At 38.0% G+C, this 144,179-nt stretch overlaps 2 protein-coding genes across 2 annotated transcripts; one reads left to right on the forward strand and one right to left on the reverse strand.

The window, feature by feature from the left end:
- The first annotated feature begins 19,289 nt into the window (after positions 1-19,289).
- Positions 19,290-19,799, forward strand: LOC124164986 (DNA-binding protein HEXBP-like). The gene has a single exon (XM_046542225.1). The coding sequence runs from the start codon at positions 19,290-19,292 to the stop codon at positions 19,797-19,799; it is 510 nt and encodes a 169-aa protein (XP_046398181.1).
- A 5,390-nt stretch (positions 19,800-25,189) lies between these two features.
- Positions 25,190-109,691, reverse strand: LOC124164987. The gene is made up of 3 exons (XM_046542226.1): positions 109,301-109,691; positions 108,345-109,187; positions 25,190-25,284 (listed from the first exon to the last, which is right to left on the reverse strand). The coding sequence occupies exons 1-3, from the start codon at positions 109,689-109,691 to the stop codon at positions 25,190-25,192; spliced, it is 1,329 nt and encodes a 442-aa protein (XP_046398182.1).
- Between the last annotated feature and the right edge of the window lie 34,488 nt (positions 109,692-144,179).

Here is a 144,179-nt window from a genome sequence, read left to right on the forward strand (position 1 = left end):
GTAAATAATTTCCATATTGTAGTCACCCAACTAGACTTCCGAGACCAAATTACGAAAAACAAGACCTAATGAGGAGATAAGTTACGCAAACGCGATATTATTTCCTCTGATGTACCAATGTAACTCTCATAGGTTATCTTATTTGTGATACTTGGCGTTAGAACAATATTTATTATTTTTATCATATAGTTTTTACAAATATATCTAAGAATTTCGATGATTAAATGCTTTTACGTATACAAGAGGTTGTACATCTTGTATTGTACATAACGATATAATGCTATTCTGCAACAATTAACCCAAATATAGAATTGACCGTAGGCTTAATATTTCAGCCAATAAAATATCTTTTTTTAATTGGGCATTGAAGCGCCTTATTCAACAAGCAAATCATTTGAAGGTCAATATTTGTAATTTAACCAGTGTGACACGGAGTAAAACTGTCATATTTCCCTTCTTAACGATTCGGGCGCAAAAAAGTGCTGATGGGTGCTCCATAGATGTAATAAAGGTATATCTGTCCCGGATAAAAAAATTACTCGATCCTTTGTATTGAGAAAAATAATTTAAGCTCTTATCACTGAAAATACATCACAAAATTATCACTCAAATATATTATTCAAAAACAAATTATAATTTCGCCGCATGAATCGTGGACGAAATCCGTTATCGAAATATAAGAAGAATTAAATCCAAAAATGCCTCATAAATTTATAATTGGTATAAGATAAGACTTTTTCACTCTCCATGGAAGTCTTACAACGTCCCTCCATATCGATTCGAACGCGTGACTGCCCGAGGAGGGAAATAAATCTCTTGAATCTTCCAAACCACAGCAAAATCCTCTCGGCTATTTGCAGCAGCCCGATTTCTCTCGGCTGGCCAAAAACAAGGCATTCTCGTCTTCTCTTTCTCCTTTCACTTTCCTTCACAATACGACGTCCACCGGATCGTGAGGCCATCTTCCCTATGCTGGAGTGATCGTTATCCCCAACTCCCATCCGCTCATCTAGTCCACTACCGCGACTTACAATTCCACATTCCGTGAAATGTCCCGGCAAGGACAAATCGGATTCTTTTCCACAAGCCCTTCTTATCCTTCCCACATGGAATCACTGCTGTCACAATGTAGGATTCCCTTCCGAGGGAGAGCATTTTGATGCAGAAAATGTAGCAAATTGGAGGAAAATCTATGGAATTAGGCTTGTCCAATCCCTTTCACTGCTTTCTCATGAAATTTGGGATTGGTTTTATTAGTTTTGTTTACTGTTTAATGGTGGAGAATCAGACTTTAAAATACTTTTATTTCATTCAGTTCATCCATATAGACGCATAATTTCATTATTTTTTCAATTTCACTTTGCAATTCACAAAATTTCAGAAATTATTCAATATAATTTTTTTTCTTGATACATATGTGAATTTATTGTAATATTGTTTAGGATTCTGTTAAATCAAGGTGTAACCCTAATTTTTTAAATTGTTTGTTTGACATTATTGCTATAATAAATGGTCACCTTAGATTCGCCAGTCCGCACAAGAAGCATTTGTTTGGATTTGTGTTATTTTTCATACATTTTTATCTTATTATGCATTTTAATTGAAGATTAATTGAGTTCTGGTTCTGTTAAATCACAGTGCGAAGATTTTTTCTGCCTGAGTTTTAGATCCTCGATTATAACTTTAAGGAAAGGTGTGTACAATGTGGAATGGTTTCAATTATACATCAGTGTGATCTTTCTCTTTAGTTGAAAATACCGTTTTATTGAATTGTCACCATACTACCACCATGTTGAGCACACCATGAATAATCAAAATCAGATACGTCTACTTAGTAACTATGAGATCAGATATGTCGTCATTTAACTCGCATTTTCGGGGAATATTACACCATAAAGAAATATCCTTAGGAATGAAGCCAAAAAATATTAAAATAGTTATTTTTTATTGTTTTTACAACCAGGGGCGCCGACTTATAAAAAATATTGGGGAGGCCCATATCGGGGGGCTTACCCCGGGAAGAGGTTAAATTCAAAGTGTGTTTCAGCACCGTAACACTATCATAATTCACACCACTTGTTTTCAGTTAACCTGCTTAGTACCTTAAAATTATTTGTTTTAACACATTATTGAATGAATTTTAAAAGGTATCTATCGTCAAACATGGGAAAAAACCAATATATTTTTGTGATTTTCCCAAAGCATAATATAACTTAATTATTTTCTTGAATTATTGAGGGGGCTCAGCCCCCCTAACGAATCTTTGAGGGGGCTCGGGCCCCCTCAGGCCCCATGGAGTCGGCGCCACTGTTTACAACACTCCTCGTGCTCCAAGATATTTATTGCAAGATTATGTTGCGTGATTATAAAAACACTCAATAAGAGACAACCTACCTTTTTGCAGAAGAAATGCTATTTTAAAGTGAGAAAGTCGAATTTAAAAAAATGTTTTAGGAATAAAATTATTTCTCTTTATCCTGCCTTCAAAATAGGTAATAGATATATCAAAAAACGCATTTTTTAATTGATAGTTAAAACATGAAAATTTTATGTTTTAACTATGCTACAAGTAGATACGTATCACATTTCACGTATAACATGAGTCGCAGACAAGACGTTTGCTCGCGAAAGGAATAAATTATTCTTTCCTTCGCTGGGCACAGTTGACACAAAAAGGCAAACATATGCAAACTACCTTTTACGTCTGCTCTAGCCAACATTTCCATCTCAATTTGAAAGGCATTGTCGGTGATATTCAGGAATACGAAGAAGTCTGTCCTCAAATAATTCAAAGAGAGGAACTATAACAGTAAATATTTAGCCGAAGAAAACATTACGATTGAATGAGATGAAAGTTATGCCTTGAGAAGGAAAATATTCAGATATAGAGAGTGAAAAACTTGATTTTGTGGAGGAGTACTTATTAGCAAATGAATATTATTTTCCTTATCATGTTTTACCTTAAAGTCAAGAGATTAATTGAAGAAGGAATATTAATATCCTTAGCACTTTTAATATTTAGTTCAATTTCCTGTTAATATTCACATTAAATCAATTAATATCGACTTCACTTAATTTAACTAATATGTAGTAGGGTGATGATTTTCTGTTAAAACTAATATTATCGCGTCAATCGTAGAGTACAGAAAATAAATACAGAGAGGTATCTGGCGTGGGAGCTCATAGACGTAAAAATGAATAGACAATAACTTTCATATTTGAATTTGAGGAATGTCCATCGATTGAAATGTAAAATAAACTCCTTTAATTTAAACATCTATTTAATCATATTTAGAAAACGTAAGTAGCTGTGAAAACATAATCTTATAGGCCACTGCTCATTTCTTGCTCAAAAGACCTGAGGTGGAAACCCAAAAATAAATAAATATGTTATTGCTAATACCAAAAGCAGTAAGTTATTGATTATTTCGACGCTCGTTTTTTTAGTGGAAGAATCGTTATAAATGATTCATTCAGTGTTCAATCTTCCTTTCTCAACCTAATAATTAATGTTTGTAGCTGAAAGAGACGCCCAACTACGGATCCCTGCAGGGAACAGCTCTTTGCCCCACGCTTTCTCTTAAAATTGCCACTACTGGCGTCACGACGACCAATTCACCCGAAGTTCACGAGCTGCGCCAGGCCCCACCGTGTTTAGACGTGTTCGGAATGGCAACGGCTGCCCGCCAGCCGGCCACAGGGAATTCCACAGCGTTTCTCAACGGTACGATCCACTTCCAAAGCCCAATGTGAGTGACGTTTGAAGTCGACTGGGACGACCACAGCCGGAAAAGTGCAGAGATTACACAAGTAATCACGCACGAGGTGCCTGTTATCCAGGTGCCAAGCACGAGATCACGCAAGATCATTGACCATAAATTTTAACTGGAAGAAGGACAAGTGACATCCACTTTACCTCGGATATGTTCCACTTTTGATCTTGCACTTTGGGGTTACTAATTCAAAAATGCGCACTTTTTAGGGAATATAAATTCACCTTTCCCATGTGACTGGTATTGCAAATTAATTTGAGTTTATATATCCTAAATATATGGCGAAACTCTTGAGGTTGGCCATATTTTTACATTTTTTCACGATCATCAATTTATGCACGGTTTGCAATATATATACTTACATGGCGTGCTCTGCTAGTCGCCCAGGCATGTTATACCCTCACCTCGTTCATTAGAAAGTATTTCGATTGGATATTATAAAGTTATCATAACGATATAAACAGGGACACCAACTTACAAAAGATATTGGGGGGCCCATACCGGGATCTTGCCCCGGGAAATTTTATTAGTAGTGAGTTTTAGGTTTTTAAGCATTTTAGAAGAGACATATGATCAACATTAGAACCCTGATAACTCGAATCTCGATATCTGGACACTCCGGGCCTGCCTGACACATTTTTTCCTCACACCTATAACGAATTTTTTAGGGGGTTCAGGCCCCCTCGGGATCCATGGAGTCGGCGCCACTGGACATAAAGGTAACATAACTTTTATGAATTCCACAACTGTCAGCATCTAAATTAGAAATCATACAACTTATCTTTATGATTTTCAGTACATTAATTTATTTTCTCTTAGACTTAGATTCTCTTAGACTTAGACTTAGATTTGCCTAGACAATGTTTCCTACCCTAAAATTCGAACGCGACAGAATTCTTTTCGCAGGAATATTCAGAAGCAAGGCCGTAGCCCGGGGGAGATCAAGGGGGATTGACCCCCCCCCCCCAAAATGAAAAAAATTAAATAGATACTTAATGCTCGCTTGGTGCTCACACGACGATATTACCTATATAGTGGCGCAGGGACATCTAGTAGTCCAATGCGACTTAAGTCAATTTGAGAGAATTTTTGTAAGAGAATTTGTAGGTGCAGTGTGTGTAGTTGTAGTGCAGTGTGTGAAATAATAGTGCTGTGATTTAATGGAGAGGTGAGTGACTTATGAGCCTCCTGAGGGACCGCAGAATTGACATCGACACCGAGGAGTTAATTCATTTGGTCGCTGCAAAAAAAGCTAGATGACTAAATTCAATTTTATAATAATATTTTTATATTTTCCTTAAAGGGTTTATAATAAATATTTATATTTAACCGTATTCGCTATTTTATTTATCTTATAAAAATAATTTTATTTTTGTCTACTATTCCATAAACTCCCCGAAATAATAAATTCCCCCGAAATTATTTTCTGGCTACGGCCTTGTTCAGAAGTGAACTATCAGTGATCACTGACACACTCACCATTCTACAATCATAATGATACTGATGAACAATCAATAATTCAAACATATAGGAGCTATTTTAACTTTTGAGATAAATAGGATCAGAAGAAGAGGAATAGAAGCAAGGTATAGGGAAGAAATACGTCCAAATGCTAAAAAGGAAGGCAATAACAACAATATCGGAACTAAAAATAAAATGTAATATGATAAAGATTATAATACTTGAATGCCTTATATATATGCTATTTATGTGTGCCATGTTAATGCGATTTTCTCTACTTAACTATACCTGTTTAAGCAAGCACTTCCTATCGATTCACGTGCGGCTCAGGAGGGACGAATATTGATAAAATTTATAATGTCTATGAAATCGAATTGCACGATTAACCTTATTGTATAAAGAGGTTTGTTAATATTTTTATGATTTTCGTGTGCAATTGTATAATAAAATATTTTTAATTAAAAAATTTATGCACAGAATTGATGTAAAAATGAATAGACATTCGACCGGCCCCACCATATGATATGCTTTTCACACTAATATGGTGTGAATTTGGTGGATATATTTCTCCGCTTCCTCATTTAGTATTCCGATCTCCTCACTAAGGGCCTAGCGCGTGCGTGATACAAGCCCCATTCCCCTGGGTCACTTTCACCAACCTGCCATTCGTAGAGAGGCTTGTACGGCTTTACCGCTAGTTGGAACGGAAATCCTATCTTTCATATCTTCCTCCTCGCCTTTCCTTTTTTCGGGTTTTTTTTCCCAATTTTAACCTTCGGGGCTTCCATCGTAGCGCTTTTCATCACCGCCTGCGTTCCAAATTTATATTTCATCCCTTCAATGGCCAGGATTCCAAGCACTATCGCACTAAATATCATTAAATAAAATACGATGGAATACAGTAATTGAAATTCACGAGCACACATTAAAAACAACTACATAGTCCGTAAACACAACATATTTCGCAAATTCAGCATTCAAATTCATGATACCATCGATTAATATTGAACATTCAGCAATTAAAATATAGTTGGCATAAATGTACGAGGTCACTTAGCCAAAGAGTATGAAGTTACGACAGTGTATGTGGGAAATATATAAAGATAAATGATGCTCTTATGAAGAAACTGATCAAAAGGCAAATGTACGTGAAGAATAGCGTGCGAAAAAGAGTTTAATGCCGTTAAAACTAAAGATTATTAATAAAAAAAGTGTAAAATGAAGTTTAAATTTCTTTGCACCTTATCAAGAAAAAGGTACTCAATTGCTGTCAGAATGAGTAATGAAGCGCTGCAGGATGAGCTTAAAAATTCCCTGTCTCCTTTGGGGGTCTATCATCACTGCCTTCACTCCACAAACACTTATCTCAAATAAATTTGAGTCTCATGCACTAGTGGTGCTCTTTAATTTCGGCCTTTAAAAGGGCGAATAAAAATTGACGATAAGTACCTATATATTCCTTATACCCGATCAAGCGACCTTAAATTGACTTTATCATCTTGGATATAGTTCCGACAGTTTAAAAAGAGCGAAGAGCAAATAAAAAATGCCAAGTGTATCCTGAATGTCATGCTTTTTGGCTTACTTGCCTGGCCATCCATCTGGTAATAATTTTCCCCGGGGAAGACGGACTAAGAAAGAGCTAATAGAACACTTGACTTAATTTAAAAAAATGTATTCATCCTCAAGGACACTAAATGTATCCTCTGGAGCACTACAAAACATTTCAGCATATGTGGGAGTAATTTTAATTAATTTAACATCTAAACATCTTGAAATTTCAATTTTACACGTCCAATAAACATGATCGAAATGCAACATCTATGTCCAAATTATTGGGATATATTTTTTTTTGATGCTTTTTGACACTTATATCCATTGATCCATACATATGGTTATAAAATTTATATTCCCATGGTCTGCGTGGACGGCTGAATGTAGAGGATGGAAAAATAATAAAAACAACTAAAAAGATGCATTCACCTTTGAAATTCTTTACACCCGATCAAGCGATCGACAATTGATTTCGTTGTCCTGGATATCGTTCATACAAGAAGTAAGAAAGAGGAAAGCCCAAATAAAAGTGCCCATTCTCCATTGAAAGTCTTGCTTTTCGACTTTCTTTTCGGGACTATCCATCTCGTGATAGTCTCCCGAGGGATAGACGGGGGCATATGGTGCAGCGAGCCGGCCTGACGCTCCATTCTTGCGCACAAAAGGAGGAAACAAAAGAGGAGAGGTCAGGCGCCACTTGCTACGCGGCCGTACTCGCTGCATCAGCCGCGCCGGTCACGTAGCAGCCGCGACGTGGTTCCTCCCGGGGCCACCGTGACCCTTGTAAAGACGGAGGGCGCTGGATCTGCTACATGGCAGAGCAGGCGAAGGAAATACCCCTTCCGAGTCGCGCTTCCTCGGTGTTCAACACGGGAAGAGAATTATTAGGAGAACAGTTGTAGCCAAACGGAAACGTACATTTCCCATAAAGGGAGCTTCGAGATGTCTGGAATAGGAAGGAGTGCTATATACAGGACACATGCGGACGAAGGCTGCATTGCAATTGAATAATGCGTATGAGTTTTCCGATATATTTTCCGTTCCAAAATTATTACATCCAAGAAGGTTAATGTGACTTTTATATGATAAAAATACTCCTTATAAAAGTTTATTGAATACCCACAGATCGTTTACGTATGCAAAATAATGAAAGACGTAGTTAAGCTTTTCATTTATATGCTATTGCACTAAATATTGGCAGAATTATACAATTGTCTACGCAGCAGCTAATTTAATTTAACCTTTAGCAAACATGCGCGGCTGCACCTTCGGTATTTTATTTAAAGAAAATGGTCCCGAAAAGAAAACGAAAAGGGAACACACACAAATCTTTCCTTTTATTACGGTTATATTTTGTAGTGGATGGAGTATTATCCTAATTTCCTTCTCTACGCCGAAGTAAAATCATCCTAACATCCCTCTCCACCGCTAAGATTTTCAAGCCGCGGGTTCCATTGAATAAGTTAGCTTATTCAAAATGTACGCATATTATGTTAGTGACAGAATCTTTCTCAGGATTAATACCAGTAAATTAGGTTCATTCTCCGGGATCAGAAAATATGTGCATATAGAAGAATACTTCAAAATATTTGGAGCGTATACCAAAGATTCAAGCGTGATGTAGTGGTATTTTTCCATATTGAAAGAAACGCTTGCTTTTTTCCACGATTATAATATTTATCACGAACTAGGTTTCAATGCAAGTTCATCATCTTCAATGTACAGATTACATCATCTTCAAGGTCGTTCACGGCCCACAGGGTTGATTCATTATCTTGAAGATGATGTAGTAATATTGACGCCTAGGTCATAATAATTCTTTTAATCATGTAAAATTGCTAGTGTCTATTTCAATATCTTTGGAGCGCAATCAGATGTAGTGATTCCATCTCGCATTTAGATAAAGTAGATAAAGGTATCATTTTCCTCGGAAGATTTGTTTTTTCAATTCTAACAACATTAACAAGTCTGTTTGGGTTTTTGCCTAATCTAGTCTCACCTCTCGCAGTGCTCTTTCTACCCTTTGCCCTTTAAAAACACGCTCTCCACTCGGCATTTGCTGCATCCGCCCTCGCACTCACCAGTCCCTCGTTCCTTGTCGCCAAGTTACGACCTCCTTTCCGGAACTGCCAAAAATAAAAGCGCAGCGCTGGGCGATTCTTTTCCGTTTCCACTGGAACACCTCTTGGGATTGTGCGCTCGCAAACTTGCTCTCGTGTGCTTTGAGAGGCTCAAAGGCGCAGAGAACGGGAGAATGAGAGGCAACCCTTGGTGTAAGACAGTATACAACCTTAGAGTGACAGTTAGCACTTAAGATAGTGCGCCTTACACACCAAAGTCGTGAGATTTCTACAAACTGCTCACGTTCGTGGTAACCAAACTACTCTTTCAGACCAGATTCGTTTATTTAATATCTTATATCTTCTACTGGTTCTACATTTCTTCTATTTATGAATCAGGTGTTGTAAACAAAATACAAGGTAACTGAATGCAGTTGGAGAACTTATGCTGAACAAGCTACCCTCCAATGGTATTTGTAGTACTGGTCATAATCCTTGATAGTAAGTGTCCCGTATAAAATTCAATTTCCTAAGCTCAATCACATAGAAGAAAGTGAATAATCATCGTCCCCCCAAATATTTTAACTGCTTTGTTTTACATACCTAGCAAACAAATGCATAACAGTTCAATATCATTAAATACGTTCCAAAAACACTGACTCAGGATGGCGTAACGCAATTGCAAATTTCAAGAAAGACATCTCGTCAGCAAAACACCTTGGAAATGGGCTAATTGCATCAAATTAAAGGAAGTATACGCTCTTAAATTAGATGGATCCTTCCATTTAACATGATGAATTCATCCTACCCGACGGATTTTAATTTTTGAAGAAGTTATAATTCATAGAGTGGAGATCGAGCTGAAGTAATGCTTGCCATTAAGGTAAAAAGATCTTTTATTACCTTTCAACCATTCTAAAGTAAAGGCTACAGCTTATTTTACACTCGTAATCATACATTTGTAAACTTGGCAAGAGGGTATTTTAATGAGAACATTACCACCACTATATGACAATTCATTCATAGACATGTATTAACTTATTTTATTTATTTATTTACCTCTTAATGCCACGAAAAACAGCTTGTACACAGCGTAGAACGAAAGTCACTGTTAAGGCCATGGCCTCATAATAAACATTTAAAACACTAAATGAACCCCTGATTTTGTTTGTAAAGTAAGAGTAATTTGTTACCTCTGCGAATACGTTAAAGATACGACTTAAGCTCGATATAAAAGCCGTTGCGAGCAATTGACAGCTGTACAAGCTCGAACACCCATGTCATGGATATGCGTAACTAACTCAGGATGGACTAAAACCCATAACCTGATTCGAATTAGCAGACAAGGGCCTTACCCCGCTACCGCTGAGGACGGAATATTACCAGAAAATGCTAATCATAATGAGTTTTTACGGAATGCTAGGCATAATGAGTTTATCGTGAAGAATAGTAATCGAATACACCGGCCAAAAATATATTCTCCATCGAGCCTCCGAAGTGCTCACGAAAACCGTCACGAAAGCGCTGGACAAAATCATGAGGTACTCGACGTGTAAAGAAGATCGCAAGGAATGACGCGTACACTTTGGACACGAAAGAGAGAAATCTAGGAATGAATAATGGCATCAGAAGACAAACAAACGAGTGACGGAATGCGCCGCGAGTGAAGTGGCAAGGGAAAGATTGATTCGCAACTGGAAGGACGCATTTCTGGGAATGGGCGAGCACTTGGCTAGCGCGGGAGCGAGGTTGAAGGGGCATGATGGACAGGTTCCGGGTGGCATGGCGAGAAAGGCCAGAGATAGTGTTTTATTTCAGCAGCAGCGCGATAGCTCGCACGTGCGTGCGATGAACAAGAAGAAAAGATTGTGAAGTTCTGGGACTGAATATTCATTTGATAGAGAGAGAGAAATTTTCCGAATGATTATGGTTGCAAAGGACGCGTGGTGGCGTATCAGGAAGAGCGTTGGGCCTCTGATCGATGGGTCCTGTGTTCAAATCCCGAATGAGAACCTTCGAGCACTCAAATAGTAAAATCGACTCTACCGACTAGACCGGCAAAGTAGCTAAGATAAAGGAACAGACCCAATCCCTTGAATATAGAAATCCAAAATCCTTTAGATAAATTTGGTGTAAGATCTACCCTTACCTATTGAAACTCACCTTCGTGTTGAATCACCGAATCAGTGGAAGGGATAGTTCAAAACAGAACGATTTAACTATATTCGGCGCACTTACACAAAAAAACCTATCATATCGGTTTTTAATTATATAACACCCCATGCTACCATGGAGGGCTAAGTTTAAAGCATGACCCCCAACTTTTCCTTAATTATCGTAAGTCTCGGAGAATAGAAAATCTATGAGAAATACTTAAGGTAGATAATTAACCTAACTAGGATAAAATTGAGAATCTCTTCATTACAAACTGAAAATGCGTAGTTGCCCACAAGGATTGCTCAAAGGCTCAATTATCATTAGCACTTCCATGACTGCTTATGAATCAGTACACAAATTATCTTATGTAACATTTGAGAACACAACTATTAAAACTCGAATCCGAGGCATGATAAGTGTTAGAAACAATATTCAAGGTGTAACCTGGCTTGGCAAGGGAGGAAAATAGAGGACAGCAATATGCCAATTTCAAGATGGCAGTATTTCGAACGCATTAGTTTCCTTAAGATATGCTTTTTGTTCACAGTCAGACTGAGTTAGAAACGCGACAGCATTGCGAGTAGAGCGCTTGCCTGTTCATGGAAAAGTTAAGGCTTTAAGTCTCGGGATAATACTATGGACGCATCCAAAAAAATATTATCTGAAATACGAGGCAGCTCAGGGAGAGATATCGACCCCCCTACCCTATATTTGTAAAATAACACGCTTGTGACTTATTCTGATTTGAGCTCAACCTTCAGCAGAGGCCTTCGAGTTGAAACACTGATTTAAACCGCCTCGGGCCATGAAAACCGTTTTTCCATACCGTTGCGTAGGTATAAATTGGTCACCTCAAACAACTGTCCCAACGGAACAAGTTCCAGAATGCAGGAAATCTTCAGTGAGAGAGAAAATATGTGGTAGGTCATTTATATTATAGCTTATGTCACCAATTGTTTGCAATGATTAATGAATTCAATAAAAATAAGCAACAGTTTCTTAGGAGTGCTTGGATGACCATGTTTAAGTACCTCCAAGGCTTGAGAAATGCAGCATCTTTCAAAACAAAAAAAATCGACGAAAGAGAAGGAACGTTTTCATATTGATTTTACGATAATAGCTTTGTCCTCCAGTATTACGACCTAAAAATATTCTTTTAATTTCATTTTTGAGCACACAGGCTCATTTCGTTTGGAATCGCTATTTCAATTATTTGAGGTTGAGTTTTAGACCATTCCAGAGATGAGTCGGTCTCGATTAAAATTTATCGTAAGGATGAGAGATAAACTCTGCCGAAAGGCTGACACCCAAGCAGTAACAGAAAGAAAGAACTCCTGAAGGATCATAATAGTTGTTATTACAACTTAGACCATCAATTTTGCATAAAACGGTGTAGGCTGTGAAAGAAGACCGGAAAAATATTGCATATTCTAAAATATAACACATTCAAAAATATTACCTATTTCGAAGGAAAAGGAGTCCATGCAATTGCATTTGCTAGATGCTAATACAAAATATTATTTAAGTCATTCAATACCACATTCTACGATTAAATTTCATTAATAACCATTTGATCATATTAGAAATCAATGAAAATTATGAAATGGATTAATACTTCGCAGCTTAGTTAAAAATATCAAGCATTCAATTGGTAAATTTCAATTTATCGATGCAAATCAATTTATTTATGTAAATGATGAGTAATATTCAATAAACATTAGACCTGAATCATAAAACTCTCCTTCAATGGATATTAAAAGAATTTAGCAGAAATAATTTCCATAATAAAGACAATAATTTTTACACAAAATCAGGACGGTGGATTATTTAATTCCCTGTTCAAGTGAAGATCCGAGACGTAGCGAAACATCTTCCATAGAATTCATATCATGGATAATGATCAATTATCTCTTAAATTACGCCTTTGAAGCACATGATGCACTCCATGTTATACAGCTCCCCTTTGGCGAATCACGTAGGGCAAGCGTAAGCTCAATCCTAATTTTCGTCTAGTCTCGTAAGGTGAGCATATACGCACGGGCAGTGGCTTGTCTCCCGGAGCTAATCTCGCTACTTTCCTCGCGGGAATAGAGGGAGGTCGCTTCGCGTAAGAAGAGACGCAAGAGTAACGAGGTTTCATGAGCGCACTACCGGGATGAAAATATAAGGGAAAAAGCCCTAGAGACCCCCTCCCACTTTCAACTTCACCAATTCCCTAAGTTAAGTGTCGCAAGGTAAATTTCTATCAGAACTAACTTTCACGACCATATCTCAAAAAAGAAAATTCAACAGGAAGAATTCGGCCCTCTACTACACCCTTTCAAATAGAAATAATAAATATAGTTCACATTACCTTTTTTGAATTACCCTAGCCATTTTGGAGAGGCCATTATGTGCCTCGGTGTTTCACGAATATAAAAATAGTTTTTACGGAAACCTATGGCGTAGAAACACCATTGGTAATTTGGTGGAAAGAATGAAATCATTGCATTGGTTTGATAATAGTGTTTACCGATACCTTGCTTATAAATGTGAACTTATATTCTTCGACATGAAGTTGGTTACAATGATCTTCAGTTGGTCATCAAAACTAATTTGCCCACTCGTTTAAACTCGGAGGGTTGCCCAATTGTCCATCCATAAGAAACCTTAGCCGTCTTCGCCTACCTTCCAAACCGTAGAATTAACAAATGTATTACCGGTGATATTCTGCTCATGTTTACGCATGGCATGTGGCATGCTCGTGTAATAATGTAAGATTAAACAGAGTCTTATCTTGGTTCCTATTTAAAAAATACACCAAATTCCCCGTATTGATATTTCTTTATCGGTAACAATGACCAGCAACGGTAATTCTTCTCCTCTAACCCCAAGTCTGGGTACCTGCCCTTATTAATTCTGTGAAGTTCAAAAAATTGTGTTCATTACACGAATCTGCAATTCCCCTCATCACATCATTAAGAGGCATATTCTCTCAAACTTTAAAGTAAATGCGATAAAAAAGAATCAGAAACAAGGTGCACTGCGCATTATGAAAATGCTTCAAATAAAAATTTAAAGCTATATAAAAAAGCCGAAATTAAAACGGTAGTTTAGAAGGGTTTAATAACAATTAACTTTCCGATCCAAATGATTGGATGAAAGATCGTATGAGAGAAGTAGACTAATTTTATCCCCGAGGATTACAACATGTTTCTCTCATAGAGCATAACAAAAACTCGCACCAACATAAAGGGAAAATTAATTGAATGCTGCAGTCTACATTCCAATGTTATTTACTTGTAATTTACTCGAAAAAGATGAGGAACAGCGATATAGTGAAACGATAACACCAAAGAAGATTCAAAGTGGCAACGATTGCAGAAAAAGCGTTATTAATAGGACCGTCAGGGACACTGAAAGATGTAGGATAACAAAGCCTCCGCCAGAAGTATCACTGTAAGAATTTTAGCAAAATATAGCATGAGAACTACATTTAAGCCCAAAAGGTATCTCCTTAGCATAATGCGCTGCATAAAAGGACGCGATGAATAGGAAACTGCGGCGGTTTGTGAAATTAAATGCCAGACATGCAATGAAATATGCGTTGGGGGAATTAGACTTCAAACTATTCAACGCTCCGAACGAGCCGCGGAAAGGCATATAATAGATATCCCTGGTATGAAGGCCATATCGAGAGAAAGTCACTTCTAAACCCATATAAATCATGAGGGGATGGGTATAAGGTAAAACACCACATATAATTTCAACAGTAACACTGGACAAAATATGAGCAACGCGTGGCTTTCAGCTGTTGAGAGACAGGACTATCAAAATGAATAACCCCATCCACTTCTAACCTTCATTCCGCCCACCGGAACGAACATAAATACCCGCTGTAATGCGCAGAGGGACCATTCCACAATAAGGAGACTTTCTGCATGGAAAAGGAAACGTTGGTAGAAGAACCGATAAAACGCCAAACCACCCAAGGAGCCTATATACAAAGTATCAGAATATTAATACAATCAAACTTTAAGGATTTCATTTTCTAATTTCTTCCATTTCTTATAACAATCTTGAAACAGGTTAGAGAGCCATTTCATATTTTTATCTCGAGTTTAGCAAAAGTATTAATTTGAATGTATTTTATTTACGAATATTATTGAGCATCTCATTATTGAGTATAATTTTTGGCGAGCGCACATTTGAGTTTTTACTCTTAATCTAAAATTTTGCATAGAAAACAATTTTTTATAAATTTCTTTTGCTAAACTCCAAGGACTCAAATTAATTTGAAGCACTAAAGTATGGTTTGATAGCTCCATCATATATTAACTGAACTGAATAACAAAATTTATGCCTGAATCATGCACTTCTCCACTTCTCGACATATTCACGGCTCTTCGATTCCATTTAGCACCTGCCTGCATTATGGAAATCCAAAGAAGGGCCAGTTCTTGCCTCTCGTAAACCTGTTCAGACCTTTTGTTTCCCATCCTGAGTGCACCACCCCATTCCCCATCATCGCCATTCTCTTTATCCGCAGTGCAGTCAACCGCTGCACACCGAAGTTCTCCTACGACGTTTCACGCATCCAAAATACTGCTGCTTCCCTTCTTTACTTCTTCTTCAACCCACCCGCCAATTTTCTATCCTCCTCCTTAATTTATCCTTTCCCGATGGCGCTGACTACGAGGGTGGAATCCACTTCTAAATTCTAACTCCGTGTCCCGGGTTCCGATGCGCTAAACTTGGAAAGGAATCATTCGGGAAAGGAATGACGCATTCAGCCTTCCGACAACGGGGGACTTGGCCGGGTTGAATGGCGTACAGACTGAAGAAAATGGACGGGTGTGCCTTCAAATTGATGGTAATGGGAGTGTGAGAAATTTTTTCTCCCAAAATCATGAGGCAGTGCCAATTTTCCTGCATTTAACCTAGAGAAATGTAAAGATATCTCTACGATCCTCACCTTCGTCTATATCTATTTAAACAGGATAAACGGTGTGACCTCGTTGCGAGAATTACATTCATACCCCTAATATAAATTTTCTACGCATAGACTGTGTATACGCAGATGATCTTCGACCTGAAGACACTGGGAGTCATGTCAGCAAAACTGTTGTCATCGCCGCAGCAACAGGAAATAAAGAGCTTAATGGAAAACAGGTTTATCAACCAAAGGTTCAACTATTTTAGCGAAACTGGATATCATGAAATAATGCGTAATGATGATTGATGAAGGTGATAAGTGGAGATAGAAGGTTGATTGCATGAGTTTTCTGTTACCACTCAAAGAGGTATCATACCAGCATCGTTGGAAGCCATTTTGAAGCGATCGTGAAATGAAAGATAATAGCCGGACCATCACGCCACCCCCACGCATTCGTACGAATGTATCGCGCCATCCTACTGGTGGCATGTTACAGCGACGCCTTCAAAACAGACGATTGCTGCCTTCGGAAAAAGTGTGAAATAACGTGAATAAGAATATTGATAAATGAAAATGATTGGAAATGAAGGGATGCAGGATGCTCATGACAACTCATGACTTCGAACGCACCTGACTAAAAGTTTCTGTAGTTTAAAAATGGTACATTTTCAACCTAAACATCATGATTAATTTTGGTGCCCACTGGCATCAGATTCAGTGTTTAAATTTCGTGACACAATTTTTTTCTACCCTGTATAATGGAGGTTGAGAATATTTATCTTATATAAGAATAAGGCTGCGACATATTTTAGATTAATCATTTAGTGGATGAAAATTTCTTTCTTAGTACATATGTATTTCTCATTTGGGATACAACGCACGAGTTCCAGTTAGAAGCAGTAAGTAGGCTGAATCTTGCAGTGGCAGCAATCCTGAATCCTTGCCAAACGGCATCCTCAAAAGGTGCAGTTTGGCAAGGACTTTGGTCATTCCTACTGAAGGTCAATAACTATTTGAGGTCATATATAGCCAAGTTCCCTTAAGTTCCCTCCCTAATTCAAGCAGCTGAGGAAACTAATAGTTGGAAGGGATGCACACCAGGGCGGAAATATTAGGATGAGTGGAATTCTTTGGAAAAACCCAAGGAGCATTAACAACATAAGTAGGTAGTGCTTATGCCGGAGAGATGGAATGTTAAGACGCACCACGAAAAATCTCTATGGTGCGAGATGTGGGAGAATAGAGCGAAGGAATGGTTGAATATTTTGAAAATCGCTGACCGATTAACGACTGTCCCGATGAGGGTCGACCGGCACGCCGCGGCGCCATTTTATATCTTATCGACGATAAATATGGCAAGGCAGTGAATAAAATTAGGTGATATGAAATGGAAAATAAATATTACACTAATATATTATAGCTTTTATACAATTTATCTACTCTAAAAAATTCAATTTCCAACATCTGTCGAGCACGATATTCCCCGTGGCCAACAGCGAGCAGTGACTGTGCCGCATGTTCGAAAAATCGATCTTAATTTCGGCGTCGCTGGTGGTCGCAATTCTCGTTTTGGTATCACACTCTGTAGGCTTTGTTGCATACGTGGTGTAACTATCTCGAGGTAACTCGATAATCCTTTTTTTTTAAATCCTACATGAACACAAAATTTCGACGAAAAACAGAGTCCACCATTTTGTGTCGTATCGGTCACAAATACAATAACTGAGTAGTGAAAGTTATCAATAATTAACAATGATAAATTGCTTTAAAAATTGTGAATTTTTTTAGCTACTGAAGAACTACAGAAATTGTGGCATCAGTTTTAACATACTGAATTTCGAAAAAAATGCAATGCGGGTAATTTTTGCGAAATTTGTTCAACTTTGAGACCAAGTAATTTGTTTAAAAATTTGACCTGCGAAAAACTGTTTGCGTCAAAAAAATGCACCAATGTATCAAAAAACAACTGTGCAAAGTTTCGAAATCCGTACTCAAAAAACCATTTTATGGGGTTTTGTCCAGCTTTTTTCGATTTCAGCCCACTGTGCGGCGCCTCGTGTAGGGTCCCGCTCACCAGTCACCCTTCCCTTCCCCAGAAAATTCACTACGTTTTCTCAACTTTGTTTTCGATTCAGAAAACTACGAAAAATGGAATTTTTTATTCCACTCAAGGGATTGTATAGATAAGTCTAGAGCCCAACCCGAGGGAGCTTGATATATTTTGCCTTTGAGTGAATTTTAATCGGTCTTCAAAAATGTCCGCAACGCAGCCAATATCCTTTAACTTCGTCTTCCAAACGGCTCTTCCAACAACGAAATTCAAACCGAGAAAATCAGCGCGTGCCTGACTAGCTTTATATATAAAGAATTGCAGCTCTGCAGATCATTTGGACCCAAAGACGAGAGCTGGAACGCGTCCGAAACTGTCGTCCACCTGAAATGAGTCGACGCGTAATTATCCCAGAAAACAATCATCAATTTAATCACCGCGGAGGCCTTCGTAACAAAGCTATGTAAGAGGGCGGATGCTGGCTCGTCATGTTCGAAAGCAAATACCTAAGCATCCCACGCTCTCTCCGTTCTTTTCCTCAGCTTGCACATCCCTCTGGTTTCCGGTCGCTCCTTTCCCACCTATAGGTACTGCAACATCAGCTACCTACGAGCCTCACACGCCACGGTGGTGGCAACGAATCGGAGAGGTGAATGCCGGTCACGTGGGGACGCCTAAGGTGGACTTGGGAGAGTAAGCAGCTTGGCAGCGGGCAGTCGATCGCGGGATGTAGAGAGAGCAACATCTACTTGGGGATCAATAAAAGAATGGTCGTAATCTCTCAAAATCTTTCAATTCTGTTCCCTGTACTTCCTCTGACGGACCAATAGCGGTCGTAAATCTTACATTGGTGTCGGAAGTGTCGGATCTTAGTCAGAGGAGGATACATATCAGAAGATAAGACCATGTCTTCTCGAATCAGTTTAGGCGGACGAAAGGTGGAGCTCCAGCATGCCATGGACGAACTGTGCGAACGGCTCCGCAAGGTCGAAACGGAAAATAAGAGGCTGAAGGATAGCAGCGCGGCAACCGCGATAGAAACTCGACCACAGCTCGCATATTTCACGGCGGTTGGCGAGTTTTCGGGAAAAGTCGAGGAGGATGTCGACGCCTTCTTTTCAAAGTTGGAGGGAATCGCAGATCTCGGTGGATGGTCCGATGCCGATAGATTGCGAGTCGCTAAGCTGCGTATGCTCGGAGACGCTAATATTTTCATTCGTAGCTAAGACGAATGCCGCGAGGCAGACTCGTACGAAGTTTTTAAGGCTCTCGTTACGGCGCGGTATCGCTCCAAAAGGAGCGCGCGGTTTTTCCGGGAGATGTTAACGAACCTCCGCATGTCACCGGGCGAAGGCATTGAGGCATTTGCTGACCGAGTGCGGGCGATAAATGCGCGAACCTACTCCACTGAGGGCCCAGCAGAACGAGTGGCGGAGCGACGTGTCGAGGCGGATCAGCGGGCGCTCGACACGTTCCTACGTGGGCTAACTGGGGAGGTTGGCCATCAGTGTCGACTGACTGCCCCTGAGACCTTCGATGCTGCCATCGGTAACGCCATCCGGATCCAGGAGACTGAGAGGAGGCCGGCGGAGGTACCAAGGGATGGACCACCCGCCCGCCGAGTATTCCATGCCCCTAGCCAGCGCGTCTGCTTCAACTGCGGGCAGCCCGGTCACCTTTCCAAGCAGTGCAGCCGAGGAAGGCGCTGTTTTATCTGCGGAAGGGGAGATCATCTGGCCCGTGATTGTAGGATCCATAGCGGGGTCCAACAGGCGGGAGATTTAAATGGCGCTGGGGCCGGAAGAGCCGCCGAATCCGGCCCCTGGTAAGTGTAATCCTACCTCGTGTGTGCAGTAAGGGGGATTCATGCGATTTGGTGGCAGTAGTTAACATTTTAGGAAGAAAATGTAAAATGCTAATAGACACGGGGGCTCAGATTTCCCTAATCAGGCGCGCTGTATGTGGAACAGACAAAATCAGAGCACCTACGGTCAGAATTTTGGGTATTGCTGGGGGAAGAATGTGGAATTACGGGGAGAAAGAAGTGACCTTTTTTGTGGGGGCAGTGAAGTATGATGTAAATATGCAAGTGGTTGAGCGAGTTGCAGAATTTGACGGGATTTTAGGTTTGGATTTTCTTAAGAAATTTGAGGCATCAATTGATGTGAGTGGGGGTAAACTTTGTGTGGGCAAAAATAGTTGGCCATTAACAGGGGAACTAGTAGAGAAGAAACAGGACCTGAAGGAGGAGATTAGTTCTAATAAGGAGAGTAGTCCTAAAAGACACGAAAAAACTATTAAAAATGTAGAGTTGAGTTTAGTAAATGCTATATCTGTGCCGCCGCGTAGCGAAAAAATAATTAGAACAACAATTGTAAGTGAAACCCCCATTCAGGGTCGCGAAGTGATTGTGGAACCCATACTTCCGGATGTTGAGGGGTGTGCCGTGGCTCGTAGTTTGAGTAGCGTAGGTGAAGATAACTCTGTTATCCTTCAAGTGGCGAATTTTGGGGCAGAGGAAGTAAATTTTCCAAAGGGGACGTTATTGGCTACGGTAGACGAGCTAGGTACAGGGTTGGCGGGCGAAAGTGATGTGGCAAGAGTTGGCCAAATAGGGACGACAGAAAATGTCACCGATAAATTAAATTTTGCTGACAAGCTAAGTCACCTATGGCCTGATGAGGTGAATGTGTTGAGGCCTGTCCTGGAGGAATTTCGTGACCTTTTTAGTCATAAGAAAAATCTACCTGCGACAGATATCGCGTACCACCACATACCTACTAATGAGGCGAAGCCCATATATCGTCGCCCATACCGCACTCCGTACCATCAGAAGCCATTGGTAGAGAAATTTGTGCAAGAGCAACTTGAGGCTGGGATAATTACACCTAGTGAAAGCCCATGGGCATCACCAGTCGTTATCGTGCCAAAGAAATCCACAGATGGGAAGCCGGATTTTAGATTTTGTGTAGATTTTCGGCAATTGAACTCCATTACAACACCCGATGTCTATCCGATTCCAAATATCGTCGATACTCTTGATTATTTGGGGGGGTGTAAATATTTCACGACCTTAGACATGACCAGCGGGTATCATCAAATACCCATGCACCCTGAATCGCAGCCTAAAACTGGTTTCGTAGTCGAGAGTGGGCACTACGAATACACTAGAATGCCATTTGGTTTGCGAAATGCCCCTGCTACCTTTCAGCGAATGATGGACGGAGTGCTCCGCGGATTAAAACCCTTACAGTGTTTAGTATATTTAGATGATGTTATTGTATTCAGTAGCGGAATTAAAGAACACTCCGAGAGATTGAGACGAGTTTTCGAAAAATTGAGGGAATCAAAACTTTCATTAAAATTTGAAAAATGCCACTTTGCCTTAGAACAAGTAAATTATCTCGGCCATATTATTTCGAAAGAGGGTGTGCGGCCCGACCTGGGAAAGATTGACGCTGTAAAAAACTTTCCAACCCCAACGAATGTGAAAGAGTTGCAATCTTTTCTCGGTCTAGCTAACTATTACCGACGCTTTGTCGATCTATACGCCGAGCTGGCCAGGCCCCTTTCAAGGCTTTTGAAGAAGGGAACAGCGTTTATCTGGGGACCGGATTGTCAACACGCAATGGGGGTTTTAAAGGATGCACTGACTTGTAGCCCCGTACTTGTATACCCTGATTTTAACAAACCCTTTATCCTCTCCACGGACGCAAGTAATTTTGCCCTTGGGGCCGTCTTATCACAAGAGGTCGCAGGAGAGGAGCATCCAATAGCGTATGCATCTCGGCAACTAAATGTCGCGGAAATCAATTATTCCACGACGGAAAAAGAATTGCTGGCGATAATTTGGAGTGTTCAGCATTGGAGGCCTTATTTATTTGGGAAAAATTTTAAAATTGTAACAGATCACGCAGCATTGAAATGGCTTTTCAGTATGAAGGACCCCTCTAGCAGATTGATGCGATGGACGTTAAAGCTCGGTGAATATAACTATTCCGTTATTCACAAGCCAGGAAAACTCCACCTTAACGCCGACGGGTTAAGCCGAAAGATACGAGTGGTGGAGGCAATGGATGACGAAGATTGGAAGAGGTACCAAGCCGAGGATACGGAATGCCAGGAGTGGAAGTCGTGCGAGAGTTTTGAGGAGAAAAATGGACTGTTGTTCCGATCGACAAGTGAGGGATTAAAGGTGGTGGTTCCTGTGAGCCGACGGGAAACTGTGTTCCGCCAACATCACGACCACGCTCTGTCAGGACACCTAGGAGTAAAGCCGACTATTAGACGAATACGACAGATGTACTGGTGGCCCTCCCTTGATAAGGATGTGAGAGAGATGATTGCTAGCTGTGTTCCTTGTAATCAACGCAGCCCTTACGGCAAGACGAGGGCACCCTTAAAGAAACTTCCAGTAAGTACCTCCCCATTTTCCTTCATCAGCATAGATATTGTTGGGCCCCTACCGCGCACCTCGAACGGCAGCCGGTTTATACTTACAATTCTCGATCATTTTTCACGGTATTTAGAGATGGTGGCCATTCCATCACAGACAGCGGAAGTAGTGGCCGACGCTCTACTTAGGCGGTGGATTTTGAAATTCGGTGTTCCTGATTATATACTGTCCGATCAGGGCCCCAACTTTGAGTCGGCTTTATTCCAGAATTTGTGTAAATTTCTAGGGATATCTAAATTACGTACATCACCCTTTCACCCCAGCTGTAACGGAAGGTGTGAGAGAGTGCATCGAACCATCTCGCAAATGCTAAGCCACTATGTTAATGGAAGAGACAATAGCTGGGATGTGTGGTTAGCGTTTTCGATGGCCGGATATAATTCATCCTATCATAGTAGCACGCGATTGACTCCGTTCAAGGTGATTTTCGGTCGCGAAATGAAGACGCCCTTCCATTGCTTAGAGACCGTAGAGACTGGTACGAGAGATTCATATGTGGACGAACTAAGTAATCAACTCAAGCAGATTTGGAAAGAATGTTTGGGGAACAGTAAGAGGGCCCTTGAGTCGCAGGCAAGGCAATACAACAAGAGGAGCAGGGATGTGAACTACCAGCCGGGTCAATACGTTTACCTAAACGACCCCTGTATAAAGCCCGGCAGAATCCGCAAGTTCCACAAACCGTTTTCGGGGCCTTATAAAATCCTTGAGGTGCTCAATGACTCTAATCTACGTTTGCAGCTACGTTTTAGGACTATCGTGGTGCATAAAGACCGCGTCAAAGCACATAGGGGTGTGAGAAATAAGGAACATGAATTCGCAGACGCAATCAGGGGCGAGAAAAGGCGTGGGCGTCCGAGATTACTGATGGCGGGTGGGAAAGGAGTTGAGGAAGCATCAACGTCTCCGGAAATCGTTTCCACCTCCCCTTCTTTCACTCCAAATGCAACAACGAGGAAGAAAGAAATAGTGACAGTTTTCCCCCGTCCCTTCTTCGAAAATTGATGCCGTTTCCGATTTGGAGAGCGAGGCATCTTGGCCGGCGGTTTCCGATCATTCGGAGGACGAGCGCGGAGGCGAATGGAAAGCCGACCGACCACGCCCACTCCGAGCAGAGCAGCCGTTACCTCAGCGTTCGCCGTACCCGTTGCGAAGTAGGCGGCGGGTTGTTGATAAAGACAAGGAAGACCCCGTGGAGATTGTTGACACGTCGGCGGCGACCTTACCCGTTACGACCTTGCCTCCCACCATGTCCCCACCCCCTTTTGAAGATAGCGCGGACCGCGCGAAGATAACGCAGGCAGCAGCGGAGACTCCTTTGACCACCATGCCCCCTGAAGTCCTCCCATCCCTCAGTGCAAATTCCCCCGAAGTGTGTCCCAGTGCATATGATGAGCAAAGCAGCGAGAGTAATTGTGAAAGTACGACGCTAGCCGTTTGCCCATATAATTTGAGGCCACGGCCATGTTAAAAAGTGAGTGATGAGGCCATTATGGTGTTGGCCGAGTGTTTGCCCGAGGGGCGATGAGTGTATGCAAGTCTACGTATGTAGCCTCTATATCAGTGCGACGGGATAAAGTGTTTTCCATTTGGATAATGGAGTACTAGTTGAGAAACATCTTTATAAATTGGTGATTGCATTATGTCCTTTCATGAAACGAACAATGATTTAGTATGTTACGGAATTTTGAGTAGGTAATGGTATCATCTTAGCCAAGTTGATTATATGAAAAGTAGTGTTTTTGTTGATCAAAGGGTTGGAATGATTACGCATTGCGGGATTGTATGATGTTTTCTGACGTTTTATTGGGTGTTGGGTTATTGTGGTATTTCATTTTGAATGTCTTATTTTTTTTTTAATTGTCCACTCTGTGTCCAATTTTGTTTTGCGGGAGGGCGATGTAAGAGGGCGGATGCTGGCTCGTCATGTTCGAAAGCAAATACCTAAGCATCCCACGCTCTCTCCGTTCTTTTCCTCAGCTTGCACATCCCTCTGGTTCCGGTCGCTCCTTTCCCACCTATAGGTACTGCAACATCAGCTACCTACGAGCCTCACACGCCACGGTGGTGGCAACGAATCGGAGAGGTGAATGCCGGTCACGTGGGGACGCCTAAGGTGGACTTGGGAGAGTAAGCAGCTTGGCAGCGGGCAGTCGATCGCGGGATGTAGAGAGAGCAACATCTACTTGGGGATCAATAAAAGAATGGTCGTAATCTCTCAAAATCTTTCAATTCTGTTCCCTGTACTTCCTCTGACGGACCAATAGCGGTCGTAAATCTTACAGCTATCCATTTATTTCACCTACTATTTTTGTGAATTAATTCCTCCGCGCTCCCAATTATTTTAATGGGGATCGTGATATGCTAGTGGGTAGAGCGTTCGGCTGCTGATCGAAGAGTCCGGGTTCAAATCCTGCGGGAAGGCTCAGACACCCCATTATAAGTACCCACCCCAGTTCTTTATTATCTTTTCAATTATTTGCAAGGAAAAATATTTTTATTTTAAATACAATTTTGAAACATCATTTAACCATCACTTTTCTTAGGTATAAAGAAAATTTTATCAAAACTTTCATTTTGAACTAAATTTACTTTTTGCTTCTAGGGGGGAGGGTCTCCATGCCCCTTCAGGCCCCCCGCTGGTACGCCCATGTATCCAAACTATTCCTTGGGTAGACGCACTGAGTGAAGGATATATATTTTATCACAAAATAAGAAAAACTGTAATTTCCATTGTAGCATTGAAAAAAGCACTTCTTGTTGTTAGTCAAGTTCCTTCAGTTCTGCAGTTTGACTGCTTGAGCAACTTCCTCCAGCATCTAATCCCTTCACTCTAACCACAGAGACATCTTCTACTGCTGGAATTCATTCAGATACACAGTGACAGTTATGAGGCTGTCCACTAGCCATTAAGCCATCACTGAGTTTAATTATTTTAGGAACTCCAATTGTTGCCTTTGAATGCTGCTTCTCATACGACCAATGGACAATGGAAGTAAAATATATGGGATTAGCTCTTCTGCTTTCAGAATGAAACCAGATTCAATAAACTATTTTTGCATCAAAAGCAAATCTGATGGATATTTGCTATAAACCAAGGGCGCAGCTAGGAATTAAGGCTAGGGGGGGGGGGGTTTAGGGTAACGTGGGGTATTGCGTACCCACCAGGGTAAGCAGGAGTTGCGGGGGCCCTCCTCCAGAAAAGTTTTAAGAATGATAGCCCAAAATGAATTTGAGAATGTTGGTGAATTTTACGGCTTTCTAAGGGATATTTGAAAAATCCTAACACTATTCGATAAGTAATACTGATCCAAATAAGTAAAATGGATTAAACTTAAAAATTTCTCTGAGCTCTGGGGGGGGTTTTATCCCCCAAACCCCCCCCCCCCCCCTTGCTGCGCCACTGAACGAAGGAGATAGTAATTAACACGAAGCTGAACCAGTTGGCTTAGCAGAAGTAGCAAATAATGTCATTGAAACTTTTTTTCATTCGATCTTTTTACATCATTACGAAAATAAATTTCGATTTTCGGCATAAACGCGCATTTCCTCGTGAAATTCCTATCGCAGCACAGTCAGGGAAGCGAGTAGTGACCTATTTTAAAGTGCAAACGGTGACAACACAATTTGTGGCAGACTCGAAAATCCTCTGCTGTATGAGCTGAGTACAGCGGCGTGTTTTTGGGTCAAGCAAACTAGTAAAATGGTAAATTCATATTTGTTATTCAGCAAATCCATATTTATTATTAGAGTTATCAAAGATTATGTGTGCAACGTGCGCCCTAGAATGAAATAATTCCGCCTTGATTAAAATTCTCAGATTAACCTAATACTATTTCATATTTTGTTTTCAAGAGCAGACCGCAATTACATGATATTTAAATCTTCATTAAAATAAGCTTCGTTAAATGAAGCTGATGGTTTGAGGCATCACTTTGTGGAATTTACTCATAATGAATGAAAATTGAGCTTTGTTTTTACCACATAAATTTTTATTCAGCGACTGAAAGTGTTGTTAACTATATTATATCTATCTGTAATCCTTCACATTTTCTGTTTCCTTGTCGCTCAAAAAGGCGAAAGCTTTCCCGGATACGTTGTTTTTTTTTCAGCAGCTTATTTTACATTCACCGCGTGAATTTTTTATACGATCTGCATCCAACGCATCCCCTCTTATCACCCTCTTAATTTCACTTTTTTTTAATGAGGAAAGAGCTTTGTAGCATTCAAAACGATGCATAAAGGGTGTGTAAAGCGGAAATTTATCTGGCTAATGGATGGCTGGCTGAGCTTTTAGCATGGCTACTTATGCATTATCAAGACTTATTGCGTTTGTCACAGATCGTCTCTTACAGTATCTATTCTCTCAAAAGAATAGCACTCCAATAGCATTAATTCCAAAAATAATTTAGTTAAATGTCACACCATTAGGTAGTAATTATTCAAGACCAGCAAGGAAAACAAAAGCAAAAACTACCATTAGGGGCGCCGAGAATAAAATAAACATAAAATTCACACCTTTTTGGGTAGCTCAGCATTAAAGTCGGTATATTGAATATATTGAATATCTGTTGAATACGTTTCTCGTTTAAGCTATCTTTAAACGGTTAATACGGGTGCTTTTTAGGATATTGCTGTTATTAAGTTACTTCAAACAAACTTCCAGTTTAAAGTCTTAGGAAGGTATGAATGAATATGTCCCATGAAGGAAGACTTATTTTTGATGAAAAGAACTTCATCCAGGACAAGAAACCACAGAATACCAAAGTGGTCATTAATTTATCTGGATAAACTTTTAGTCGTAATTATTATTTTAAAGGTTATTAATAGAAAAGATAAGGAGTGTTTTGATTTTTGTGAAAAAGATTTTTTGCCTAAAAACTAAAATTCAACTTCCAGAACTTAAATGAAACACACGAAACTTCTGGGGTCGGATGGTACCCATTCACGATAGATATTACTACTAGAGCGAATTTAAAAAAAAAAAGAAGTGATGATCGAATTGTTTGAAGATAACCCAGCGCTTAACACCAAAAGTTGGACCTCATAGCAGATTCAAACTTGCTCTAAGCCTACCGTATGACACGTGGCTAATTATTTCTAGGTCTCATTGTTACTTTTCTCAACTTAGCGCGAAAGAGGTACCTCAGGAGAACGTATTCGTTATGGAATCGGGCAGAAGTTAGCCAGTAAGATTGGAGTTTTACACGTCTGCTCTCTTTCTGCAAGCCATTCTAGGTTGTCTTTTCACAGTTCAGAGGACGTGTCTTCTCTGCTATAATATGAAAAGTGCTTTCTTGCTATATCTAACCGGATAACCGTTTCATGTTAATTAGTGGGACATTCATATGATGTCTACTATTTTTTAAAATCTAGAGTGAGCTCCTTGTTTGCATCAACGAAAATTTAGAGCTACCGAATATGTCGCGAATCGTCAGGAGAAAAGTTGCCATTAGGTGAGCAGTAGATAATTTTCTGATGGAATTTTGACATTTAATTCGCAAATAAGGAAATATTTTATTTACAAATCAAGCAATAAGCAGTGGAGAAGACTTGAGAAAATTAACAGAATGGCACGATTAGCAACCATAAGGAATAACAAAACTGAGACAAAGAGCAATAACTCCACCAAGAAAAGTAAGAGATCTCTTAAGCAAGCTGCGACATTTTAGAACTGCATTATATTTCCGGTTCAAACAGAAGCGATTAAAAATAGACATTTTTCGGATCGGACGGGTATAAGAATACTTTGTCATCCCCCGAGCCTTTTAACACAATAATAAATGCAAGGTAAGTAGAACAAAGGCATTCAAATCACTCATCAAGAGCACGTAAACGTTTTTAGAATTCTCATGTCACAGCCTGGGGTCATAATGCCTCCCGCCATATACCTTTCTAGGCGGCTTTCGGGATAATAAGTACTATCGTTTTCAATAATATTTAGACACCCGCACGCAAAATTTTACTGCCTCGGCCACGTCTTCGTGAAACATAAACGGCCAGTACAAATATGAATATAATAAGAGGAAAAACCTCGCCACGGAGTCCGGAAGAAAATACTCCGATAGCTTAACGTTTACGTGGACGTGAGTTTCCTCGGTTCATTCCATCCGCTCGGGATTTTCCCACCGGAGTTTGACTCCCATTACGCCAGCCCAGCCGCATCCTTGTCCTTCCTCGTCAGCTCTCGGTGGCGTAAAACCAAAGGATGCCGTTTGCCTCATGTGACAACCCTCCAAGCAAATGGACTATATAGAGATGCCCACATTCAATCACATACAAGGCTGAATTCTGCTGTCACTTCGGTCGCATTTCAATGGGATTTCTAAAACGTCCGCGGCGTTGTGATGAGTGCACTGTGATCTAATTTTTTCCAATATATTGCAGCAAGGTCTTTGTAAATGCGAGGAATAGCATTGAAAATTTATGAATTTGATAAATCTCATCATTATGAATGTAAACCTCGGAAGACACCTCTAATCAACCCGTGAAACTCGGATCAATTTGTCCAACAGCGGCTTTTGTAAACCCATTTTAATTCGCGGTGGGTGACCACATATTTAGAGGCCGATTAAGGATCCTCTTTTGTTATATTCGCGTCTCCAAGTTCATACCCGCCCAGCCCCATCAGTAAAGTGGGGCTCGTAGATGTCTAAATATAATTGAAAACGATGGTACATATGAACGAGTGAGATAAGGAAAAAAGTGAGCTTGTAAAATATATCCACTATCCCCTACTTAATTTTGGGCACAGGGAATAATGCGGAGAGTAATAGGAATGGATTTGGGATGATGTGGCGCGTAATACGACACCTTGCATGACTGGCATATAGGCCCTAAGGTGTGTACTTCCTCGGTTTTTTATGGTGCACTGTAAAGCGAGAGATCAATGAGGCCGCTGGGTAACCGCTCGGGTAAGTTGTAATTTTGCGTGACACCGTAGGCCATTGAATGGGGTGTTTGACGCGCAATGCGTTTCAAATGAAGAGCCGCAAAGCACGTCACCTCAGCTACTTATCATTCTCGGCGCGTGGATCTCAATTCCCAGTAGACTCGTGGCGCTTGGAGTAACAATGGCAGGGGCTATTCCCCGTTAAGAGTTCATACATAGCAGGCCACCCGACGTTGCTCGGGAAGGATAGTACTAATAGAAGTGGGAATTGTGGGAACCGTCTCGTACTGTTTCTCCACCGAGGGTCCAGGTACTTCACTAGAGAAGCTGATTGTCACAAGCACGTATTTGGAATTCTTTTAACGAACCCTCTTGTCTTCGGTGAGTGCTGGATTAGTGCCCATAAATGTTAATTAATTTTAAACGGACGTCTTGAAAGTGAGGTGCTAGAACTTAGGTTTTTCTGACCCCTGGGAGTTGCTTGCGGCAACGTTCCCCTAACCCATAGTATCCTCTTCTCGTGACAGTTTTCTACTTTTCCGTTTTTCTGAAATATTTTAAGTACCTCACACAGAACGGCACAGTCTCGTTGCAAATTGTCTCTGTGATTTTTGTAGACGCCTGTGATTTACACATTGGGCCAGCTTTCGAAACAGTTTTACAGCCTGCTTCAAGGTCGGCAGCAGCGGTAGTCTTCATTGCGAAGGACTTGTGATTCGACTGTATCATTACGGAATCACAAGTTTGTTTGGGAGGACTGAATATTGATAACGAAGTAATTGGAGTCTTCGAGGAACTCATGAAAGTGCATAAGTAACAAAGAGAAATGCAATTCAAATCTTTTTTCGATAATTTGAATCGCGAATGAAAACATATGTTTATTTTCAAATGGTGATAAAGCTTTAAAAGTTTCGTTTTTTTCGAACTGCCCAAAACAACGTGACGCATATGAAGTCCTTTACTGAGGTGGAAATGCAACGCATATTGAATGCAGCGTAGTCCGGTCTCATCACACGGTTTATACGATATTCTCAATTTTTTCCACCATCATTTGCTTGTTCAAAGAGTACAAATGCATGGTAAAAAACATAAATATATATCAACATAATATGACAAAAATTCTCAGTTCTTTCCGCGTTAACGTAAATAAAATACTCATACACTGCCATCCTGACTGTCATCGTTTATCTTGTATATTTACATCATTATCACCTCGTGATCCTCATTCACACATGGAAAAATATATTAATGACTTTTTCAACGATAATTAATGGCTCAATTATAAATCCATGGAAATGCACAGGATATGGATAGAGCTAATCTATTCATAAAATAACGAAGCGTTAAACAAGTACGTAGTAACCAGTATCGGAAACGCATGTTATTTCAGTTTTGTTAGAAAAACAGAATGGTTTATTGTTTCATTGCATGCAAATCAGATGTAAAATAAACAGAAAAGCGCAATACTTATCTTTAATGATATAAGCTAATCGAGTCACTACCTACATAACGTTATATGAAATATGAAGGTCAAAAAAATCTTTATTCTAAAATAACACCACACAGGGACACATCTATCATGATAAAACTCCACGAAGAACAAAAATATCGAGCATAAAAAATCACTGCCAGAAATATCACTGTCTGTCACTTCAAAGCAGTTATTAATACTGTTGAGGGCAAGGAAAGGAAGGGTGATACTGAAATCATATATGATGTTGCAATTACAATTACATTTCAAAATTGATCAACGCTAAAGTAAATGGAATATGATAACACAGCAGTATCATTCACATGATGACGGTAACGACAAAAACTTTTGGAAAACAAATTTAATTGCAATTAATATGCATTAATTGCATAGTAATTGCAATTAAATTCATAAGTTAATGCCAAATGCTTAAAGCACATAAAGGCACAACATATAGATATTTAAAAAGGCCGAATACATTATAATGAAATCAGTAATATAATCCTCAAAAATATTTCAAGCAAAGGAAAGAAGAGGTAGCGAAAGATCGTCGGCGGGGACGAGGGTGGGGAAGGTGACTCGGGGCGAGACCCTCTACGCATTAACGCCATTAATTCAGTTTTAAGCGTGCGCAGCTGCTACGTTAATTGGCTGATTTGTGTTCTATTACATATACTCTAGATATTTTTAAATTTCTAGGCGAATCTTCAAAATAACTTGACAGAAATTCATGCGTAAAATTACATCAGGGCATTAATTCCATGTCCCCTGTTTTAAATTAAAACAATTTAAATTGTATTTCTCTTTCCGTTGTTTAGGAATCTCGATGCTAAGGCTAGTTTCCAATAGATATTGAATATCCCTGGTTTTTCATAGAGAGTCAGCTTTTATGGCACGGAGGTACCGTTTAGATTGCAACAGGTTTTCGTTACGAAGGGAAAGCAATTTTTCATTGTTGCTCATTAGCCCGGTCAAATTAGCCCAAAAAATAGGGATACCCTTGCATAAATTTCCAGCAAGCTGAAAAGTTGCATTAACCTCATAGATACCATTCTCATGAAATCCTGAAAAGTCCCCATCGATCCCGTGTGTGCAAAAAATTTTATTCAAGGTCAAAGGTCACAAAAATGAGTTTTTTGCATTTTTTGGCCAAACGGTCAAATGGCCAAATGGGTTTTTTAATCGGTCTCTTATCAGCACTCTGTCGGTATTGCCAAAATTGTTGTTTTAAGAATTAGGAGATGTGTAAATAATACTACATTGGTAATTGAAATGTGCATTTTTAACGTTTATTTCTACGTCTAGAGACAATTTTGTAGATAATTTTCTGATCTTAAATTTAAAAAAAAAATAATAAAAAAAATTAAATCCTGATGTCCATGCTACTGTGACCAGCTTTAGTCATGTGGACCAAATTTTTTTTCTTAAATTCTCACTTTATTTAATCAACCTTAGCAACTCTTGTTTTTTTTAGTTCAAGAAGGAAAAAAACGCAGCGAAGGAATAAAACGAAATTAACATCGGACGTAAGAAATATTCTAAACAAAAAGATAGCACTAATTGTGACGTCAAACAGGGAAATACCAGCATTTTCCGCTAAAGCCGAAAATTTTCATGTTTATTCCAAGAATTCTAAGCAATTTTTACATATTCTCCCAGCGTTTGAGTTAAGAAAGTAGGGTAGGGCATCCGTCCGTAACCCTCAAAAATCGCCCGGGCTTTATACCCGGAATCCGTCTAGCTACCGGTGAGTATATATACCACCTCTTCAGCAAATGAAATGTTTCAGCTCTTCAGCTTCATGAATGTGAGCAAGTGCTCACGTAGGGAAAAATGACCGAAAAAAGTGTACAGGACACAAGTGTAACCTTTCCAGTTGGGTTCCAGTTATAAAAGTATCGCACACTATATAAAGTATGAGCGACGCTGAGGTTCACTCCGATTATTCCGAATGCGCCGGCGGGTCGGTAGACGGCCGCGGCTGACGGAATGGTTTTTGGCGCCGACGTCGACTACTGACTGCTACGTATACGGCAAGCTGACTCTTCAGGGACAAGGCATTAGAACGACTTATTGACTTTAAAAACGATATTATTACATGGGTTTCATGATAGCGCCTAAGGTCGGCAGATTTCTGAACTCACTGGCCTCGAAAGCTGTGTAACCGAAACTGCTCGACTCGACTCGACATTCGTAACACCACTCGAAACACTCGAGTCGAATACCAACTACTCGACTCGAATTTTCGAGTACTCGCACATCCCCAACTCTAATATTTATTCTCAAATAGTATTTCTTGATGCCCAAATCATCCGAGCACTCACGTCATTATTGTATTCAAATTTTATGTAATTTCTTAACGCATAATTTTGACTATCTTCCATTTTTTAGCCTTTTATATAATGCATGAAAATTTGCTATTCTGGCAAAGTCAATACATTTTGGAATACCAAATACTTGTTTAAAAATCATTGCAACGAGATGCAGCCAACCCCTACGAGGTGATAACAGCATTTATCAGAAAAATGGAATATTATTAACTGGAATGAGGAGAGAGTACTCTGGGTTTGGAGTATATTCACAGTACCGCAAGTCACTCCCACATGTGAGCATTCCGCGAAGCAACCGTTTATTTAGAAAGTGCGATTAAAACTCAGTAATGCATTGTAAGAAATAATAGAAGAGCCGATGTAATTGGACAAGCGCAGGACGTATTTACAATGCAAATTTTGTCATTCTAAAAGCGCAGCCAGCTAGCTATTAGCCAGTTAAGTATCCTATTCAAAATTCTTTACTGAGCGTTCTGAATGGTAAAAAGCTCTTTTCTATTTAGAGGAAGGGAAAATAAGCGGAATGTAATTGGGGACGCTTTGCATACCCATGATACTAAAACTTCACTGGCTGAATATAAAATAAGCTGCTACGAAATACAAACGAAACCAGGAAAGCTATCAGATGTCTTGTGATAGTATAATGCAGACACTATCCACTTACAGGGAGAAATAAACGTAAAAAATGCACATTTCAATTACAAATGTAGTATTATTTAAACATCTCCTAAATCTTAAAACAACAATTTTGGCAATACGGAGAGTGTTGGTAAGAGACCGATCTGAGGCTGAGGTGTTTTGACTTTTCATTTCGAGTTGAATAATTTCACTCATTAAATTATTATACTCCATTGCTTGCACATTTAATTTTTATGAAAGACTGATTTCAGCTTTTTTGATGCATATTATTATAACCACCAGCGTATACTTACGAGGATGGGATGCTTGTAATGTTTTGTAAATTCCAAGGTGCAATTTTAAGAATAAAAACAGCATCAGCAAAATGAAATCAATGGATAACCCTACGAGGAAAGAGACAAAATATTTATTACTCAGCAACGCCAATAATGGTGTCACTAAATGCATATTGCTATAATGGTAATGTCTAGAGATACGTGAAAATCGAACTTCCATTTTTATTTTATCGCACTTTCAATAACAGTTTATCGCATTTTGTAGCGTCTATTTTTAATTTTCATAATGAGGTAGATGAAGATAAAATGTAGTGAAACACAGTTATATGACAGAATACAGGATATTTTAAATAATTATGTTTTACAACGGTAATAAATTAAGGAATAAGACATATATATAAGTGGCGGAGGTGTAGCTTGCCCGCGCCAACTTGTAGTTCGCGGCCACGTAGAGTCCCAGCCAACTAACAGCAGGCCAGTCGCTCACATGCTTTAAGCGGTGAGTGTCGGCGGAGCATTTAAACTGAGCTCGGCCCAAAATGTACGAATTTTGCCGTCTAAAAGGCAAATTTGCGTAAAATTATCGTAAGAGTCCAGTCATCGCATCTATGTCGCATTTATTTACGCACATCGCATCTATATCGCATTTATCGCAATTGCGATTTTCACGCATCTCTAGTAATGACTAAAAATATTTCTGAACGGTTTTCTCCGCCAAATTCTTCCTGCTAGGGATATTTCTAAATTTTCTAGCTGCTAAATCGGCGGAGCGTATACTTCCCTTTAAGGATTTCGGCGAGGCTGGTAGATGTTCAACTGGAGAGAATTCCAATTTTGGACACCGATTCAGGGAAAAAGAAAGAGCTATACCTCAGCTTGTGGCAGTGGGAATGGAAAAAATAACCATAAGGGGGCGTACTCTTTCGCGCTTCAGGGTGTTCCGATTCATGCACGCGAGAAAAAGAACCGCAGGTCGTCTCTCTTATTCAGAGTCACGGATTCAATCCACGGGTGTCCCATTCTTCCACTTGGCCAGCCTCCAGGAAAATGCCCAAATCCCTTGAGGTATCTCTCTTCGTACATTTTGAAGACTCGTTGGTTTCTCACTATCCTTAAAGAATATTTTCGCCAAATCAATATGAATCTTCGTAATCCACAAAAAAATACATATTGAACATGAAGTCTTTCACTAATTACCGACGAAACTTTATTACAGAATAACCGTTTGGCAGAATAACATTTTAATAAATTTTTATAATCAGGGCAAGAATCTCACCTGGTATAACGGTAACCAACCATCGCAGGACAGGGCTGAACCTTTTTCCCCTAAGATTTTTTTTTATTTTTGAAACAAATATTGAGTGATTTCAATTTTAAGGATTGAGGGGGAACTGATGGTTCAAATGAAATGTGAATGGAGCGGAGGACAATATGGAATGAACTAACAGAATCTACCGAAATAGAGGAGGGCCAGAGATGAATGCACAAATGCTAAACTAAGTATTAGCGTGTTTGTATAATAGTTTTACTGATCATTCATTCTCGATGCCAGAAAGTTTTAAAAAACGATTAGACATCACTAGGGTGATTAGGATTACCATTCAATATCATAAATTTCAAAATATGTCTCACTCATTGAGAACTCTCGGCTGTCGTTGAAAATATGAGATCTTATAGTGTGAGTTGTGACGTTAGGTGTAGGGCGGCCTCAGATATCCTATCAGCTCTTCCGGAGATTACCCCTTACACATGTCATGAGTGATACGTGAAAATCGCATATATGCGATATATGAGATATTGATGTGATACACGTGAATAAATGCGACGTAGGCGCGATGACTGGACTTGGTGACTCGCGTAGAGTAGACGTAGTTTCAAAAGTTATTTTTTAAACTTACTGGCATCGAGAATGAATGATAAGTAAATCTATTATACAAACACGCTAATACTTAGTTTTTCATTTTATGTCATGACTTTTATCAAATAATATGATATTTTTTTTGTGCATGTCTCTTTGAATTCAGCTCATAATGTATCTGATAATTCCGGTGTTAAAAAAATACACTCTAACCAGTCAATTACTTATAAAATAATTTATCTTACCTTTTATTAAACGATTTTATAATCTAAATTACCCATTGTGATATTTAAACTACAAATTTGCCTTTTCGATGGCAAAATTCGTAAATTTAGTGCCGAGCCCACCCCTCGCTGCGCCATTGGACATTGGGCCTTACTGCTTCATAGATGGCTACTTTCATCGGCAGCTACTAAAGAGGTTGAGAGAGAACCCTGGTGACTTCTGCGATGTTGAGCAAATATTTCTAGCCATCTGCCAAGAAAAAACTGAGTTTGGTAAAGCTGCACTCAACACAATCTGGACACCAGTTAGCATCGTGGATCAGAGAGATTTTTCACGAAGTAGAATCTAGTTGTAACTGACAGACGCAGCCAGTTGAAGGAAGAAAGTTTTGAAACTTCATCTATGTTGATGTTCAACTAGTGTAAATGATATTCAAGCAAATAATATCATTCTTAATTATTTACTTTATGTCTTATTCCTTAATTTATTATTGTTTTAACCCATTATTATTTGAAACATTCTGTATTTTTTCATATAACTGTTTCATCACACTTTGTCGTCAACTGCTACTTCTACATTATGAAATTAAAGAAAAAAATAGATGCTACAAGAGGCTTTATACTGTAACCGTAAGTGCTATAAAATTAAAATGAAAGTGCTATTTTCACGTATCTCTAGTCATAAGAAATACGTATTTTTCACCAACAAAACGAGGGGTAGATTACGATCCCGCCGTTGAAAACCTCAGTTAAACCCCTAAAAACAAACTCCCTTCAACATTTCAACTCTCTACCAAAAGATACGCTTCTCGGCTGCCGCCCAGATTTTACAACGCATCAGTGGGTACTTAATTGTGAACGAATGAGTCTATGTTACCCTTAAAATCATTTGCTGCAAAGCTATTTTTATTTTATGTATTTTACGTCTAAGCAATGCATCCCTACTTTATGATAACACTATAACGTGAAAGCAAGGACTCACATAAAAAAGACTGCAAACTTACTGCGCATATTATCTTACAACTGTCACCGAATTTTAAATAAGCAGTTTAAGACTACCAGACCTGAATAAATCTTAAAATGGACGTTAGTTATTGGGATACTTAGCTCTTGATTAACCAGTAAAAAACCTTTGATACAAGTTTTGCCTGAGAACACATTTTCTGCGCTCCGTTACCGTCCGGACGGTCCATTTAAAGTCCGAGCTTTCCAAATCACATGGTCTCTCCCGCTGGATGTAACGCCTGAGCGCTAAAACTCCGAGTAAAAGCAAAAGGCATAAAACTCTCCTAGTTCGGAATTAGATTCAAATGTGTTAATCCTACCAGTAGTTCTCTCATGCCCCGCTAGCGCGAGATGGTGCCGACCACTGGCGACCAAACAGCCGGCGGGAACGGCCTTCGAAGCGGAGTGTAGTTGAGGTGAGCAAGGAAATATGACCTCGCTGGTCAGCGGCGTTCCGAGCAAAGAAAAAAGATTTCCAGGAGCGACTCTTTTCCCTAGGGCCACTACCTCACATCCTCTTCCTTCTCTCCCATTTTTCTCGCATCGCTCCGACTACTTTGTCCGCTTTCTGTCTTTTGGCCCTTTAATTTCATTCTGGAGTTTCTCATGTCCAATGCTCAGATATTTTGGATTTTTGAAACTGAACAGCCAAGAACGTAATATCATTTCCGTTTCCATTTCAATTTTTCAGGAAAATTTTATCACTTATATGGCTTGAATATACGAGCATTGTTTGAATAAATATTGTCATTTTTTCACCACGCAATAAACTCAGATCTTTTGTACTTTGAAATAATAGCCAAGAGTGTAATCTAATTTCCGTTTCAATTTTTTTCTCGGTAAAATTTTATTATTCATATTATTTTAACGTATGAACTGTTCTGTTCAAATAAATGCAGTCATTTTTCATATGTATAAGAAAGACTTTACGAGAAAATTTTATAAAAAAGTTTCCCTCCTGTATCTGATACTGAATATTTTAATGGAAATACAACAGCGAAGCTAACATAAAATACAGCAGAAGTTTTCAAACTACATGGGCCTTGTATGGCAAAATGTATGGCTTTAAAACGTCTTTAAATACTCGCATCGGCTAATTGAATCATTACGACTACAATAAATTACTTAAAACTTAAACAACTTAAAATTTAATAAGCTTAGCAACCATTTTGATTCTCGAGTTTGCCTGTTGATTTCGTTTTTAGAAAAGCGTAAAAAAGATCTCATATGGAGAACATGATTGAAATAAAGGATGAGAATTTCGAGATAATTTTTCTACTATACCAAATTTTTCCTTTTAAACACCAAGGAACATTCGTTTGAATAATTTTAACAACCAAAGCCTAATTTTCCTCCCTCGTACCTCGGTACCTCGGGAAAAAATATAAAAATGGTTTGATTTGCATTTGATATACATATGCATTTGCTTACAAATTCTGTGCTGATATTTTTACATAAAGAATTAAACTGTCATAGGCATAGTTAAAGTTCTCGATATATTAAGGAATCATAATTTCCCATAAGGTACCTTAAATTCCACTTTCTAGGTGTTTAAGGCGACTAATAGCACATAGAACGAAAATTCAGGGAAAAAAATAAAAATGAATTCTGATATAATTCATAAAATCATAAATAGTGAAAAAAGAGAAACATCAATTCAATGATGTTCAAAATGGAATCGAATGAGGAGCATAGGGAAATCTTTTTTAAAAAATCATTACAACACGAAATGTGTATCATTGCGAGAAAAAAAACTGTGTTGGAAGGCTAATGCACTCGATTAATAGGAAAATTCAATTACCTAAATTCTGAACTGAAGAGGTTTTAAACTACTGATCCAATAAGGTAGAGTAATAGCCAAGAGTGTAATCTAAATTCCGTTTCAATTTTTTTCGGTAAAATTTTATCATTCATATTATTTTAACGTATGAACTATTCTGTTCAATTAAATACAGTCATTTTTCATATAAAAGAAAGACTTTATGCGAAAATTTTATAAAAACTTTTCCCTCCTGTATCTGATACTGAATACTTCAATGGAAATACAATGGAATGGATGAGAATTTCAAGATAATTTTTCTATTATTCCAAATTTTATTATGTTACCCGCGAGAGAGATGGTACTGTTTAATAGACATGTTAAGAGTACTCACAAGGAATAACTTCGCGATTATGCCGCTGACTGTTTCGTGATACAAACGTTTGGTTAGAACCATTTGAATTTAATGTTCGTGGTCTAGGGTGTTGGACGAATCGCGTTCTACTTCGATACGTGGAACCTTCCAGACGGCTGGATGAAGACGAATAGTAAAATATATGAATTTTTATTTAGATTAACATATTCATCTGGATATGAACATAACTGATTTTAATTAAATGATTCTAATCTGCCCCAGGGCTAATCATATCAAATATTGACGAATTTTGAGATTTAGTTGTAAGTATCATATCCATTTTTAATAAAATTTACTTTGACATTCAATTGTACAATCGCATGCTTGCCAACTAGATCCGATTATTCAGCAAAAGAATCATGGCATCTTAACTAAGGGCACCCTATGTAAGCTGCAATAAGAAATTTTATAAAACAAAGAAAATTATCGAAAACTTAACTCCATCTATGAGAAATTTATTGAATTCAAATAAAATATAATCCAAAATGCCAAAAAAAAATTTTTGATGAATGATGAATTAAAATAAAGTAACCGTTAAGAAGATATGTAGCTCTAACATTTCAATCGAACCATTTATGGATCTCTATGTGGAGAGCTATGTCGAACCATTCAGCTAGTCTTTTTAATGCTGGCATAATTCTCTTGTTTTCATTGAGCCGATTCCAAATGTCAATTCTAGATTCCACCGATTCTCAGTCGCACAATCGGAATCGAGAACCGTTCGCCTAAAGTCGACTCCGATGCCAGGGAGATAAATATTTTCCAAATAGTTTATCAGCTTGGGGCACATAGACCACCACAACTGAGCCATTTTGCACTGAACATTGTAAAGTTAACAATTTATGTCTGAAACAGTAAAAAAGTATATATCTTTTTATTAAATCTGCGAATAAATTATTATAATACAAATTCGCTATTTTTAAAAAATATACTTTTTAGGCCACTTAATTGTCTCTGTTATTATATGCCATTCAATTCTTACATTTTAATCACAGCAACGCTACTGACAAAGTATGGTATGAATAAGAACCGATGGGATCTAAATGGAGAATCGGGAATCAATTAAGAAAGAATCGAAAAAATGTTCCCTTGTTTTTCTCCCATACTGCCTGTTCCCTATTCGTTCCGTCCCAGGCCTTTTTTTCCCATTCTTCTCTTTACCTGGGCATCAAATGTTGGTTTCACCCGGCGATTATGTCTTTAAATGTGTTTGATTAAGTAGCCCAATTGCGCTTAAAATTCTTTAAGCTTTGCCGTAAGGAACAAATACTGTCAACATTAGAAAGGGAGAATTTTGCGGATTTGACGCCAGATATGGGTGGTACAGGAGCTCCCATACGAAAACCTTTGACGTGCGCAACAATCCTCCCTTTGGGATTTTAGTCCCTGCTGCGCCTCCGGCTGACCCACCTGGCTTGTTCATCCCGGAACGCGGGGAGTGAGGAAAAATATATCAGGGAAACGCTCGCTATGCGGCGGATAAACTAGGGTAGGTCTGCGCTTGGTGCAGGGACCGCAGCGGAAGGTGGTCGTGTTACTAAGGCGTAGGTAGAAATATTGAAAAAGGGCCGCCCACTTCAATATGGATCACGTCTCCTTCGTGGATTGCTGCATTATCCCGACACTGAATCTACGCACTGGATTCGATCATGCAGAACCTAGCGTCGCGTGGGCATGAAAACGGCGGCGGCTATAGGGTTCCATGAGGTACCGGAGGTCATTCATCAGATGATTTTTTCGACTAAATTTATCGTCCATATATGCAAAGGTGAGAGGGAAGAATAATTTATCTAATAAAGTTCACTAAAATCGAACTGTTTAATACAAAAAACGAAAGTAGCGGACCAGGGTTCCATCATATAATAAGAAAAATTAAAATGGGAGTAGTTCAAATTTATATCCTGGGAGTTAAACTGATCATTTTGATTATAATGCCTGATTTCCTATCGTAATTACCACAAGAGTTTCCTATAATTTTATGTGTAATGTACTCTATATTACACAGAAAATGATTGGCAACTTTTTAACAATTAAAAAATTATATTCCCGGAAAGTCAAAGGTCCGTGGTTCCATAAACGGTACGGGGAAATTTTTCGCATGGAATTATATGTATCTATATCATTTAATGTTGTCCAGCGTAGCACTAAATTTGGGTGCAGAAGGTGAACCACGATTAAACTCATTACATTTTCAATAAAAATTAGAATAATATCATTCAATACCACCGTTAATTATAAATAAACACTAGGAATACCGGTCTTGACACCCCTCCTAGAACCACGAATGGAGTCATTTTAACTCCTACCTTGTGATTGCTTATTTTTTGCAGTTTATATCTGCATTTATTGATACGTTGCTTTAGTTTACCATTTTTTGTTCATAATTTCAGTATTTCAGTCGTGGTTTTAAAAAAATTATATTTTTTAAAAATGCGATGTTCGACAGTATTGCTTTGAAATTCTTTTTTCTTGCATGTTATTTTTTTAATGCTATTATCGCTGAGGAATTGGATAAAACAATAAACATAAACTTTTCACCATCTTTTATTGTCAAGTTTATATGATAAAAAATATTACGCGTGCTACATAGAAAGTGGGGAAATAATGTAATAGCATCAAAAATATTTTTACTACAGTTGGTACCTCCTCTCTTTGGTAGTTAACGGTAAATTTTTAAAAATGTGTACTATTTTTTTCTTAAACAATTTTTATCGCAAAGCCTTATTATGTCAAAAGTGAATAAAAGTCACTGAGATTCAGGCCGAAATTCTTAAAATATTAGTCAGAGCAGAGAAATAAAAATCTCAAGGAGTCAAAATGACTCCATCGGTTCTATTTTTAAATTAACGACTAGTATGATGACATTTAATAAAGCCTCATTTAGTGACTAACATAAATAAATAATTAACGTGAAATCGAGAGAGATTTATTAACGACTTAACACCACAAGATGTCTTGGCCACGACGTTGCCCTTTCTTTCCCAATTTCCTATTGTGAACATTTCAGAGACAACTAAAGATATATGACAGCAGATTCAAATTAAACCTTCTTGCGTAGAGAATAATAATTCTCTCTCCATGCTTCGACATCTAATATTAGTAGCACATTTTCTGGCGACTAAAAAAAACACCTTAGGAGAGATAACTAAACACCTGAAAATAATCTTTAATAACCCTGAAATTATGTCCTTGTTTTTCTTTAAAAAGCATGCATGCGCGGTTAGCTATAATCTACCGATTTTAACATTATTAGGTCAATAAGCGATTAATTAACTTCATATGCAAATAATATCATACATTTTTATGAAATAGTTAATTAGTTAAAAAATTATTTGAGCCCTTCGTGATGCTAACGTCGAAACCAACTTTTGGTTGAATCATTGGAAATGTGAACTTTTTACAGAAATTCAACACGTAGAAAAATCATCATTTATGGCAAAAACCTAATAAATATTTCAGATTCTCAATACCCAAAGAGAAGAGCGAAGGAATTTGATCCGAACCTAAAAAGCGTGTAGAACTGATATTACATAAGAGAAATTGTCTTCGCTGTTAATGAAATTTTTAAACTACCCTCGGTCGAATTTATTGAAGCACAGACGCAGCCATGGACGCGATGATGACAATGAGACTGTAAATCTGAGTGAGAAGGGCATTAGCTTCAGCAGCGGCATTTTGCTTTAAAAAATGAGAGGTGGTTTCCCAATCGTCATCACAGCCCTTCCAACCAGCTCCTGCCCACCATTCCAAAATTTCCAGTCCTTCCTTCCCCATTTAGTCCATATCTTTCAATCCCCATCGCTCCGCCAAATGCATTTTCTTATCAGGCCCACATCTCTCGCATCATTTCCTCGTTCCTACCGGTTACATCACCGTCTCTCAATTTCTCATCGGCCAACCTCCAATATAATCACGGTTTGCATTCCCGATAATAACCTCTCCACAGGCTTTCATTTCTCCCGTAAAATTTCATTTATTTATTTTTATTTATTTCCATTACCCCATAAACAGCACATTTACGGCTTTTGCAATGCGGAATTAACGACACTATTTTTATTAAGTAACATAATACCAATAAATATGTACAAAGCTAAGGTATGTCAAACATTTTTGTGTATTCTGTGTTTTTAATTATATTATTGTAAAAAAAACGCTATCGTAACATTTATTCATGTAAAAATATTGTATATCTTTGTTAACTTTGTATTTTATATTGTTCTTATGTTTTCTTTCATAGTCCTGAGGATGGTTTAAATAAACAGAAACGTTGGCTATAACTTGTTTGCGTAACATACGTTGACCTACACTCAAAGAACTATTTTAACATGAATTAACGATGAACAATGAAGGACATTCACACACGCCCACGCCCTGGATAAGGGTAACTTACCCAGGCGAGACTCGAACCCACGACCTTCGTTTTGGCTGGCGAGGACTTTACCTCGCCGCCACAGAGGAACAGATATTTAAGACAGAACCATTCGTAACAGCGTTACAAAATCGTCTCTCTCCGGCCCAATATTCCAGCTCAAACTCAGAGAATTATGTCTGCATTTATGATAAATCGTTTTCATGCTTTGAACGTAGGTTTTCGCAGCGAGGGGCATCGTTGCTAATCGGGGCATTGCTTTCGGGTGCAGCTTCGTGTTGCGCTTTGTCTTGCAAGCTTTCGCGTCCGTTACAGGACGCATCATCAGGCGAAGAATGAAATTACGGAATTGGTTGTCAATTAATATACTCGTCCAACCTCCCCCATTCACCGGAGTAGTGCGGGAGGAGGGCGGCGCTGACGTCAGCAGAAAGAGAAAACGGCGAATATGTAACCAACAGGGTAATTCACTAGACACGAAGAAGAGGCCGCTCGCCGCTCAAGGACAGGGCTGAGAGTTCTGCTGACGTCAGCGCCGCCCTCCTTCCTCACTACTCCGGTGGATGGGGGAGGATGGACCAGTATATTAATCGACAACCCATTCCGTAATTTAATTCATCGCTTGATGATGCGCCCTGTAACGGTCGCGAAAGCTTGCAAGACAAAGCGCAACACGAAGCTGCACCCGGAAGCCATTAGCAACGACACTTCCATGCTTAACCGCAATTAAATAAAGCCACTTTTAATTTAATTTTGATTTAACCTTTCAATTTACTTTAAGAGTGGTAAATAAACACTGACTAAATTTTGAGTTTGAAAATTCCATTTTAATGCTGTGAACCATTTTTAAATAATCAACAAATATGAAAATGTTGTAAAATTATGAATTTTCATAATTAGAAAATATAATCGCCGAGCATAGGTCTGACCATAAATAAAATAGCTACACTAGATACCATGTTCCCAAAATTTCTATAAATCGGATGAGTGTAATCTATCAAGAAATACCTGTGTTTTGGTATATACTTCCATTATGTGTGTATGCCCAACCCATGCATGGCTGAGAAGGAAATTAACTTCCCAAAGAAGAAAAATTCAACACTGAAATTTATCTTTATAAAGGATAAGGGGCGGGCTAAAATTAACGTGGATGATGTGTTCATTTGCTTTTTGAAGCACCAGATATACTAAAAGTCAGTGCTTGAAATGCAAGGAATTTAAAAATAAAAAACGGAGAATTACTTAGTATCTGGAAAGAATTCGTTTCTTATATGACCTACCACGGCAAATAATATTGCAGAAGGATGTTTGAAGTGATATCCGAGGCAATACGGAAAACGAAATAACGTAATGAAGGAATTTCAATATTACCTTTTTGAGTCTCAATTTTCATTCATGTACGAATATCCGATATTTGATAAATAAACTCACTGTTACTCTGGTACCTTCGTTCACATTCCAAGAATCTCATTGAGTGATAAAAATAGAGTTGTTCACAAAATTACTTTTCTTTCATATTACGCATGCCTATAACTGGATACGACCGTTTTAATGAAGGAAATTTAATGATGTAAGCAATTTTATTTTCTAAAAATAAAATATTGGCTTGTAATGGTGTTTTATGCGTTATGTTATATAACAAGCCATTCATTTTGAGCAGCATAACTCTTACTTCCTGTTGCTTACTTACTGAAATTGACCCGCATTTTTGTAAATCTCGATGCTGTACTAATTTTCTACGGTTTGAAATAACTCTTTTATGTACCTTTCAGAGCGCATTTGGGGCTTACCAAAAGAATAATATTCTTAATGGTTGGCGATTAAAATTTGAAATGTAACCTAGGTTTACTCCAGAAATGTCAATACCGAATGTATGATAACCCAAAGTTTTCCTGGAAATCCCAGAATAGATCATTCTACACGATAATCCAACAACCAAACCAGCTATCTAATCCAACTATAAATTCAGAATATCGCCCTCTCATCTAGTTTTTTAAATTGATCCCTCCTCCTTTCAACCAAATTTCGGGCTCAAGTCTTCATTGACTCCAAATGCAGCCTCACCCTTTATTTATAATTTTCAGCTAAATGTTCCACATTCATATCTCGGTATCAATTCGCCATGTGTTTTGCACGCACAAATTATAAAACTAGGTACATCTTTTCAGTCAACTATCCTAAAATATCCTGCTCTTTCCTCAAGAGTTAGCTAAATATGATTTTACACAAAACATTCCTTTAAAACTGGCTCAGATAATAATCGGGTGGTTTCCCATTGTTTTTTTATTGCCTAAATCGAAAGATTATTACCCCTGGAGTACGTATTTCACGCTTTTAGATTTATAAATGACGATATCTATTTTTCGCGATTAAATGAAAAGTGAAAATTTTCAAGCTCGCGAAAACGCGACGGCTAAGTATGAATGCTAGGAAAACTCCGTGTGACGTCGTTCTGGTTCCCGCTGCCGCAAGTGAGGTGACCTTGGGGCGAAGCTTTGAGCGCTGATACGACACAGGATGCTAGCAGGTAGCAGAGTACCCTGATAGCTGGTAGCGCTTGGCTTAAATAAGTATTATTACTACCTTATCAAACGAAGGAAACTTTCCGACCTTAGACAATTTTAATAAGTGATTATTAAGAGATGTTTCCCTGAGCTCTGTGACTCATGCCATTGGTAATCTCAGACGATGTAAAACTCCTATCTACTCGTATAGAAACTAGGTCCCTGTGACCTCACGTGGAGTGGCATCGCAAGGGCGCCAATCTGGCCTTTTTCAAATGAAGTTAAAATTGACCATTGCATTAACATTCATCTAAACTAGAATTTCTAAAACCAAATAATTTGTATATTATGAATAGGTACACTAATGGTGGGTAACGAATCGCAATCAATTCCTTTCGTTTTCTTTCATGAAGGAAACCACCCTTTTATTGGAACGATGCCATCTCATAATGTAATGTTTGGTTCTTTCCCGGAGAAAAATAGCAGTGAATATTTCTTGGGTCTGCACCGGGTCAGGTCCTCCATGTATCCTTCCAACTCAGCAACGAAAATCCATGGGGACTGGCCGTCGATCAGGAGACGCTGGAGGGCAACCGCTCTCAACCGCGAATATTTGTATATATACCCCCAAGGCATGGACGAAATGGTATTGGATTACCGAATCCTTAGTCGAAACGTTGGAGGAAGATAAGGAGGATCTGACCCGGTGTAGAACCCGATAAATCTTCACTACCATCTCATAATATCCCTTCTCTATATTTCTCCCTGCACTCACTAATGCAATCAAGAGGAGCGATAGGACCAAATTTCAGTCATGCCCGCTTGCCGCTGCAGTTCCAATCTTTCAATGCGCACCCACCAGCTTGCGTTCCCCATTAGGGACAGACTGTAGTCCCCTCGCTAACCAACCTAGCCACCATTGTACTGTACAGAACACCATTTGGCCACCTAGTAATAGCCTCTTCACATGGATAACCCGGTCGAACGGACAAGGTCTTCCCACTCCTCTCTTATCTGGGGACTGCACTCGCCTGCTTGCGTTAACGTGACGAGTTTCGGCGGTAAAAGAAAATCTTTAGGACTAAACAAAATTGAATCGCACGATTCCTGATCCTGCTCATGATCTTGCATTCTATCTAGTACTGGATATGTTGGACGGGATTCTGCGGGATAGTAGTCATGCTTGAAGGTTTTGCGCAATCGTAGAATTTTCTTTTGCGATGAAGCAGCGTTACCCTTCTCACTCAGAGTCATGAGACAAGATTAAAAGTTAAGACCTTGTCGCCGTTGTTAAAGATTAAACCCACGTTCAAAACAACAACTCACCTTGCATTAGCTTGAATCACCTTAATATCACCCGTATCTATGAGTAAAATATTACACCGATCACTACTGGCACAGCGTATTAATCGTGAACTCCATCTGATTATTAAAACTTTCACGGTCCAAGTTTTAAGGGGAATAGGTTCTTTGGGTGGTTCTGCGTCAGCAATCAGACTTAAAAATTTCCAACGCAGTCGCCGCACAAGCCGTGGATATTTTCCATAGCCGTGGACATATGATATATATTTTCGGCGTGAAGGTCATATCGAGAGACGGACATTATATAACCGCCACAATCAGAGAGGGGCAGATACGTGGAAAAACGCCACCAACAATTTTACCAAGGATATTGGACAAAATATGAGCAACGACTGCCTTTCAACTTTTAAAGACAGAAGAGAATTAACCCCTCTCAAACCCAACCCAACCACCCCACCCACGGAAACGCACATAAATACTCTTCGTAATAAGAAGAGGGTCTTTTCCACCCTGGGAGGCCTCCAGCCGTCCTTATTCTTGACTACTTTTCAGAAAATTTTGTGCTTTACTCACTTCATAACTATTTTAAGACCATTTACGTCAATTTTAGCCGTTCTAAACGATTGGGCGCTCATCTCAAGTTTGCCACTCCATTGATGCACCAAGTTAAGTCAAGTTCATCTACATCTACATCAACATAATACCCCGCAAGCCGCCTAAAAGGCGTGTGGCAGGGGGTGTTAGGACACCAGCCATATACAAATAAAAAATGAAGTGCTCCAACGAAGTTGGGACTAGCGTTTATTAAAGTCCTTTTTGGTTCAGGGAAAAAACGAATTCCCATATCTATCCGTTCGGTAAAACATCTCTCTTAATTTATTGCTTCTTTCGGACCTGGAAATAGCTTTGCTGAACGAGGCCAATGTAGATAGTTAACGTCAAATGGTCCTAGTGATACTTGGGCGGTGATTCTCGTACTCCTTTCGCCCGAGTCTTCGCTTCGCCACGGCAACTCGAAGCGAAGCAAAAATTTACTCCGCGATTATTCTTGTTCTTTTCGCCCCACCTATCGCTTCAGTTCGGATAACTTCGTTCTCTTGGCGAAATACTTTGACGTAGGCAATGACGAATGACCCATAAGTCAATGGGTACAAGATAATTTCAGCGATCAACACATTACACATTGCAACAGCAATCAACACATTCCACAACACATTGCACAACACAATCCGAAACAATTGAAGAGCGCGAAGCACGTTCGTAAGTTCAAATCATATTTATTAAATATATTATGCCATATTTTGTTTATTGCGTGAGAATATCAAATTGCTACATTAAGTATTGTTGTACAATATTGCTTATTCATTGGTAGTTGATCATAAAACCATTCTCTTTGTTTTTTATCTTTTTCGTAGACGTAAACCAAGAGTCCAAAAGTCACGCCGGTGAAACTAATGGGTTAATATTTTCTATGTCAACCTAACCCAGGTGGCACAAAATAAGAGAGTTATCTGTTTCTTATGGTTTTATTAAGGAAGAAAATTGCAAGCAGCCATACTTGTCGGAATCGATCATCAGGTTCAGAGTGATTGTTTGTTATTTAATAGGTACCCTGAAATGAAATAGTAGATTATTTGTAAATTCAATTGCTTTTCACATCGAATACCGATTTTATTAGTTTAACAGTAATGAATCACCCCCGCGACAATCAGCAGTCACTGACAATCAAAGGCATTATTTTACGATTAATGGATTGCAAAATGTGCATCGATGCACAAAATATCTACCACTAACCATCATTAACTACCATAAACGACGACAAGTCGTTGACCATGATCAACAGTAGCCATTCCGTGGCGATATTTCACCCTCGATAATCGATTACATTCACTCAATTGGTGACCACTTTCTTATGAATCAGATTTCCAACACAGATCTCGTTTAAAATAATTTGTTTAAGGGCTTCCTTACCGTGGTAGATCTGGCGTCAATTCCGTAAACATATATGGTGATATCATTCGGATGTAGTGAGATAGTCTCACTTCCTTTAACGATTTTCTGTCGATGAATCGCGTCACCTCCTTTGAACCTTAAATACTATTTCCTCGTCGATTCCGTAGCACGCTCTCTAGCGATGTCGTGTATATTTCCCTTAATTTCTTTTCCCTTAGTTTGCGGCACCTTCACATACACCCAATTTACCCGCCGCTCTCCTTAGCCGCTCGCGCGAACCCTAATTTCGGCGCCACTCGCTAATTAGCCGCAATCAACCTCTCCGCAAACGATTTGCCCCCGCCACTGGCGTACAAACTCCAACTTTCTCTCCAAACCCTCTGCTTCGCATTTCTTCGACTCACCAACCTCACCAGAGAGAGAGAGATAATATCGACTGGCAGTCGTCACATGCGCTCTCGTCACGATGATTAAACCAAGATATCGCAACATATGCCAGAAATTCAGTAACTTAACGAACAACCACCTAATGTTGTGAGGAAAATTAATTTAATGGAGGGAAAGGGGACACTGATATTCCACTCAGAGGATAAAATGAACGAATGAAGTTTATTTTGGGAAAGCATCATACGTAAACTATGTTTTCATTCCGGAATTAGTAAACATCATGGGAATTTTGAGTAGTTATTTGATCTGTAGCCACGTTGAAACCATATTTAAATAATAATGTACGAAAATCACATTGTAAATTATGTTATTAGCTCACTTGAAACAAATGTCTTCTCTTTTTCCTTAGATACGTATTTTATTAAATAGAAAATTAATTATCATTCCAAAAACTCTTTCATAAAAGGACTATCAAAATAAATCAATCAGGCCTTAGCCTCCAGTTCTAATCTCCAATACATTTGGTACAACCTAGTATCGCGCTATTGAAATAAACTCCTCCGTGGAATAATAAAAACCAATGAAATGGTAATTTCCAATAGCGGTATCTACCAATAAAATGGTAGTACAATGCATGAATACAACTCTCAGATCCAATGTGCTGTTTTTTATGCATCAATCAGGCATTAGTATGAAATTCGATAATACATATCTTAAAATGAAAATATATTTTCCGTGAGAAGGATTCAATGATCTATAATTCTTTCTATTCTTCAAAATTAATTAGAAGTCATTGTTGCCAATTAGCATTTTATATACCTATCTTCCTATGCGATAGGATTTTTTTAATCGTAGAAATAAAACTGTGAATTACTTACAGAGTCCCCAGAAATCCTCGCACCAGACCGGAATCAGGCTGCGTGGTCACTCATCCGTGATACGTTAACTCCTGAGGAAATAAAGAGAATGGTAGTAATTAGGTAGTAGGTTTTCCAAGGCAATTTTTTATTTCTCCAGTTAAGCATAATACGTTAATTTTCTATTTTTTCATTTTCCCTCGTTCCGTTGCAGAGCATTAAATAACCCCGAGGAGCACTAAAAAGTAGACAACCTCATCCTCCTAAAAAAATATATCTCCTTTCAAAGGTGATTTTAAATCTTTTGAAAAACAAGGAATATTAAAAATATTATAATACCTTTACTGACTAATTTTATTACCATGCGATGCTTCAACTCGAAGATGGTATGGATATTTGAGGGTAGAGCTCACCACGTACTTATCCAATTGCATGTTTCACATATTGTTTCTTTCCTTGGGCCACCTCACCCTTTTTTTTGCTAAGGGTGTCCAAAGACTTCACAAAGGGACATTATGAACCAACTTATTTGAACCCGGGTGGTCTGCTGACAAGGGGACAGCGTTACACTGTATGCTAGCACTCTGCTTTTTGCAGGAGACTAGTGGAAAAATTATACAAATATGTGAAAGTTTATCTAGAATTTCCGACGTAGTGAATGTCTCACGTTGAGTGTAGATGGTTACGAAATGAGCCTACATTGTAGAGAGGCAAACAATGCGCTCTTGGCACTCGGTCGAAGAGGAAAAATGAAGGCTCAACAAGGACTGGTGAATGTATACACATTGTATGAACACAATTCTATATATACTAAATATATAACTGCAGAACTAATATTTAATATTTTCGTAGTTGTTTTTGAAAGCACCATCGCGCGTGGAAATATGCAAAACATTTTGCTGTGATCTGCCATTGCCTCCGGATCCATTCCTCGCAAGATTTGGAGCATGGCTGAAAGCTTGCGTGTTCAATGCACAACACTTCGAGAAAATTAAGAATGTAAGTAATTATTTGTAGCTATGATTGTGACTGATGAATCAATTTCATTGTATGAAATAGAATTCCTGCAATTTTGCTCAATTGAAAATAACTATAACTGCATTTTAGAGAGGAAAACTATTTTAATTTTTTACTTCAGGTTATACAGAATATTGACCCTGAAGACGATGCAGAATGTATAGAAAATGCTCGAGAACTCTTAGAAGATAGCACACTCCCACTGGAAATTATATGTATTTCAGCATCCTTTGGGTTTTTGGTAGAAAATAAATAGAATATCTTGAATCTTCCATCTTGAGCCTCAGTGATTCGGTGTCGACAATAATGGATGTGAAGAAGAAACTTGAATGTGTAAAGAGTGAACAAGCCGTAAGTGTTTATGGCAAATTGTGAAATGTTTTGGATAAAAACGAAGGCTTCAAGTTAATGACTGATATCGCTCATATTCTCAACGGAGAGGTCAAGGGGCAGACATTTAACGTTTTACAAAAACTCACCTTAAGTGAAGTGGCTACGCTGCGATATGCTCCTATTGCAACATGTGAAGTTGAGTGATCGTTTTCGACGTATAAACTTATTTTGACCGAACGTCGCACAACATTTGCCTTGGAAAACATAGCAAAATACCTTATCTGTCATGACTTCATTAAATAATTTTTTGGCAATACAACTCAAAGAGAATGAAAATACTTTTTTTTCCTTTATTTTATATCATGCAATTAATAAATAAAATCTGTTATACATACCCTGTAATTTGACTTTAATTTCCCTATTTCAAAATAAAGATAGATATTAATCAGCTAAAAAAACTACAGGGGTCAACTATATTCTTAAACAATTGCTGATCATCAAAGAAAGTGTTATTCAGAATTTTTAAAAATGTTTTGTAAATCATGGTGATCTCCTGTCTTAAAAGTCCATAAAATAACAAGTAAACCCACTGATCCGCATCTCTACCCTCTTTTCTCCATCAATTAAGTCAAATTTAGCAGCTTTCTTATGGAAATAACTCATACTTTTAAATAGACTTTTTTTCAAAAATATTCACGACTTTTTTTGAAAAATTGGAGACTTTTTTCCGCGCTCTAGCCATAACATCAAAGAAAATGGAGCACTTGACTCACGAGAGCATGTGCGTGAATACAACATTGAATCGACCTTTTCACATCTCTGAACTGCTCAGAGCCGTCGGCGTCCCTCGCCTTTTGGGCCGATTTCCATTCCATAAACGAGGAGTGTGGTGTTTTGCAGATTGAAGATATGGAAAAGATATCTCATCTTCCACTTAGAGGGAAGCGACGTTGGGTCGCGCTAGTTTAGGGCATTGAATGAATTTTATCGCGAACTCTTGGTCTTGCAGCTGGCGATCCTCGGGGCAGAGTATGTTCAACCCTCCTCCTTTTGCCTGGGAATTACACTTTGGAGGAAATCTGGTCCTCCAGCATCATACAGTATTCTGCAATTAGGTTGAACGTCCTAGGGTCAAGGGATATGATGAAATTGGAAAATGGAGGAGAGAGTCCGAGTTTTCGCTTATTGCAGTGGTCTGGACGGATGCAAACTTTGCGAATATTCATGCAACTATTTTTCCTTTAAAAAATAATTGAATATTCATTTACCGGCGTTATCATGCACATTATTCCGTATTTTTTTGGGCAAAGGGTAATTAAATCCGTCGAGTAACTTTTCATTAAAGGTCACAGAAATCTTTCAGTTAGTGCATCAGATCGTTTTTTTATAATATAATATACCGTGTCTTGCAATAATTGAGTTGCATTATATCAGAAAGATAATAACTAATATGCTTTTTCCGTTTTCAGTAATGTTTTTAAATTTCTTTTTGTTTAAAAATTATTTTTTATAGCTGTAATCGGTATTTCACTCATCATAATTCCTTTTCCTCAGTTAATGATTTTTTTAGCTTTCAGATGGATAACTTGTAAAATGTAGACAAGCGCTCATATGATCTTATTGAATGAGCTCTATAGCTACTCTGTTATGTCTATACGCTATGTATAGCCCCATCCTACAGGCAATATATTTTTGACACCAATAATTTGAAAACAACTCACAAAAGGTATTAGGAAATCTTGAAAATGTTTCACATAAGTCGTAATTTTCATGCTTAATTATCATGAAATCCACCTTAAGCCTAAACTATTTCTTGGACGGATACGATTTTATTTCATCTCACATTCAGGTACTCGGTGGAATCTATTGAAATTTAACCCCATGAACTAATGATTTCCTTTACAACAAAAAGCTAGCCAGGTAGCCGGGGGAACATTAGAATTGCTCCTTGATGACATGATATCATGATTTTACTGGCAATGAGAAGCTCTTATTAACATTCTGCGATTCAGCGAGGCTAATTAAACGGTAAAATTTATTAAAGTGTAAAACTGAATTTAATGTAAATGAGCCTTATAAATTGCTATTGCTTGATATCTATGTGTTTCAAATCTTAGTTTTTATAGGTGTATAAAATGAATGGAGTATTCGCGGGATCCCAAGCAGATCAATAATCCAGCCGTAGACACTTGTTTAATAGGTTCTTTTCTGTACTAAAATGTCGATCAATCTCCTCATTCCCGAGACATATACCTTTATATTTGGCAAAAATTTCATAGTTTCCAGTTAATTAGATGTTAACAAGGAACATTAGCAATTTATGTGCCTCTGTATGATGCTGTTATCTGTCGGGAATCCCTGAACAAATTGCTATAACCACATTTCACTCAGCCAAGCGGTGAAAATTTCAAACGTCGACGTGTTGTATTCATACGCCAGGAGTGCTAGGACCGAGGAGGCTATGGCTGAGAATACGAATATAAACAAAAGAGGATCCTCAAGTCGGTCTCTAAATGTGTTGTCAACCACCGCGCATTTAAATGGGTTAGAGAAGTCGCCACCCGCACCACTGGCGGAAAAATTGATCCGAGTTCCACGGGGAAATAAGGTATAAATAGGGACATTACCTGAAATTAATGCACATGATGATGTTATTAATCAAAATCATAACTCTTCAATGCTGTTTCTCGCAATTGCAACGACTATATTGCAAAATATTCGAAAAAATTTGAATCGCATTTGACCAAAGTGGCAACAGAAATCAGCCTTCTATGGGATGTTATTGGACCTACTCTATGCAGCTCCCTTAGCTTAGAGATTTATCTGATAGAAAATCCTCGAGGATAACTCCTTTTCTTTTTAGTTTGACGAAAATTGAATTGAAGGAACCATCGCGAAATATGCGGAGTGACGTGGAGAGGGTGCAACACCCGCTTGGTGCCGAATGAAGACGGACAAGGGATGAGAAGCGGGATTAATCAAGGGTCGGGATGTACAGATCAGAGATGTGTGAACCAGATGCCGAAGTGTGTAGTGCGGAATTGCGCGGAGAGTTTGATGTTAGGCTTCCAGCCGGCGGCGGCGTGGAAGTAGGCCACTGCTTAGTGAGACCCGAAGCATACCGTTGCATGCTCTTAAGATTTGAGAGACAGCCTGAAGTAGGAATGGAGCAATTGCTTCCACGCATACTGGAGGAAATTGCTCAGCGGAAAATCATGAATTTTCTCTTTAAGAAATTTTTCTCGGGTTCCCGAGCGGGTTAATGGATTCATAATGTAAAGCGTATTGGTCCCCGAGTCAAAGTTTTCTTCCTCCAGGATAACATCCCAGTCTTGCATCAGTGATTCATGTTCATAGTTTTAGGTATAAATAGACTTCAGGCTCTGAATGCATCCATTGACATAATACCATGACGTAAAAAAATCATCCGATTACCTGCGAATGTAATAGGTAATATGAAACTTAAGGAAAGAGGATGATTATTGATGGAGATGGCTAACTGAGCCACTTGCGAAATGGCAAATAAGAAATTTATTTTATGCATCTTTCTATTTAGTAATATCGAGTCACTTCAAAAAAAAATTGGGACAAAGTTTGTGGCACCACCCATGCTTCTACATGCTTTCCCGATCTCTTTTCATTGTCTAAGGTTACGCCCCGCGATAATTTCGTTTTTGCGTGCAAATACGTGCACCAATACGGAGAGTTACTTTATTATTGCAAATTAATTATCCTGTTTCGATTTAGGTTGGATTTAATAATAATTTCGAGTGTATTTACTGCATACTTGAGGTGGTATTTCACTGTTAGTTTGTACCTACTAAGAATCCATTTGTATATATAGAACTATTTTTTTATAACTTCAATAATTTTTTCAATTTAGAGGAAAATTTGAACTTTATACCTTAGCGCTGGAAGTCGAGGATAGTTCGTTTAAAACTTTGTGGCGCTTCGAAGACGTTGGTCAAGGGCGACGTGGCTGCCGACTGGAGAATCCTCTGTTATAATAATCGTGGCATGTGCAATAGGACGCTTCCAAACGATATACGGAGATTAACTTATCAAATGGATTATAAAAACTCCAATATCACTTGACACTATAGTTTTTCTTAATTCCTTACATCTCAATATGGCTTTTAGTACAAAAATATTTTGTTTTTGTCTCTGCTCCGAGGCGCAAACGCAACCAAAACACTAAAGAAACAAAAATCATTTTAAAAAATCAATAAATGAACTTCATAAAATGAAACAGAAAGATAGCGTTTAAAAAAAACATGTATGGGGGTAATTAGAGTCACTCAAAGAACATGCATCAAGATGATGGTTTGAAGTTGACTAAGATCTGTCGTTTTGGACTTCCATCAATTAGTGGAAGAGATCTTTGCAGTGCGAACTGAGAATGCACCGACGGAAAGTTCGCCAGTGGTGGATAGCGCGTGCAGAAGTGAAGAGGGCGGATGCGGTCGTGGGAAATCATGGCCGTAGTGACGTCCTCTGCACGCTTCATCTCCCATCGCTAATGGACCGCCCACTCAAAACGCCCTCCTCGTAATGAAACAGCAGAACCTAAAGCTCTTTAGCGACGGCGAAGGGAAAGCTTCAGGAGCGGGGTGTTTTCTCTGCCCCCTTTTGCCCTTTCGGCGAACTAGGCTCGGGAAAGCGATCCATTGGATTTCTCCAGTAACTCCTCAACTCAACTCCCACCCACCGAAGTACGGTATGTTAGATAAATCCGTAGAAGTAGTAAGATCCACAAGCTCTTTGTTGCTACTTTTCGACAATTGTCCTTCCTGTGATAGCCCATTGCTCTCCTATTTGGGCGATGTCGACTCCGTCCAATCTCTCTGCCTTTAAATCTCTTACGAACTTTCTCTCAAGTACAGTAAAATATAGAGTACCTCACATGCGTAACATTCCCACTAAAACAATTCCAATTTCTCTCTCCATTCACTATCTTCCTTCTGTACGCCTTAAAAGTGACCTTAAATTTATCTACAATATCCTTAACTCAATCTCAGACTGTCATGAACTCCTTTCTTTTCTTAATTTCCGAGTACCCTCCCGCCCTACGCGCACCCACTCACTGGTCCACACACCAGTTCCCAGATTATCACTCATTCAACGCTCACTTTTTTCCGCCTTCCCTCACTTCTTAATTCCCTTCCTCCGAGTATTGATCCCTTTTCCCTATCCCCGAAAGTCTTTACTAACCTGGCTCTGTCTTACCTCTCTGAGCATCAATAGCAACACTTCCCATTTCTTACCATTGCTACAATTTTCTTTAGCTCTATATACTTGTGTTCTTTGATTTCGAGGTTTGATTCTCGTTATATTTTATGTACTTGATTCTCGGCATATTTTAGGTTGATGTGACTACCGTAACATTATATGTACCTACTTTGTTTCTTGTTATATATTATTCATTATCTTATTATTTCGCCGCTGTAAATTGGCACTAATTTCTGTATGTGGGCTTTTGAAACAAATAAATAAAAATAAATAAATAAATGAACTACTCCAAGTTTCAAGTTTCATAAATTTTTGAAAGATGAAAGGTTTTTGCAAGCTATTGTTTTAGCATATTTTTCCATTAAAAAGTTTCATAACCTAAGTGTGAAGGAGCTTTTGTTGTATTTTATCCACGAACATATCATTTTGCTTTCAGGTATTAGGAGGAGGCGACCGATAGCTGAGGTCATTGGCGCCATGAGGGAAGGGTATGAAAGGAAGGGTGGGGAGAAACCCGGCGTCGGAATCAGCATGCTCTTAAGGCACCAACGGGACCACGGCTTAACGTCCCATCCGACGGACGGAGTGTTGCGCTTGAAATGTCCACCACACAACATTCAAGCAGGGATCGGGCAGTCTCTGAAAATTGCCTGCCACTTGTGAAATAAGGAACCCCGTTTAAAATTGCTTCCAAATCCATTGGCACGTTTCAAGGAACTATTAAATTGTCTACTTAATTAGAATTAGATGTTATAATTTTTAAACAATTAATGCAGTACAATAATATTAATAATAGACTTATATTATAAATTTCCAAATAATATTAACGTATTTTTTTAATCAAATACGATCAAACATATGAGAAAGTAGAAAATGTTCTCTTGGTTCATTCAAAATCAGTTGTTCAAAGATTGTCCAAAAATAAACAATGCAGTCATTTTATATGCATATACGTATGTATATGTTTTAAATAACCAATTCAGTTTTATGATATGTTTAATTTGTATTTACATATCGTCTAGATAATCTCAAATTCCAATGTTAAAAAATTAATTGTTTAAACAAAATGCGAAATAACAATAAAAGTATTGCAAATACATAAAAAATAGTTATAAATTCATAGTAAGCGGGTCAAAAACAATAAGTATAGACCTTTACGTCAAATATATACATAATAACAACGGCGTAATTAATTTTGGCCAGCTTTTTTCGATTTGAGACAACTATGCGTTGGGATTTAAACCCCTAGCCCGCCGGGTGGGAAGCCAACATACCAGCCTCCACACCAACCCCATCCCCTCCACTCACCCATTGGAGGGCTTAGAAACATATTTACATATTGTTGTAGGTCAAAAATCAAAGTTTTTCCGTAATTAAACCTTTGCATTTGGTATTGCTCTCAGGATTGAAATCCTTATCTTCATGCGTATTATCTCTATCTATAAACAGATTTAACAGTTCTTCACTACTGGGTTTCATAGATTAATGCTATTCATCAAGCAATGGGTATAATTATGCAATGTGATACAGCAATCAGTGCCAGCTGCTTAGATACACAGTGGTGTAAGTCATAATCACTACACTCTGATTAGCAAAGAAGTTGGAACTGTGCTAAGGGCTCCCATTATTTGCTACTACCTGGCCGTCCCAAGTGTAACTGTCTTACACAATTGTGTTTATAGGTAGATGGACTATTTTGGAGTCAGTTGCCATGGATATCTCAAAACATGCAAAAACTGACTTACACTAATGTGTTTCGCAACCCTCCAAATAGCTATTGCACGATTATTACAAAAGAGGAACCTCAAGTCGACCTCTATATGTGTTCTCATCCGCCGCGCATTTACATGGGTTTAAAAAAAAGTCACCACTCGCGTCGTTGACCGATAAAGTAATCCGAGTTTCATGGAGAAATACGGTGTTATTAGGTGTGTAAACCGATATTTATACACATGGTGATGTAATCTATCAAATTCCGTTGGAGACTCGGAGGCTGCGCGCTAGGCTTAGATTGCTTGAACAATTGAGAAAGGATATCTTTAAGAGCGACACAGAGAACATAATATTAGAGCCACACTATATTTCCAGGTCCGATAGAAGCGATAAATTAAAAGAGATGTTTCGCCGAACGGATAGATATGCGAATTCGTTTTTCCCCCGAACCATAAAGGACTTTAATAAACGCTAGTCCCAACCTCGCTAGATCACCTTTTTTTTCGCAGTAGACGGCTAGTGTCCTAACACCCCCTGCCACACGCCTTTTAGGCGGCTTGCGGGGTATTATGTAGATGTAGATTCATAACTTTTCAAAGCTATTCCTCGCAATTACAAGCATTATAATGCCAACTATTGTAAAAAATTGGATCTCATTACACTCATCACCGTACCGCGGACATTTCTGAAAACCGAATACAATGCGACCGCTGAGGCAACAGAAATCAGGCTTCTATGGGATGGAATTAGGCTTACTCTATGAAGTCCCCTTGAGTTATAGATTTAAATAAATAAATAAATTGTTTTATTACTCCAAAAAAATAAAAAGTACAGAATAGAATTAATTACATAAAAAGGAGTAACTTTAGGTAGCCATTAAGGCCAACCTGTTTTATAGCTACCATCGTTTACATAGGGTCATGCTGACATAGAAACATTTTTGGCACAGCATTTGAATTGAAGTAAGTACGTACATGTATTACATGGTATTATATCAAAGAAAAAAATCCTCCATACTTTGCATTCTAAACAACCAAGACTGTATATTTTTCATAATTGCGTTATTATTTCTTGCTTTCAGACATGAATCAGGTAATAAGTTATACACTTTTGGGCCTATAAACAAGAAACAACGTTTATACAGCGTAAGGTTAGGTCTTGGTAAAGTAATACGTGATCTTCGTAGGGTGTCTCTCTGTTTCTGTCTCTCTTCCCACGAGGGGAAAAAATATTTTTTCAGCACAATGACTATTGCACATAAATCACAGGATACGAGACTCGTGGGCTGATCACCGAGTTCTCATTTCCGAGCAAAACTCCGATTCAGAAATTGGAGGTTTCACAGCAACAGCCTGATTCCTATGCAAGTGCTGGGGAACACTTCAACAAGGGAATTTCCTCCATCGACTCCGTTGTTGATCTAATTCCCCTGTTGATGCCTAAAGTCTATACTGCTGCCGATTTCCGGTTCATCTCCATATTTTATCCGTGGAAATTATTGTTACAGGCAGGCCAGTGCTGAGCCGCCGGAACGTATCCCCGTGCGCCCTCCATCCTGGAAATCTTTGGCGCCCTCTTTTTCCGAAAATGAAAAATTTTACACCCCGAATACCAACATTGATCAGTTAACTTGATTTCAATGTCTCATTTAACAGCGTAATTAACATCGTGGAAGGTTACCCGGGATTTCCACCGGGTCAGGTTCTCCAACTCCATCTTGGCCGACGTTTCGATGGGCGAGTTGTCCATCGTCTTCAGGGCATGTCGAGTCTAGAAAATCGTCCTCCTTATATAGGGATGACGACGGTATCAACTGGGGCAGGTGTTTTGTGATTGGTCGGCGGCGCCCGGCGGGAAGCTCTCGACCGATCACAATCGAAACGTCGGCCGAGATGCAGTTGGAGAACCTGACCCGTTGGAAATTCCGTCTAACCTTCCACAATTCTATGCGCCGCGAAAGCCTACGATCATTAATTAACATCGTGTTGAGTAAAGAAAATAATTATTAAAATTAATATAATACCGTCTGGTAACATTTAATTCAATCTCAAGAGGATAAGGAATAATATTTCAAAATTAATTTGTTATATTCCACACCCCCAGGCCTCCCCGATAATCCTTTCCCTGCATAGTGCTCGCGCCCTCTGGCCATGGCCGTCCAAAGCCCTAAGAAGGGGTCCAGCACAGGCCTGGTTACAGGTATTTACTCAATTTGAAATTTATTTTTAGTTTTCATCCATCCTCAGGGGTGCACTATTTTTTTGTAAAATCAGTCCATAGATCTAATTTAACCTAATTTCACGTCGCTTCTGTGTGCGTTGGTCTTCGAGCCTGTAATGATAATTGCACGTCTCTTTCAATTGTATGGATCCATCACCTCATCAATTATCCACCTTCTCCTTATTAAGGTCATTGAATTAGGAAATTTCATAATCCGTCGTGTTTAATTTTCAATTGAAAGCGTTAATGCCGATACCAGTATAAAAATGCATGCACCTATATTTTAGCAAATAATTTTATACATGCTACATTTTTATATACTGTGTATATTTACAGATTTCAGGAGACCACTATAGAGGATGCCGTGATATAACTATAAGATCCATTACATTAAGATTAATGCTATGAATCAAGACCACTAATCTGATTGCGTAAGAAAATAATGAAAAAACTTAATAAAAATAGATTATGAAAAAATAATGAACTAAGAAAAATACCATAGTAGTTACTCCCGGTAAAAAAGCTATGAAAATAAGAAGATAATCTAAAAAAATATTGTAGTAAAGGAGCTTATCAGCATCTTTACAGTAAGATAGACTGAGGATAAAAAAACATTTCAAAGCATGGAGCTAGTGCAAAACTCATCGCATTTACGGGATACAAACTTCCACGCTACACGTTACACAATGCATGGCGTGGGCAAATTATTCGCCTAATGTGCTGTTTAGAATCCTCTATGCCCCGGATGCAACTAGCACTTAGAGCTGAAAAACTCCCCTGAGAGTCGCAACGCGGAACTCTCTTTACTCTTGTCGCCTCTCTAGCGTTTTCGCGAAGCCCCAGGTGTGGCGATGCGTTTTATCTGCTTCCGACCCTCTCAACACGTGCTTCATTCACACTCTGCGATGAAGATGTGCTCTCACAAATCTCTAATTCAGACTGTTACATGAGTCGTCCGGATTGTGACCTCCTCATACTGCGCCTCGTAACATTCCATGAAGTTCAATTATATTTATTACAACAATAACTAATCACTTGATAAAAAATACCTATATGTGCAGCAATAATTGTGAGCATAGTTCTTGCTGGTATGTGAGAGTTGAAAACAATGTCTTGGGCATCGATCTACGGCAGGCGCGTAGCCGAGGGGGGGAGGGGACTTCAGACATCCCACCCCACCAGAAACCTTTTATCCTTTACAGCGCCTGCCCCCGATACATCCTATTAATAGACATCTATCCTAAAGACGCTTACCCTCTGACTTTCTCTCAACTACTAAAAGTTTCAGACTGACATGCATCTCAAATCCGATAATTGCATAAAATCAGATAATATAAACGACTGCCCCCAGAGCACTTAAAGTTTAAAAAATTTTCAAAAAATTCATCCAAATTTTGGAAGCGAACGTCTGAGAAGACCAACTACGCCGTTACCGGTAAAATACTACGATGCTAACTATTAGTAAACTACGATACAAGCAAAATTTTTAGCGTATTTAATGGAATTAATGGTATTCCGATGCGTGGGAACTGACAAAATGAACTGAAAAAAAATCAAATTTTGACTACGTGTTTGACTCACGTAAAAAATATATAATCCCTGGATAGCAATGTTTGCATTCTTATTTTAACTCCTGACATTTTTCGAGTATGAACACAGAAAAGAAATTTTAAATTGACTAGATTACCTACAATTGAGAAAGGCCATATGACTCGGTGTTTCATCGAGGTGCTTCCATAGATAAGCGAATTAAATATGGATTTCTTTTCTGTAAACCATCTCCACTGCTTTTACACATAAATTGGATTTTCCTCACTACACTTCCTGCAAATAACACTCTAAAATATCTACATATTCATAACCTTGAATGGAATTGTTCTTCCGTGTGGAAAATAAGTGAGATTGTAATAAGAAAATTAATACAATTTTAATGAAAACACCCATTTAAGGCGTGCAATGTCAAAAAATTATGAAATAAAGTGGAGGTGACTCAGAAGTCTACAGTTAAATTATTGCAGATGAGGAAAATGGAATTAATCCAAGGAAGTGAATACATGTTTCGTGAATGTGTAAGTCAAACCTGGTGACTGAAACTGCTAACAAAATTTTAAGAGAAAATTATATCTATATTTTCTATTCATCAAACTTTGTAGAATAATATCCTTTGTAAACCTCCCTAAAGATAGTAGCTACCTTTGTCAATCGTAATACGAATCCCTGATACGAAAATTAAACCTCAGAGAAAATGATGAGGAGAAAATTACGCAGATTATTATAAAAATGTGTATAATATATCTGTTCCTCGCAGGTAAAGAATATTACGCCCGTATTTCTAATTTTTTCAGAAGAGCAGTTTAATTTTTTTTTTATTTAACCATTAATTACAGGAAGGTTGGGTAACAAGTTTACAACATTTTTACATCACAATGTTACTGGTGTAGCAAGCTAACCTTGTAGTAATTACTGGTTCGAATTTTTTAATCTTAAAACTGCTCTCCTGAAAAATTAGGAAAACAGGCAGAGTCCTTTACCTCCAAGGTACATTAGCAACTTCAAGATGATTTTGAACATTTTATACGCCGGAAAATCAGATTGGCCTACGCGAGAGTGAATGGCCACCTAAGTGGAGTTTAGCACCGCCTCAGCGTTACTTCCTCCCGTAACATAAATCTTGCACCGGCGTCAGATCAGATTGGTGTGTGCCCTAGTTCATAGTTACTGAAAAGAAATCATCTTTGCCCACCCACCTCTCGTCTAGTCATGGGCTATGTGTAGGGACACTAACCCTTAGGGCATCTAAATCATCATTCATGCATTTTGTCTCGACTTCAAGTTCTCCATTATTCACCATCCCCTCCGGAGATAGGACTTACCTGTCCTTATCACTCTTGGCTAACAATGCATTTTTGACAAGGCAGGGGTAAGTTCAAGCTTTTAAGGGCTGTCAAATGTGTCGGTTTCCCATAATATAAGGCGAATGGAAGTGGCTCATTTTGTATTCCTTCAGAGAGAGGTTAGAGGAGGAAGGATGAAAAAAATTTCCCAAGTCCGCCAAAAGGCTGCACTTGGGACGAGATAGGGTTGATGGGAGTTTGTAAGCTTCGCCTTCGTACCGAGGAACGAGCAGGTTCCCGTGTGTTCGGTCGAAGGGGTTTTGAGGCCACGTCGACGAAAAGGCTCCAGCCGTCAATAAGCTTCTGCTTTCGGAATTTGTGGTGATGAAAAAAATTGTAAGGTGAAAAAATATCTTTCCATCAAATATCGATAAAAACATTGCCTTAACAGCAATAGATAAATCTGAAGATAAATTTTCATTATAATTATCAAATGATACTTTTTGATAATATCAATGGCATAACTGAGAAATTGAATTCATCGCAAGGCGTCATCATCTTTTATATTTTGATAAAAATGGAACAATAATGTCCCACAATGTAAGATTTTTTATCATAAAATTTTTAAATTTTCGCTTAAATTCGTGATAAAATATGTTCTAAAGACAAAAATAGAGTATTTAAAAGAGAAATTCTGGCAGAAAATTAATTATTCAATTACCTTTTTTGAGATAACCAAGATACAATTTAGGTTTACCATTTTGAGGATGGTTTGGTTTTTTAAAATTGGAATAGGATTTTTCCCATAGTTATTGAACATTTAAATGTTCACTTCTATTGTACAGCCAGTGACCTCCACAATGCAGTTTTATTGCTTCCATTTTCCCATTTTTGAGCACCATCGTACCATAGTCCTAACGAGATAGTGATTTTTTGTGACCACATTTTAATTAACTCCACGAAAATACGCGAAAATGTAATTTAAGTTTCATGGATATTCTCTGTCCAAAAGCACTAATATTTCTCGGCTTCCCATTCAGGTGAGGATTTTGGCTTTAACCAAAAATAAAAACCCAAAAGCCATACGCCGATAGAAGTAACATTATTAAATCTTCAAACCCTATTCACATCCTTAAAACGTAAGTTTCCGCGGCGATGGTTTGATTTCTGCATTTCTTCAGGGTTTTCTTCCGTGTCAGCTTGTTTGTAGACAACAGTTGGTTCTTCGACCTGAAGACGCTGGCAAGATAGCTAGCGAGACTGTTGTCTACAAACAAGCTGACGCGGAAGAAAACCCTGAAGAAATGCAGATGCCTATTCATATCCATTGGTAAATGTACATGACAATTTTTCAGTCTGTCACTTCTCTTTTTTGTGATGATTGGGTAACTGGACCCATTACCTATTGAGTTTTTTCTTTTAACTCAACTAAATTTTTTCGATTAAATGAGTTAAACAGCAAAGGCTGTTGTTGGTGCATACTGTACCCCAGTTTAGTTAAAATAATATCGCGAGTTAAGTTATTAAGTTAATCATATTCGACAATAATAAAATTACATTTTCAGATATTACAATGCTAATCCTAATAGCTATATATCAAACATGTGGATCTCATTATTATTGCCACGATGGTGCAATAACATATTTTGAAAAATTTCGTAGTTAATAGTGACTTCCGTCTTATGCAAAATTTCTTATGTCTAGCTTAGAATACAAATAATTATCAGCCACCTGGCCATTACCTCGTATTTGGCCTTTAAATATGTCATGTTAAATTATGTCGGGAGTATTTTCAGGTGCTATAAAAACAAAATTTGCGTGGTACAGCAGGCGGAAACCTTATCTGTAGAGACTAACCGTGCTTTAGGTATTTGCACAAGCTCTACCTGAGGGTCGAAGAGACATCCATCATTCAAGAGCACTGCGCTGAAAAAGCGCCCACGATGTCTATCTTTATCCCTTCTCCCATTAAAAGCGTTTCCTCTAGATTTTATCGTCCTCCGCACAGAATTCGCTCCCTTCTTCAGCACTTTTTCCCCCCAAAATCGGTCGAATCTTCGCAATCCAACATTACAGCATCCTGATCAATACCGAGGAACCTCTTGCTTTCCCTGCAAGGGAGCACCCTATACCTCGTCGGAAAGCATTAAGCTCTGAAAGTAAAAGCATCAATTGGTTGTCCATATTTGCTAGAAAAATCTTTGATGCTATATATTTTTAAATAAATATATTCTTAAATATAATATAGTATAGAATAAAATTATGCTGTATAGAAAAGAATATACCGTAAAACATACAAATGCAGACTTCAAGTTTTTCCCACCCCCAGGAGAAATAATAATATAATAATAATATAACATTATTCCATTTACATTCAAATATATAGCATTAGAACATACTTAAATAATTATGGAATATATAGGTACCCCTTATTGAATGATTATGAGGCTACCATCTTAAACTTTTTACATAGGTCTGGTGCTAGCACACATGAGAAGTAAAATTTCTTTGCATTCAGTTATTTGTTCTCTTGCCGATTGCATTCATTATTACAAAATGTATTTCAAATATTTGCACAAGTATAACTATTTTTCTTATAAACGTCAGTACAATCATTGCGTTCATACATAACAAACTGCTACTAAATATTAGTAGGTTCGTTTATATTTAATGTTTCCATAAGAAGTAAAGAATCAATATTTGTTGTAAGCATGTGATATCATATCCTTGCTGACAAAACTGTGTTTTGGAAAAAAAGTAGTTAATATTTAGTCTCTTTTGTCGACACTGAGATGAAACTTTTCTCGTAATAACTGCAAAAATTCATTCTTCCCACTTAGATATATGGATAAATAACATGTATGGGGAGGTTGGTTTTCCTCGGGTGTTCGGGCACCTAGGGATGTGCGAGAAGTACTTTTTCATCTCGGGTCGAGTATCGAGTCGAGTCGGGCAATTCCTGAACTAGGCAATACAGCAATGCTTTCTCCGACATATTCTCATTTTTCCAATCCTCTTGTCAATTTTCTATTGGGATTGCTTGATCTGAAAAGAAAAAGATAATGAGGAATTTCGATGGTAACTGTGCCACAATTAGGAGATGAATGAAAATAAATGTGTCTTAAACAGTTCCTTATGCACCATTGAAATTAATTTACCCCTAGTAATATGTCGACAATTTAATTAATGCATGTATCCAAACTTCTCACAAGAGCTCCAATTAAAGACATTTTTACAATTGTAAAAATATTATACACGTAAATAAATCATGTAAAATTTAATTTTAATATGCCGCCGGGTCGGAAGATGGTCGGCCGCCGCAGCTGACGAAAAGGTATTCGGCGCCAACTTTAATTACTATAGTGCTTGACTGCTACGTAAACAGAAGCTGAAATTCCAAGGCCAATGCATTAGAACGACTTATCGACTTTAAAAATTATATTATAACATGAGTTTAATGATAGCGCCACCTGCCGACAGATTTCTGAATTAACTGGCCTCGACAGCTCTGTCACCGAAACTACTCGATTCGACTCGTAATACTACTCGAAGCACTCGAGTCGAGTAGACAAGAGCATCACGGTTCAGGTGTGAATAGTCACCTATCCCACCTAAATCCGGATCTATGATTGCTTCACTTAGATGATCATACGAAAACCGGAGTTTCAATGTACTTAGGCTCTTTCTCAATCATTTTCTATGAAAGTAGTGAAACTTTCAATGCTTCAACGCCAACGCAAAACCACGAAAAGAAAAATTGCAAAATAGCCTGCAAAGACGTTTTCCGACGGGATAGCGTAGCTTCTTTAAGGATGTCTTTACCTCCCACGAGGCTCGTGAGGGCCTCCAGAGAATCCTAACCCTCTTCCTCTTTCCTCATTTATCATCTAACTCTACCTTTCATTCTATCGCACCTTCAAACCTTTCTTCTTGCATCAATTCTTCTGCTACAAACCTCAGCAGACTTTCTCATCCTAATAGTATCCATCATATGCCATCTTGTATTACTGTTTTTCTTGTAGATATAGTGTTATCCTTGGGAATCCTTACTCATACCAATACTGTCACTCACATAAGTGCTTCAACCGAAAGGTTTATTTGAATAGGTAAGGGTAGGTCTCACCCCGTAGTAAACCACAGGCGTGCGGATTTCACACATTCAGTGTATACGGGCTAGTTCTTTTCTCTGACCCAACTCGCACTCAGAGAATTTTTTGGGGTGGTCCGAAGGCTACATCAGGGATTCGAACCCGAGATCCTTTGATAAATAGTCCAAAAATTTGCCCACTAGGCCACCGTGCCCTCAAATCGTCATATATATATACTATGCAACAAAGTTTAAGCTAATAGATGTGGAAAAATTAATAGATAAATTTTGAAACTAATCCTTTTGCCAGTTATCACGCTCTTCCACTGTTATACACACGAGAATTTTCATTAAGATAGTGATCAAAAAGTTATTGAAGGAAAAAAGAAATATGATTGGCCATGGTATTTTCACAGGCCAAGCGATAAATATTTTAAAAATACCCAAAGGTAAACTACCAAATGCAATTTATTGTAAATAACGTGTTTCAGGGGCGTGCTAGATATCCGGGGCCTCATTGGTGCAAGCCGTATGGGATGCTCTCTTGTTTTACCGATTTTTGTGCCGCTCGTTCGTAATTGGAGAAAGCACTCAGGGCGCTGCTATTATCCACCCCTTACGCCTACGGCACGAAATCATCCACCTGGCAGCAAACGCTTCCTTCCGCCTTTCACCCCTCACTTGTCTTTACGTCACTCCTGATTGATTGCATCAGGGGCTTTATTGAGCGTCATAGCCGACGCCCAATCACCATCCACTCCCTACATCAACCAGCCAGTCATCAACCGCCTCTAAATCTACGTCACATACCCCGGCAAATCCCCTCGATCCATCCTCTTAGTGACGTCACCTATGCCGAAAATCCAGCCGGAATAAAAGAAAGGTGAGGTATTCGAACACCATCAGCGCTTCGCACCGACAAGGAAATCATTCACTTTGTAAGACACGATAATGGTTGTGACCTTAAGCTGGGCGTAAGAAATTTCTTTATAAGGCAAAAATTATTTTTAGCTATAGGATTCTTTTGAAAGATGTTATTGCACCATCGTGACAACAATAAAGATATTCCACATGGTTGAGATATGGTTATTGGCCTTGACGCAATAATATCTGAAAATGTAATTTATTATTATTGAGAATTAATAACTTCATAACTAAATTCTTGGTCTCATTTTTATTTAATTGGAAAATAGTATGTATTAGTAAAAACTTTTCCTGTTTAACTCCTTTAATTGAGAATATTTAGTCGAGTTATAGCTAAAAAAAACTCAGTGGGTTACTGGTCCAGTCACCCAATAATCATAGAGGGACATAATGTGACATTTTGAAAGATTCTCAAATAAAAGTATTGGAAACAGCAATTATTTTTGCGTCGCTCACTCATTGGTTCAACGCAAACGTTGTTTTTGGATTTGTGAGGGTAGAGCTCACCCCGAACTAAACTACAGGGGTGTAAATGTTACAAATTAAAGGCAGGGATGTCAGTTCATTTCTCTGGGCCACCTCGCACCTCAAGAATTTGTTTGGGAGTGTCCAAAGGTTTCACTAAAAATTCGAACTCAGGGCCCCTAGACCAACAGCTAAGCTCTCTACCCATTAGTCTTCTAAGCCAAAATATATGCTATTACATACTGTATTTCAATTAGCATAAATCAATAACGAAAGACGCTAAAATAAATTTGGTAAGGCCCTTGGGAATTGGGAATGGAAAAGGCCAAATACAGGGTGCTAGAAAGAGAAATTCGAATGATGGGAAATGAGGATGATATATATGGTGGTTGCAAGGGCAAGCAAAGGTCGTGAGATGCCAATAAAACCCCAATACCGCATGTTCGCCGCTAAAAGAATGGAGAGGAAATTTATGGGTTCAAGGTTCAGATGAAATATGACCACTGTTTGCGTTCGCCCGATCATGGATAGTCTCTCATCGGTGGATTTGTAAAGGTTCGGAATAGTTATTTGCAATTTTTTCGTTCCAAAGCATTTTAAGAAGATGATTTCTTTCAAATCAGAAAACGCTCTTCAAAAAATCAAAATTACGAATTAGGAATCACATTCACATTCAATTATGGGAATGGAATAAATTCAATAAATGTAGAAAACTTGAAAAAACACTACGTGGACGATATTTTTACCTATTTTAAAGTATAGGCAGAGGTTATTTAGCCCCAACTTTGTTTTAGTAAATAAAAAACCGTTTTTCCATCATTAGTATTGCTTTTCGCATTATTCATATTTTATCTCCAAAACCACATCTTCGAATTAATTATTTTATACGACCTGATTAATGAACATAATATAAAAAGTTAAGCGTATATTGAGGGAGTATACAGATAAAGCACGGAAATACAGTAAGGACAAATGAATCCTAGTAGTCTTTCTATAAATAACATCTCTCAAAATTAAATAAAGTATTTGAAAAGAATAATAAGTTGATTAAATTTGAGGTAGTAATTTAATAAAATAAATTCAAACAATTTGAACATATTTCACATGAAATAATGCTGTTTTTAGTTTTGCATTATTTTTTTCGAATTTTTTCTCAACGACTTATGAATACTCAAAATTATACAACGTTGATCTACGTTGATTCCTGAACGAACTCCAACACCTACGAGTAACACCGAATGAACATTTAGATGAACAACACATGAAGCAGGTAAGTCCAACTCGTGGCATTATAGTATCCCCGATGAAAACCAACTACCCGCTTGTCGAAACGTTGGCAGTAATGGAACAGCTCACCCGGTGGAATACCCAAGGGTATTTTATTCAGTTGACACAATGAAGAAGCACCAGATTAGTTTCCTTAAGAATTGTTCTTTGAGAATATAAAAGTGATATAAAATTTTCATACGATTAAGGCTATTTCGTGGAATCTCGCAAGGCATGAACAATTAAATGGTATTCTCCAACTTTTCAAGGGCCTTCCCAAGATCAATAAAATACAGATTTTTTTTAGAATTGGGCATGTCTCTAACGCTTACGAACGCCGAAAATACTTATTTTCTCGAAAGTAGCGTCTTTAAAGCGTAATTCAGTCACTAGGAACAAGAACGTTACACTAAAGGTGATGGACGAGCGTGCTCACCGTTCACGGAAGGTAGCGTGGAGATTTACTCTAAAGGCCTGGTTACACGGTATATTAACACGTACAAGTTAATGAAAGTTTGCGTGAATGATTTTGTGGACCGGAACGGAACATGTACGAATGCATGTACCAAATTAGAATTGGTTCTTTTTTCAGTGCATGCATTTGCACAAGTTGGGTGGTTACACGGTGTATTTTGGCGTTCATTCTCGCCTTCATACATTTATACATTAACCCGTACGTGTTAATGTATCGTGTAACCAGACCTTAACGTTCTTCCATCACATACTTCTACGGTTTAAAATAAATTGCCTCCGAGGCAAGCACTTCACCAAATAATTCAGAAGCATAGAAAGCTTTTTCTAATGACTACTTCAAAATTGAAGAGTCACTGGCTGTGAATGTGAGGAAGCCGTATTGTATAAGCACTTTATATTTAAATAAAACATTTTTTTATTTAAATATAACCCAGCTCATGAATGTAATGCACCAGATTATGATGCGTTTACATAAAATACATAGAAAAAAATATGCCACCATTTTTTAAGTTTATTGTGGAGCTCAAAATTTTTCACCCAAAATATTGTATTACTGTGAATAAGTTTTTATGTTCACTTATAAAATAAAAATGCAAGATAGGATAGGCTTATTGTTTCCAAAAGATGCCAGATCTGTTGCACATATCATCTGTATGTCCCTTCGAACGTGTAGATTAAAGATCTTCATATCACTTAGCTTTGACATCTACATAGATTATCCACTGTGCTAGTGATCACGTAGAATTAAGACAGCTGACTAAAGAAGTCCCTAAGAAAGTGATAAAGTGAGAAAAATTGGGAACAGTATGTCCATCCCGATGCTACATGCCTTCCAATTAGCCTCAACGAACGTCCATTTTCATTTCTTCAGCATTTATCAGTAAAACCTTCTCTTATATTTATTCAAATATCCAACTTCTCCTTCGTAAATCATCAAATGGCCAAAGAAAAAAAGATTTCATTTGCTTAAAATTCGATGATGGCATAAGATACGAGGGCTGTTTTTTTAAGAACCGCTGTGCCGTACATCGTAGTAGTTCTCGTGTCGTCTGTAACGAGTGCGTGCGCCGCCTCCCGCTATTCCTTGCGAACAACCACATATCAGTTGCAGTTCTGTATATAATCTCTGCGCTTCACTGTGGATCTTTACAATGTTTTAGATTATTGAATCGCCTGCTGCGTGTGAGATTCGGTCAGTGATATGATTTTTGACTGCAAGAAACATGTCGGCTGCAGACATTCATCGTCAGCTTAGTGAAATGTACGGTGCTAATGCAATGAGTGAAGGTAAAGTGCGGAAACGATTCCGGGAATTCAAATATGGCCGCGAAAATGTTCACTATGATGATGAAATCATAGCAACGAGGGTCTGGGGCTGGTGTAGCGCTTTGCTAGTGCACTTCATGACACGAGGAATGACGATCTACTCAGAAGCCTACTGTGTAACGTATGATCTTAGGTTTTCCCGGCGTATCAGTTGCAGAAACGTTTCTCGGGTTTTCCACCGGTTGATTTCGGAAAACCCGAGAAAATTTTCTCCTATCGTTTAACCATTGCCAAGCTGCGACGCGCCATTCAAAACAAAAGACGCGGCATGCTGACAAAGGGAACTTTACTCCCATACGACAACGCAAGGCCTTAAACCGCTGCTCGGACCCGGAAATGATTGACTGTTTTGGCTGGGAAGTGTTGGAACACCCACCTTACAGCCCCGACCTTGTTACCAGTGATTTCCACCTTTTTCGGTACTTTAAAAATCATCTTGGCGGGAAGCGCTGCAATGACGGCGGAGACGTAAATACGACCGTGACTCCTGGTTGTCAGGGCAGGCGGCAAACTTCTTTGAAGAGGGGATCAAAACTTAGTTTTAAAGTAAGATAAGTACCTAAACAAAGAAGGAACTATGTAGAAAAATAAAGTAATGTATGAAAATTTTGAAAATAAATGAATTTTGAAAAAATATTTTCGAGTATTTTAAATAAAAACGGCCCCACTTAAAAAACAGCCTACCCAAAAGCCCAAAGCCACCCAAATCCAAAATCAGAGCGATCGTCTGATGAAGACAATCGTCGAAGAACAATTGGTCGGGAAGAAAGGAGAAGCAAGGCACCGAATGAGTTACATGGGTCCAGTTAAGAATGAAAAAGATAAGAAATTCTCTATAGTCACAAGCTCAACTTTGTGGAAGTTCATTTTAATAAATTTGTTTAGTAAATTTGTTTAAAATATTTGCAAAATAAGTTTGTTCGTTTTTATTTATTTAGAGAAGAAATTCTTTAATATGAAAAGATAAGCATATAGAAGACCAGAGAGGAAAGCAGCGAAAACCAACCCTCAGGTTGTTGACTTACTATGATCATTAGGAACGATGTCTCAGAAAACTGCGGATATCATTCTCTTTCTGATGCTATCCCCCAACCAACCAGGATGTCCTCATTAATTTCCTTAGAGCGATCGAGTCGCACATCTTTCACCGGCTCATCCCGCCAGCTTCTTCCTCCAACGCCATCCTAATGGCTAGGGCACAAAAGGTTTCAATTGCTCCGGGAAATCCGGTTCCAAGAAAAGTCGATCGCGGGGTGAGGATAGCAAAAGATTCTTCCGATACCTCTACAATCGAATCCGAGCCAAAAATATATCTTATCCGTCAGGGAGAAGAATGAAGTCGGAAGATTCCCAAAGGAGATCAGAAATGGTTCCCCGTGGGAGTCGAAGTCGTAATTTCATCATCACCCACGATGCTAGGAAACTTCTTTCGTGGGAGTTGTGCGATTCGTGTATTGAGGCAAAGTCTCCCTGCTAGCTGAACTTATAAACTGAACAATAAAATTCTGGAACTTCCTAATAGAAACTAGGCAAAAGGAATCACAAAAATAGTTTGCAATTCGTTGTTGTATCTCGGGTACTTGTACACCCCATTTTTTAAAGGGATTCTTCTCGTCTCTAATACATCTTACTTAAAACAGTAATTTAATAATCCTTCTGCGCAAATAAAAACTTTTTGCTTGCCAAGGTCATTCAGTGGGTCACAATATTGGCCCAGGTTACTTAAATTTATGAAGAACGTGTACGCATGTTTGCTAGAAACTGACATGCATCTGATTTTGAAGAATACATCTGGCATTTTTTTAAGTAAAGAGGTAGTTTCTTGCGTGGCAATGTATACATGTATCTGAGTGTACTGATGGTATTGCCAAAAGAGAAAAATGATTTCCACCTCTTCCAATTAATAGAAAACTGAGAATACGTCCTGTACAAGACTCTAACGTTTTATAAACGGCTTTGGTTGTTTTAAAGGTCGAATTCCATTACTTATTTCACGCAACACAAATTAAGCATGAACATGTTCATTTTTAGGGAGTACCAAAAAAATATATGACTGCTAAAATAAGGTCAAAACAATTATCTACATTTGCATCCCTACTAGTACTCCAAGAGAAGAAACGTCATTTAGATTTCCTTAGGCCACTAACATTAGCAATGGCAATTCTCACACTACAAAATAATTATTTTTCAGTCAGCATCACGAAAAATACATAAACATTTTAAATGTTTATGGATTTTCCGATATTTTTCCGATATTTTCGACTGATGCTATCGCTAAGTTATCGACATAGGTCATGATAATTCAACATGAATAAAACTATTTTGAAAGCAATATCTTCCCAATTTTTTAATAACTATAATCATTCAATAAAAGATAATAATTTCGATTATTACATTCTAAAAAACTTAAGAGGAAAAGGTAGCTTGAAAAGTTAATCATAAATATGTTTGACAAACACACTTCGCAAATCCTTCAATTCTGATTTTTTTCTTCTCTGTACCAATAATTTCTGAGTTCCACCAAAGCATTGTTATAATCATGAATAAACATGATAGGAATCAAGGCTGGGGTAGAACTAGCTATTAAGAACATGACCTAATTGTCTAGAAAACATCAATATACTTATGTACTTTCCCAGTGTTAGGATTAGTGAATGCTAATTCATTAAACAAGGAAACCTTAGCCGTTTGGCTGTTTCCCTTGCGTTCCAAAATTAATTTTGGGATCCCGATGTAATTTAAAGAGGCATTCAAGAGAGATGCAAAGTTTACGAGAGGAGAAGAGCTGGAAAGTTTAAAAGGATGCCCTCGCAGCTTTGTCCAAGATTTACGGGTTTCCCATTTGATGGCCTTATTAAGAGAAGACATCAAAAATGCGAAGAATTTTAGAGTTTGAGAAATTCCTACACTGACTTTATCGCAGATTAAATACCCAAATAATTAATGAATGTCTACGTAAGGGTACCTCCATAATTTTTATAGCTGGTCCCAAAAAAGTAATATGTCCATGCTTATCCTTTCCACTGCATCTCATTCTTTTATGTTTTAATAGATATCTCAACTTACTAAACAATCTATTGGTTCTCCCAGCATATAAAAGTTGCTCATGAAGAGTCTCAACTGAACGAGAAATATTGTTCAACAAATAGACCTTAGCACTATGTGCCAATATGTTTTGGAATAATTCTATTTTTGATGCTTAATAAACAATTGATAAATTTGGTATATGTATAAATGCTGCAGTTTATTTATAAATATGTAGGATAATATACCTCTAAAACTGGAATTTGATGAGTTCAAATATCAAAATATCACAAAATTTCTACAGGCCAAGCGAAGCCATTTTGTGGACTCATGAAAAAAAATTCGTTGACGATTCTACGAGTTTACATTTCAGGGATGGTGATCGACAATGAATGGTATTCATCATACCGACTACATATTTTTGAAGAAAATCGCCCACAAAAAATTTCGGATAATAACGGTCTTTAAAAAATGGCAATTTCTTCGATAAAGTGGGATTAGAGTATTATTTTTAATGACAGAAGATAGAAAGGGAGATGGAAGAACATGGTTTTTGCGCTTTTACATTTTGTCTCCATTTATCGAGAGGAGAATCCCGTTAGGTATCTGCGTGACCAGACGTTCCCAATCTCACTTTAATGTCTTCGGTAAAAAAAGGACTTGCTGCTATCTGACACTCTATGTAAAAAAATATGCTCTGAATCCTCTGCCCCGAAAAATGAATTTATTACCATGACTGCCTCTGGGCGTCCTGGCTGGAGTGAAAACATTTGAAAAAATTTCTTTTATCACTTACCCTACCACGCATATATTTTGCAAGTAACCATTCACGAACGTATCTATATCTAATAATTGAAGCGATAAAGTCATTTTTTTAAGTACTGTCAATCCATGTTTACTAATACATAAATAATAGCAAATGGCAACACAATAACAACGTATATGAAAATATTATAGCATCAATGCAGCATTTTAATTTTTGATGAAATTTACATTAATCATTTCATAAAATTTCAATATAATTCGCAGATTATTTCATATTAATTTACATTATTGTAGCAGTGCGCTGAACAGATAGGAGGGTATCAAAAATAGAGAAGCGTGTGCAGTGGGCAAATCGGAAATTTATTCACTTATTACAGGCATGTGAAAAACCTCCTTGTAGAGGACCAAATTTAATGGAAAATGTCTAAAAAAAACTGCTCATTAGGTTTCATAATATCCTATTCACATAAGGGTGGTAAACACGAAAATCATCTCCCAGTAAGGTGGTAGCGGAAGATATTAATTTAAAGAGGATTTTTTCATGAGGAGATGTCGTCAATGCCTTTGAAAACCAAAGCAATAGAACGTGCTGTACAAGAAAATCTATTGTCTTCGGTTCTTACGAGATGATTGTAACACGTCATCCTGAAAAAAATATTTCTTAGTTCTTAGTCTCTCCCCATATCGAATACCATGCGTCTTAGTATATATACCCTCATGGTTAACCTCATAGGCATTCATTGACAAATGCCCCACTCAACAGGATATTGACCGGCTCATGCTGTAAAAACGCTGTACGACCTTAATAGAGTATTAAGTGCAATACCTACTGCTCGATTATAAATACATCAAGTATATTTTGAAGCGCTCACCAGAATGAAGAGGTGAATTTTTGTACTTCAAGGTCAAAAAATATGCTCGTTTGCCAATCTTTTAATAGCAGATTGTGATAATGTTTGGAAAAAAAGATGCCAGTACTTCTACAGTTTTCATTCCGTTGATTAATTATGGAAGCATTTGCAGCGAAAAATTGACGACTTTAAACCTCCCGCAGATAAGTTGATTACGTCACGTTCTTATGCAAAGCAGGTCAATCACGCTTTTCAGCTCCTCATACCTTCGTTGAATCTGCCTTGAGATTCGTTGCTTACACTCCAGCAAGCACGCTATTTTTCTCAACAATTAATGGTTTTCCCTGAATCAGCTAATAAATGACGTCTTTACTTTACGACGACTTCAATGACGTCCAAAACTAATGATGGGAAGTAACTTTCACAATTAGTAGTAATTAAAATATTGAAAAAATGGATGAAAGACGATTTTTTCATTGAAAATATTCTTCCCGGACGTATAACTATATAAAGAACTGAGATTTAGGGTCTAAGTTGATGATCACCTTGTCCATTTGTTACAACATTTTTGAATTTCATTCAACGCAAAATCTTAAATATAGAACTTGCGCACCTTTATCTTAGGCTTGTAATAACTCTAAAATCGAAAACGGTGAAAGATAAGAACATCCCGAACAAAATGTAACCTTTGCAAAGTGGGCCATCCCTTAAAACTACTAGGAAACGGCGATCGGGAGGGAAAATCCGGTTCTGTATGGGAAGCCGATTTGAGCCGGTAGCATCCGTGGTCGTTGAAGGAATAATCAATTACCTGCCTCGAAATGGAGAAAAGAGGAAATGGAAGAGGGCAGCAGTAGAAGTGAGTGGTTTGATGCGGAAATCGGGGAAAGACGTGAGAGGCCTATCACAAATCATTCGTTGAGGCCAAAAAGCGGTCTCGGGTAAATTCATTCGAATTATTTGGAGAAGCGTAAACACAATGGTGTGTTCTGTACAATTCCCTCAATGAAAGGGCAATTCTAAATATAACTGCTGAAATCAGGATAAATTGTGCAAGTCTATACGTGTACATGTAATTGTAAATAAATGTGATTAAAAGAATACTTTTTCCATCATCATACTTGTTCACTTCTAGTTTATTACTTTTAACAACGCTTCCATTCTAAATTCAGTAGCTCTATATCTGCAGCCTTAAAAAATGCTTAAGTCTTCGTCACCAAAATAATATACACCCTATCTAAATACACCATATCTGCAGCCTTAAAAAATGCTTAAATCTTCGTCACCAAAATAAAATACACCGGGTCATTTTTTATGCAATTATACTGCACATGCGTGCCCTGGCTATTTCAATGGCTTCTAAGAGGTTTTATGGGTATTTAAGTTGCTTGCGTTACACGACGACCGTACATGAAATTTTTACTAAATGTACCTGACTTCCTGACTTTTTATTATGGACTACATTTAGATCTCATAACGTGATATCCCTTAATTGAAGCGATTAAAAATTATAAATATCTTAGTGGGTCCGTTCTATGCTTAATTTTTCATAATCAGAGTCCATTAAAAATTTATTTTTTTTGTTTTCATACAAATATTTTGTATGATGGGTATATTCCTTTATGTGATATGCAAATTTCTGATGACATGCAGTCTATACGTGAGAACGTAAACTATACGTTTGAAAGCTAATGCACCACCGATCACAAGTGAAAGGCTATTTCCGAGGAGCTGGAAAGCAAAACCAGAAAGAGCACTGGTGTCCATCTATCACAGTTGTCCGAAAATACCACTGAAATACTGGAGATAAATTTCCTCTCACAGAGATCACCGTCACAAATCAAAATGACTCTCTGTGACGCTCTGGACTCCATTTCCATTTTCACTCCGAAAACAAATAGCCATGGAGAGAAGAGTAGTGTAAAAAGTATCCGGGCTTCTACTATATTAAGTCAGTGATTAAATTAATTTAATCATAATCATGCAAATATTATGCACCCAGTCACTTTTGTATGCAATTGTATAAACATAAATGGTAAGTTTGCGATACCATCCGTGTCATTCTTAAAGCTATCTTTACCATTATACAACTGAGCAGGAACGTCCTTCACGCTCAAATTTTCTTATTTTTAGGTGGCTAATAATGCCTGTTTTGAGGTGCGCTATAATGTAAGGAGCCGCAAATATTCTAAAATAATCGCAGGATTTATCAAGAACATCTTACGGATCCGCTATAAACTATCCCGGTCTAAAATATATTAAGTTTATATGGTAATAAGTCTCAATGCGTAAACTTTTCTTAGGTCTACCACCTAGTGAGGTATTCCATCTCTGTCGACTTTTCCATTTCTGCAGCCTAAAAATGTGCTAAAATCGACGTCATCGAACAGGTTTACATACCCTGTCACTTTTTGACGAAATTATTCTATATATACGTTCAATGGCTGTCCTAGTTACTGGAAGTCACTATGCCTGCAGAAGGATACCCGATTATTTCGATGGGAAAGCTATAGATGTTGAAATCATGCATTTGCGAAATTTTTATGCTTCAGGAACCACACTACCTATGTTCATACACAGGTTCTCCCGTTTATGTATCTATTGTATGTCTCGTTTTTAAATATATTAGTTGACCTCGCAGCAGCCAGCTTCAAAATAAATTGTACTAAGTACTTTGTACTAAGTATATAAATATCCATTTGAAGATAATTATTTAAAATTCAATTGACTACCTTGGCTCTTGCGGCGACAATTTTTAAATATATACAGGCATTTAAAAGTATATGCTATTCATTACAACTTACAGCTCTTTTAAGCGTCATTGGAAGTGTTTCCAGGTAAATACCCCTGATCCATTTCTCGGAAATATGAGGATCATTAATGGTACAGATTAATGTTATTGAATTCAATTTTTTCGATCATCTTTTTGAGTTTGGGTTGACATCTGGTAGCGTTTTTAACTGATATAATAGGAATTCTTACTCTAAAATTCTATAACAACGAATCCTGACTGCCCACCTGCTTCTTGGAACTATATATTTCCCGTCACAATGAAGACCCCTTAACGTCGGTACGTAAAAAAAGAATCTAATGGAGAATGTCCCCTATCATAACAACAGAAACTTTCCATCACCAGCATCTGCTCGGTGCTGCAATCCTATCCCCTCGGCGATAACTCTCCGGCTGTCACTTCCAAACTCCAGTTATCACAAACTCAATCAATAAAAGGAGACTTCTAAAGAGGAATGACCATGCCAGAACCTCTGCTGACAAGAAACGAGAGAGCCTGCAGTGAATGTATGATAACTTTTGCACTATATGAAGGTTTTCAGGGATAAATTATTGTAAAGGAAATGATTCATTTTGATGGACATTTGTGCTTCAAAATTCGTAGTATTTCTCTAGAATGTTTACATCAGTTTTATCCTGAAATATATTTCTCTGAATTGCGTAAATAAATTTTCATCCTTTCAAAACGTAAATTTTACAAATATTCAATTTTAAACTATAATGTCATCCTCTTTAAGTCTGTAAGATTTAATGCATTCAACACTTCGGGCCAACTTGAAATAACTAACTTGAAGTGGAGATAAAAATAAGTATGCTTCTCTGCCACACGTACACGTACATTATTTGCATATGCTCTAGGATACACTTAGTGCTTGATCTTTTCCTTCACAGCAAAGAAGACATGGTCAAACAGAGGCAGAGTTCGATGGGGTCGCGATGCTCGTCGGTATTTCGATATTTTATGGATTTTCCTGATCTTAATTAACTAACTTATTAAGTGCAAGCAAGAGTAATTACTAGCTTCTTCGCAAACGAGAAAGACACAGAATGCCGCTAATTGGCTGATTCCAACGATAATATAGTTTAACTTATTGCCGTAGCGTACATATTGTTCATTCCGACTGACAAAAATGTTTCTGCTGAATTTTGAACTTTAGAATAAGGACACGTTTCTCGATTTTAATAAGATTATTTTTAAGGATTTTTATCACCTATTTCATTCTCCATGGTAATACTGACTATGAAGGTTTAAAATATTTTCCGCACATTCTGACTTCCGTGTAGAGGCCTTGAGCATTCTCTTTAAATTTTCGATCGTGCAAGGCTAAATACTATACTTAATGCACTTCACCATTCGGGCAGCTGGTACCAATATCAACCCATACCAATGACGTCACTCTGTATGTACGTTCAACTGAGACGCTGAGGGTATATTTGCGGCGTGATAGTTTATCATTGCGCAAACGCTGCATTCATGAGACGTGTGACTGACATACTAACGACATGGACCACAGACGACATATATACAAGAGCGTGAATTATGGCTACTCAGAAGCCGAAAGCTGAGGCCAACAATGAAATTCCAAATTTCGTACGATTTTAAGAAATGCCTAAGAAACACTTAAATAAACAAATAACCATAATTACTTTTTATTGAAATCATTAAATATCTCCTTATTCTTGAGCATTACATTTAATAAAATTAAATTCGCCGTTTCAATATCGGTCCCTGATACACTTGGAAATGAGCACTCTTGTTTCCTCAGAGTTTGGTGTCAATATAGAGCCCTAGAATTTCATTTGCTGTTTACACTGAAGTGAAGTTGAAAAGCTCAGTGTTAATCAGTGCTTGTTTAAACTTCATCCCCACATAGCAATAAGTTTCTACCAGGTTATCGTATTTCTTCATGTACAATTAGGGCTATTGATAAAATAAAAACAGGCACTAAAATGCACTAAGCATTTCTAAGATCCTTAATTTATCGCATCGCATTTAATTGTGAGAGCCTTTTCAGGCAGGGACAAATTTAAAAATATTGCTTTTTATAACATAGTACGCTTATATTAACCCTATTCAATATAGCAAATTTAAAAATATCGCAACACTCATCAGGAAATCAGATGCTAATTTTGTTAAAAACTAGTTTTACTAATAGAAGAGTCTGCATGTGAAATTCCCGTGCCAATGAGGAAGGATAGGTAAAATGGCCATTTAGTGTAAATAATCACTATCCACAAATATAAACGAGGATTCTTAATGACAAATATAAGGCATGTTGAAATAATGGGACACGGTATGGGTTATAAGAGAGGAAGAAGAATAGAATGAGTGCAGAGAAGAAGAATAACAGAGGAAAAGGTTTCGATTTAAATCAATAGAAAGGTCTACTTAGCGAGCAATAATTCAATAAAGCTGTTTCTCTTCCCACCGAAATTTCACGCGTTCACAGCTGCCTCGAGAAATGGGAAATTTCAATATTTGAAACATACTCGAAACAATGAGCTCATAAATATTCCCCTCGGGTACCTTATGGACTCCAGATGCTTTTCTCATTACAGCAGTTGCTTCTCTCTAGTCATAAATCGCTATTTAACTTTCTTTAGCGTTAGAGTTCCCCTCAATACATCTCATTGTCTGGCTAAAGTTCACTTCACCTCCCGTAAGCACCTTCCGGAGTTTCAGATCCTACCCTCAAATGGTAGCCGTGTTCGATACCTCCCCTTATTTTATTTGTAGAATACGGCAATAATTTGGCACATAAGACCACTCAGTCACCCACTCCTAAACGTTATCTAGATCTGGGATACGATTATTTTTTAAATTAGTATATTTATGGCTTTCACATTAACTTTCAGGGCTTCAAGATTACAGATGACAGATGAAAAGAGGTTATTAATTTATTACGTTTCGTATATCTAAAATATTCCCAAGATATTAAGATTTGTGAACGATATTTAGATTAGAAAAAAATATTAACTTCTGATGAGATCAATACAAAAACCTCTTTTTAATATCCATATTTACCCTATGGCATATTACAATCGCACAAATAATCTTGTGTATTTTGGCGTATCACTTCATGCGGTCACGCCCTCTCACATTAATCTTCGAACTAATTTTATTTTTTTAGATTTCAAATTCAAGTTACTAATTTCCTTCTTCATTTACCCCCTTTAAGGGGTTACCCTTGCCTTTTCCCCAATATATGCACCTTAGTCTCATCGTAAAAAGTTTTCCTCACAAAAATGCAGAGAAATTATTTCGTAATTTAGATGCAAATGAATACTCAAGAGGACTTACTATATTTCTCCGGCTGATTTTAAGACGGTGGCATACGTTTCAAATAAGTGATGGATCAAAAAATCAGACCGGTCGAGAAGGAGAAATCTGTCTTTTTGAAACCATTCATTGAAAATATTTTTTGCGGAAAAGCAATCATGTATTCAACGTAACTTTGATATCATAAGCACCATTGCGGCGACCTTGCCGGCGACTAGGGATCACGTGGCGCAAATAACCTCTTGAGCCTTAGATAATTTTACAGAGACGAGGCATAAGTGAATCACCCAACTCGATATCCTCCTCAGTCCCGGGACACTTGCATTAATTTTGGTCTATATTTCATATCTCCTGGTTAACTAAACGTTAAGAAAAACCCTTCACGATTAATGTTCTTCAGCATAATGCTTTCATTTGTCAGGATGCACCAAACAAGTTGCAATAACGACACTTCACTTAGCCTAGCGGAAATGAAATGCAAACGTTGATGCATTGCATACAATCCGTACGCCAGGACCGAGAAGGTTAAAAAGGAACAAAAGAAAAGAGAGGTGAACTCAAGAATGAGCGGTTCACCAATGAAACAAAGGTACTATTGTGCGAAAAATCTACAGAGAAATAAATCATCCGCCTTGACCGGGATTGGAACCCCGATCTCCCGATTACTGGTCAAATGCTTTAGCCAGTTAAACTACCGAGGCGTATATAAGCTGGTAGGTTTAACTGACTAAAGCTCTCGACCGAAAATCGGGGGATCCGGGATCGAATCCCAGTCAAGACGAAATACTTTTTTCTCTGTGGATTTTTTGCACAATTTGTGCGGGTAACTCCGTAAAGTTTTCAACGTGGCTGAAAACTAAAAATAAAGGTGTTATTATTTCCCCACTCCATATCCCGTAAAAATAAAAAGACATATCGTAAAATTACCCTTTTATACGTCTCCCTGGAAGGCGTTTGAGAGTGAATTAAGGGAGCGGGAATGGTCATCCGACTCTGATTTGATGAATGGCGGATCGATGAAAGGGTCTAAGGGTGTGGTGGCGATGCCTTGAGGTGGTGGCCTGTGACATCTCCTCCGAGCCGACTCACAAAATATTGTTTTTTCCCCTTCTTGATCCCCTCCCACCCCAAACACCCTCTCTCCCCCACCAAGCCCCCTAGGGAGAGAGCAGAAGGCAATCTGAGAGTCACCTGGTCAATCGGTCTCCAGGTCGCCACGACGAACGCAACCCGCCCAGCTCTTCCTTCATTCCTTCGGAGTTCACGCATGCGCAGTGGGGATTGCGGAATGCTGCGCAATTTCGTGGTCTTTCGCCCCTCTTAGGTGGGCGGTAAACTCTGAAATAAAGTCATAAACCAACCCTCGTCCGCCTTCAGCTCAAGATAGTGTCAACGAATAAAAACCAGTGGAGCGCTACAAGCCAAAAAAATTTTTAATGGCCGGAAAATATCAAAATTTTGACGAGAAAAAAAATTGATGCGTATCTTTCAGTTTTATAAATGGTATTTCAATATTGCCTCACTGTTTAGGTAGTCACATTGGTCGCGTTTCTAATTGTATTACCCAAAGAAAAAGCTAGGCACTGCTACTGCCACTTTGCTTATTATTGCATATTTATTGTCGCACTCTGTGGAAAAGTGCAACTACTTTTCATTTAATATGTGGAGCTTCCACTATATCACGCCCATTCAGTTGAACGGATATTTTGTCATCAGGTTGCCTTAAATTCTATGTCAACTATACTTTTTAAATTCGTAAACCGGATAATATAATATTGCTCGTTTTCCTCCTCCTCACTTTTTCATACAGCGTCATCATATGTTTAATCAATAATATCCTATCACTTGATACTATCCATCATTTTCCTCTCCCAACACTTCCAAAAAAATCCTTCCCTCTTTACTCGTCGTGCCCCGTGGCATAACTAACAATCTTAAATTAAACAATAGATAATTAAATTCCTGCGAAATAAAGCAAATAACCATGCTAGTTGTTTTATGATGCAATTAAGAGATGAAATTCTATGAGCAACCATAGCGCTATGTTGATTTAATAGCGGAATAATTAGTTCTCCGATAATTAAAATACAAACATATTGACTACTACAGCATATTTTGGAGTAACCGTTGCTTGATGAAATGATGAGATTAAGGAATACGTAAATAATTTGGGAGGAATAAATATATGCTTTTAAACTGCACAAATTGAATGGCTCCAATTTAGCGCAGCAAGAATAAAGTATAAACAATGCAGTGGAAACAAGCTTGAATTTAGCTTTTTATATGTAGCGGAAATCCATAGAGAGGTAAATGCGGTCTACTTTTTTTACTGCCCCTTTACCGTTGTTTTACAGAGGTACAAATACGGAAGCAATTAAATCAGTCATATGGACACTGTAAATGCGGGAAAGGCTACGCCGTAATGAACCTAATGACCCAAGCGAGAGCAGGAAAGCGCAATAGTGGAACTAATATGAAACAAACCAACATCACCAGAGCGCCATTTGGCCGTGGAGTTACTCAAAAGCGAAATCTCTGATACCCATTCAAACTTACACACCGAACAACAGTGGAAATTCAAGGGAAAATTATCGAGAAAAGTGTTTTATTTCAGAATGAACGACTTATCATTCTACGAACAGTAACGATACCGTACGTGGAATGATGATTGCTTTTACAAAATCCTCCTGTAATATTATTCTATCGTAATTTTGCATTTCGCAATTTCAGATTAACTGAAAACATATCTTGCGTATGTGCGAACTTTTACAAAAATAAGTTGTAATCCTATAGTTGGTAACACCCGCGTAGTATTACCCTTTAAATAACAAAAACGAGCCTGATTTGTGAGAAGGAATACCCCGTAATATTAATGTCTGAACCTAATCAGCATCCACGCTTCTTATCTGAGCAATGAAAAACTTATTCTTTACTTTAAATACGGTATTTTATACTGTTTTTTTTTAAGCGGGTTTTAAAATTTTGTTTTATCTTATATTCATCTTCTACTTTTCAGTGGTGAATTATGTGTTCGATTAAACCAGAGCTGTTAAAGTAAATAAAGTAATTTCTGCCAATACTAATTATAACTAAGGCCAACTATTGAGAAAATTTAATACTATTTTTCCGTTTGGAAATTTAGTTTGTCATTTATATGGTATTGCAACAAATTTTCAAATGTCTGATTATTAAATATCGGATTTTCATCAGAAGCAAGCAATAGTGAAAATTTTCGAGCCGATCCGACAATGATTGGTGGGTTTAAAATCAATTATAAGATTGCATAGATGAAACAGAAAAACATTCGAAAGTTTAGCAAGTTAAGAAAAGCGCTTAAAAACGATTATCGAGAAAGAGAACGGGGCACGATAAATAAATGAGTTGGGAGACGAAGTAGAGAAACTGGAGCCAACAGTACCAGCAAAAAAAACAAAAAAAGAGGTCGGCGCAGTTGTCATGGCGCAGACCGAAAGCAGAGGCACGAAGGAGAATCCCGACTCGGCTTTGAGAGGGAGATCCAGAGACGAGCGAAACCCACGCCGAATATCGTCACTATACCATGGTAAGCTCATAAAGGAACTGAGAGAATACGTATTAAATTTAAGTAACAGTTCTATCCATGATTTTTGGGTTGTCTGCGTCGAAGTTATTTCAAAGTTTCGTGGCCTCTGCTGGCCTAGGGTGGTCCTTATTTTTAAAGTTTTCGAATTTTTTTGGGACACCCCCCAACTTTATTCCATTTGGTGAGAAAATAAATCGTGTAAATTATTTTTGCAATCAGATGCCGGGAAAACGTGCCGCATCGCACTTAAAATTTAGAAATTTGTGTTTTTTGGGTGTTTTTCGGACATAACTTAAGATAATGTCACTCTCGGATTATTCTGTCACTTTTCTGTTTTTACAACGACTCGTTAGACATTTATATTGTATCATCTCAAATATCTTTCATTTCCGCCCATTGGTTCTCGGGATATCGCACCGAGAGTGAGCGCGCGCCACCCCAGGCAACACTTTGGGTGCCACGCGGGTTGCATACTCTCAAAATGTGTTGATCGTTCTCACCCATCGTTAAACCATAAAATTCTTTAGATAAACTTTAAAATTCGTCAATATAACCTTGAATACTATATTAATCACTGTTTATTTCCAAAAAGGAGCTTAGCATTATTGATTTATTCCCCATATCTAAAGCTAATATCTAAGTGCTTCTACCTAAATTCAGCCTGAATGTTTGACTTTGGGGCTCGGGTGGCGGTAATTAATAATATCCGATTTTGAGAAATGTGAGATCTGAGCCTCTGATGTTGGCAACCATCCCGCGAAGGGCATATTTGATATATTTCATTTCTGCCCTTCCGTTCCCGGGATATCTGTTGATGTTTTGTAAAACCTTGAAAACTAGAATTTTTAGTGGGGCGATAGTATTTAGCTTCCGTAATTACTGATGTGGACCTGACCTGACCTGATGTGGAGATGTGAAGATGGGGCAAGCATAGGCCACGATAGGTCATCTTGGAAATAATTTTGACGCAACTATCGCGAAAACCGTGGAGAGAACTACTATCCAGCACTGAAAAGCCTCAGGTAAAATATTTAAATAATTTACCCCCATTCCAGTCAAATTATCCACGTGTATTTCAATTGATAAATAAAAACATATATTTCATGCTGCAAATAAGGCCCAATCATTTCTTTGAATATATTAAATGTACAAATTGGCATCAATAAGATTGTATATCGATGGCTAAGTTCAAACAAATGTATCTCAAAAATAGAAACTTTTCAGAAGAGCAAAAAAAAAACGATTATATTTTTGCTTGTGCACTGAAATTAAAAACGCCATGTGAAATATCAATGTTACGTGCTTGAAGTATATTTTAAATGGAAATTCCTGAATCTTTACGTTAGTTACGAAAAGAGGTGAATTATCGAACTTTTCCTTTCAAAACCAATTTTTTTCATCTCCATAGCGCCTGTATGTGCAAGGCTGCGTCATAAGTTGCAGTGCAAGGAGAATAAAATTTGGATCTGACGATTATAAATTTGAAATATATATTAAAATATTCGTCCATTCTTTCATTCGAAGTAAATTTTCTGAGCAGAAAAAAAAATGCTAAAGGTTCCCAACTCTTTGGATAAGAGCACAATGGCAGAAAGAATAAACTCCGGAATGAGCAAAATTTCCGTAGCGAATCGGAAGGACAGCTATAAATGGACGGAGCCTCAGGAGAGAGCAGATAGAACCTCACCGTTGAGCGGACAGTGGCAAACAACCTCGGGGGAGTTTGGGATCGCATCGGAGTAGACGTAGGGACGATTGGGAAATATGGGTGGTGCCCGGAAATAATGAGCAAAGGACGGAAAGAGCGCTATATGTCAGTGTACACACGTGTGGGAGGATGCGATGTGGGAGGACGGTGAAGTCTACGACGGGAAAATTGAGCGTCCGGATCCGTGGAAGGCAACGAAGAATGAATGAGGCAGGCCAGTCACCCTAAATGTGCGTCGTCGCACATATGTAACGGGTTTCCCAATCGCTTATGGATACTCGTATCTCTGAGCGGAAGTAAAACAACAATGATTCGGTGCAGAAATACATAATGGGATACCTGTGCAGAACATGATTTTTCCATTGAAATGAACATATAAGCCGTTTATTTTGAAAGCAGCACAACTCCATTTATCTTCAAATCGAGATATTGAAGGGTTTGCGGTACAATGAATTTAAAAATAACGTATACTAATGAGTCATACTGATTAGTTGTATCTAAGGATGTTAAATTTATAGTTCCTGTTAAAGTAGTAGTAGTTATTGAGTGAATAATATGCCTTTTATTACCAAGAATGGAGTTAGGCCACTTTCAAAATTAACATTCAGATTCATCTTAAATTTTGGAAGTGCCCAAGTCCATTCAACAGAATTTCATATCCTTCAAATTGAAAAAAAAGACTAAATTTATTTTTCATATCTTTATAACACTTTGAGACTTAATTAATACAATTCAAAACGTATTTAACTATGTAACGTACAAAACATAAATTTATTGCGAGACAATTTAATATTCATCTACATTTTAAAGTATTAACTGTACAAATATCTTATATCTGTACAGTTAATACTAGTTGTTCTAAGTACTCAGTTGTTCCATCATGAAAGACATTATCCGTTTCAAAGAGTGTTCAGTCCTAATGCTGATTTTTATTGCTCAAATAACTTATCGGCGAGAAATTAGGCCGCTAAACTAGCAAAAATCGGCGAAAAACATGGAGTTGAAATCCCTCTCATAACGCACGGGAAAATCAATTTGAATTTGATTCCACAAATGCGTAAAGTGAGTATTTGGAATACACACTTGCTCAATTTAAAAAAAATAGATAATTTATTGAGGCTAAAAGAGAAGCAAAACATTGCTAATATATTGCTAAAGAGGGTAAGTTAATAGAATAAGAGAAATGAAAATTGAGAATCTGTTAACAAGCTAGATCAATTGCTTAGCAGGACTCAAAGTTTTCAGTAGGTAATATATGTACTGCATACATAATATTGCCTGCAGATAACAAACGCTTCATGGTTTTTCAATGTAAATTTGAATAATAAGTTTTTATGGCTTATTCACGTTAAAAATATTACCGTACCATTATCCTTTGTAATGAGTGGTTGTAGGACAATAAACCAAAATATTATTTTTTAATGTCAAAGCCTTCAACTTCTTTTTTTTTAAGCAAAACGGTTATCAAGCAGGGCTAAATAATGCGACTGAAAAAGGGTTGATAATTTTATGGGGCTGGTTTACCCTGGATAAATCTATTCTTCCGTCCGTTTCTCGTGGGTGATAGGATAATACATTTGGGCTCTTGATTACGATATTCGTTGCCTACTTTAAAATATTTCCTGCGTTGAAATGTATTTGTTTTTGAAACTGAATCGCATTGCCTAAATGTGACTCGAAATTTCATTTTGCTTAAGAAAAATAATTATAATACTCATCCTTCGCGTGCAACTATACAATTTTACGAACGGAGAGCAAATTGCCATGGAAAAAAACGATTTTTATTGTTTTCACCTACTGAGTAAATAAGCCCAAATGTCAACACCTGTAACGTATAAGATATCCAGGACGGTATTAATGCTGACTTAAATGCAAAGAAATTATAGAACTACATTGGTGAACAACAGTGTGAAATCGTACACTTTCCCTACACAGATTATTCCTCTAGATCGCATTTCTAAGCTACATTTAAGAAACAAACATCTCTATCTCAATGCAAATGCCTCTAAAAACAAACAAGATGTTAAAATTATTTTTCCCAGCATATAATCAGAATACCCATTTTTAAACGAGAAATTTTATGCATAAATCGTTATGTCAGTTCCATAGAAAATATTTCATCGGATGAATTGAATCGATCAGAAAATTAAATATTACATCTTGAATTCTGTCAATGCCTTTTTTCTTATCCAAAACGTCGATTCAAAATATATATATTGCTTATTCTAGCACTTATAGCGTAAATATCAATATTTTACCTCTACCATGTCATATAAAGTAATATCAGTGTTACCGATAGAATGAGCCCGAGAAACTTATATGTATTTCTAGGGCTCGGGAGGAAAAAAAGACAAATCAGCAGTAAAATATCTAACATAGTGGATTATAGACGTTCCTATTCTCCTAAACCATTTTCCTTTTATGTCTATTGCTACTCTAAATCCCGCCTATAAATTCCATCGAATCTACTTTTATAGAAGAGAAAGTAAGACAGTGGCAAACAAGCCAAGCCTCCCAACCCTGCGTATCACTGTTCATCACAATTCTGCATCAACTCCTTCCTTGTCTCTCACTCAAGTCGAGGATACGGATAACTTACACTTCCCATCCGCCCTCCCGCTGCAAGGCGCAAAGCGAAACTTTATCCTTTCTCGAGGGATCATCCACACCAGCATTGTGAGAAAACAAATTCATCCGATTAACTATTCCCCGAACTACAATCAAGTATTTTCTCAAGTTTCATGTAATCTATTTCACTTTTTATAGTTATAACGCGATCGTAGATAGCTTAATCAATCTCCATTAATACGTTTTACTTGCCTTAATCAAAAAATACTTGGCTTGGTTAAGGAAGTATAAGTAAATCAATTTTCTTCTCTCGCACAAAGCTGCCACTCAACTCGCATCTCTTTAGAGCTACCTTTTTGGATGATATTGAATCCAAATAGAACATTAAAGCGTAATTATGAAGCTAAACTTCTTTCTCATCCTACAATTCATAATTTTTAAATTATTTCAACTCCTTGTTTACATCTTTTCTCAATACTTAGCGTTATAATAGTCAAATACAGTTTATCGTTGCATAAAAATAATTTATAAGCAGCAGCTACTTGGAATTTGATATATGAGGCCAAGAAGAGAAACGTGGTGGTATTTAAACAGCTAAATTCTATGGATTAGACATTATCCGATCCACAGAAAACACCAATTAAAAACATTCCTGCCCTCTATATTCGTATTCAACAATTACCAGTGGCGCCGACTATATGGGGCCTGAGGGGGCCCGAGCCCCCTCAAAAATTCGTTATGGGTGTGATGAAAAAATGCTTCAGGCTTGTCGATTTATTCCCGGAGTATCAAGATATCGAGATTCGAGATATCAGGTTTCTAATGTTGATCATATGACTCTTCTAAAATGCTTAAAACTCACTAATGATAAATTTCCGGTAGCAAGATCCCCGGTTTGGGCCCCCCCAATATTTTTTGTAAGTCGGCGTCCCTGAAAATTACATAGAGCTGATTCCAACGCTGCTTTAAGTCATATTGATAAATGAATAGTATAAATTATAGCTAAAAATACAATAGTGATCCTATTCCTCATGAAATATAATTGTAAAATTTTAAAGCTCCAATCTAGAGCTCAAAGACCTTTAAGAAACATCATTAGTTATGAAAGTAAAAAGTAATGAAGTAGCTAGAATATTGGCTTATCAACTTTTGCCATCATGAAAAATGGGTTCATACGTATTAAACTGAAAAATTCTAAATTTCAAAATTTTCAGTTTTCTAATTTATTACTAAAATATAATTCATAAAAAACATAGACGAATATATCACCACTGAAAACAGACCAAAAATATAATCAATTGAGAGAAAAGGTGGGTAAACATTTTTATCCAATGAAAGTATTGTGCAAACCATTTTTTCTGTGCTGGGGTCCAATTTAATTAAAAATCTAATTTGTCTTTTCTCTAGAAAAATATGATTTTACGACACAATCCGATTCAATCTCCTAATCTAAAGACCATCTGATTTCCAGCCATTTGGTCACTTTTTGAACGACAGTGAATTAAAAATAGTTTTCAAAGAACAAAATAAGTAATTTAGAGATTATGAAGTAAAACTTACGAGTGAAAACATTTGGATTATTGTTGCTCCTGATAAATCGACCGAGACCAAGTGCGGAAAACTACGGTAATTTGCAGCATTTTTTATTACACTTTCCGAGAAATATATATTCCAAAATATCACCAAATCAAATACACACCTAATGTTTGAGTGGAGATAGAACCACTTCCACTTTTGCAATACGCTGAAAATTAAGTCTTGCTCAAGATATATAGCATGTAGCGGAGGGGACCATTAGCACGTGAATGGAAATTCGATGACTGATAGTACCCCACATGCACATCGAGTGAACTGGACTTATCAGTGCAGAGGTATCGGAGAAAATAATCGCAATAGTATAAAAATATAAAACTAGATTCCCGGAACGACACGATTTTTCCCAGATGGGACGATTCTGAGGTGAGAGTAAGCACGACTACGCTCTGCATTCAGATAATTTGGGCTTCGAGAGGATATTTTTCTCAATTTGAGATCAAATTTGTGCGTAGCATTGGCAATCCGATGTAGATCATTACAGAGGTGATTGAGGATTTGCATCGGAAAAGGATCGCTTGGATGCATCGAAGCCTCTAGTTGCTAGGCAATGGAACATTCCTGCTCCCTCTCATTTTATCATGGCAGTTCTCAATATTCCAGTCAGGATTTTAGGTCGAATATCCATTTAAATGTAATAAAGTACATAGAGTACCTGAGATCACTTCAAGCGACATTTAAAACATCAGCTCAATAGCTCAAAATATATCGCAGTTTTTAACTGAAATATTTACTTTCCGTAGTGCTAAAACTCAACGCAAAAATACGAGTCCTCTTTTCCCCAGCATAACTAAAACTCGAATCATGCAAATTTATGTGATGTAAAATTTGTTTAATGATGCACAAATAATTCTCATCTGTACGCTCACTTGTATTTTTTATTAATGAAATAAAATACTTCTTATTAATAACAAATTCCAATTTTTCTACCATATACGTATATTATGGCATTAAAACTTTTAATGAAAAATAAATTTAGCTTACGCTACCTAATTCTTTCAAAGCAGCGGGCTGTTCGATTGTAAGAGAGGGGTAACAATGGTTCGAAATGAGCAGATTAGGATACACATTTATGGATTTAGAGCAGAATGTCCGATGGGACGAACAATCGATTACAGAAAAGGATACCATGAAATTAGATTAGAATTAGAGTATGAAACTAAATATCATTCCAAATGATTGCTGCAAAACAAAAATTATAACATTCAACAAATTAAATATCAAATTTTAAATAAGAAAGTGATCTTAATAAGTAAAAATGTAAAATATTCCTAGTATCTCTCAAGAGATTAATATTTAGCTCACATTGAGAAGGACACAAACAATGGGATCCTCAACGTACTGAAGAAAATTTCCTTACATAGAGAGAAATAGGGGACCTATATAGAAAACAAAACGAACAACACCAATACTTGCAATGCAATACAATGAATGATAGGCCCTTGTGTACACTACCATGGCGATTGCTAAATTCGATCTTCAAAGCCACCACCGAATGTGTTTTTCATAAGTTTCAATTTCACCCCTAAAGTTTAAATACAGAAACAATCTAATTGGGGCTGTTGAATCTAAACCATAACTAATCATTATGTTTATGATCTGCTTACCCATTGCCTAAGTAAATCTAGCAAGATAATAAATAAAAAAATACCGTTTCCTGTTGTTTTTTTATTTTTTGCCACTTTGACGTAGAATATAAATTAAATTACCTCCTTTCCTGCTAGAAAAGGAAGGAATTTTGACAAAATCAAAATAATGGTTCTGCGAAGAGCTCCCTACCAGCTACTACGGGTCGGTAGCCATGTACTTGTTTACATTCCCAAACTCTTCCTCAACCCCTGCCGATGAACAAGAAGAATTTGCATGCCAATGGTCTAGTTACTGTGCACAGGGGGGGAAAGAAAAAGTGGGCAGAAAGGAAAAAAGCCAGCCCCTCTTAACTAATGGCATGAGAGAAACAACGCTGAAGCAGCCAAAAAGCTTTCTGCAGGAAATGAGCAAGCGAAAAAGTGACGGGGGAGTTTCGACCAAGAAAATACAGAAAGAAGGGAGAATTTTTCAGGGACGTAAGAATTGTATTCGAGAAAGAGAAAAATCATGAGTAAGGAAATGACGAGGGCTGGAAGCCGTAATTAATGCGCTTTGTAAAATAAATTAATGGAGAGATTGATGCATGAACGCACCAGAGGGTGAACAGAATAGGATATCTCCGGATGAGGACAGAAATTAATCAACTTCAGCGTGGGCTACGCATTTTTCCCTCTCTGTCTCTCCATTCCTTTTTCTGGGAATTGCATAAAAAATAGCATGAAATTCGGTATGCAGCGACTGGAATCGTATTCGAGCGTCCGGGGTATACTGGGGAGGAAATGAGATATTTGTTGCAGCGACGGAAAGAAGATAAACTTGCAGTCTGATGAATTGCAAGCATTTCCATTTAAAAACTGATATAAAAATGCATGGTAACAAAACTCAATGGGAATAGCTGTGTTGCCAACCACTGTAAATTGCAGGAGAATAACTTTTATTAATAAAAGCCGATTTCGCAAAATCATAAAATTTACCGAAAGATCAATTGAAGCATTTAGCATGACTAAACAGGTTATGGATGAAGTTGATTTGTCATGCACACATAACAACATCAATCTAACGAAAACAATGAAATGTATTTCCGAAAAAGGAGAATATTAGCTTTAAATGTTTTCTTCGGATCAATAAAAAACTTTCCGGTGGAATGGGGAACATACTTTCACGGTAAATTTAGGGTTACATTTGAGAGCAGTAAATATCATTGAAATAAATTATTTATGTAATTTTCGAAGACTTTATGAACTTAATAAATATTCTTTTATGATTGCTAAAAACATTAATACATCATTCCAACTCAGTGGTGTAACTAGGAGTATGCTTTGGAGGGAATGGGGGGGCCTCCCCCCTGGCAACGGGAGTCCGGGAAATTTTGGAAAAATGACGTGCCTGGAAATACATTTTATATCATTTTGGCACTTAAAATTTAACTTAAAGCAGATGCAATTATTATATATTGAGTGTTGACAATAGTTTTAAATATTTTTTTATTCCTCTAAGGATTTGGGGGGATCTATCCCCTCATCTCCTTCATAGTTATGACATTGCTCTAACTGGGCAATATCATCAATGATATAACAAGTATTGCCTATTCATCTTAAATCTTCTGCGTCATGATCATCGACTGTTTTATATGCCCACTGGCAGGTCACAAACACCAAAGTCGTCTCCACTTTCTACTGTCGAATGCCTCCTCTTTGGTTTACTTATGCATTCTTTTTAACCTCAATGCGTCTCCAGCCTTCATCTTCCTCCTCTCTTTTCACCTTCCTCTGCCCCCTCGACTGCTGTATTTAAAATCCCCTTCCTTCTTAAAATTTGCCCGATCCAATTCCCCTTTACCTTTAGTATTACTTCTGTACTTATTATAACTTAAGCAAAACTACTGCATTACTAATATTAATATCTATTTACACATATAACTTTGAGATTTTTTGCCCTTTGTTCTAGTAGGAATCAGTCTTATTTCTTCCGATCCGATTTATATTTCTCCTTGCTCAAGGATCTTCTGTAAGCTTCCACTTTGTCCCTGCATTCGCCTCCAACCAAAGTCGCTCCTTTCCGCTCCGTCAGACCTTTGGATCGAATTGATTACCAATTATTTACGCTCGCGTGCCTTCCCTATCGGCAACACATTCCTCGACGCGCCATTGACTTTCGCCGTGAAGGAACCACCGATCCCAAACACAGGGGCCTCCGCAAATATTCAAATGAGAGGAAAGTAGTAAGCAATGTTTTTTTTTCCTTTCCCAGAATCCATAAGTGAAAGGATGTAGCGTAAAGAAAACTAATAAAGACTTCCTTTCCTCCGTAGAGGTTCTTTCTGATCTGTCTATCTCCAGGGTCGACCCAGCGGAGTTGATTGGCTTCGAAGACACGACTGTGGGGGCAAGAGAGGAAATGGAGAGAAATCTTTCTATCCCCCAAGATTTTTTCCCCTTAGATATAGATTCACGGCGATATAGATTTTTGCCCATGGCTACATATATATGTAACCATCGTCGAAATACATACATGTTTTCATTAAACATCCAAAACTTTTATGAAAAGACCTGAACTTAAAATTTATCAGACATAAATTGTAATCTAAGTCTTTGCATTAAAATTATAAATCCTTTTTTAAGCCACAAAGCTGAAAGAAGATGTGACTTTTAATGCATAGGTAGTTACATAACTTTATGTTGAATAAAAGAGCTCTTTTCCATCCTTAAACAAACACTAGCACTAATAAGTACTAGTTCATTTCATTTCCTAGTACTTAGAAAATTATAGGGTGATTAATAAAACTAAATCTTAATTCATAGCTCCCAGTACCAAAATCCATTTATCATAAATCAAAAATACACTGATCCGCATTTCAAAAAATCTCAGGAGCCATTTATAGGTAATATACATTAATTATGACAGTGCGGTTTCAGCCCGTACTGCCATAAAAATTTATAAAATGTTAGCGAAGTTTTTCACTTTCCCACAACTTGTAGCTCAAAAAAAAAGAAATTTAAACTGTATTATTCAAAATAACGAAGGAACAGCAATGAAAGATGCAAAATCTTTATTTTGTTTATTAACTGAGTCAAATGGATAAGATCCCTAAAATTTTCTTTTTTATGCATATTAGAATAACGCAAAGTTTAGCTATTACCCTTGGCAATCAAGATGATATATGGATACGGATCCAGCTTAGGATGAAAACGGGAGAGGCCCTCTTATGGTAATAAATATTTAAAATTCAAGAGAACTGAATAAAACCCGTCATAAGGCGGTTATTAAAACAACAAAAATAAAAATATTTCTTGATTAACAAATGAGGCGTTTCCATTCATTAATATGCGTTTTAAAAGTTGTTCATTTTTTATTCAAAATATTAAATGCTTTTATGCTTTTAGTTTCATAAAAAAATTTAATTTCTGACTTGGTGCACCACGGTCATGATAAAAATAGACCTTTAAAGTCATATCCTGTAGAACTATTAGTTAAATGCATGTCTAAATTTATAATTTATCTCAAATATTTCAGGCATTGCAAGATTTAAGGTTCGCAATAGTATCTTAATCTTTTTTGAATTATTTTAATAAATAAGTGAAAGAACGTATGTTTTATAAATTTTTCTAGGGAAATAACAACAGAAAAAAAACAAAAATAATACGATTTAATATCATATTAAATATGACTAAAATTCCCTGACCTTCTTTCACGAAATTCAAACAGCAATCAAAAGAAATTGGGTGTTTCTAAGGGCGTGGGTTTCAGTTAATGTTAGTTGAAGTGAATTGCACCTATGGAACGAATTTTAAATGAACGAATGTTTTCCGGCTACTATGGATTGAAATTGGAATTAGTTCCAAGGAAAAGCTTTGTTTAAATTGATGAGTGAGAAATTTATAAATAATTTGATTCACTTTCTACCAAAACGATGTGAAACACCGCTTTAGAATAAGTGTGAAAATGAATTTTATGCTAGCTAATGAAAAAAGTCAACACGAAAGCATATATTTTATATTCTGACCTTATACTCTGATGCTGCTGTTGCTCATCTGTGGATCATTGATTAACTCTTGCGTAGATGATTTTTAACCAACTTTTAGCGATTTGATGATATAATTTTGAACAGACTTTACCTGGATTTATGTCAATGATCCGACAGTGGCTACAAAATGCACCTCACTGGCGCGTCAAGTTGGAAGGCAAAAATTGTAATCCACTAAAACATTAAAGCGTATACTGATCTCTATTTTCAAAATCTAAAAGTTTTCCAGGACATGGCAGTCTCGAATGCAATCGCTAGAGTTTCCTCTGAATAAATATAATTTTAAATTGCATTCCGGGACCAACGGACGCTGTTAATTGCGTATTGTCCAGCGTAGGCGATCGATGATAGTCTTTCCATAGCCGAGCCGATGGAATTCACAAAACACGAGCTGAAAAATAGCTCGCAGTAACTGAAGTGATACATGAGCACATAGTAATTGCATTCCCGAAATACGAATGTCACCTCCATCCTCCAGGGAGCAGTAAATGGCCTCACTATTTTATGTTTTGCCGGCAGTCGACAAGCGGCGAGCACTTCCGGCATGGATCGAGGAAAAAAAACACTATCAACTTGCGTCGTTTTGAAGACCCAATTAGATACGACTGACTGTGAGCGAAGAAAAAAAACAAATACGACAAGAAAATGAAAATAATGCGAAGGGAAGTAATAAAAAAAACGAAAACCTATTTGAATCTCGTATGATTTGGACACTCTTGTATCGAATTAGCGAAGCGTAAAGCTCTGGAACTCGAGGGATAAGGATATGACGACAACACCGCACGACTGTAAAGGAGAAGAAAGATGCGGTAGAGTCAGGAAAAGTACGAAAGAGGGAATAGAACTTGAAAGCTTCCCTATCCCCATTCCAGCAGGATATGGTGGGGGAAGAACCTGCATATGTCTCCGAGACAGACGGTCGTTAAAGTAACCAGAGCACAGTACCGCTGTTGAAAGACATCGAGTAAGGTCTCCGGAAAGAGACGCCGCCTGGAGGAACAGAAGGGAAAACACTTTTTTATTTCAAAAGTGATGCAACGGTATACGAAGACCTACCTCTCCAAATAATCAATTTTATTAGCTTACAGCGACCGCTGAGGAAGTAAAAAGATATCACGGAATTAGAATGTGGCTTAAGACAATGAAATTTTAATATGTTGCTTAGTGTAATTGAGCTTATTCATGATATAAGAGCATATTTGGCGTAACGGTTAACAATTATGTCCCTAAATCCAATTCCCAATTTCATTCCACATTTCAATAAACAAATTAGACAGCGTTTCACTTTGAGATAGAAATAAATTACTATGCTCAATTCCAGAATTCTCAAAACTTAATTGCTAGGAATCATTAATAATCTTGTTAATTCCAATAGACTTCACTATTAACAATTTTAAAATAAAAACCACAGTTATTTAAATAAAATGAATCAACAACCACAAAATTACATTCGAAAATATAACGATTGGATGTGCTTTAAAGTAATAAATTTGCCCTTCAAACTTAACTCCCTTCTCCGTAGGAAGTGTTTGCCAATACGCTAGATAAAAATCATTCATTCCCTCGCTTGCTTATCTATTTTTTAATGCCACCCATTTAAAGAAGTATACAAGTTACACACGAATACCCGAATAGAGAAGGACATTGGAAACTAAACCACTCTAAATATATGGAGCTGAATGCCCTTTTTTAAAATGAGGGAAGAAATCTGACATCAAATGATTCATAAAATTATTAAAAACTATTCCGGAAACTAAACTCCGATAAAAATGTTATATTTATTTACATGCCGCTGCTTTACTGAATAATGTAAAATGTGGATGCTACAAATTCTTACCAATTGGGTGATACCCTGGTGGATTTAGGCCACGGAGCATATGTAAAAAATCGATAACTTGAATATCTGATAGTGCGCGGAAACAAGAGTACACCAAGCTCTCCGCGGTATCGGTTTCCATGCACGGATGATGACAAACCTCGGATTTGGGCAAACCGTCGCTAACGACGCCGTTTCTTCTTACTTCACGTTATTGGAAACGCTTCGTTCAGGAGCAGAACAATATATATCCTTAAACCAACAGTCTTCTCTTTCCCTCTAGAGCATTTCCGAGGGGTAAAAGACCTTTGCAGATGTGGTTACTGAGAGCACTTTAACTTCGCTGATGAGTTCAGCGAATGGTATAGATTACTGATCTAGACATTATGAAGGAAGAAAATAAACTCAACCGATTCAGGCGTGATATAGTGGATGTTCGACATATTGAAATGAAAGGTATTTGCACCAAATGATGGCTCTGTGAGCCGAAACGCATCGTACGTATTAAATAATTGTAGAAAAGTGTAACTAACTCTTATTTCAAAAGTAAGCAAGTGCTTTTCAAAATGGCTTTTAAATTAAGAAAATAAGTATAAATTCGTTTCAGGCTTCATTTTGTGGAAGTTTGCTATATCCATGATCACAAGAACACAATTGGTAAATTCCACACTTTTTAATTCAACACTCAACAACCGACCAGGGTTTCAACACATTGTGTCGTTTCCAAGTAAAAAGAAACTGACACCTTGAAAATTACACAATATGTTGAAACCATGGTCGGTGGTTAAGTGCAGAATTAAAAATTGTGGAAACTACCATTTGTGTTCCTCATCACGCATAAAATTAGCATATTTATTCAAAATAACTATTACCTTATATGGCATATAAATCCCTTGTAAGTAGTCATAAGTTGAGTAGAACTACCTCCAACGATTATACCAAATAACATCTCATAGAAGTATAAATTCAAACTGAATATTTTTTCTCCTTTTGAACTGTGCAAATAAAGTTTTCCAAAGGTAGTAATTGATAAAAATTGCCCAGTTTAGCCAAAATTTTCTGATTATTAAAATTGAAAAACATTTCTACCGTAATATCTAGCCAATTTCTTCATATTAAAAACGAAAATAATCCAATTCCACATTCTTTACCTGCATTTCAAGCAGACCTTTGCAGTTTCTCATAGCATTCTATCCTCCTCTCAACACACTCGCTCATCATCTCAATATTTCTCCGAAATGTATCTTTGTCGACTTTGTTTCATTTTTTCAGAGAACAACAAATTTTTCCGTGTAGTATGAGGTCGTTCAATCAGACCTGAAATACAATTTCATTATTATTACTCGACAAAAGGTAGGGAATGATTAGTAACGACGAAATAAAAATCTTCCCCATTCCGCTATGTTTAAGTCAATTTTAAAAAATACGAAAGTTGCCGCCTACTTTGCTGAGTTGGAGATGTCATTAGAGTCCGCCTGGAAAATTTCCAGAAGAATGCAACGGATCAAATAACCGAAAATATGTGTATCTTTTGGTTTCACACTAATATTATCGAAACATTTTTTATTGGAGAACAATCCCATTCCTTATCAATCTAAATACCTTATTAGGACTCATTTCTTCGGCTAGTTTCTCTTTTTTTTGTCCTTGTAAACTCTTATCCCAATTAGTCATTGTGGAAAGAAACATTGGTAAAACCTTCCCAAAGACTAAACTGGCTATAATTAGCAGAAGAAAATTTACTGAATTTTAAGTTAGTGGTGCATTTAAAGCTTATATTATATAGCTAGAAATGCTAAAGCTGTAAATAACGACGTATTCTTATCATCGGAATCATATTTACTTCACCCTTTTCGTCACTAACAAATTCAACTTTTCGGATCACTTCGAATATCCTCATGTTTCACTGGTTCCATTAGGCAGACCTCCTCTTCAGCTTGACGGCAAAGATTTTTACAATTCGTTTCACTGCTTGATTTTCATATTCAGCTATTCTATTCCAATGCCTTAAAAGGATAGTTGGGAAAAACTCCTGGGGAAATACTTCTAAGCTCCTCAGTCTGCGAAGGATATTCCAATCACCGCTACGCTAATTCCTCGTGTTATTATGATCACTAAATATAGAAGAAATAAAAGGCACTGTAGAGGAAAATCCCACATGTCACACAGCTTTATAGTCCTAGAAAACTGTTGAACCGGCGTTTCTTAATCCTTGTGGAGCTGTAGTAGGTACCACTTTATCCAAGAAAGACATAATTGAAAGCAATATTGGGAATTCCTTTCGTGAGGGTGATGACTGGCTAAAATTAACAGCAAAATATTGACTAAATTTCTAGTTAGAGGTGGATTTAAAGATTATACTAAATAGTCAGAGATGCTATTGTTGTATTCACATATGGAAATGATATCTACTTCACTCCTCTCGTCACTATAAAAATAAATCCTCAAATATCCAGAAAATTACTGATATATTGAATTTCGAAACGTAATGCATTAGTATTGTGATTGCGGTGGCAATAGTTAGGTTGAAACTTGATAGAAGCTGGCGAAAAGTTCAAAATTTAAACTTTTAAACTCGGGATAACTTGAAGGAGTTGTTACGGAACGGATAATATTTTGAGCTAAGGTTCTCGGGCAAGTAATGAATCTTTATAACGTTTTTATTCTGAAATACTAGACTTGTCTAGCAAGGCGAAATGCATTTGAACCACTCATACTCTTGCCTTCTCTATGACATTTGTAAGGCATCTTTTTGTTCTGTCTTTAATATTTTCACGATATAGCGACGAACGGTACTAATTTCGATGAAATCTGCCGGCATATTAAGAGTAAGACCTTTAATGCAAGTAACTTATTTTTCATTGTCTCAATTAATGGAAATAATTGGTGAGGCGATGCTAATTTTCGCTGCCAGGCGCAACCAATTATTGCGACGATTGCTCAGCAACGTATCGATGGATAAATTCTAACCACACGTATCTCAAAATGTGGCCGGTTTGACACCAGTATCTTAAACAAAGTTTAATAGCATTTTAAAAAAAAATTCAAGCAAAAAACAACTCTTTTTTCGCAAATGTATTCTTCTTTTTCAGTTTCGTGAATTTTTTTGTTTTAAATTTTAGCGTAAATTTAGAAAAAATTTATCTTTTTTTTTTGCTCTCCTGAAAAGTTGCTATTTTTGAGATATGTGTTGTTAGAACTTAGCCATTGATATTATTCATAGGCGGACCGTCAAAAATCAAAAGCTATCGTCGACTATCTACAACCGATGCCAATCGTGGACCAATGATAATTATTTTCCATTAACCACCATCGGCATGGAATGTCAATGATTATTTTTTTCTGTAAATTTTGAAAGCTAAAATATTATATTTATCAAACCTGCAAATGATACGTATGGGAAAGGAGGGTAAGAGTACGCAGTGAATTTTCTAGCAGTTGGCAGTACTGCAGATGCCTCCCGCTATGATTGCCTAGTGCGTCCTTAGCAGCAGACTAACACGCCACATTGCCGTTGTTTCACTGCGTTTTGCCTGGATATTAACAGGTAAAATATACTTGTGCTACTTTCCAGTGTAATAAATGTCTCCTTCTGGGTACTTTTACCCGCAGTGCGTACTTTTACCATCACATCAGTCATGTTCGTTTATGTTGGTGGGTATTCAGTTATTGATTTCATAATTTATTTTGGAAATGTTCACCATTTCATTTTTAAAGAAAAATTGACAAGGAAGCGATAAATACTCAAAGAAAAATAACTAGAAAAGGAGAAAATAGGAGATAGCAAAGGCTGAAAATATGGCAGAAAAAGTAATAACAAATGCTGAAATAGAATGGAAAAGACAAGAATATAAAAAATAAAAAGATGAAGGCAAAATCAAAATTGACAATCGACACAAAAATCCTCAATCATGAACGTGCTTTGACAAGTCATCTAGCGTACCACTTGAAAAATATGAGAAATGAAGAAGAAACAGAACGTCCAGGATGTGGACAAGCCTGGATTCAGTGTCGACTTTGTAAGGAATGGCGGCATGAAGACTGCTCAGCATATGAAGGCAACGGACCTTTTATTTGTGATCATTGCTGAGTAATTTTCGGTGCGTAATCTTAACCTACTGTTATGCGTACTCTTAGACGCCATGAAGTCCTAGAGTACGCAAATGATTTATTTAATTATTTTTGTATAACAAGAAAACCATTTTATTTAAACTTGCCAAACTTTGTGAGGCTGGTATACCATAATTAAAGAGTAAAGTAAAGAAATTTTGGGCTGATATCTTTATTAATTCACAAATTATAACCGATAATCCACTGGGTGAGTACTCTTACCCTCCTTTCTTTACTACCATTTTATGGGCAAATATTTGCGTATTTCAGATACAGCTAACCGTGAAAAGTGGAAAAATAGCGCGGATTTCGAGCCGGAGATGAATAATCGTTGGCGTACGAGATCGTTTGGCTTGCTGGGGTCTTGTAATAAGGTTTCCCTCCAAACTATCTCCACAAGACCCCAATTCTTATGAGCGCCGCCGAGGGCGTAGAGAGAATATTGATAGCAGCGACGCGAGTGGCAACTGATGAAAGGAAAAGAGGTGCAGCGAGATACCCCGACCGCCGAGCACCATGACGAAAAGAGGAAATGAAGAAAACCAAAGTCTAATCGAAAAAAAAATTAAGCCTTCGACATCACCATTCTTTCTTTTTAACTCCGACTGATGTTGATTCTTCCGTTGAAAGATAAAATACCTCCATTGATAGTGCCGTCCCCAGAAATTAACCTGGTTTTTTCGAGGCCCCAATAAGCACCTCCATTAAACATGATTTATCTGGGAGTAAAAGAGGATTCGTGTACAGATGGCTGCGATGGGAAAGGTCATTAATGGTAAAGAGCGAAAAAAATGTTAGCTATGATCAGGTCATGGCCTACCTTTTAGTACCCAGCAGTGAATTATAATTATGAAAACAGGTAAAATAATGAATAGGCAACGCTTCTTAAATCATTCAGGTGAAATTTTCCTGGATTCATCTTGCATTATTATCGAGCCTTCACTTCTACGCGCTGAGAGAATAAGCATTTATGCAGGCAAATCTGATTTGATTATTGAAATGGACACTAATTTTGAATTATAATTAAATTCAATGAATGTAATTAATTTTTAAAATTTTAAAATTAGGATTCTTAATTTATTTACCAGATAATTATGACATCAATTGAATTTTGTGTCAAAGGTAAAAATTACAAAACGAATGGATTAATATTAATTCCCGCAATGCAGTACAGCAGAAATGAAATATTAAATATTGGATCTTTCAATAACCCTAAAGGCGAATGTTTTTAACAACCACTGTATTGCAATTAGCATATCAGAAAACTGCAAAGCGACGCTGACGGAAATTATTTTCACAAATACCGCGATAGAAGTACATTGATCAGCTCACCAAATCTTAATGCTCCAGGATTTCAGTTAACAAGACGTGCGGTGAATTAATGCTTAGTAAAAGTATAAGTTCTGCTTTCAGGATTCTGAAATTACTCAAAAACTTTTTAGTCGGCAGTCCATTTCCAAAGGATATTCGTCTCAATGTATATCCGTCTAGGGAGGCAAACTGGCTGTACTTGAGAAAATTCAGCAATTTCTCAAAAAAATTTTTTTTAATACTTCTCGCAAACATGTACAATGTACCCTGATAGTGCCTACTTATATGGGTGAACTAACTCAAAGTCAGTTTCAGTTGCAATTCACTCTCGCAATTGCAACGGTATTTTTCTTTTATTTAAACCTGCATCTTCATGATTTTTATTGAAAAATATACCTTAATAGCGCCCATGTTTAATTTTCAACACGATATTTATGGTATAACGAACTCAAAATTAGGTGCAATCGTAACTCAATCGCAACGGCATTTTACTTGTATTTATCCCTTAATAACCCAATGTTGCTTCTAAGCAACATCAAAAATGTATACATTTTCAGCCCTATTTGGGGAATATCAAAACTACTCATTATTTTATGGTGTAAATTTTGATTAATAAATATTTAGCTACCATGATCAACATGATTTGATGGAAAATTTTCAAGGTTTCAAAATGAAAAAGTTTGAAATTTGATTTCTCCCTGAAGTAGCTCTGGGTTAGAAAGGATTAAACCTGCATCGTCATGACCTTTAAACGTAATTTCCTGACAATTAATCACGAAAAGCCCAAATTTTTATCTTAAGCCGAGGGAGTACAATTGGGTGAGGATATTTTGGAATTTTCATGAAAATAAATGCCTTCGTCTCTCGGTGGAGTCTCCTTAACCAATGTTCGAGGGTGAGGAGGGCGGGCGGATTAAAATGAATGGGAGGGACATGCGGTTGAGGGGCGTGAAGTAGAGGAGTAGTTGTTCCCGTACGAGAGGGCCGTAGAAATTAAGTTCGTGCGCTGCAAACAAAAGAGGATCGCCTAGAAACCACCCACTCACACAACCCTCTGCCGGAAATGCACTCGACATGACCGAGCGGGAGGGAGACAGGCCTATCTTATGGAGACAGCGATCCGCTTCCATTTTTTTTTCCTTTTTATTTTCTTTGCTTGCCTGTTATATCGGGACGCATTTGATATGATCGACTACAAAATTCTGAGAAAAAAACGAGAAATATCATTTTTGATATGCACTACAAGTCGGAACTGTGGGTACATTAAGTGACTTTACTCATGGAAAACTTTTTAAAGGCAGAAATATCAAAAAAAAATAGGCTTTTAGATATTCATTCCTTGCCTTTATTCGGGCGAGGTTGAGACTAAGAAGTCCCCTCTTCCACCTAACCCCTCGATAGCGTCAATGCAAACATATTAAAAAATGGTATATAAACATTTACAATACAAAAGATATGCTATATATACTATTAGTGAAATGACAAGAAAAAGATAAACAAGTGTGTGTGAAAATGTTGTGTAAAAAGATTTTCTGTTTGTGGGAAAAAACATTAAGATAAGGGTGTAATATCCTTCAGTGAAAAAACCCACTGCAAGAAAACGCCATACCATGTCTATTTGGGTTGAATCAAAAAAGCTTGTAAATTTCACATAAATAATTTTAATATTCAACAGTTTCGTAAGGTCGGCGTCCTTCAGTACTCAGCCGCATTGCTGTTTTGGCCACGGAGTTCTCATTACTACGTACCACATGCCCATACCACCGCAGTCGAGCCTCCTGCATCTTGTCTGTGATCGGTGCAACTCCCATTCTTTTCCGAATGTCTTCATTCCTGATGTGATCCAGGCGGGAGATGCCTAGGATCCATCGCAGCATCCTCATTTCCATGACATGCATGGCACGTTCTTGATTTGCTGTGGCTGGCCAACATTCTGTTCCATATAGGGCCACTGGGCGTCTTGTATACTTTGGCCCTGAATCGTTCGGGCATTCGACGGTCGCACAATACGCCAGTCACTTGGCGCCATTTCAGCCATGTTGCATTAATTCGAGCTCGTGTGTTGGCGGTTGTGCTTCCATCGTTTCGGATGACAGAGCCCAAATATTTAAACTTCTCGACCTTTTCAAGGTCCTCGCCGTCGATGCTGATCGTGCCATCGGTTTGAGGTCCACACTCCATGTACTCAGTCTTCTTGGTGTTTAATCGCAACCCATAGTAGTCGAGTCGTACCTTCCATAGTTGAGTTCGCTGCTGTAATTCGGGTCTGATGGTGCTGGCAAGGAAGACATCATCGGCGAAAAGTAGTGACCAAGGATGTGATTCTTGGAGACAGGCCGTGAGTGTGTCCATGCACAGGATGAAAAGGAGCGGAGAGAGGGCCGATCCTTGGTGGACGCCAACAGTGATTGGGAAAGGCGGTGATATTCCTGATGGGCAACGGACGGAGCTGGTGACGTTGGTGTAAAGAAGCTTCACCCATGACACGTAGACTTCAGGGACGTCGTGAGATCTGAGGGCATGCCAGATAAGGTCGTGTGGCACGCGATCGAAGGCCTTCTCTAGATCAAGGAAAGACATATGCACTGGCTTGTTCTTCTCTCGGTGCCTCTCCAAGAGCAGCCTAGCTACGTGTATTGCGTCTGTTGTGCCACTCCCCTTTACAAATCCACACTGGTTGGGTGTGATGTGAACAATGTGTCTGAGCCTAGAATCAATCACTCTTTCGAATATTTTCATGACGTGGCATAAAAGCAGGATTGGGCGGTAGTTGGAGCATTCTGCAACGTCGCCTTTACCCTTCCAGATGGGCATAGTTATGCTGGTCCGCCAGGAGTCGGGAACTTCGCTGTCAATGATTATGTTGTTAAATAACTCGGCGAGGATGACAGCGCTGTTGCGGCCAAGTAGCTTCCACACTTCAGCTGGAATGTCGTCAGGGCCCGTTGCCTTTCCATTCTTCATCTTCTTGATAGCGGTGGCTACCTCAGCTTCACTGATGTGTTGCACAGGTTCGGATATAGGGTCCGCGCTAATGATCGGTGGGTGGAGAAATTCTGTGTTACAGATGGTCGAGAAGTGTTCTCTCCAGCGCCGAAGGATGGCAGGTGGGTCTCGTAGTATCTGGTGATCGTCGTTTTTGATGCATTTGACCTGGCTAAAATCCTGAGTTGCTCGATATCGGGAGTTGGCAAGGCGGTAGATCTTATTTTCACCTCCAGGTGTATCTAAGTCGGCGTACAGCTGGTCGTAGTGTGTCTTTGCTTTAGCAACTGCTCGTTTCGCGGCAGATTTCTTTGTGCGGTATTGTTCATAGTCCACAATATGGTTTGTCTCGCGCCACTTCTTGAAGGCCATCTTCTTTTCTTTAACGATGCGTTGCACGTCTTCATTCCACCACCATACCTGCTTATCGATAAAGCGTGTTCCTGGTTTCGTTCGCCCAAGCACCTCACAGGCGGCTTCTTGGATCTGGTTCGCTACACTGCGCCATAGGTCAGCCACCGGCTGGTCGGGATCGGCACTCAGATGATCTAGGGCTATCTTTAGTTGATTTTTGTTATCGTTTAATCGCCACCACTTGATATGGGCTGGTCCGGTCGTGGGAACTCGTCGATGTTGCTCAATGTCCAGCCGCAAGTCTATGACGAGGGGACGATGCTGTGGATGACTTTGTCGGATAGTAAAACTTTTACATCGACCACGAGCTTAAGGTCTCGCCTGCGCATCATCCAGTAGTCGATTTGGGACGCACGTGTACCGCTGGCGTACGTGATCAGATGTGATCGCCTCTTCTTGACCAACGTATTCGCTACGGCGAGATCGTGTGCTTCCGCGAAGTCAAGGATTCTAAGCCCATCATTATTGCGGGCTCCGTGCCCATGTTGATGTCCATAACCGTCGCGTGAGTATCCAACGTGGCCATTCAGATCACCCCAAATCACCAGGTGTTCATCAGGTCCCACCGATCGGATATGGTCATCCAGCTGATCCCAAAACTCTTCCTTGATGTCATCGGGGCAGCCCGTTTGCGGAGCGTAGCAACTGATGACCCTGAGGGTGGTCTCGCTGGCATTGATCTTGATGGACATTATACGATCGGAGATGCGGGTGACTTCGACAACGTTGTCACACAGATTGCTCATGACGATGATACCGACACCGTTTGGTTAGTCCGTATGCCGTTGTAGTACAGCTTGTATCCTTCCCCGATTTCCTTGGCCTTGGCTCCTTTCCATTTCGTCTCTTGGACGCATGCTATGTCGACGCGGCGTGTTTTCAGGGCGGATGCCAGTTCTCGACTTCTTCCAGTCATTGTGCCGATGTTGATAGCAGCTAGCCGAATTTGGACTCGCTTCTTTAGCCCGCTCCGTCCATTAGCATATTTCAGGAGCCTTCGCATATTTCTCACGCCGTTCGAGCGAGGACGACGCGCGTCGCTTGCGGGGGACCCCCTAACCTTACAATCCAAAGTTTGATTCGACATTGCATATTTATGCGACCGAGAATACTTCGACCGACGCGTCGCTCCGTCTGACGTCGAAGACCTTCATCGTTGGTTGGATATCCAGCCGGCACCGCGAGGAGGTTATGATAGGATTTTGCCGGCCTCGCACAGCGAAAAAAAAAAAGAAAACTGGCCGATATAAAAACTGTTTATGTGAAATCCACAGGGTTGATTGATTACACATGAAGTAATTTAACGAACTTACGCCTCAAACTATACATTACACCATACGTAGTTAAATTAAGAGAAATTAGATCTATTTCGGGGTAAAATAGTATGGTAAGCTTTCCCGTCGTACAAGTTGATGTAATTCTTCCCGGGTTCTCCACCAGTTGAGATTCTCCATGGATGACGTTTCTATGGTCAACTCGAGCATTGAAACGTCGTCGGCCATGGATAATATCAACTGGTGGATAATCTCAACTGGTGGGTAGTATCAACAAAAATTAGAGCCCGATAATAATTCCTTTAAATATCAGTATTACAAATTGAAAGACAATAATACGAATTCAAGGAGTTTAGGTTGGCGTATCGGTGGTCCTAGAGTGTTGGCTTCCCACTCCGTGGCCTCGGGTTCATATTCCAGAGGTGGAAAAGAATTTTCAGAGACTACCCGATCCGTGCTTGAATGATGTGTGGAGGACATTTCAAACGCGACACTCCGTCCGTCGGATGGGACGTTAATCCTTGGTCCCCTTGGCGCCTTTCGCTAGGTACAGGCTAATGCCGACGCCGGATTTCTCTCTCCACCCTTCCCTACATGCTCTTCCCTCATGGCGCAAATGAACTCATTTTTCGGTCTCCTCTTCCAGATACCAGTCCATAATATTCAAGTAAATATTCATAACGATATCAGAATTATGATAGATATCATTAAACCAAAAATTGCTATTGCCCGAAATTATTAAAAACTAAATTCAATCCAAAGATATGCCAGATAAGATTTTAAAAAGGCAATTTGCGTATTAAATGCTGACAAAAACTCATAGCACTTGAAAACGCTATGACCAGAATAATTTATTATGATGGCTCTGCCGCTTAATTTCTCATTGCTTCTTTTATTCTCAATCAAAATACACATAAATAATGGATATTGATAAAATTGAATTGTGACCCAGTAATGGAAAAAACTTTATAATAAATATATATTTATTATTAATCAAACTTCTAATAAAGAGTAACTTTGCAAAGAAAAATAAAGATATAACTTTACATAAAGGTGGCATCACAAACTTCCTCTTGAAGCTATTTATTCGTCTAGCCAGTTGCTAGATTAGGATAAAGGACAAGAATGGGGCAGGGTTGAATGAGAAAAAAACGACTAGAACTTTGTAACAGCTTTGACCTTGGCCACTCGTTGAAGATCGGGTCAACGGAGCCGAAAGGGACAGGGGTGAGGGAGACTACGTCGCTGGAATTTGCAAAGGGGAAATTTTATCCAGGCACGCATTCTGGAAAGGGCATGTTAGAAATGCGGAGGATCGGAAAGTGATGGGGAAGGCCAAAAAAATGTTGTGGCGAGGATCTGACCGGAAGGAAACTTCGTAAAAAGATCTCGTGCGACCCTGGAAATGTATTCTGTCACCCTTAGTTTTTGTCAAAAACTCCAAATTCCTGGAGGAGGAATGCGCTTCGTCATCGTGACGGCGCAAGTTGGATTCCAGCGAAATGAAGAGTTTTCTGAAAGGACTGCTAGAGGCACGTCTATACGGATAAATCAGACGCAAATTGCCGTCTCTCTCTTCAGTTGGATAATCTTCGTGAAATAGAGGAGTTCCCTAAACCATTTTCTGACCGTCTTATCCTCCAATAAAACTGTAGATTCATAATGCACTAAAAAGTCAAAACATAAAAAAATGTCGGTTATGGGGTTTCTGGAACAAGCCTTTCAATTATATCTTACCCTTTCCGGATTATGAACTATAAAAGTAAGTGCTATTTAACTTTCAATCAAATGCGAGTACTAATATGCGGATACTAATTGGAATTGAATCGATTGTTATAGAAACCCCAAAACCAAAAAATTTTAGGGAAAATAATGAGAACTTAAAACGCACTAAATTAACATAAACCTAGACTTAGTAATCTTTCTTTGATAACTTCCAAGGTATTCACAGTTGTGTAGTTTTTGGAACAAGCTATGAAGTTAAAGCTGCAGATGCACTGCACTAAATGCACTAAAAAGTCAAAATAGAAAAAAATGTCGATTTTTGGGTTTCTGGAATAAGCCTTTCTTACCCCTTCCGTATTATGAACCATAAAATTAAGTTTTTACATCAAGAATTACGTTATTTTGAGAGGAAATTATTTAAAATTTGACCTAAAAGTTTACAACCAGATATATAAATTGGTGTTCCGCTAAAAATTGCAAATATGAATACTAAACTGTCATATTTCAAAGAGAACTAAAACCATTATTTTTAAAAGGGACAAGATCACTTGGCATGAAATTAAGATGAACAGATTTTTTTTATCGTTTTAGATACGCAATACCCGTTGCATTGAGTAATTTCTATGAACGGATTGTAAATCATTGTTATTTTCTATGAGTGGAATAAATTTTTAACATACCTACATAATCGTCTTAAAATGTTGAGGCAATGGAATAAGTACCCATGGAGATGCGCTAAGGAAGTCTTTTGGATCTTGAATATCATTTTGCGGTCCAAAAAATACCTGTAAATAAAGACACTAATATATTTTTATTCATAGAAACGGTAAAATACAACCCATTACATTATTATTATCTGAAGTGAAAATTTCCACGTTATTAACACGACTTTCTCACTTATTCTACTCTTGTCGTAGGATACTACTATAGAGATTGGTACACTTATACTAAAATAATACATGTCTGTATCATACATAAAATCAATTTTTTTAAAGTTTTAACTAATTTTTTGTGTATGTTGTAAAAATGCCAATTATCATCTAAATTCCAAGAATTGTGATACTCCTTCTTTCTATAGTCAATATTCTTTTCAGTGCCTATTATAAAATAGTACTAGTTAAGCAATGGGTCACCCATAACAATATACCGATAATAAACTCTAAGAAAGTTACTATATCAGTACCCTCGACGCCGTCGTCACATGAACTCGAGGGTGAATAAAAATGCAGCTATACGGTAAGCTGTAGATGACAGGACGAAATGAAACCGTGAGGCTGCGCGAGTATTTCCTGACCCTACGTACGGAATGGGAGCCCCGTAGGGAAGAGAACACTCACAGCATTTTCACGCCTGAAGTTTCTTTAAAAATCAAGGTTGGCGAGAAGAACGAGAAAAATTCCACATGTCGAACTAAGCCACTGGACGCGTACTCCTCCGTTCCTCCCACATTCACTTGCTGAATGTTATTTTTTTAACTCGTGAGAGGATTTTGATAATTTTATAAGGTGATCTTTTGGAGCGGAAGATCGTTATATTGACGTTGTTACACGCAATTAGCCGTGATTTTTAGTTAAAGTATTTATTTTTATTCGAGTTAATCTTCTTTGGCGCTGCAAACTGAAATAGCTCCAAAAAGTGGTGGCAAATTGGATTCACTATGATTTACTTTGATTATTCGTATTTTCAGTTGAAAATGGAAATAAACAAAAACCGTTTACTTTGTATCCCAAATTTACAATTATTCCAATGATATTTGTTTATTTAAAAGGCTTGTGGTTGATAGAGTTTCAAAATATTTTTTCTCAAGAAGTCACATAAACAGATCTAAATAAGAAACGGATTTTAAGCACTAAAATATCACCATCTTACACAGAGTTTTGTACATAAAATCTCCTTAGCTTTTCATACCTCTGAGATATTTCTGGATTTGCAACAAGCTATATTTATTTTTTTTATTATAGCATCAAGGTATATAAGTTTTTTCTCAAAATTTTTATTACAACGAGCTGTTTGCTCTACAATTAATGTGTTTCGTAAATTTTACACAAGAATGGAATTTTCCGAAAGATTTAGAATTATAATCTTGCTTCATTTGAAATCAATTACGGAAATATCATTGGAAAAAACTTTCCTTATTCGTATAATTATCAAAGACTAAAAATGAACGTGATATTGTTCGTTCAATTGTATTAGGCTCAACTATGTGGAAGTTAATACTCGAAAATGAAAAGGAGACTTCGTTGATTTCCACTAATTTATTTTGTCCGCACGACATGTTTCGAACCATAGAGGTCGTTATCAAGTACCTTATACTTACTTGATAATGGTTCGAAACATGTCGTATGGAAAAAATAAATTAGTGGAAATCAACGAAGTCTCCTTTTCATTTTCGGGTGATATTGTTATTTCTGTGGTACTCTCCACGAATCTAGATTAAAACCATAAAATGTAAGCGGGAATAAAAACATTTTTCCTTTTGGATTTGATATCGGTATCTGCATGCCAAGAAATTGCAAAATGGGAAAAATAGTTGCATTCATAGGGCAGAGAGGAGGAAGCATGGCATGTTGGATGGCGGACTATGAATGGGAGATTGGATGGCCGGAGGGGATCGTGGGAGATACACACATATATACTAAGGATGTCTCCGCAGCGAAATCGAATTAGCGCTCCTGTCTCCCCCTCAGGGGATAGGTAGTCTCAGCGGTAGCAATGGCGAGCCTTTGTCGGTGAGGGAGGAGTTGTAATAGATACTGGCGGTCCCTACCAGCACGTACAGTCGGATTCAAAAGTATTGCAACAAATGGAGCGGCGCCACTTTCGCCGCAGTTTTGAAATCGAGTTTCGCTATTTTCTGTTGCACCAGTGGGAGGGAAATTTGAACAACATTCCCACTTCCCGCAATATTTTTATAACAACATCATTAAAGGGAAATGTATGCGGGATATATGCAGTGTTTATTACCACATAAATTGTGCAGCTCATGCTAGATAATAAATCTACGTCCGGAACATCACTTTACTTCCTCTCGGTAGTTTGGCCGATCCGTCGAAGTACAGGGTGTGTCCTGAAAGTAGTAGGACTAAGCCGAGAACAAAAAATGTATTTCTCATATAGGTACATCGCTTCAAAAATCTTCAAAGTAGCCCCCTTGGGCATCGACACAACGCTGCCAGTGAGTTTTCCACGCAGCATACGCTTCCTGGAAGGCTGACTCCGGGATGTCCTTTACAGCGCGCGTCACGGCCTTTTGGAGAGCTTCCACCGACCCGTGGTGACGCACTTTCAGAGGGGTCTTGAGCTTGGGAAAGAGAAAGAAGTCCGGGGGGGCAATATCCGGGCTTTAGGGTGGGTTTCCACGCCATGTTTTGCCAGTTAGTCAACGACAATGAACGCGGTGTGGGCCGGCGCATTGTCATGATGAAGGATCCACGAAGCGGCGATGGCTGGTCGGACGCGGAAGATGCGTTTTTGCAGTCTTTCCAGTACTTGCACGTAAAAAGCTGCATTAACGGTTTGCCCTGGTGGCACAAACTCACTGTGGATGACACCTTTCGAATCGAAGAAGCACATGAGCATGGATTTTTGCTTCGATTTGGACATGCGAGCTTTTTTGGGTTTCGGAGATGTCGCTGTGTGCCATTCTGCACTTTGCCGCTTCGTTTCTGGGTCGTATTCAAACGTTGAGCGGTTGTTCTGCTCATGGCACTATCCCCGTAAGCTGCCTTGAAGAGTTCATGGGTCTCCTTGCCGCTTTTCTCGAGTTTAACGCAGAATTTCACTGCGTAACGCTGCTCCACTAAATGTTCCATGACGCACTGTGACGAGGTCACTTGACAGAGGTCTGGAAGAATAACGATTCACACTCCGCAAGAGCTCAGAGCCGACTGCCGCGTGTTCGCAGCGCTCCGTTAGAGTCCCTTCCACCACCTACAACCCAGAAAACTCCCGTCCGACCGTCCGCGTGTGTGGGAAAAAATCAGTCCTACTACTTTCAGGACACACCCTGTATATTGTCTTACAATTAACGCTGAAGCTTTTCGATCAGCGATAGCGAACAAAACATACACATGAAATATCCGCCGCATATCACAGCAAATAATGCCACTGTGTGTTAAAATTCAGTTTGATTTAGTGACACTAAATCACACTAGACTGGTTCATTCCCTTTCCTGACAAAGCTCGTAATGAATCCCCTTCGGAGTTAACGAGTGAGATGAACTAGTGGTTAAGGAGAAGACTTATTACGGTAGTAATCCGTAGTCGGTGTTTCGAATCTCTCTGCAATAATTTCTCTTCAGTTACATGGTATGGCAGTAACAATTTTAAAAATCCATTTTAACGTATATTAACTTAATTAAACACTGCTGTCGTTATAAAATTTTTAATGGATAAAAGTCTCTTTTTGCTTTCCGCAGATATCATAATTCGTTTTTACCGAAATATCAATGCACCAATAATATGGAAAATATTTCAGTCATGTAAACTGCTTCATCAAGTCTTTTTTCGTATTACCGGAATATTCTATCGTGACCTTGTGACCTTGACGAACAGTTAGTGACCATGTGAGATTGCTCTTGCTGCACTCAAATATATGCATATAATACTGGATCTTACTGCATCTGGTTTTTTGGGGTAGATACCTTACCCTACTAAGAAGTGACAAAATATAAATATAACTAATAACTTACCATCATAGGTGGATCTAGAGGGGGGAACGGGGGCTCGTGCCCCCCAGACCCTTAAAAAATATGCAATATTTTTAATACGGTCCCATTATCATTGCCTTCACTTTGTATTACGAAGTATCCTTGTGCACCCTAAAACGAAATCCTGGATAATGTCGTGCTTGCGCCCCCCCAGAAACAAATCCTGCTTACCATTATATGCATATACTTCAGGAAATTCCTCTATGAGGTGTACAACACAAAAATGTCCCAGGTTGGGTGCACACAGAAAATACACACTTAAAGAAGAAAATAAATAAGTTTTAAATAATAAGTTTTCAGGGGAACCTACCACCTTCCTCAGAGTTAGGAAAGATTTTTATTAAATTGTCTTGTACTGTGTGCCCAACCTGGAATATCTTCATCTTATATGTATAAATATTCAAGGCTGATATCCCAAAGCCCCTTCCCCTCCATCTTACTGTCCAACAGTGTTATATATTTAAAAAAACAATGCAAATTAGCTATGCAAGTGAGGCTCTAATTTTCATGTTTGAACTTACCTGGCAGATCGCTGCTGAGTTCTCAGTCTGCCACATAGCCAGAAAGGTATGAAGAGATTGGGTATTATGTGGCCTGCCTGCACTGATATTCTTTTGTCATCACTTTGGAGGAATCAGACAAGTATACACTCATTACAAACTTTTCAGCTACTTAAGGATGAAATAATCTTTCAGCATTATAACAATTCATTGATTGCTGGAAGACATAATGAAATGTAGCCACATAATTTGTAAATTGGAGTGCTGGAGGGCTTGTGGTCTTCTCAGCAGATGCGTTGCGGGCAGTCACCTACAGGGGAAAAATGTGGGGGATGTTTAAGCCCCCAAAACACCCCTATGGTCATAAAAAATTACGCACATTATTAAAAACAATTTACACTGATCAAGCATTACCAGTACTACTATACTTATTCACAAAATCACATTCCATTGTTATCCAATCCATTGTTAAAGCTCTACCTAACTAAATACCTCAACATGCACGCCTGAATTAATCTAACGCCATAATATGGACTCATTGTCACGATGTCCGAAGGCCTGCCTAGTCCGAGTTATGTATAATCGACAGCATTATATAATTAAAATATAACCCATATTCTCCTCTTCCAAATCTAAAGTGTAACGGGAAAATATATGTTCCTAATCTTTTTGCGTAACAATGTCATATTATCATTTCCAAAAATGGATTAACAATGTTAACAAATTGCCTATTTGCATACCAAAGAATAATTTAAAATATTTTGATGCAATTGCCCAATGTAATTGCACCTTGATGGATGCTTTCTTAATATTTTCACTTTATTTAGGTTAATTATCAACTGACGAATGTAAAATTTTGTCAATAACTTAACGACATTCCATTTCACTGGATTTGTACCAGCACTTTAATTTTCACAAAAATTACATGTAAAATGTTTTATTTTATGTCATCAATCACGAAGACATTAAAATATTTTATTTTTACAACATCTCCTAAGTAACATAGTCAAAGGTATATAGGAAATAGTTGTATTGCCTTTACTTGTACAAAGTAGTAGGAAGAAATTACATGCACAGCATTTAATAGCATTTAAATTATTAAATTAATAATTTCAAATGCTATTAAAATAATATCATTTAAAAAATCGAGACAAAATATCAACAACAATAATACAAATCTACCTTAGCAATGGGCACAATTTATTCTGGTCAGGGTGTTACTTAATTATATTTTCATGGTCTCAATATACGAAGACCTGCCTATTCTGAGTCATTTCCTATCAACTGTAAGATGCAATATTAAATCCCTACTCTCCTGCCTCAAGTCTAAACTAGAGCTTGAAATAAATACATGCATTAGTTACAAAAAGAAAAAAGGCTCTGTACAATATTATCGAAAAACATCACAAAAACAGTAATGCAAATAGTACTAAGCACTGGAATAAAGATCACAGCAACATATACATTATATTCAATAGTTTCACATATTTAAATACAAATCACAAATGCACCAACTGTTTTAGCCAGGGATAAGTCACATTTGCATGTTATCAAATAACCTTTACAATTTGCAACTCATGCGGAAAAACCACAAACTTTGGAAGAAAAAATATTCCATCACATTCCCAATAAGGGTGCAATTTTGTAAGAATTTGGTGAACACTAATGACTTATCCCTGTTACACCCCCTCCCCACGATGAGGGAACAGTTTGGATTTGAGGGGGGCATGCACTACACTACGACCAAAATTAATAAGAATAAAAAAACTACACAAAATATAATTGGCAATTCAAAAAAATCAAGCACTACTACTACTAATATCATTCATTCATTCATAAACCACATTCCATTCACCCATTCATAAAATCACATTCCATTCACTCATTCATCAAACCACATTCCACTCTCCCATTCATAAAATCACATTCCATTCACTCATTCATAAAATCACATTCATCCATTCATACAGCCCTGCCTACCTAAATACTGCTTTATACGCCTGAATTAATTAAACGCCTAAATACGGAATCGTGGCCACGATATACGAAGACTTGCCTAACCTGAAGTTTTTCTAATCGACGCTAAGACGCAATATTAAATCCCTACTCTCCTGCCGCAAATCCTAACTATAGCTGGGAAAAATACATACATTAATAAAAGATATACAAACACCCTGAACAATAATTGCAACAAAAAATGCACAAAAAAACAACAATCTCCAGGCTTGGTGTCTCCTTTCTTCCTGTCTTCATTCTTCCTTTCTTCACGATAAAATCCTCAAGCATCTAGTTGTCGGAGCAGTAACCTTCAGGGGTCCATTTCATGGACCCCCACAGATGTCTCCAAAAGCAATCGCTGTTAATGGCCTGTGGTAATATAACAAAAAATTCTCATAATCAAACGAAGGGGAGACGTAAAAAGTTAACTCTCGGCTCAGAAATATCATTTCGACGAAGACGTTCAGAAAATATTATCTTTTTAAGTGTCTAGAAATTTTTAAAATTAAAAAGATGCAAGAGTGGGTAATTCCAAATTAGTTGATGCTTATCTAATTGGCAATATTTCAAAGTATTTTCATTATTGTTTAAACTAGTGATGGGTCGATTCCAAAATTTTATCGATTCCGATCCCGATTCCGATTCTGACATTTCGATTCCGATTCTACCGATACCGATTCCATCGATTCTGATGCCATAGGCTTCAAGAAAAATATCACTTAATTCCAGGCAACAAGATAACCACTTTAAAAAATATTACTCTGTGAAAGAGTCAGTCAAACAAAAGCATCTTTCATATCATCACTATGTAATTAAAATATAATAGCTTAATTTCCAAACAGAACATACCTGAAAAGTGATGTTACACGATAGGTATTACTTCAGAATATTAGCACTCATGTTTAAATTTAAAATAAAAGTATCTCCTTTAATATCTATCTTTTATTGATAATATCTTATCATTATCAATAATGTCTCACAAATTTAGTCTCCTTTTACAGACTTTAAATTTTTGCTCAGAAATAAAACCATCTTCACTCTGTCAGCTGATAGAGTGAAGATGCTTTGCTTTCTAGGATAGCCTAGGATACCCTAGGATAAAGCCTATTGCATTTTACATCACATATTTTTCCTGCAGAACTAAATGTCTTTCACTGAACACAGTGGATGGCGGTATGGCAAGAAACCTCTTCGCTAATACTTTCAGCCTTGGGTAGGAGATACAAGTCTTTCAGTATTTCCCAGGGAAGGAATTTGGTGGTGCATTCATCTATGATAAATAAGCTTCCACTTCAGCTTCAACAGTGTTTGCTATGGTGACTTTGGCTACTTTTCCAAATGCATCACTGTATCTTGACTATATACCTGTCACAGGCTCCCTAGTCTGCATTTGCTCCTTTGGAATATAAAAGGGATTTCCAAGTAGCACTTTTTGATCTCGAGTCGAGTTGAAAATTACTCGCAAGTATCGAGTCGAGTATGATAATTTGTGAACCAGGCAATGCAGCAATGCATACTACAATATATTCTACTCCAATTTTCTATGATGAATGTCTACCCTAATGTAAGAAGGAAAATATAATGAGGATCGTGCCCTATAATGAGCCCTGAGTATAGTAATTTTCACAGCTATAATAAAGATTACATACTAAGTATATGAATCATGTAATATTTGGCCCTTTCAAATTCTCAAGCAGAAAATCTAATTATTCTACATGCTCAGCCAGCAGGTTTTGACATCTTCATGTTACAATATTGCTGCCTGCAGAAAATTGGCTTTCGCTACACACTTGTGTGACTGGGCAAGTACTTTCCTACCAAAATTGCAATATTTTGGAGACTTTGGAATTTTTATTAAAAATTATATCAACGATTTATCTTCAACGACCTTGAATCTTCATGGAATTCAAATGGACGAAGCGAACGAACTATAGAACTAAACTTTAGTTTTGTAGAGCCAAAAAAATTCTATACTTCTCACGTCATTTAATCAGCGTTAAAGTCTCTTGCTTTTTTTAAGTTCAAGAAAGCAACTAAACGCTACAAACGAATATCACATCGGACGGACGCAGTAATAAAAAAGGCTAAAAGATGCCTTGTGATATGAAAACTCCCCATTCCGCGCGACTCACCTCGGTGAAGGTGGAAAGGGAAAAAGGGTATCCGTTGTTGCCTTTCGTGGAAACAGTTCATTTTTCTCCCTCTTAAGCATGCTGACTTAATTTCTTCACTTTACTTCAATACCCGAGCCATATTTCTTATGCGTGGGATGGTTCCGAAAAATATCCAATCCTTAGTATTTTCTTTCGAGTAATGCGCTAAATGGCCTAGTCGATCTATACATAATCCTTTTTAACATCCTCATTTTAGTGTTTTAAGTCAATTAAGACGATTATCCATGCTTTTCATGACGATTTTCAAGACTAATGTTTTAAAAATCTTGAAAAATCGGCCTCAGTTACCGAGCCTCAGAGGTCCGCGGCGTGTAGGTCAGCCTTGACGCGCGATTAAAAAATCGCTCTTATTTCCTTCGTCGCAAACTTTTTTCCAAGATTTCTACTTAGTAATCTTTAGAAATCTCTACTTTATATTGCGATTCAAATTTCCCGAGTTATATTTTTCGTAAACGAAAGATAATGTCTACTTTATGTCAAATTTCACGTGAAAAACGGGTCGGCCATTTTGCGTTGTAAAACCAGACAGATGAGAGCCAAAATCTTCAAAAGTCATTGAAAATATAGGAAAAGCACCAGGTCAAATAAATATTGCGTTTTTTTATTCCATTAAACTCATACCAACGCAAAACCACCTGGATAAATTCAAAGATCTTTTGAGGAAAAACGATATCTCGCGTGGCATTGAAAAATTGGTCATGTTTGGGCCACTGTATCTCACAAAAGGGTCGTATTCATGTAAAACGGCATATAAATCTATATCTCGTAATAATTTATGAGTATTTACGCTAAGTTTCAAGTCTCTATCCCCAAAAAGGTCATTTTGGACTTCATTCCAGCTTTTTCCGATTTCGGACCAGTGCGCGCCAGGTAGGAAGACGATCGGTCGCCGCGGCTGCCGTAAAGGTATTCGGCGCCCATGTCGACAACTATAGTGTATTCGGCAAGCTGAAACTACCAGGCCAAGGCATTAGGATGACTTATCGGCTTTAAAAACCGCATTATAACACGAGTTTCGTGATAGCGCTTCCTGTCGGCAAATCGCTGGACCTACTATACTCGAAAGCTCTATAACCTTAACTACTCGACTCGACATTCGTAATGCTACTCGAAACGCTCGGGTCGAGTACCAACTACTCGACTCGACTTGAATTTTCGAGTACTCGCACATCCCAGGAAGATATGTGTTTTGTTATCACGATTACGAGGCGCGAAAATTCAAATGACTTTTGGGAACGCGGTCGTATATTTTGTGGTTTGAAGTACCACTGGAATCGGAATCGATTTTTCACCTTGGCAAGTACTCGTTTTCGATTCCGGTTCTTGGCCGAGAATCGAGGAATCGAAGAATCGAGGAATCGAACCGACCCATCACTAGTTTAAACATTTTAAAGATATATTGGGCAATATTAAAAAAATTCCCGGAAATCTTTACAGTGATCTGAGTATGTTATTTATATAACTTTTTTAAAGACTTATTTGGACTTCATGGGTATTACTAAAAATTGATAGCAATATATACCATTCTGCATATGTACTATTATATGAATTGGAAAACAATAATGAAATTATCAAAAATCAATACGATGAAATTATTTAAAAAGACGAAAACAGAAGTTACAAATATGGCATCCATATTAAGGACACCACACCTATCCAGGAGGATGTATTTTAATGATTTCTTGTAGGATTCAATTTAATAATGAAGTCTTCTGATACGAAAGAAATAATATAAGTTAATTCTGAGGATCATACAAAGAGCCAGAGGTCAAAGTATCACTTCAGAAACAAAACAGCCGAAAAAATGAAAAATATATACTGCTTTTTCCGACACCATTGGCTTAATAAATATTAATAGCAAGGAAAAACGCGTCACCGGAAATTAAGCACCCAAAATTTAAAAAAAAGAGTATTAATCATTGTAACATTATTGTGGTGACTTTTTTTAAATATGTCACCTATACTCGTTAAATTCACGGAAAATTCAGAAAGGTAGAAAATATGACCGGAATCCCATGTTTAGGTACGGTCTCACTCTCAGGTAGGGTCTCCGAGGAAGTAATTACTTTAGCGCGCATGACGGTTGCTGAGTTACCAAAAGCAAGGCCAATATGTAAACCTCGACCTCCACATTACAATGAGAAAATTAAACAGCAAAGTAAATACTTATGATAGATTCACGAAAATCCCCATAACTTTCCTTCATTCGAATTATTAAATTTAATGGAAATGAAGTTTCAAATCGAAATACTTGAAATCAAACGCTATCGTCGTCGTCAGCCAATCAATGCCTTGATATTCAGCGCGGGATTAAAGTTTTGTGAGTGTAGCAAAAAAGCGCGAGATCTTAATTTTGGGTGCGGTTTAATTAAATATTTTCGCGTTGAAAAACTGAAAATATTTATTTATTTTCTCACGCAATCATTACTTTTATCATCGAGGTTCCTGAATGTAAAAGTTAAAGTGTACCTATGTGATCACTAAATAATGATTCTGAACTGAACTCAAAACTTGGAAGAGGAATGAATGAAATCTTACCGTCTGCCGCCTGCGGCGACGAGCTGTATTATTTCGATCTCTTTGCATGTGCTTTCATCGAGGCCTCGAGTAGTCAACTCACACAATCCAATCCAACGAACTCTGCAATTGAAAAAAACAAACACTCGTAAAGAGAAAGCAATGTCCTAGAAAATCGGCTTCATGGCCGAATCAATCAATAAATTTTCTTATGAATCACGGACGTTACAGAGTGAATAGGCTCACCTTTTAATTAGATTTAAAAAACTTCGAGTGAAAAATAAAATTTCCCGTATTGCAGAGGAAATTCAAATAATATTCAATTAATTAATAATTCTCATTATGATAATATAATTCCAATTAAATGGATCTATATCTTTGTTTAAATAGGAAAAATTAAGGGTTGATTTTGAAGTGGGTAACTTTTCACAGGACAAAAAAAGTTAAATAATTCTGATTCAGAATAAAAAATCATGATGGAAAATAAAATTTGTAATGAATAAACAGATAATTAGAAACTAATTATAAAAAAAGTTATTCGGACTGCATTATAATGTGAAAATATTTTGCGGAGACTGTTAAGGGAGGTGATATTTTGACTCAAAAACATTTGTAAAGAAGATACGTTGATGTGTGATTATGAGTCATCCAGAAAAATGTTGGCACAAAAAAATATGCCCGTTCCAATATTTTTTCACGACTTTGAATTGAATTGAAAAGTTAATATAGGTCAGTGCAATATCACTTCCAGTTACTAAGTACCAAATACAATTTTCAAACTGAGTAGTCAATGACTAAATTGAGGAGGACATTAAGTTTATTTGTTAATTTTGATGGTATCATGGGCAAATTAGAAATTCAGCATAAGCATGAGCACAATTGAGTTCCGTTAATGAATGCAAAATTGAACATTCTCAACGAACTCGTTAATTTAAAAATTTATATTGGAAAAATGAACCAAATTTGAATGAATGTTATGAGATCATACCGCTCCTTATCTGCTGCAACTCATGTAGAGCCGCGAGAACCCGGCTCGGTAAGGTGCACCATCCCATCTTCTTCCTAGTGTCTTCTTTCTCCTTATCAGCATGTCCAGCGATGACTCGCGCCTAAGGAGAGAGCGGGTTAGTGCATACACAAATAAATAACCCTTCCGAGGATTTGCACCACTCCAAAGCAGCACACAAGAACGTGACAATGGCATCGATAGGAAATCATAAATTTCCTACCTAGCCACAGCCACATTCCTGCATGACGCAATGGAATATGTAATGCAAAACCACGGCACAAATAACTAAAACTAACGCGCGGAAAAACGCCTAGCCTTACGCAAATAAAATTCAACGGCCAGAAGGGCCCAAATGCTAAGATGTCGTCTTCCTCTGGTCCCGCGATGCCATCCTCTTCTGTCTTCTCTTCTTCCGATGAATCTTCATTCTTCTCTTCACATCCAGCGATGGCTTGCGGACCTAGGGAGAGAGCGGGTTAGTGCAAACACAAATAAATAACCCTTCCGAGGATTGCATCACTCCAAAGCAGCACACAAGAACGTGACAACGGCATCGATAAGAAATCATAAATTTCCTACCTAGCCACAGCCACATTCCTGCATGACGCAATGGAATATGTAATGCAAAACCACGGCACAAATAACTAAAACTAACGCACGGAAAAAATGCCTAGCCTTACGCAAATAAAATGCAACGGCCAGAAGGGCCCAAAGCTAAGATGTCGTCTTCTTCTGGTCCCGCGATGCCATCCTCTTCTGTCTTCTCTTCTTCCGATGAATCTTCATTCTTCTCTTCACATCCAGCGATGGCTTGCGGACCTAGGGAGAGAGCGGGTTAGTGCATACACAAATAAATAACCCTTCCGAGGATTGCATCACTCCAAAGCAGCAAACAAGAACGTGACAATGGCATCGATAGGAAATCATAAGTTTCCTACCTAGCCACAGCCACATTCCTGCATGACGCAATGGAGTATGTAATGCAAAACCACGGCACAAAAAACTAAAACTAACGCACGGAAAAGTCGCCTAGCCTTACGCAAATTTTTATTCGTTGGCCAAAAGGGCCCAAAACTAAGCCGCAAATATCGCACACGTCTTATCACGATGCTTCTCTTCTTTCTTCTGTGAATACTCGCGTCTTCAATCTTCTCTTCTTCGTGCAGTCTTCACTCTTCCTTCCTTGAAGTCAAGCGATGGCTTGAATCTGTGAAGAGGTAAGATTAGTGCATGCACAAACAAATAAATAAATATCACTAACATGCAAGCCCTAACGCGACACAACGTAAAAATACTCGCAGCACACGCAAATATAAATAATCACACGCAGAAAAATATCACACGAAATCACACGATAGATAAAAAAAGCACACGCAATCGGATTCTTGCCGTTCTTCGAGCTCATTTTGATGTCTTCAATCTTCATGGCTGCAAGGGAAAGAGTTACAGACATGTTACAATTAAGTACAAAAAAACACTCAAAAAACAGTTCAGGCGAGGGATCATCAATGTCCACTCATTCCCGATACACACACACATTATCTTCCCTCTTCATTCTTCGAGGCCCCCTGCGATGTCTTCAATCTTCGGGGCCTCAGCAACGTCTTCTTTCTTCATTCTTCACTCCTGCAATAAATGGTGTTAGTACAAAACCCACCCAAATACCTTTAAAAAACTACACACACAAAAATACCCACATGGATTTCCTTCCTAAGAATGCATTCTTTGTCTCCTAGGACCGGTCTCATTCGTAGTAAATAACTTAAGTGCACTTTCTTGTACCTTTGTTTCAGCAGTGTTTCGAAACCTTTTTAAAGTTGCTCCTTCGAGCCGTTACCTTTCGTGTACTGTTTTTACCTAGAGCACGTGCTTTGATAATCGATGGTGAATTCATTTTCCACCAGGAGTCTCTCATAACTCCAGTTGTGTGGTTCAGGTCGGCCCTAATTTACCATTTCACGTTCAAGATAACCTGATGTAAACCTGATGAAAATATCGTCCGCGTCACAATATCCACAGCGTCCGAGGAAAACTGCACTCTTTCCAGACTTCAACTCAAGTCGATGAATGGTGTTCTAATTCTTCAATATTCATTCTGAAATTGAAAAAGCCAAGATGTGGATTAAAAATCGAGTCAAATCTCTCCGAATAACATTAAAGGAATTAGCATTGGATATCCCGCGAGGCCATCGTATTCTTCTCTTCTTCATTCTTCCTGCTCCACCCTTCATTCTTCCCTTCACGTCCGGGGATGGCTTGCACCTAAGGAGAGAGCAAAAAATTAAATTAAATTCGGGGGTAAGTTTATTAAATATGGGTCACTCCACCTTAATTCAACAAGCGTTTGTCCCTAAGAGACTCAGATTTTGATATCTGTATGGGTCTACATCAGCCTCAAACTAAATACCCTGAGATCTTTCTTTAATGTGGTTTTGATACGCTATCGATTTTTTTCCACAAAAATTGCCTTAAATCATATAAATCCCACAATTTAACTATCAAATTGTAGTAGAGCCATTATTTATTGCTTATTTTACAGCTAAGTCCTTTCGGAAGTCACTCTGAGTAAAATATTTATAAAGTGCACTTCCCTATTATTGTTATATTTAAGTAGTTTAAAACATTTTTATCAACTTTTCTCAAATAATCCATCTCAGAATTGGCCCAAGCATTTATTCTTTAGAGTGCAGGCTCATTCATATCATTACAATTACAATAACTAAATTTAAATCAACTCCTGAATGATATTTTTTGAAAATATTTAAACGTTTACTTTTTCTCCCGTGCGGCTTTCCGATTACTTTTAATACCAGTCTATGGACGTGTACTCATATAATGGTAGTCTATATCATAGTAGCATGACCTACAGCTTCAACTATAAACTATCAACCATGAATTCATCAAAATCTGAGACTCTACGGGACAAGCTTTTTTTGGAATTGAGGTGGAATGACTCTCTAATGAATGAACCGTACCCGTCTGTCTTTAAAAATCGTGGAAATGGATGCTAAAACTAAGGTTGCTCATTTAAAAAGAAGGTCATCCAAAAAATGCTCTAGAAATTCACGTATTTGTTCAATGACTTTTAAACAACAGGCTACTTATAGGGAGATTGCTAAAGTGATATTGAATAGGGTAGGTATATTAAAATCTCTCGTAAACAGATTAAATTATTATACTTAAATGTGGAATTCTTTATATCCACTTGATGTTAGCAGTGAAAGATTTTTATAAATATGTATACTGACTTAGAAATATATATCTTTAATTATTATAATAGCAACACTAGAGAATTCTTAGAATAAACAGTACCAAAGAAATACATAGCAAACAAAATTTTGGGAAATATTACATCGTTTCAACTATTTTCTCTTAAAAAATAGACAGGCAACAAAATTTATAAAGTTATTGACCACACGATGTTAATATAATAAAAGTTGAAAAAGATTATTTAACTATATTGGATTTGTAGAAATTGAAATTCAAAGTTGCTTTGTTCCACTGGGATCACGTTTTAACTTTATCAATTTCAATTTTGGATACGCTAATTTTGGATAAATTAGTACGAAAGCTCATTTTTAATCAATAATCAGAGTCAATATTTATATAAAAATTTCCTTCTCTCTTCACATAAATCGTTGAAATTGATACTGGAAACAAAGGAGGCAGTCAAGTGAACCTTATTTCTATAGTTCACGGGTTATCTTAATGGTAAAATGAAAAATCAATAACTTAAAACCATGACCCATAACCATGAATTATCGCGACAGAATTTAATTCGTATTTTCAGTGTATATACGTTAATATAACCTTCATTCGTTACACTTATTAAAAAAAACAATGTTTTATCATTTTTTATGAAAATAATTACGTGATACTTGCAAGTACCCCTGGTCCCCCACGTGAGATTGGGTGAGAATCGGCTTGAGCCCCTCGCCCCCCCCCCCCAAAACGCCATATCTAATTAACCCTTTCGCTACTAACAATGTAAATATTCGCCCGGACGGTTTTTGACACGGAGGAGGAAAGCCGCAAAATTTCGTCTCATATTTTCCGACGCAGGCGAAGGAATGCCACAAATGATATCTGGTGATTTTTCCGGGTATTCTTCCGCGTTTATCCATTTTGTAGGACAATATTTCGCCAACGTTCCAGTTGGCTTCCTCGGGTCCACTGAAGTGTTGATGCAGAAATTTGTTCATCTTATATACACCCCGTTTACCGCCTTTTTTGTGGAGGTGTGCCCTGATTGGTCAGGATCTTTGAAGACCCTTTTCCACGCGCTGGCGATATTGTAGCCGTCTTCACGGTTGAAGTTCTTTGTCGTTTTGGCGATTTCAATTGCCTCCCTGATTATTCTCGGGTAGTAGCGGCCTTCTTTGTTCAGAAGAGAGGTGCTGTCAAAGTCAATATTGTGGGTCGGTCCACTCCATTGGTATTCCGCCACCGCTGACTGGGTGAAATGTCTATTTTTTACTGCCCTTCTGTTCTCTTGGACTCGGCATTTCAGTGCTCGTGATGTTTGGCCGATGTAGGACTCACCGCAGCTGCATTTAATTTGATATACTCCTCCACAGATGTCTTTAGGGTGGTGGTCTATCGTGTTGACGAGGATATTCGACATCTTGGTGACGCATTTGAATCTGGTCATGATGTTGTGTTTCTGGTGCGCCCTCACGATCTTTTCCGATAAACATGGAAGAATACCCGGAAAAATCACCACATATCAACATAATCTCCGCGGAAGCCTACTTGGAAAATGCCACAAATATCCGTTTCGTTGCACTTTTATGCCGGCCGCAGCTACGCGAAGTCTTATCGGGTCCCAACAAAGCTGGGACATAGGCCGTACCCTCGAAATCCGGTAAAAGGTACCCCGACACCTCGTCTTCTATTACCCCTTTATTTGGTCAGGGATAGCGATCATTCAGTCAGTTTTTGTAATAAGCATTTGTTCCTTTCTCAAAAAAATATAAACTAATAATTGAATTCTTTGTCTTTTAAGGAGCGCTTACAATTTTAAATGAAATATTATCGTAATTATTAACTTATATCTCAAATTCAATATAAACATCAACATAGAAATTGTTGATGCATTAAATCCGTTAATTGGGACGATATAGCTCCGTTCATAAGTTGACAATGCACAGAAAAAACCAAGGAATTGAATTCGAAGTCTGCAACATACGGGCAGACAACAATTATCCATGTAGCTAACTCACAAAAACTAATCATGAGTTGACCTGGAACCAATTCCGCTGCTAGGGCTATCAACCCGGAAAGGAGGAAGACCAACTATACTTTGAGTCCGAGATAATGCGGAGTCCCCGCTAGGAAAAGTCGAAAAAGGTTGGCGCTGAGAGAGTGTGATTATCCGTGAGACCCTTCTTAACCAATGTCCTGCAAAAATGGTCCGTACGGAGGGGACGGAAGGGACCCTTGGGGCTCAGTCCAACAGTCATGCTAAGGGAACAACACCACTGTGACGAAAGGGTTAATGGATACCCCCAAAGATGTAATATTCGTTTTTGAATAGGCTTGTAAGATACAGAGTAAATATATAGCTGACAGACGAAAGTGGTGTTTCGCTTGCATATTGAACAATTAAGGAAATAAAATCCTTTCAGGAAATAAGGACGGTGGAGTAGTAAACCAAAGAAGCACTATTTTACATTAACGTCCGAAAAATATGGTTCTGTTGTGCCTACAAGTCAAGGGGAAAGTGAAGGGTCTATCAATTTATAAAGAGAGGAACTTTGAGAATGATATGATATTCGGTTCTCTTATTTTCCACCTGTATAAAGGCTTTAGTATCGAGTACGGACACGTAAAAGATAAGCGTGAAAACTCCATCTACGAAAAGATTGTGAAATATAAAGTATGAAATGCTAAAGATTGAATTAATACATTATAATTTTTCAAACGTTTCAACTTCAGTGTTGAATAATATGAATAAAAAATAATAAAAATCATGGTCTTATCCGGTAACTCATGTCATAAAGGATTATCCTCATTCACTGAATCGAATCACGTACTAGCTTTCTATCGAGAGAGACTATTTCTACACTTAATCAGCTTCTTTGCTTATTTATGCGTCATGTGACATTTTTTCCGATGCCCTCTGAAGGTTTAGTTAAATTAGTGCCAACGAGAGTGCGCTATGTATCCCGATGTCAAATGCTAACTCAGCATAATACCCAGCCAGCATTGTGCGAAAGAAATCCAAGGAGAAAAAAATCATTCGCCAGGATTCGAACCCGGGTCCCCCCGAATAATTGTTTTCTCAGTGGATTTTAGCAAAATTTGTGCATTGTTGGTGACTCTCGTAAAGCTACTACCCTGGCTAGTCCCGGTATACTTATAAAAAAAGAAACACTTATCCAGCCAGCAAACTGAAAAGGTGTTTGGCAGGGTTGGCTTATCACAAGCATGTAAGCTACCTTCCATAAATTTTTACGAAACATAATAGTAATGGAAGAGGAGTTTGGTCCGTGATTTCAAATGAAACTATCGTTGAACATGTAATTTACTGCGTTCCTTGGGTCCTAACTTCCTTTCTTCGCTAGATTTATCGCTCACGGACACTATAAAATTAATGTGAATTTATTAATTGGCGGTATGCAAAGAACTCGAATCAATTTTGTCATGTGGCAATGTTCCAACAAATATTCCAGTATTTTTCCTGGGCAATGGTTAGTACTTCCCGATTCCCAATGAAATTATTCGAATGATAGAGATTTATATTATTTTATCGGCTTTAAACTAAGGAGCCCCTTTTCATTTTTTCCATAAAAACCAGCACAAACTAATATTTCAGTTTTCTACGGACAAATAACGATTGAAAAGCTAATTTTAATCAAACAGAATCACTACTACTATGTAGTATTCCTATAATTGTTCTCAGTGCATAACACATGATGTTATTTTACTCAACTTTCTTCTCTTCGGCAACCATTATTATCCTCTGTATTGTGAAATTCTTTAGAACTAATATCACCTACTTCGGACACCGCAAAGTTAAAGTTTCAATATTTCTGAATCTCGACAAGAGGGCAGGTGAAAAATTCTAACGGAATGAAAAAGGAAGATAACATGCGTTCTTGTCAGCGTAAAGAAAAGTATTAAATCGAAAGCACACAATATAATTATGAGCGCATTTGTAAAAATTTATACACTGACGCATTTTACAATTAATTAGTCGTTACTCGTCATCTGGGCGTTATTTAGACGGTGCGTTAACCTTTTACAGAACTAATCCACAACATAATTTAAATTATTTAAAAATTGTTTTGATCACCTAAATCTATATCTACACACTAACCAGGAAGCCGCCTCAATAGGCGTGTGGCAGGGGGTGTTAGGTCACCTGCCGTTGACAAATAAAAATGATATGCTCTAAGGAAATGCGACCCGGCATTTAGTAAAGTCCTTTATTGTCGACGGGGGAAAAACTAATTCCCATACCTATCTGTTCCGCAAAATATCTCTCTCAATTTATCGTTTCGGTCAGACCTGGAAATGTGGTGGGGTTCTGATATGATGTTCTCCGTTTTCGCTTCGAAAGACATCCACTGTCAATTGCTCAAGCATTCCAAGTCTAACGCGCAGCCTCAGAATCTACAGCGGTTCCCAACCTAATTCGTTTTACATCTTTGTAGCAGTTTCTGTACGCCCGAAGCGGGTTTATTACGAATCGTGCAGCTTTCCTTTGTATTTTATTAATTTCACGAATTAAGTCTTTCTACAGCGGATCCCATACGCTCGCTGCATATTCAAGGTGTGGCCTGGCGAGTGCGAAATAACACCTCTCTTTTAACTTCTCATCCGAAAATCCACCCGCTAAACGCTTGACGAATCCCAGCTTCTTCAGGGCTCCGACAAAAATATTTCTTAAGGCCTGTTTACACGGTACATTAACACGTACGGGTCTAAATGTATGAACAAGAGAATAAACGCCAAAATACACCGTGTAACAACCCAACTTTTGCGAATGGATGCACAGGAAATAGAACCGGTTCTAATTTGGTTCATGCATTCATACGTGTTCCGTTCCGATCCACAAAAATCATTCGAGGAAACAAACATTAACAAATACGTGTTAATGTATCGTGTAAACAGGCTATTATATGCGTTCCCCAAGATAGGGTCGAGGTTATAGTAACTCCCAGATACCTTACTTCATCTGTCCCCATAATGTTAAAAACATCCACAAAAAATACATGGAGATAGTAGAGTGACCCGAGCAAAAAATACACCGTCGTGCATTTGATCAGATTAATTTCGAGTCCCCACTCTTGGCTCCACACATGGACGTTGTTTAAATTCGTTGATGGAATTTAAAAGCCAGAGTGATCACTAATATGGCGGAAAGTGAAGATGGTAACGTCGCGACGTTACCATCTTCACTTCCTTTGTAGCCTTTATATTAATACCAACCACAGCATTAGAATGTTATATAGTATAGCTGGACAAACTCTGCAAAAAATGCACCGACATGAATTTGCTCAAATTAAGTTCGAGTCCCCACTCTTGGCTTCACAATTGAACGTTCTTTAAATTCGTTTATAGAATTTCATTGTCAGAGTGATCACTAATTTCGCGATAGATGACGGCGTCGTTAGCAAATAAGCGTATTTTACTGCTAATGCTAGGGCATAGGTCATTTATGTATATGCCAAATAAATAAAACCTTCCTTGTGGGGCACCTTATGCCACTTCAACCACATCAGAGCTAATTCTTGTTACTAACGATTACTCAGAAAGTCGCGTATCCAGTTTACCACTGTTTCATCTAATCCGCATGACTGTAAATAGTATATGAGTTAATTGTGAGGTACCGTATCAAATACTTCATTAAAATCTAAGAATAAAGCATTATCATGTCTTTTCGATTCGACAGACTGAAGGACATCGTGAAGAAAGAGCGCGAGCTGTGTTTCCGGAAGCCGTGTATATATAAAACATTTTCTCAGTAATAAGGTAAAAGGATAGATTAAATCGAAATCCCTCCGTGAAGGGATTCAGGGCAAATATTTGGCAGGTGGCTCCTCAAGTTAATTGAAGCCTCCTGAATCATCCAGTTATGACAATTATAATATTTCACTCAAACATTTTATTTTCGCTTCATATGCTTTCTTATGACGTATACCCCTGCCTCTCCTTCCCACTTCATTTATAGTTAAAGGGTTCCTAGAGCCCGTCCATATTACGATAGGTTTACTTACATTTAACTAAGTCATCAACAATGTATTCACAACAGTGTATCAGCATTCCACGCCTACTTGAATACCTTATAAAAACTGTAACAACTGTCATATAAAGCCTAAATAAGGTTTTAAAAAGGAGTACTGATATCCGCATAAATAATCGGTTATAAACTAGGACTCAACAACAGCTGTCAGCTCAAGAGTTCTCAACGCGACTAAAGTTAACAGAAGAATAACCAGACCGAAAACCTTTTGCAGTACAAGACTTCGGAGCCTCTGATGAGCTCAGTTTTACTAACAGAACTTTTCCGTAACAACCGCACACAGTATAGACGCACTCGGCGACAGAGCCACGTAGTAGTAAAAGACAAACGGTGAGTCCAAATGTGAATGTAAAGATAGGCAAAACCTCGCCACGGAGCCCGAAAGAAAACACTGCGTCGACCCAACGTGAGTGTGGACGTGGGTTACCTCAGTACATTCCATCCGCTAATCTTAATTCTGATTGGGCTTATGCTAATGGAGTTCGACTCCAGATTCGGTGGCTAGGTCGCGTCCATCTCCGTCCTCGTCGGCTCTTGGTTGCTTACGAGTGAGGGATACAGGTCGCTCTATGTGCCAACCTCTCAAGTTTTCACTGACCTGGCCCCATCAGTTCAGTAGGACTTCTGGGTGTCTACATACTTTGGAAAACGATAGTACTTGCATTCTAAGTATGAGGCAATAATGGAAAACTTTCCGAGAAGTAATCGCTCGATAACCAAATGAATCCTAATGTAAACCACCTCTAACATTTTCTGTGCAATGTATAGGGCCATCTTACGATTATTCGCGAGTGTATTGGAAATTTTGTGGCTTGGCTACGTATATGACGGCGTTGATAGAAATTCCTATTATCAATAAAAATCGTAAATTACTCTCACTGTAGCGTTCATTTTATTAAAAATGTATCAATGCGTGATGTTAGTTGTGATATCTATTTTTCGAAATTGAATTCAAAATGGTGTAGCTTATCTACACACATGACGATGTTGATGTAAATACCTATTATATTTATCAATCGCTGATCGATAATAATCGTGAAATATTTCAAATTCCTGTCGTTATGGCGTATTGTGAGATTTGGACGTTGACAGCAGCAGAGAAGTCAAGAGTGAAAGCATTCGAAATGTGGTCTACCGGAGAATGATAAAGTTGATGAAGCGAATATGTGCTATAGTCGAATGATGAATATTTAATGGATCGACTGAGTAAGTATAATGAGGAAGAGCCAAGAAAAAAGGGAGAAAAGAGAAATATTCTAAAATCCTTAGGATAACACGGGAAAATGGAGTTGGCAATAATATGAGGCATGATAATCTGATGAAAACAATCTTACAATTAGAAGGACAGGTGGAAAGAAAGGAGGGCAAGGAAAGTCTCCGAATGTGAAATTCGGATAACGGAATGATGTTTTTACATAAATAATTATTTCCTTTGAAATAGAGAAAATTAAAATATCCTTATCGCTAAAAAAATCATTATTTTATAGTCTGTCATGGAACTTTGTTAAAAAAGGGGGATTTCTGAAAAATATCTGCATTTCTAGAGATTGCATTAAATATTCTGTAAATATTTGTGGGACCTTACGGATGAAGGCACAAGCATTCATCTACTTGACAATTCGCAGTGTGAATGTGTCGTCATCCGGAAAATCATTATCATCCCGTTGCGTGCGAGAGGTGAGCATGTCGTGTGAGAATCTCCACGTCCGCCTTCAAAAAATAATTCAGCGTGCTACCTCTGGCTTTAAGCTGATCTATTTAATGTTAACAGAGTAATTTGTTGTGTTTCAGCGCTAGAATTTTGTGTATTGGAGTGCTTGGAACGGCAGAGCAAAACGTGTCTCAACTCATTTGATGCCTCATCTATGCAGTGAATAACCCAATATGGAATAATTACCAAAGTGTACCTCATCGGAGTTTTTGGTTGGTAATCGAGTAAAACTCATCGGACTTCTTGGTACTTCTTGATTACTTTTGCAGTAATTTGTATTTGTAACAATCACTTTTACGAAATGCAAGTTTTATTAGTAATTTACTACTCACGTTGGAAGAGGAATCGGTACTATCGATGTAATCGTTAATTGCTCCTAATCGACGCTAACATTATAGATTTTACTGATTTGCCTAGGCCTACGCATAACTTCTAATCCTAGAGTGCCATAATTTCCTTGCTTAGGTTCAGCCACTCTTATGTTGTAGCCAATAACCTGGTGATGCAATAGTTATCATTGTATGCATCGCGAGTTAAAGTGCAACTTTAGCTATTTCTGACTCTGGTATTCCATATTTTTACTCCAAAATTCGACATTGATTGCCAAGTGGTCTTTAGAGTGGACAATTTTACAAGAAGTAAATATAATTTTACTGATTACTTTTAAAATCAGTAATTTATACCCGTAAATGATTGCCTTTTAAAAAGTTACTAAAAAATATTTGACAACTGGTGAGACCTGCCTTCATTTTACATTTCGGTGATTGTCATTTTGGTTCCACTAGATTGGTGCAGCCGAGCTTCTTAACCAGGTGAGATTCTACAGCCACGAATTAATATTAATTAATATGACTCCCTTCATTCTGTGTAACGGAATAAATTACGTTCGACTTTTTTAGTTACTCCGGTAATCAAAGGTTCATTACCGTGTCTGAAAACTTCGCGGTGCCCCTTCGCTTGATTAAACTGTGGTATTAATTTTAAAGCAACGGACGAAGTGAAGTACCTGGGAGTTATGATAACTCACAATCAATCGTGGGGAACACATGTAAGGAATATTTCTGGCAGAGCCCTGAAGAAGGTAAGATTCGTGAAGCGTATTGTGGGAAGGTTTTCGGATAAAAAACTGAAAGAGATGTTCTATTTTACGCTATTCCTGTCCACACCTTGAATATACAGCAAGCATATGGGATGCGGTGCAGAAAGACATAATCCGTGAGCTGAACCAAGTACAAATAAGAGCTGCGCGATTCGTAATAGAACTGCTACGGGCGTACAGACAGCATTATCCATCGAATTAGCCATCGGAGACTCGGTGGCTGCGCGCTAGGCTAAGATTGTTTGAACAATTGAGAATAGATATCTTTAAGAGTGACATTGAGAACATAATATTAGAGCCCCTCTATATATCCAGGTCGGACAGAAGCAATAAATTAAGAGAGATATTTTGCCGATCGGATTGATGTGTGAATTCGTTTTTCCCCCGAACCATAAAGGACTTTAAAAAATGCTAGTCGTTATTTCGTTAGAGCATTTTCTTTCATAAGTAAACGGCTGGTGTTCTAACACCCCCTGCCGCACGCCTTTTTAGGCGGCTTGCGGGATAGTATGTAGATGTAACCTAAAGGGCAGTGAGTGCAACGAGGTCCGGTGCTAAGATTGGCTACATTCAGTTCGTGTTCGCTCCCGTTGGGTATGGATGTGTTCTCACTCCGTATGGTTGACTCAACGCTATGCATCGCCGGGTGCTAGCCATTTAGTTTCCGGCTAAATGTGTGAAAATAGTTGCTTTCATTGTGTGGAAGCCTTACTTGTGTAAAGAAAAGTGTGATAAATCGAGCTTATATCCGCCTGGCCTACAACATCTTTCTAGCATTAGTTCGAGTGCAAAGTGTAACACATCTACACGGAATACAACTTTCATCAATAGCGATACCTGCCGTAAAACCTTCCATGGATTTTCTCTACAGGAGGCGCTGACATCGAAGGGATTGAATCAAGAGGTCAATCCTGGAAATGTGTGGACTGCCAAAATCTACGAAAGATATCCCGGATGGACAGAAGTAAATCGAAAGGTAAATCCGTTCAGGAAATATTTTATTTGTTCGTAGAGGTTATAAAATAACTAAAGATAACGGATCAAAAAAACTATGGAACACAACTCATAAGCAATACGATAAATTGGAACACATATTAAAGTTATTTGAATCGCAAGGTAAAATATAAGAGAAATTTTTAGATCAAATATCCAAATAGTAAAATGAAAATGTGGTGCTTAAGACGCAACTTTCTGACGCAGTTAACCGTTCTGATGGCCTTGACAAACGCATGTTAGGTATTAACACAGAAATCCATGGCATCCCCAATCAATGTGATGAAAATATGGAAGTAGTAGTGAATAAAGTTTGTGCTGCATTAGTTGTAGAAATAAATAATAGCCAAATTGTCTACTACTACCCGGTTAAGACGAAATCTAGTTAGGAAACAGGAGGAATTCAACTCCGACTTCTGAATCAGCACGTAAATGATAACCTGTTAGCTAAGTGCCAAGTAAAAATAATTTTTTCTATTCGACTCTTGACCTTGTGATCCGTACCTCCTAGTGAAGTACAATCGTTTTCAATGATATGTAGACATCCACGTGTCCCATTTTAGTGACTTAAAATAATTTCCATGCCCTAGGGCTATAAAATGATTTCAACTATGAATGTATCTGGTTAGTTATTGAGTATAGTTGATACTATAACTTGGGATTTTACTCAACGGATATGTGACGGTAATTAGTCGCAAGGAAATTAAGATACAACCACTGTCACTTCCCTTACTTATTTCACCTCAGTGATTTAATCTGTTTAGAAAGAAATGTGTTAAGGTAGATAGAGCCATTATTTTTATAAATGTAGTATTGACTCTTGTATACTCTATTATTTTATAAAATGAAAATAATTATAATTCGAATTTGAACCCTCCTACATTTCACCACAACAACCGCACATGTAATGAACCTACTAAGCTATGGAGCGACAACTTCGAAAGTCAGAAACGGTCATTCACGTATGTATATGAAAAGAGGATATACCATACCGTAAAGTCAACCTTTTTCCGGGGAGATATCGCGGAACAAAATATCGAATTGATGCAAAGATATCGTACTGCCCACTAATTTCATTCTACTCCTCACAGCACGTGTTTCGATTCCTATACAGCAATAATCGGGTAAAAAAATTACTATTTCGGACAGAAATATATATCTTCAAAAGTAGCAGTGGTGAATGCATATGCCCCCCCTTGCGGGACCGCCCGCATCGCCTAATATTTCAGAACCTAAATTGTAACTTTTTTATATCATAAGATAGCATTGTCTTGTATATGCGTATAATCATTTTGAATAAAACTATCTTAAAATTTGCATGTGACTTGATTACTGCTCATTACGCTTAAAGTATAGGTAGCTCAAAATATCTTTTTCGCTCCCCCTTGAGTTTTTTCTATATCCGTTACTGAAAAGTAGTGAGGGGAAAGGGGGAAAGGATCTGAAGGAAGTAGGTGGAGGGGTTGTAGGAGGAGGCACAGACGGTAAGTCCAGAAGAGTTCATCATACAGACAACCTAAATTCCGGACTTGCGGCATGTCACGATATAAAAAAGGTTTTGGGGAAGGAAGTGGGGTCAGGTAGCAGTCAGGGGAGTGCATATAAGATGGGGTAGTGACTAAAAAACTCATTTCCGTTCAGTAAGTCAAATTTCTTCTTTTTCACTATTTCCCACTTCTCGGCCGCATCCCTTTTTCTTGGAACCGAATAATTTTAATATCGAAAATTTGATGTATGTTTCTATGCCATTGGGCGCTTTGAAAAGTTGGGTCACGGTTTTTCAAACACCTTTTGCGTTCGGGCACATGAGTTAATAAGTTCCTCCCAGTGTGGCCGATATACACCCCCTCAAGTGAGTCACATCATAGTTTGTACTTGCCGCTGAGCCCGAAAGAAAACACTCCAACCAGGCCTCGCTCACTCCCATAAGGCCCTATAGTATAGCTTTTGGCCCTCTCTCTATCTCTCTTTCGACGGTGGAGACATCTGGCTCGGACTTATTTGGCAGCTATCGATAGGTCTCACGATCGATTGAGGCTCTCACAATCGATAGGGGTTCACACTATCGATAGAGATGGTCACTGATTAGGATCGAATTGTCGTTACCCGGATGAATTCCATTGTTTGTTTTGGAAACGGTGATGCATGTGTATCAGTGTGTATCGTTATTTTGATCCCATCACGCGCTGCTATTTAATTATTGATTGTTTTTGTGTCGTGTGCCTGTACTCAGGAGTGTTTTCTTGCTCTTTGGGAGTTGTGCCGAACTTTTACAATATGAATAGCGGACTTTGAAAGAGATGTATCTGGCGATTACACCACGGACTTGTGAAGTTGAAGTTTTGTGTCTGCGAATACCATCAGTTCATATCGTGATGAAGGACAAAAGAGGAAATACTGACTTCTTCAAGAAATCCAAATTTGATTAGGTTGGCCCGTTAAATGATGCTGTGACTTTCGCATGTTCAGTGAGTAACGCCATTAACAATGTTGTAGTAATGTAAATCATTCTCTTTCTGAAATCAGTGGACACTAACATAGTGAAGCAATAAAATTGGATGAACCAAAAAAAATCCATGATTAATGTAAGGTATCCAGCAAATAAATTCTTAAACAAAGATTGCTGTCTTATTCTTTATCTTTTGTAATATTATGTTAGTAACAAGGAAGGAGGAGGAGGATTTCGCTTCCTCTCCTCCTACTTCCATAGTAGTAGTCTATTTCCTTTTTTTTAAATTGATTCTTTTCATATTATTGGTTTCATTGCATACAATACCATTTACTGAGATTTTCCTCATATTGTGTATTCTAAATACTATTTATGCATATTAATTTAGCAATGTAGTTTATGATTAAAATATAACTTGGCTATTCTTAATGTAAAGGCATGGTATTCTAGTTAACTGCTTACTTAGTCTCAACAGTGGACATGGCCGGGCGACGTAGCTAGGGAGCGACCAAATTTGATTGGGGTTATTCCATACCAAACCCCTTGTAATTCGTGGATATCTCATGCCAAAACCCCAGTAGGTGGACGACAAAACAGTAGTTTTCCGTGGTAAGTATTTTGCCTTGAGCCGGCCCTGACAGTGTACGTCGAGAAAAAGAGTGTAAGAGAAAAAGAGTGAAAGTCACCCGGTAGTCTTATTTAAATCATAGAGGTATCTTGGCTACCTTCGTTTCCCAGCCGGTGAACAACATGAACGTAAATGTCTCTTGCTACATGGTTGCGGCATTGTAGCGAGAGGAAAATCTCAGCCAATAAAGACATAAACTAAATACAAGGATTTCCCCCGTGGATTTTCGAATTCGCGCTTTAATCAGTGCCGAGCCGCCAGAGGCGCTGCTTGCGGCGACTGCCCTGACATCTTCAGGCATTCGTTAGCATCTGCCTAGTGAGCGGGGCCTGACTCCAACGGCCCAACGTGTGCGTGAGTTTCCTCAGTGCATTGAATTCGCCTGGGTTTTTGCCCCGGGAGTTCGACTCCCATTTCGCTAGCCAGGCTGCATCCGCGTCCGACCTCGTCGGCGACGTAAAGGCAAAGGAAGCAGCTTGCATTGAGTGCCAACCCTGTAAGTGGTCACCGACACTGCCCCATCAATGAAATGGGACTGGTGGGAGTCTGCATATTATTGAAAACGATAATACTTGTTTACATTAATGAAACCCTTATTGCTGGTAGAAAGGTGGGATGGCGCAGAATGATAAGCACTGTAAGTATCTTTGGATTCGTGGAGGTGAAATTTATTAGAGAAAAGTAGAAAAGATGCCAGCAACTGTAGTTAGCATCATGGATGATGTAAAACATCTTTGATCATTGCTTTGGTTATTCACACTTCAATGGTATAGAAGGTATACCTAGAATATAAGCCTATTTTATAGATATAATTATTACTGTAAATACGTTTAATGGAATGAATTCCCTATTGATCGTTCATCAGAATATCCTAATTGCTAGACGCAATTTTAATTTACTACATTCACATTTAAATAGCATGTAACAATTACCCGATATTATAGCTTTGAATGAAATATGAATACAAGCTGATTAAATTAAAGTATATACAGTGAGTGGGTAGGTACTATTCTTATGGAAATTGTGATACTTCTGAAAGAGCTAGAGGTGTGTTAACGTTTATAAGACATGACATAAAAACCGTACTGAGGCCTTGTCATATAAGCCCTACTGATTGCTTGTTGATCAATGTAACATGCAAGTTTTGATTGTTTGATCTCTTTGTCGTCTTTAGGGACAAAAAATTTCTATTGATCAATTTGTTATAGACTTTGAACCCTAATCAAGGGGCATATCTCAAAAATTAGTACTGGTCGGTGATATGAATGTTCAGTTACTAATGCCCAGCTGCGATTCCAAGCTGTTTACAAATCTCATGAGTTCATGTGGCTTGACTACCTTAATCAATGAAGCAACCAGAATTACTAGACAATCAAGAATTACAATTTTAATCTCCCATTTATGATTTGGGGTTTTTACACTGTGAAACCAAACTCAAGGAATAGAGAAATAGACAAGAGTTTAGTAAACGCTAGCTTATCACACACTTGCACAAGTACTTGGCAAGCTTATAAGAGGACATTTTTTTTTAGACTTTTTAGCAGTAACTCATTCTATGTTGATGATAAAAATCGATATCATTGATGATACTAGTTATCCCTAAGTAACTTTTGCAGCCTTAAAAATATTGGAGTAATTTGTAAAACTAAAACGGAATATTTATTTTATAAATGCTACTTCATTAAATGTGGCGTGATTCTTGATGAATAATACTCGGACTTCGAAGCTAAAGCGTAGAATAAAACCGCAGACGTATCATTAAATACTTCTTAGAAATCCTACACCAAGGAATCAACGAATATATTCTACAAATACTGAGATGTGATAGTAAAGAACCTCGCAGGTTACAGCCACAATGTTAGAATGGACCTTAGGAAACTGTAAAACTTGCTCAAGAAGTCCGTTACGTAAGGTGAAAAATCGAAGGAACTTGAAGCAAAAGAAAGTCGAAAGCAAGAGATATTCAGAGAAAATCTACAACTATGGACTCGTTACTTAATAAAGATGGGAAACCTGTCAACAAAAATATTAACAAAGCCAACGCGTTATATTACCACTTATAAAGTGTATGCACGATAATGCATGTAATGTCGACGTTGCATTCCCTGAGGAAATGATGAAAGAAATCAATATTCAACGCGACGGCATACAAGTGGTAAATAATAGTAAATCTCCGGGGCCCGAGGAATACCCGCGCGTGTCCTCAAGGAGTTAGTGACACAGATCACACCGTTCTTAGAGATAATATTCAAGAATTCACTATCTGAAGGATAGATACTTATACACTGGTAATTGTAAATACCGATATTCAAAAAGGGAAACAGACATGACCCAGGCAACTAATGTTCAATTTCATTAACGTCGATTATTATTAAATGTCATTAACGTCAAGAAAGGTTGCTTGAGCATATCGTAGTTAGCAATAGCATGGCTTTCCTGGTGAGTCATAACTTTCTCCATAGCTGTCAGGTTATCAAATTGGTGAATTGGAAAGACAGGTCGACGTACAACTTCAAGAGATTTCAAGAAAGCCTTCGAGACGGTACCTCACAACAAACTTTTATAGTAATTACAATCGTACGGATTAAGTGAAACAGTGGTTTACTCGATACAAGACTTTCGGAGTGATCGTAAGCTAAAAGTAGTTCTTAACGGAATTATCTCTGATTCCTGTAGTTAAATTGACATCAGGTGTCTCAAGATGAACCGTAATCGGTCTCATTTTGTTCGTTATATACACAGATAAATGATTTCTGATCTCGTATTAGCAGTAAAATACGTTCATTTGCTGCTGCCATCCATCGCGAAATTAACTAACTGTACGGCTTTGACATTCTATCATTGAATATAAACAACGTTCTTGTGTCGAGAACCAAGCGTCGAGTCAAGACTCTCAAACTTAATCTGAGCAAATTTACAGCGGTACAATTCTTATGTAGGTTTTCTAACTATTCTCATTGATATTCAGTTGATTTTGTAATCATGAAAGGGGCAGATGAAGCGAAGTATCTAGGAGTTACGATAACATCGAGGCTATCGTGGGAAACACGCAGAGGAAATATATATTTATTGCTGAGTCCAGAAGAAGCTGGTGTTCGTCCAGCTTATTGTGGGAATATTTTAGTATGAAAAGTAAAATAGAGGTGCTATTTCGCACTCGACCGACCACACCTTGAATATGCAACGAGCGTATGGGAT

The sequence above is a fragment of the Ischnura elegans genome, chromosome 9 (genome assembly GCF_921293095.1).
Source record: "Ischnura elegans chromosome 9, ioIscEleg1.1, whole genome shotgun sequence".
Classification (NCBI taxonomy): domain Eukaryota; kingdom Metazoa; phylum Arthropoda; class Insecta; order Odonata; family Coenagrionidae; genus Ischnura; species Ischnura elegans.

What these genes read in the sequence shown, in the direction of transcription:
- LOC124164986 (XM_046542225.1), top strand. Translation starts at nt 19,290, where the DNA reads ATGTTAACGAACCTCCGCATGTCACCGGGCGAAGGCATTGAGGCATTT.
- LOC124164987 (XM_046542226.1), bottom strand. Translation starts at nt 109,691, where the DNA reads ATGAGCAATCTGTGTGACAACGTTGTCGAAGTCACCCGCATCTCCGAT. An exon ending in CACGTACGCCAGCGGTACAC is followed by an intron (nt 109,188 to 109,300) that starts GTGCGTCCCAAA and finishes CCCTCGTCATAG; the next exon opens with ACTTGCGGCTGGACATTGAG. An exon ending in AACTATGCCCATCTGGAAGG is followed by an intron (nt 25,285 to 108,344) that starts GTAAAGGCGACG and finishes AATGAATTCCAG; the next exon opens with CAGTAGAAGATGTCTCTGTG.